At 34.2% G+C, this 144,179-nt stretch overlaps 2 protein-coding genes across 3 annotated transcripts; one reads left to right on the forward strand and one right to left on the reverse strand.

Annotated features, from left to right (window-relative positions):
- The first annotated feature begins 11,426 nt into the window (after nt 1–11,426).
- On the forward strand, nt 11,427–66,183 carry LOC110654656 (ethylene-responsive transcription factor ABR1). Its single transcript, XM_058128596.1, has 4 exons — nt 11,427–11,742; nt 11,908–11,993; nt 64,662–65,055; nt 65,233–66,183. The coding sequence occupies exons 1-4, from the start codon at nt 11,427–11,429 to the stop codon at nt 65,934–65,936; spliced, it is 1,500 nt and encodes a 499-aa protein (XP_057984579.1). The 3' UTR covers nt 65,937–66,183.
- A 1,153-nt stretch (nt 66,184–67,336) lies between these two features.
- LOC110654664 (26S proteasome non-ATPase regulatory subunit 12 homolog A) lies at nt 67,337–74,787 on the reverse strand. Of its 2 annotated transcripts, XM_021810720.2 has the most exons (12): nt 74,600–74,787; nt 74,279–74,473; nt 73,656–73,763; nt 73,439–73,543; nt 73,231–73,287; nt 71,993–72,189; nt 70,852–70,951; nt 70,654–70,766; nt 70,404–70,557; nt 70,206–70,283; nt 67,925–68,170; nt 67,337–67,820 (listed from the first exon to the last, which is right to left on the reverse strand). In XM_021810720.2, the coding sequence occupies exons 1-11, from the start codon at nt 74,600–74,602 to the stop codon at nt 67,952–67,954; spliced, it is 1,329 nt and encodes a 442-aa protein (XP_021666412.1). In that variant the 5' UTR covers nt 74,603–74,787; the 3' UTR covers nt 67,337–67,820; nt 67,925–67,951. The 2 variants fall into 2 exon arrangements, with proteins under 2 accessions (XP_021666412.1, XP_058010235.1); XM_058154252.1 differs by lacking the exon at nt 74,600–74,787 and having other exon boundaries at nt 74,279–74,485.
- Nucleotides 74,788–144,179: the final 69,392 nt, after the last annotated feature.

Here is a 144,179-nt window from a genome sequence, read left to right on the forward strand (position 1 = left end):
ATGAAGTCATAAATAAATTTCATAAATTGTTCAATTAAAAATTGAAATCGAAAATCAAATAGAAGTTAATTGTTGTGCACAAACCTCAAATGAGTCGCCTCTTGGCCTTGACTCACTTTTTCTTTGTCCTTCCTAGTGTCTCGTTCTACTGAAACACACAATTTAAAGTATTTTAGTACTCATTAAATCACTTTTAATAAGTAATTCAACAATTAAAATTTTTTTAGCCTTAATCTACCCAATATGATTTATACATTTGAATTCTTTGCATTAGGTGCATTTGTAGTTACTATTCATTTGACTAATTGGCTAAAATATTGACGTTTTCATACTTAATAAGCATATTAGTTCTAATTACTCTCGCATACCATATTTTGGGTTACAATTGTGTTGGCATTTATTGCCAATTGGAATTCCAAACTCCTTAAGTGAAATTCCAAAATTTCAATTTTGGGTTACTTAGTTCTACTATTCCATTGGACATTCTACAGTGGAAATTTGGCCAACTTTCCTTCATTAAAATTGCTCCTTTATGTTTTAGCTTTAATTCCCTTTTTGAATTACTCAATTTGGAGTTTTGTAGCTCAAGTTATGGCCATTTAACCATAACTAGCCGGATTGGTCAATTCCAGAATTCTGGGCAAATTTTAGGTTCTAGTAGATTTGATAAGCCAATTTTGGTTAGCAATTTGATTTAGTTATGGTTATAATTTAGAATTGTTTTCTTCATGAAAGTTTTTCTACTATGTCATAGCTTTCCAATGGTATAAAAATTAGGTCATTTGGACCTGTCTACATCAAGTTATGACTATTTAAACAAGTACTATTCATATGGTTAATTCTGTACAGTGGTAAGGTGTGTGACCTGGATTCAACCTAATTTTTCACCAACTTAAAGTTAGTTTTAGGGCTAGGTTTCTACGCGAAAATTGTAGCTTTGGGTCTTAATTTTCATCTTCAATTGGCTTCACACCAATTGGAGCAATAGAATTTCAATTATGGTCATTTAAGTTGACCATGGTCAAGCTGTCCAGAATTAGACATTACCATGCACAACTCCATTCCAATTTCAATCATTCAATCACACCCCAATTCACACCAATTGACCAATTTAAGCCTCAATTAGGTCAATTTGCATCAAGTCACCAAATCCCAAAATTTTTCCCCAAATTTCCCATTGGTTAAGAACCCTAATTCACTAATTGTCACAATCTATGAAATTAAAGTATTCCGACAGCATCTACTCACTCAATTGGACTTATATGCATGGTTAATTGAAATAAAACACATAATCTTTCCCAACATCCCATGGCTGCCAAAATTCATAGAATTCCCTAACACATAATTTTTGTTTAATTTTCACAAATTCTAACTTAGTTCAATTGCCTAAGCATGAATATAGAGAGAAAATTGGAAGATTCACTTGGATTTCCCAAGTCTTCAATTCTTCTAGTTTTCTCTTCCTTTTTACTCTCAATATTCTTGCCAAGATCCAAGAATAAGATTTACTTAAGAGATTTATGGGATTTATTGGATGGATTCAAGCTTTGAAAGCTTGAAAATGTTTGGTTATGGAGGAAAAGAGAGAGAGAGGAGAGGGAGCCCTTGGGTGGATAAGAAGAAGACCAATTTTTTAATTTTAATTTGTTTTAATCTCTTTTTAACTTATCTTCAATTTTGTATAATTAAAAATTATAGAATTAATTGGATCATGCTTGCATAAGAAGTGATGTCATAATTCCTAAGAAAAATTTGAATTTTCTTTTCCTTTTTCATTTTCTTCTATCATTTTATAATCTAATTTTCAAAATATTAATTTCCTATATTTTATCGGACATTTAGGCCAAAAGTCACCTCTAAGGGTGAATTGACATCTTGCCCTTTACCGGTTTGATCCATTTTACCGATAGCACTATATTACTTCCGAAACCCTGATTCAATTTTTCGAATTGGTTTTTTATTCTTTTCTGTGGTTTTTATAATACCCTTAACTTTATAATAATTCTTAGGCTTGGGGTTCCATATGGTCTCACTCAAAAATAGGACAGCGACTGACCTCGCAGTCACTTCCCGGTTTGATCACCCATCGCTGTGGCCTCGGCTCATTTAATCCATTATGCCTTGTTTTCTTAATTTCCATTTTTTCCTTCATATAATTGCTATTAATTTTTGTTCATAGCTTTTCTAAATGACTTAAATATGGTTTTACACATTCCAATTGTCCGGACAGACACTGGTCACTAGAATAGTAGAATGTACGGAACTAATAAACATAGGGGTGTTATAGGATTAGATGATGCCACACCATTACAAGGCTCTGGATAGTTTTTTGGAAAAATGAAATGCCTCATTATCATAATTATCTATTTCCTCGAGTTCCACACTTGTCAGGCTCCCTCAAGTGCCTTTTGGACATCCTAAAAGCATTAAATGCTCTCTTTATATATGCTTGGAGGACTATTTCACTTTTTATTTTCACTTTCTTCTTTTCTTCTCTTTTTATTTTTACTATCCTAGACCAATGTCCATCCTACTTGATTGTAACTTCAATTTTTAATGTAGGACAGTGCGTGCCCTAATTTTGGTCGAGTGATCATGTAGATAGACATCTTATGGTGGGCAAGAGAATCCTTTAGGCAAGTGGACAAGAGTCACCTTTAGGCAAGTGGGCGAGTTATTTCATTTTGGTAGTCAAATAGATGCCTTAAGTTGGGCAGACGAGTGGTTCGCCCATCGAGTAGGCAAATAAACACTTTAAGTTGGGCGAACAAGTGGCTTGCCTATTAGGCAAGTAGATAAATGCCTTGATCTTGGAAGGTAGGTTGATTCATCCCTTAGGTAGGAAGATAAACGCCTTAAGTGAGAAGGAAGAGTGATTCGTCCATTAGGCAAGCAGATAGAAGCCTTAGGCTTAAAGAGAGAGTGACTCATCCCTTAGGCAAGCTGATAAACACCTTAAGCTAGAAGGGAGAGTGATTTGTCCCTTAGGCAGGCATACAGACACCTTAAGTTGGAAAAGAGAGTGATTTGTAAGGGAGAGTGATTTGTCCCTTAGGGACACAGATAGACACCTTTGGCCAGAAGGGAGAGTAAATTGTCCCTTAGGCAAGTGAATATATGCCTTAAGTCTTTTTAGGAAGGTGGATATATGCCTTAGGTTAGAAGGGAGAGTAATTTGTCCCTTAGGCAGATTACTATAAACCTTCAGTCTTCTTGGGTAGGCGAATGTATTAGACCTAGGTGTCTCAACCCATGTTTTAATGATAATAAATAATTAGTGTGCTACTAATATACTTTGAAAGTGTTTGTGTTGAGTTTGAAAGCTGTAGATTCAAAATTGCCAAATTGCTTCAAATCAAGGTTAAGGAAGAGCAAGATAAGGAAGCAAATATTTATGGGACTCTACAATGTAACTTTTATTTATTTTATATCTTGTAAATCTTATTTAATTAATTGTGTTGGCTCAAGTCTAGGTGGTATTAAGAATATCTTGTTCAACTTAGTTTTCACATAATTCTTTATCAAGGGACAATTAAATAAATTTTTTTAAAAATACAAAATTAATTTTGAAAAGTATTTTAGTTGAAAAATATATTGAATTAGCTTTTCAATGGTTCAAACGGATAAAAAATCTGAATTCGGATAAAAAAGTTATGAGTTTTTTAAACTCTTAATTTCTTAGTGTATTTGCTTGTAACTTTTTCTTGACCAAGGGGGAGTAAAATGAAATTTTCATATTTAAGAAATGCAAATATATTTTTGAAAGTGTTTTCATTGAAAAGTTTATCAAATTAGCTTTTAAACGGTTCAAACAGATCAAAAATCCGAGTTCCGATTAAAAAGTTACGCATTTCTGAAGCCTAAGTGCCCTTTTGACACTTTCTGTCCAGAAAGCACTTAGGCAGCCGAAAGTGGGAAGTTCGGGTGCTGAAGTTCATTCTTTAAATCATGATTTTTGAGCGTTAAAAGCCATGTCCAGAGAGCACTATGATAGTCGAAAGTGAGAACTTCGGCAGCCGAAAGTGACTTTTCAAAGGCTATTTTTTAGCGCTCTAACCTTCGGCAGCCTAATTAAATAACTTTGGCAGCTGAACCTGGGTTTCTGTAACTCAATAAAACAAAGCTTTGGGTGGTTGAACTACTAGTTTAGCATTTAATGCACCCCTAATAGTTATTTTCTTGCAAAAACTATAAATAGGCACCATTTATGACTGGAAACAAGTTTTTTAACAACAATAATCTTTTTGAAAATTTATTGTGTTTTAAAGATTTTCTTCATGCTTTCTCTCTAGAACTTGAGCTACCATAGTTAATGTTGAGAACTTGATATTTGAGTTGTAAATTCTTTATTCTGAGAGTTCATTCAAGGTTATTGTGAGCACTTATTGTAATTTTGAGTGTGATAGAGCTTTAAATAGCTCTTGAGTGTAAAGGGATTTGTAAAAGAGTAAGGGTTTGCTCTTGTGGTCAATGTAAGAGGTTTATTCTTCACCCAAAGAAGAATTTTAGTGGAGTTAACTCTCAAGGAGGGCCTTAAGGAGAGGACGTAGGCTTGGGATAGCCGAACCTCTATAAATTTCTTGTGTTATCATTCTTCTTCTACTATTCTTTGTGTTTAAATTTCTTTTAGTCTTCAATTTTGTAATTAGACCAAATTCACCCTCCCTCCCTTAGGTTACTACAAGGGACAACAAGTGGTATCAGAGCTAGTCTCTATTCTATAAGATTTAATCATCTTGGAGTAAAGATCAATGACAACTCTTAATGCACAAGAAGGTCAATCAGTGGTAAGACCTCCTTTCTTTGATGGTAATGACTTCTTGTATTAGAAAAATAGGATGTATTATTTCCTTAAATCAGAAGGGGTTGACTTATAGGATGTTGTAGAAAATGGGCCATTCACCCCAACTAAGATTGTAGATAGTGTGCTTATCGCTAAGCCTAAGGGTGAATAGAGTGAGCAAGAGAAAAGAAGGGGGGCTTTAGATGATAAGGCTATTCATGTTCTATTTTGTGCATTAAGTAGAAGTGAATATAATAAAGTGTGTATGAAGTCTACTGCAAAAGAAATTTGGGAAGCCTTGGTGGTTACTCATAAAGGTACTAGTCAAGTAAAAGAGAATAAGATGGATTCCCTCATCTATCAATATGAATTGTTCAAGATGAAGTCGATTGAAACCATAAGTGATATGTATGATAGATTTGTGGAGATTATAGGAGGAATTAAATCTCTTGGAAAGACATTCACAAATGAGAAGCTAGTAAAGAAGATTTTAAGAAGTCTTCCTAAGGAGTGGCTACCCAAAGTAACTTCACTAAAGGATGCCAAGGACTTGAGCAAGGTACAACTTGATGAGCTCTTAGGAAATCTCATTGACTATGAGATGACCCTCAAAAGAGAGCAAGTGGAGGAACCTAACAAAGCCAAAAAGACCATTGCCTTTAAAGTATCTTCTGAAAACTCAAGTGATGAAGATGACGAGTTTGATGAGGAAGAATTGGCTTTAGTGACAAGGAGAATAAGGAAGATGCTCTTCCAAAATAAGAAGTTCATCCCACAAGAAGGACAAGGGTGAAGGACAAGGGTGAGAGTAGCAAGAGGGATCCTCCCATATGCTTTGAATGCAACAAGTCAGGTCACATTAAAACGGATTGTCCCAAATTAAAGAAGCCTTTCAAGAAGTTCAAGAAGAAGGCACTTAAAGCAACATGGAATGAATCAAGTGACTCCGAAGATGAGGAGATTGGTGATCAAGTTGCCCAAATATGTTTCATGGTAATAGAGGAAAGCTCCAATGAGGTAATTTTAAATGATGATGTTGTTGAATTTTCTTATAATGGACTAGTTAATGCACTTAAAGTTATGAATGATGAACTTGAGTTGAGTCATAAGAAAAATAAGCTCTTGAAAAAGGAAGTAGTTTGTTTGAGGAAAGAAAATGAGACCTTAACTAAGGATGATAAACCTTAAAGGGAAGATATGCAAAAAATCCTTAGATGACCTCTCATTAGAAAATGAGAAGTTGAAATTGAAATTATTGAGCTAAAAACTTCTCTTTCCAAATTTGATAAAAGAAAGGACAAACTTGATACAAGTTTGGACTCTCAAAGGTTTTCTAGCATCAAGTATGGACTTGGCTATAGTAAATTTGCCCAAGCACCTCCTTCCAAGACCATCTTTGTTAAAGCATCTAGTTCTAATGAGGCTAGTCCCCAAGTGCCTAGTCCAAGGTGTCCAATTCTAAAGGACGAGAGCCAAAGAAATCTTATGGTATGAAACTAGAAAGGCTTCATTTCATAAACATGCTCCTAGACAAAATGTAAATAGGACATATACTTCTAGGAGAGTTGCATTTAGGCCAAACCTTCGTAGGGGACATGTTATTAGGACTCATAACTATTGTCACACTCACCATGCCTCGTGCTCACATTCACATAATGGACATAAAAAGATTGGTCATATGAGAACATTTGCTCACCCTCACACACATATAAGGTTCAATGGACATTGTCACTATTATGGTAAGATTGGTTACACCAACTATAGGTGTGCCATTAGGAAAATCCATCTTGGATATGGTAGAATAGTTGATTTTAATGATGGAACTACTAACCCTCAAGGACCCAAGTACATTTGGTTACCTAAAGTAAATTGAATTATCATGTGTAGGTGTGCTTGAAATCCTCAAAGCTTAAAAGCAAGTGATACTTGGATAGTGGATGTTCAAGACACATAACCAAAAATGCCAATCTCTTCCTTTCACTTGAAAAGAAAGATAGAGGTGGGCAAGTGACTTTTGGTGATAATGGTAAAGGTAAAATTATGGGAATAAGTAAGGTTGGTAAGGAAAACTCCCCTATTATTGACAAAGTGCTTTTGGTTGATGGTTTAAAACATGATTTTCTTAGTGTTAGTCAATTATATGATAAGGGCTGTAAAGTTGTTTTTGAGTCCAAATCTTACTTTGTGTCTAGGATGAGTGATAACAAAATGTTGTTTATTGGTGAAAGAATTGAAAATATTTATGTTATTGATTTGTATGCTTTTTCTAACAAAGATGTCAAGTATTTTGTTTCTATTAGTAATGACTTTTGGACTTGGCATAGAAGGCTTGCACACGCTAGCATGCACCTTCTTGCAAACTTAAACAAGGATTAGCTAGTTGATGGGCTACCAAAGATCAAGTTTCAGAAGAATAAGGTGTGTAATGCATGCCAAATGGGTAAGCAAGTCAAGAGTACTTTTAAATATATTCATAAGGTATCTACTTCTAGACCCCTTCAATTGTTGCATATAGATTTGTTTGGTCCTACTAGAGTAACTAGCTTAGGTGGTGCATATTATACTTTGGTGATTGTTGACGACTACTCTAGGTATACTTGGGCTGCATTCCTTGCTCATAAGGATGAATGTTTTGATATTTTTGAGAGATTTTCAAAAAGGGTTGTCACACCTTACTCCTTCGTAAGGCATAACATGATTCCGTAGTATACCTAATGAATTACTGAACTTCGCCTACTAGTAAGGGCCATCTATAATTTTGGAAAACAGTTCTTCAAAAACCTGTTGAAAACACTTTCAATATACATTTAAATCCCAACTCCATTATTCAATTTCATTTCACAAATCAGCACAAGCAACCCAATACACAGTTTGAATTAAATCAAACATTGAAACATCTCATTAAGGTAACAAAATTAATATTTACATTCATGGGAGTATTAAAAATTTAGTAGTATAAAACTTTATAAGTACATAAAATCTCAAGATAATATTGCAATAATTTGTATTTGATTACATTCCAAAAATAATTTTACAAAAGTGTTGATGCAACTGCTCGAATGAAATTACATACATATAATTATATAATTATATCAAAATCTAATGTACAAGGTTATACCTATGATATACCCGAAGATAGTCCCACTGTGTTCAGCTGCTCTATATTTTCTTTCACCTGCGATAGCATACAAAGCTATCGCTGAGTGGTGAACTCAGTGGTGCACAAACTAATAATTTAAAACTTAATACAAGTTATGCTTTGACAACTCATAACAGATAAAAATTTAAAATTTCTAAATTCTTCAAAATTCATGACATCCAAAAATTAATATTTTCAATCATACAAATTATTCTTTTGAATAACATTTTGATCAAATGGTAACTATTTATCTATATTTCTTTTAAATCATGAAACAATATAATATTTTTGAATCATTAACAAAATATTTATTTCGGTCACAATTTTTTAAATTATGCATAATTTAATGGGCGTTGCCAACAATTCACACAGTTGGACCCATGACACAAAATTTCACGATCGATGCCGTGTTGTACACCATGACAAGGAAAACTCTTCCGATAACCAAGGCTGAAGGGAGGAACAAAGACTAGCTAGTATATATGAGTACTCATCCAAACTCTTCCCCAACTAGTAAGCCAGAGAGGAAGGAACTCACCCCATCTAGTGGAGGAGATATCTCACTAGACAAGCTAATGAGAACACAAAGCATATTGCCATGTCAACTGTAGTTTCAAATCATATTCAAAACAATTTCTATTCGCAAAAGTGTTTACAAACCTTTAATATATTTAATCATTATAAATTCATGCTCAAGGTTGGCAACACATCAAACTCACAATTTACAATTCTCAAAACCATGTAATAAATTCTTAAATGCATAAGAAAATTTATATTTAATTTATACAATTTCATTCAACAAGTTAAAGTTCTTAATACAACAAAAATCATAAATCATACCATAAACTTATTCAAATCAATTTGGAAGTGAAAAATAACAAAAAGAGTTAGTTGTGCACAAACCTCTTTTATTGACTTAATTTAATCCAATTTTCTTTCTTCCTTCGAAAACCCTTTTTCCAACTGAAACACATAAATTTAAAGTGCTTCAGTATCCCTTCAAACCATTTCTAATAACTAATTCCAATAATTTTATTTTTGTATACTAAATTTACCTATTAAGTCTTGTAAGTTGGATTCTTGTATTTAGGGTTATGGAGTTACTATTCATTTAACTAATTGGGCTAAATATTGACTTTTTCATACTTACTAAGTATACTAGTTCTAATTATACCCACATACCACATTTTAGACAATAATTTTGTTGGCATTTGTTGCCAATTGAAATTCAAAGCTCCCTAAGAGTATTTCCAAAATTTCAGTTTGGGTCACTTAATTTTACTGTTCCATTAGACCTTTTACAGTGAAAATTTGGCTAACTTTCCTTTATCAAAGTTGTTCCTTAATGTCTTAGCTTTAATTCCCTTTTTGAATCACTCTATTTGGAGTTTTTTAGCTCAAGTTATGGCCATTTAACCATAACTGACCGGATTGACTAAAGTCCAGATTTCTTGGCAAATTTTAGGTTCTGGCAGATTTGGTGACCCAACTTTGGTTGACAATTTGATTTGGTTATGGTCAGAATTTGAGTTTGTGTCCTTCATAAAAGTTGTTCTACTATCTCATAGCTTTCTAATGGTTTAAAAATCAGGTCATTTGGACCTTTCTACGCCAAGTTATGACCATTTGAACATGTACTATTCATATGGTCAGTTTTGCCCAGAGGCAGAGTACCTAATCCGAATTCAACCTAATTTTAGACCAATTTGTGGTCAGTTTTAGGGCAAGGTTTCTTCATCAAAATTGTGGCTTTGGGTCTTGATTTTCATCCTCAATTAGCTTCACACCAATTGGAGTAACAGAATGCAAATTATAACCTTCTAAGTGGACAGGGGTCAGGCTATCCAGATTGGGGCAGCACCACATTCACAATTTCACTTAATTCCAATCATTCAATTACACTCAATAACTCACCAATTGACCTATTCAAGCACCAATTATGTCAATTGGTCATCAATTGACCAAACCCCCCCCCCCCATTTTTCCCCAAACCCTAAATGCCATAAACCCTAATTTTTCCAATCATCACAATTCTATGAAGTTTTATGTCACTTACTATTCTAACCATACATACCACATTATTTAAGCTCTAATTCATGTTTAATTTAACTAAACACCATCAAAACCCTCGGGTGCTATGGCTGGCTGAAATTTCATCTCCCTCTAACATGCATGATTTTTCAATTTTTAAGCAAGTTTCTAGTTGTTCACATTAGTCCTATAAATATAAACTAATTTAAATGTAGAGAGAGACAACTCACCTATGTGAAGCTTTTCAATCTTCTTAAATCCTTCAATTTCCTTCTTTCTTTCTCCTTCAATCTTCACCTTGAAGCTTAATTTAAAGATTTTAAATGGTAATTTAGAAAAATCATGGGAGAAGAGGTGGATTTATCAAGCTTTTATGGTGTGAAAATGGTGGAATTTGAGAGAGTAATTGAGAGAGAGAGGGACGGCATTCCTTGGTGGAAGAAGACCAAAATTGTATTTTTTAATTTTCATTTTATTTTCTTTATACTTATCCATAATTAGTTAATTAAATTATAATTATTTTTTTGATGTCATGCTTACCTCACTAGGATGATGTCATAAAGATTTATTTTAATTTCTTTTCTTTTCTTTTTCTTTCTTTTTCCATAACCTCTTCAATTTAAATACATATTTTGAAATTTTAATTTCTTACATTTTATTGAACATTTAGGCCAAGAGTCACCTCTAAGGGTAAATTGACCAAATTGCCCCTTACCGGTCTTATCCGATTTTTCAATAACATTGTATTGCTTTCGGAACTCTAATCCAATTATTTGATCTGGTTCTCTATATTTTTTTGTGATTTTTCACATTTTCCCTAGCTTCGCAATTATTCCTAAGCTTGCAGTGTTACAGTGTCCCATATGAATGTAGGGCAGCAACTGACCTCGCAGTCACTTCTTGGTATGGTCACCCATCGCTGTGACCCTGGCTCATTTAACCCTTTATGCATTGTTTCTCTTATTTCAATTTTTCTTTCTTGTAATTACTATTAATTTTTATTCATAGCTTTTTTAGGTGCCTTAATTATGGTTCTAAACATCCTAATTGTCCGGACAGACATCTGTCGCTAGAACAGTAAACTGTACGAGACTGTCCAATATGAGGGTGTTACAAGGGTTCAAAATGATAAGGGCTTTCAAATCTCTTCTATTAGGAGTGATCATGGTAGAGAATTTGAAAATAAGAAATTTGATAAGTTTTGTAACTCACTAGGGATCACTCACAATTTTTCTTCTTCTAGGACTCCCCAACAAAATGGTGTTGTTGAAAGAAAAAATAGAACTCTTTTAGACATGAGGAGGACTATGTTAAATGAATATAATTTGCCTACTTATTTTTGGGCGGAAGCCATTAATACGGCTTCTATATTTCAAATAGAGTTTTAATTAGTCCTATTTTGAAGAAAACTCCTTATGAGCTATGGAATGGCAAGAAACCTAAAATAGGTTATTTTAGAGTTTTTGGTTATAAATGCTTCATTTTGAAAACCAAAGACAATTTAGCTCCAAAACTGATGAAGGCATCTTCTTGGGGTACTTTACATCTAGTAAAGCATATAGAGCCTTTAATAAGAGAACCTTAGTTGCTGAGAAGTCAATGCATGTTATATTTGATGAAGCTAACCCCTTTGGTCCTAGAAAGGATGTTTGTTGTGATGATGATGTTGTAGGTAATCTTGATGAGTTGACTCTTAAAGATCCTCAATCTAGTGGAATTCAAGATCAACGCATGGAAGATCCCTTGAAGGACTTGGGAGTTGTTCAAGTTGAGCTTCAAGAGCAACAAGGTCAACCAACTCCATATCAAGAAGTTTAACAAGATCTACCCAAAAATTAGACATTCAAGAAGGATCATCCTAAAGACTTAATCATTGGTGATACATCAAAAGGGGTAACAACTAGATCCTTTCTTAGAAATATATGTAAGAACCTTGCATTTATTTCTCAAATAGAACCTAGGAGCATAGATGAGGCCATTAATGATGAGACTTGGGTACTTGCAATGCAAGAGAAGCTCAATCAATTTGAAAGAAATAAGGTTTGGACCTTAGTTCCTAAGCCAAAGGACCATCCATCCATAGGTACCAAATGGGTGTTTAGAAACAAATTAGATGAGGATGGAAGCATAACTAGGAATAAAGCTAGGTTAGTAGCCAAAGGCTATAACCAAGAGGAGGGCATTGACTATGATGAAACCTTTGCCCCCGTAGCTAGATTAGAAGCTATTAGAATCTTGCTTGCATATGCATCAAACATGAATTTTAAGCTTTTCTAAATGGATGTTAAAAGTGCTTTTCTAAATGGTTTTATAGATAAGGAGGTATATGTTGAGCAACCTCCTGGTTTTGAAAATCACAAGTTTCCAAACCATGTTTTTAAATTGACTAAAGCCTTGTATGGTTTGAAACAAACTCCTAAAGCTTGGCATGAAAAGCTTAGTAACTTTCTTTTGCAAAATGGTTTTTCAAAAGGAAAAGTTAATACAACTCTTTTTGTTAAAAATCATATAAATGATATTCTTGTAGTACAAATATATGTTGATGATATTATATTTGGTGCTGCTAATGAGTGTTTATGTAAAGAGTTTGCTAATACCATGAAGAGTGAGTTTGAGATGAGCATGATGGGAGAACTCAAGTTCTTCCTTGGGCTTCAAATCAAGCAAGCTAAGGATGGCATCTTCATCAACCAAGCCAAGTACAACAAAGAATTGATCAAGAGGTTTGGAATGCAGAATAGCAAGTCAAGTAGAACTCCAATAAGCACAAACACCAAACTTGACAAGGATGAAAAAAAAAAACCGATTAATGAAAAGTTCTATAGAGGTATGATTGGTAGTCTCTTATATCTCACAGCTAGTAGACCGGACAATATGTTTTCATATATTTATGTGCACATTTTTAATCATGTCCTAAAGAGTCTCATTTGCATATTGTTAAACGTATTCTCAAATACTTGAATAGTACATTGCATTTAGGTCTATGATATCCTAGAAATGAATCCTTTGATTTGTGTTCCTACTCGGATGTCGACTTTGCTGGAAGCATCCTTGATAGGAAGAGTACCTCAAGTACTTGTCAACTCCTAAGACACTCTTTAGTTTCTTCGTGTAGCAAGAAATAAAACTCGGTTGCACTTTCCACGGCCGAAGCCGAATATGTGACTGCGGCTCTTTGTTGTAGCTAAATACTTTAGATTAAGCAACAATTAAGAGACTTTAAAGTATCTCTTGATCACATTCCTATTAAATGTGATAACACAAGTGCAATCAATTTGATCAAGAATCCCATATAACATTTTAAAACCAAGCATATATATATTAGACATCATGTATTAAACAGTGATGTTGTTCTTGAGTTTTTTGATACACATCACCAATTAGTTGATATCTTTACAAAACCTTTGTGTGAGGATATGTTTAATTTCATTAAGAGAGAATTAGGTATGCTTGACAACCTTGATGCTTGAGATTGTGATTTACTGTTCACATTGATGTTCACATGAATAAAATATTGGTTTCCTATTTTTGGCTGCCATATGATCACAATACCATTCCTCATTAATTTAGATTATTCTTCTTAATTGTTCTATGAAGGTTATTTGCTAAAATTCTATTATTTCTTTGAATAGACTCCTTGATGGGTTTACAAGTCTTATGCAAATGAAATTACTAAATTTGTATTTTAATCTTTTTGGCTCTTTGTAGGCTATTCTTGAGAATAGCTGTTTATGTTGCCTCTAGATTGAGCATACACTAGATATGTGGTTTGAGTGTCTAAACAATACAGTCGTATTCATGATAGGATTCAAATCCAATAAGCTATGCCTTGTCTTAGAATTGCACCTTGTAAGTTTGCCATTATATGAAGTGTTCTTGTAATCTTTATATATTGCCATATGTTCTTATATCTTTTAGCATGGTGGTACACCTTTGAATGATGCCATAATTTTTGTATGTCTTTCCTTCTAGAGTGTATTTTGATGATGCCAAAAGGGGGAGATATATAGCTAGTGGATTAATAGTTCCAAATTTTAGGCTTTAAACATGATATATAAATGATGATTTAGTGGGATACATGTTTTGGGTATACTTATGTGATGCTTCTTGATAATCCTTTGATACATATTCTAAATTATTTTTGTCTTTGCATCATCATTCACCTAGGACTCATGGCATTGTATTCATTAAGTCAAAGCCTCTCTTATGTGCTCTTTAAATTCTATTTATTAAGGAACAAAATGTTTTTAAAAGGGGGAGTACATTAAGGGGGAGAATTTTTGAAAAACACACACTTTACTTGTGCTTAATTTTTCTCATCCACTAATTGTTTGTCATCATAAAAAAGGGGGAGATTGTTGGATTTAGGTGTCTTAACCCATGTTTTGATAATAATAAACAATTAGTGTGCTATTAATATACTTTGGAAGTGTTTGTGTTGAGTTTGTAGGCCCTAGATTCAAAATTGCTAAATTGCTTCAAATCAAGGTTAAGGAAGAGCAAGATAAGAGAGCAAATAGTTATGGGACCCTACAATATAAGTTTTATTTATTTTATATCTTGTAAATCTCATTTAATTAATTGTGCTGGCTCAAGTTTAGGTGGTACTAAGAATATCTTGTTCAACTTAGTTTTCATCTAATTCTTTATCAAGGGAAAATTAAATAAATTTTTTAAAAATACAAAATTAATTTTGAAAAGTATTTTACTTGCAAAATATGTTGAATTAGCTTTCCAATGGTTCAAGCGGATCAAAAATCAGAGTTTGGATAAAAAAGTTATGAGTTTTTTAACCTCTTAATTTCTTAGTGTCTTTACTTGTAACTTTTTCTTGACCAAAGGAAAGTAAAATAAAATTTTCACATTTGAGAAATGTAAATTTGTTTTTGAAAGTGTTTTCATTGAAAAGTTTATCAAATTAGCTTTCCAACGGTTCAAACGGATCGAAAATCTGAGTTCCGATAAAAAAGTTACGTATTTTCGAAGTCTAAGTGAGCTTTTGATACTTTCTGTCTAGAAAGCACTTTAGCAGCCGAAAGTGGGAAGTTTGACTGCAGAAGTTTATTCTTTAAATTATGGTTTTTGAGCATTAAAAGCCATTTTGTCCAGAAAACACTCCGGCAGCCAAAAGTGGGAACTTCGGCAGCCGAAAGTGACTTTTCAAAAAGCTATTTTTTGGCGCTCCAACCTTCAGCAGCCGAAGTAAATAACTTCGGCAGCTAAACCTGGGTTACTCAATAAAATAGAGCTTTGGGTGGTTAAACGGCTAATTTAGCTTTTAATGCACCCCCAACCGTTATTTTCTTGCAAAAACTATAAATAGGCACCATTTGTTACTGGAAACAAGTTTTTTAACGATAACAATCTTTTTGAAAATTTATTGTGTTCTAAAGATTTTCTTTATTCTTTCTCTCTAGAACTTTAGCAACCATAGTTAATGGTGAGAACTTGATATTTAAGTTGTAAATTCTTTGTTTTAAGAGTTTATTCAAGGTTGTTGTAAGTACTTATTGTAATTTTGAGTGTGATAAAGCTTTAAATAGCTCTTGAGTGTAAAGGGATTTGTAAAAGAGCAAGAGTTTGCTCTTGTGGTGATTGTAAGGGGTTTATTTTTCACCAAAAAAAGAATTTTAGTGTAGTTAAATCCCAAGGAGGGCCTTGAGGAGAGGACGTAGGCTTGGGATAGCTGAACCTCTATAAATTTCTTGTGTCATCATTCTTTCTCTACTCTTCTTTGTGTCTAAATTTCTTTTAGCATTTAATTTTGCAATTAGAACCCAATGTAAACCCCCCCCCCCCTCTTGAGTTGCTACAAGGGACAACAGAATGTATGACTCAGGTTAGGGAGAGTAATTTGTCCCTTAGGCAGGCGAATATAAAAGGAGAGTGATTAATCTCTTAGGTAGGTCTATAGACGCCTTAAAAATGGGTGACTTGTATAATTTAGTTCGCCCCTCTTAATTACTTGGCTTGTCAGACCTTACCCCTCCGTAAGGCATAACAAGATCCCGTAGAATACTTAATGAACTACCGAATTTCACCTACCGATAACTCATTAAGTACCCTACAAGAGATTTTAAAACGATTTTCTTATATTTTGGAAGTGGCGAGCATTTTAGTGAGAATTAAAAAGTCATTTATTCAAGCTTAAATACTAGTAAAAATTTTATCCATTTTAAATTTTGCCGCAATTTTTATAAAAATTTTGACAGATTTCTGTTTGAAAACTGGAGTAAACAGTTCTTCAATTACCTAAAAAAAAACACTTCCAAAAATATTTCACAACTCCCAACCTTCAATAACTCAACCAACTCAGTTCAACACACTTCAAAATAATTTCACAATACAAAACAAGATTTCTCATCTCAAAATATTTAATATCTCCATTCACAAGTATAAAATGAGAAATTCATAAGCACTAATATTAAATTTACAGAAGAAAATCCAAAAAATATTATTACAATTTATTTACAACTGCTTAACTACATTGATACATACAAAATTTCCATATTTACATCAAAATTATCTACAAGAGTATAAAATAATACCCGTACAAAAGCTTGATGTGATCTTCAACTCAGTAGCAGCTCACTCTGCTGCTTTTTCCTTGCTCTTATCTGCGACAGCAAAATAAGCCATCGCTGAGTATAAAAATACTCAGTGGTGCACAATAAAAATTTAAAATGCAATAAATAAATCATTCATTGCCAAACACAATTCAAATGTTTCTCAATCACATTTCAATAATGGTCAAAGTTCGTAATAACACCATTTTGTCAAATAATCTATTAAACACAGTTTAGTCAAACAATTTCATAAACACAGTGTTGCCAAAGTCACACACAACTTAAGCCATGACACAAAATTTTCGATCAATGCCGTGTTGTACACCACGACAAAGCAATCTCAACCCCATTAATCGAAATCAATGAGGGAGGTGGCTAGCTAGCTAATGAGTACTCATCCGATCTCGACCTCAACTGGTAAGCTAGAGACGGAGGAAAATAAACGATCTCAACCCCATAAATGGAGGAGGAATAATAAGTAACTGTCATGCTAAGTGTGAATCAAAAATCCATTTCAAACATTTCATTCAAATATTGCATACAAAAATCAAATCAATTTCCAAAATTGCAATTTGATCACAAGGTGGCAACACAAAAGTTCATAAATTTATAATGCGTACTAAATCAAATTTTTTTTCAAGGGTAAAATGCTTGAATAGGATTTATAGTGCACAAACTTCAAGCGAGTCGTCCCTTAGCCTCGACTCGGTTCCTCGGGTTCCTTCCCGATATTCTTTTCAACTGAAACACACAATTTTACAATGTTTCAGTACTAGAACTGAATATAAATCCAAAATAAATTTAGCTTTACAATTACCTAGCTCTAACGTGCTAAATTCAACGTTTTTTAAATTTTGTGTTTCGGGTTACTATTCACTGCACTATTCAAGTCAAATAGTTGACTTTCTAAGGCTTAATAGGTATGGGAACTCCAACTTCACCCACATACCACATTTTGGTCATTAAACTTGTTGGTTTTGGTCATTTTCTCAAAGCTTAGGTCATTTTGGCAAAATTGCCAATTTTCAGTTTTGGTGCTCCGAAGTTGCACTGTTCCATTGGTCAATCTACTGTTGGAATTTGGCAAAACTTCCTTCATAGAAAATGTTTCTTATTGTCTTAAGTGTATTCTCATTTTTGGATCACCCCAATTGGAGTTTTGTAGATCAAGTTATGGCCCTTTGAATCAGGGCTGCAGGATGGAAAATAACCCAGATTTTCTGGGCAAAGTTTGGTGCTGGCAGATTTGGGTCACCAACTTGGGGTGGCCAAATGGCTTGGTTTCTGGCAGAATTTAGACTTGTGTTCTTCATGAAAGTTTTAGGTCTATATGTGATATAACTACTGGTAAAATTTCAGGTCAATTTGACCTGCCTAGCTTGAGTTATGACCAAATGAACAAACACTGTTTATTTGGTCAGTTTGTACAGTGGCAGCCTGCTCTCATTTCACTTTGGTCAATTGGTTCACTAAGTTTTAGTCAGTATTTGGCCATGGTTCCTTAATGAAAATTGTGGAATTTTATGTTTATTTTCATCTCCAATTGATGGCATATCAATTGGACTTGTAAAATTTCCGTTTTAGTCCTTCAAAGTTGGCTTGGTCATGCTGCCAGCAGCATGACCATTCAACCTCCGAATTTGGCTTCACTTCCAACAATTCAAACACATCTCCTTTGGTTATTATTGACCATTTTTCAGCTCACAATAGGTCAAAGTCATCATTTATGTATTTCTCCAAATTTTGGTTCACAAACCCTAACATTCAAACCCTAATCTCACTAAATCATTATATTTAACTATATTTAATGGTTTTAATGCTAATCATTCAACTAATTAAGGTTTCTACACTCATTCAAAACTCTCAAACCATACAAAATCATACTCCCTCCAAGCTGGAAGAAATTTCAGTTTAGTCCTCTTCACATATTTTTATTTCACTTCATTAACTTCTAAACTCATTTAAGTAACTAATGATGCATTGAAATAACTAATTTATAGTTAAGAGACTAACCTTTATTTAGATCCTCAAATCCTAATCTTTTGTTCTCCTTTCTTCCTTCAATCTTCTTCTCAAGTTGAGATTACAAGTTCTAGTGAGGTATTTAAGGGAGTTATTAAGACTAAGTGGAGAAATTAAAGCTTGAGTGCAAGCTTTAATGGAGAAGTTTCCATGGAGGGTTTATGGAGAAGGGAGGCGGCAACTTGATGGAAGAAGAAGACAATTCTAATTTTTTTTTCTTTTTATTTTCTTTTATCTTTATCCCTTTTAGAAGACCAAAAATCTAATTTAATAAATAATTTAATTAATTTGTTTATGACATCATGCATGAGGTCATGCATGATGTCATCACCTTTTTACTTTTTTATTTTCCTCTTTTTTTTTTCTATTTTTCTATTTGTTCTTTAATTTAATTCTCGATTCTGAAATTTTCTTTTCCCCGATTTTATTTGACAGTTAGGTCAGGAGTTAGCTCTCGGGGTCAATTGACCAAATTGCCCCTCGTCGGTTTATCCCGGTTTGCAAATAATCCAATATTTCTTCTGGCTCCCTGACCTAATTATTTGACTAGCTTAACAGTTCCTTTTCGTGATTTTCTCTTTTCCACTGTGTTCATAATGGTCCTAAGGACCGCAGCGTTACATTTTACGATTCGAAAATTGAGTTTAAAACGACTTCGTAGTCGTTCCCGAGGAGGTCACCCATCGCTGTGACTCTCGGCTCGTTTAACTTTTTATGTTCTGTTTTTCTTATTTATACTTAACTAATTGGCAATCACTAATTATTTGTGTTTATGGTTTCTCTAGTTGTCTAAAGTATGGTTCTAATCCCCTTAATTGTCCGGACCGACACTGGTCACCGGAACAGTGAAATCTACCAGGCTATGCAAATGGGGGTGTTACAATTCTCCCCCCCTTAAAATAAATTTCGTCTCGAAATTTTACCTGGTATCAATCTTTGAACAGCTATGGGTGTTGTCTCCTCATGTCCTCCCCTCGTTCCCAAGTAGCTTCTTGGCCCGAATGATGGTTCCACAGCACTTTTACTAATGGTATCTGCTTATTCCGTAGCTACTTCACCTCATAAGCCATAATCTTTATGGGTTGTTCTTCATATCTGAGGTCTGGATTCACTTTAATTTCTTCTACTGGTAGTACATGAGATGGGTCTGATCGATATCTCCTCAACATAGACACATGGAAGACATTATGTATCTTCTCTAACTCTGGAGGTAGTGCCAAACGATAAGCCAAAGGACCCACTCTTTCCAATACCTCATATGGCCCGATAAAACGAAGACTTAGTTTCCCCTTTCTGTCGAATCTCATAATCCTCTTCCAAGGAGAAACTTTGAGGAAAACTTTCTCACCCACTGCATACTCAATATCCCTTCTCTTCAAATCAATATAGGACTTCTGACGGTCTGATGCAGCTTTAAGTCGATCTCTGATTACCCTGATCTTCTCTTCAGTCTATTGAACTATTTCGGGTCCAATCATTTTTCTTTCACCCACGTTATCCCAATACAAAGCTTCATATGGAGGCATCCCAATGCTTGATTGGTAGTTGTTATTGTAAGTAAACTCAATCAAAGGCAAGTGTGTATCCCAACTACCCTCAAACTCAATTACACAAGCCCATAACATGTCCTCCAAGATCTGAATTACCCTCTCAGACTGGCCATCTGTCTGTGGGTGGAATGCAGTACTGAAGTTCAATCTAGTTCCTAGGGCTCTCTGAAGACTACCCCAGAATCTAGAAGTGAACCTAGGATCTCTGTCTGATACAATGGATACTGGCACTCCATGAAGTCTCACAATCTCATCAATGTACAACCTTGCCAATCTGTCTAGACTGTAGTCCATTCGGACTGGCAGAAATTGAGCAGACTTAGTTAGTCTGTCAACAATGACCCATATTGCATCATGACTCTTCTGTGTTCTCAGAAGTCCCATCACAAAATCCATAGTTATTCTTTCCCATTTCCATTCGCGCGGCGATGGATGTAATAACCTAGTTGGTACTTGATGCTCTGCCTTTACTTGCTGACAAGTTAGGCATTTGGATACAAACTCTGCCACATCTCTTTTTAAACCCATCCACCAGTAATGCTCCTTTAGCCCTCTATACATTTTTGTACCACCAGGGTGCATAGCAAAAGGAGACTCATGTGCTTCCTTCAAAATGATCTGCCTCAAATAAACATCATTAGGAATACATATTCTACCCTGGTGTAGCAATAGACCATCATCTCTGATTGAGAACTCTGGTTTCTTGCCCTGCCGAACTTCTTCCAACGACTCGATACTTTTCATCATTCGGCGACCATTCTGATTTGATCAATTAACACTGGCTGTACATGCCATGCAACTGCTGTCTGCCCTTCATCATTAATCTCTAAATTGGCATGTAATAATCTCAACTCATATACCAAAGACAAAGGAGTAACCTGTAGACTTGCCATAGTCTTGCGACTTAGAGCGTCAGCCACAACATTAGCCTTCCCTGGCTGATAGTCTATCAGACAATCATAGTCTTTTATCAACTCTAACCATCTCCTCTGTCTCAAATTAAGCTCTTTCTGGGTGCCCAAATACTTCAAACTCTTATGATCTGTGTAGATGTAACACTTCTCTCTATACAAATAATGTCTCCAGATCTTAAGAGCAAACACAATGGCTGCAAGCTCCAAGTCATGTGTCGGATAATTCCTCTCATGCAGTTTTAGCTGGCATGATGCATAGGCAATGACATTTCGATCTTGTATCAATACACAGCTTAACCCATTGTGAGAAGCATCGCTGTAAACTGTATATTCTTTACCCGGTGTAGGTAAAGTCAAGACTGGATCCTCAGTCAAACATCTTTTCAATTCATCAAAACTTTGCTGGCATTTGTCCGTCCACTAAAATTTCACATCCTTTCTAAGTAGCTTGGTCAATGGAGATTCCAACATGGAGAATCCCTTTACAAATCGACGGTAGTATCCATTAACCCGACTGCGAATCTCTGTGACATTTCTGGGTGGCTTCCAATTAAGGACAGCTTCAATCTTGCTAGGATCTACCTTAATACCCTCTGCTGATACTATGTGCCCCAAAAAGGATATCTCTTTCAGCCAAAATTCACATTTCGACAATTTGGCATATAGCTGTTTCTCCCTCAAAGTTTGCAGTACAATCCGCAGATGTCTATCATGCTCTTCTGCATTCCTCGAATAGACCAATATATCATCGATAAATACCACAACAAACTGATCGAGGTATGGTCTGAAGATAGTGTTCATCAGATCCATAAAAGCAGCCAGAGCATTAGTTAACCCGAATGGCATGACCAAGAACTCATAATGGCCATAGCGGGTTCTAAAGGCAGTTTTAGGTATACTCTGCTCTTGTACTTTCAGCTGATAATAACCTGATCTCAGGTCAATTTTAGAAAACACAGCTGCACCCCTCAACTGATCAAACAAGTCATCAATACGGGGCAATGGGTATCTGTTCTTTATTGTCACCTTATTCAACTGCCGATAGTCAATGCATAACCGGAGAGTGCCATCCTTCTTCTTACCAAATAATACTGGCGCTCCCCACGGTGACACACTAGGGCGGATGAAGCCCTTATCAAGCAACTCTTGTAATTGTACTTTCAATTCTTTTAGTTCTGCAGGTGCCATTCTGTATGGTGTTATGGAGATTGGGTCCACACCAGGCGTAACATCAATTTCAAACTGCACTTCTCTTTCTGGAGGTAATCCTGGCAATTCTTCAGGAAATACATCCTGGAAGTCACATACAGTAGGAATGTCCTTCAGTGCTGGACTCCCCACTTGGGTGTCTATCACATGTGCCAAGTACACCTCACACCCTTTTCTAATCATTTTTCTGGCCAGTGCAGCTGAAATGATGTTTGAAGGCAATAACTGCCTCTCCCCATGTATTACTACATCGTCATACTGAGGAAGTCCAAAAGTGACTCTTGATCTGATCCAATCATCGCATGATGCCTGGCTAACCAATCCATGCCCAAGATAATATCATAATCTCTGAAGGGCATTTCAATTAAATCAGACAGAAAAGTGTGTCCTTGGATCACCAAAGGACAATCCCTATATAGCCTATTTACCCTGACCTCCTGGCCTAATGGACTAGTTACTAGCACATCATAGTCCATTGGTACACATTGAATAGCAATAGAATACATCACACTAGTACTAACATACGAATGTGTGGAGCCAGGATCAAATAACACATACACATCTTGGTCAAGGATGGAGAAAATACCAGCTACTACATCTGATGTTTCGGCTTCCTCCCTCTGACACATAGTATATACTCGAGTGCGCCCTTTGGATCTTGGTGGTTAATGTTGCTTTGACTTCCAGGAGTGCTACCAGGACCCCTACCTCTGCCTCTACCTCTAGCAGCTGATGGTGACCCTCTAGGTGCAGAGACTTGGGCTGATCCTTCCGATGTAGCAAAAGATCCAGACTGACGCGGACTAGTGCAATCCTTCGCAAAATGTCCGCTCCCTCCACAGTTAAAACATGCACCAGTGGCCTTAAAACAAACCCTTCCATGAGTTTTACCACAAGTTTCACAGTGTCGTACTGATAGAGATCCTCGAGAAGCTTGTTGGGTCGGCTGACCAGACCGGGGTGGTCTTTGGCCAGAAAATCTACCTCTGCCAGATTTATGGGAGCTAGATCCCCCAAACTGTTTCCTCTTCCCAGAACCACTTTTAGATGCTTGCCCCATAGTCTTTTCAGTTTTCTCTTGAGGACCCTTATTCACTGCCCCTTCTGATTCTATCCTTTCCAGTTCCAGGGCCTGTGAGATCAATTCAGCGAAATTCTGATGTCTGAAACCCACAACTTGTATCCTCAGACTTGGCCTTAGCCCAGACTCAAACCTCTTGCATCTGTCTCTGGAGGTGGAGACTAAGCTTCCAGCATAGTGGCTTAGCCTTGAGAAGTCTCTCTCATACTCTGCTGTGGTTCGGTCCCCTTGCTTCAAACTCAGGAATTCTTGCAATTTCTTATCTACATATGCATCAGGAACCCATTTCTGCCTGAATTCCCTTAGGAAGTCTGTCCATGTCAGCACAAGGGGCTCAACCAGGCTGTGGGGGATGGTCTTCCACCATCCATATGCATCCCCTTGAAGAAGAGAAACTGAATACTCAAACTTCATCTCTTCCGTACACTGCAGTTTTCTGTAAACTCGTTCCATTCTTTCCAGCCACTGTTCTGCCTCCAGTGGATCCACAGTGCCTTTAAACTCGGTGGCCCCAAATTTCATCAGTTTTTCATATTGCCGAGCTGAGGGCTGTGGTTGTGCTACAGGTACTGGCATCTAAGCTTGGGGTGGCACATTACCCGCCATTTGCTGGAAGAACGCAGCCATCTATTGTATAAATTGAGCAAGGAACTGCGTTGCTGGAGTAGGAGCTGGAGTGGCTGACCCACTCACGTTCTGGAGTGCTGGGGCTTCCTCTTGAACCTCAGCCTCAACAGATTGTTCTTCGAAATGATCTCCTCCTTCCATTCCATTTTCCCAAATTTTCTACTTCCTGAGATCAAACACAAGGAGGTTGACCTCCATTAGTGCATATTCATGATGTAAATATGTCATATGTATCAATTAAAGACATTTGAGCAGTTGTACTTATCAATAAAATGTTCATACACATAGTCAAAATTTATTGAAAAACCATGCTCTGATACCACTAAAACATGTCACACCTTACACCTCCGTAAGGCATAACATGATCCCGTAGAATACTTAATGAACTACCGAACTTCACCTACCGATAACTCATTAAGTACCCTACAAGGGATTTTAAAACGATTTTCTTATATTTTGGAAGTGGTGAGCATTTTAGTGAGAATTAAAAAGTCATTTATTCAAGCTTAAATACTAGTAAAAATTTTGTCCATTTTAAATTTTGCCGCAATTTTTATAAAAATTTTGACAGAGTTCTGTTTGAAAACTGGAGTAAACAGTTCTTCAATTACCTAAAAAAAAAACACTTTCAAAAATATTTCACAACTCCCAACCTTCAATAACTCAACCAACTCAGTTCAACACACTTCAAAATAATTTCACAATACAAAACAAGATTTCTCATCTCAAAATATTTAATATCTCCATTCACAAGCATAAAATGAGAAATTCATAAGCACAAATATTAAATTTACAGAAGAAAATCCAAAAAATATTATTACAATTTATTTACAACTGCTCAACTACATTGATACATATAACATTTCCATATTTACATCAAAATTATCTACAAGGGTATAAAATAATACCCATACAAAAGCTTGATGTGATCTTCAACTCAGTAGCAGCTCACTCTGCTGCTTTTTCCTTGCTCTTATCTCGGCGATAAAATAAGCCATCGCTGAGTATAAAAATACTCAGTGGTGCACAATAAAAATTTAAAATGCAATAAATAAATCATTCATTGCCAAACACAATTCAAATGTTTCTCAATCACATTTCAATAATGGTCAAAGTTCATAATAACACCATTTTATCAAATAATCTATTAAACACAGTTTAGTCAAACAATTTCATAAACATAGTGTTGCCAAAGTCACACACAACTTAAGCCAGGACACAAAATTTCCGATCAATGCCGTGTTGTACACCACGACAAAGCAATCTCAACCCCATTAATCGAAATCAATGAGGGAGGTGGCTAGCTAGCTAATGAGTACTCATCCGATCTCGACCTCAACTGGTAAGCCAGAGACGGAGGAAAATAAACGATCTCAACCTCATAAATGGAGGAGGAATAATAAGTAACTGTCATGCTAAGTGTGAATCAAAAAGTAACTGTCATGCTAAGTGTGAATCAAAAATCCATTTCAAACATTTCATTCAAATATTGCATACAAAAATCAAATCAATTTCCAAAGTTGCAATTTGATCACAAGGTGGCAACACAAAAGTTCATAAATTTATAATGCGTACTAAATCAAATTTTTTTTCAAGGGTAAAATGCTTGAATAGGATTTATTGTGCACAAACCTCAAGCGAGTCGTCCCTTAGCCTCGACTCGGCTCCTCGGGTTCCTTCCTGATATTCTTTTCAACTGAAACACACAATTTTATAATGTTTCAATACTAGAACTGAACATAAATCCAAAATAAATTTAGCTTCACAATTACCTAGCTCTAACGTGCTAAATTCAATGTTCTTTAAATTTTGTGTTTCGGGTTACTATTCACTGCACTATTCAAGTCAAATAGTTGACTTTCTAAGGCTTAATAGGTATGGGAACTCCAACTTCACCCACATACCACATTTTGGTCATTAAACTTGTTGGTTTTGGTCATTTTCTCAAAGCTTAGGTCATTTTGGCAAAATTGCCAATTTTCGATTTTGGTGCTCCGAAGTTGCACTGTTCCATTGGTCAATCTACTGTTGGAATTTGGCAAAACTTCCTTCATAGAAAATGTTCCTTATTGTCTTAAGTGTATTCTCATTTTTGGATCACCCCAATTGGAGTTTTGTAGCTCAAGTTATTGCCCTTTGAATCAGGGCTGATGGATGGAAAATAACCCAGATTTTCTGGGCAAAGTTTGGTGCTGGCAGATTTGGGTCACCAACTTGGGGTGGCCAAATGGCTTGGTTGTTGGCAGAATTTGGACTTGTGTTCTTCATGAAAGTTTTAGGTCTATATGTGATCTAACTACTGGTAAAAGTTCAGGTCAATTTGACCTGCCTAGCTTGAGTTATGACCAAATGAACAAACACTGTTCATTTGGTCAGTTTGTACAGTGGCAGCCTGCTCTCATTTCACTTTGGTCAATTGGTTCACTAAGTTTTAGTCAGTATTTGGCCATGGTTCCTTAATGAAAATTGTGGAATTTTATGTCTATTTTCATCTCCAATTGATGGCATATCAATTGGACTTGTAAAATTTCTGTTTTGGTCCTTGAAAGTTGGCTTGGTCATGCTGCCAGCAGCATGACCATTCATCCTCCGAATTTGGCTTCACTTCCAACAATTCAAACACATCTCCTTTGGTCATTATTGACCATTTTTCAGCTCACAATAGGTCAAAGTCATCATTTATGTATTTCTCCAAATTTTGGTTCACAAACCCTAACATTCAAACCCTAATCTCACTAAATCATTATATTTAACTACATTTAATGGTTTTAATGCTAATCATTCAACTAATTAAGGTTTCTACACTCATTCAAAACTCTCAAACCATACAAAATCATACTCCCTCCAAGCTGGATGAAATTTCAGTTTAGTCCTCTTCACATATTTTTATTTCACTTCATTAACTTCTAAACTCATTTAAGTAACTAATGATGCATTGAAATAACTAATTGATAGTTAAGAGACTAACCTTTATTTAGATCCTCAAACCCCAATCTTTTGTTCTCCTTTCTTCCTTCAATCTTCTTCTCAAGTTGAGATTACAAGTTCTAGTGAGGTATTTAAGGGAGTTATTAAGACTAAGTGGAGAAATTAAAGCTTGAGTGCAAGCTTTAATGGAGAAGTTTCCATGGAGGGTTTATGGAGAAGGGAGGCGGCAACTTGATGGAAGAAGAAGACAATTCTAATTTTTTTTTTCTTTTTATTTTCTTTTATCTTTATCCCTTTTAGAAGACCAAAAATCCAATTTAATAAATAATTTAATTAATTTGTTTCTGACATCATGCATGAGGTCATGCATGATGTCATCACCTTTTTACTTTTTTATTTTCCTCTTTTTTTTTTTCTATTTTTTTATTAGTTCTTTAATTTAATTCTCGATTCTGAAATTTTCTTTTCCCCGATTTTATTTGACAGTTAGGTCAGGAGTCAGCTCTCGGGGTCAATTGACCAAATTGCCCCTCATCGGTTCATCCCGGTTTGCAAATAAACCAATATTTCTTCTGGCTCCCTGACCTAATTATTTGACTGGCTTAACAGTTCCTTTTCGTGATTTTCTCTTTTCCACTGTGTTCATAATGGTCCTAAGGACCGCGGCGTCACATTTTACGGTTCGAAAATTGAGTTTAAAACGACTTCGCAGTCGTTCCCGATGAGGTATGTTCTGTTTTTCTTATTTATACTTAACTAATTGGCAATCACTAATTATTTGTGTTTATGGTTTCTCTAGTTGTCTTAAGTATGGTTCTAATCCCCTTAATTGTCCGAATCGACACTGGTCACCGGAACAGTGAAATCTACTAGGCTATGCAAACGGGGGGTGTTACATGGCTTGTGTGAAATAGGAAATGTTCTCCCTCTTCTTCCTTGATAAGGATAGAACTGACAATCTCATTAGTCACTGAAAGATACAAGTAGAGAGTTTCACCTAGCTAAGGAGTGTCGAGGAGCAAAGGTTGAGTTAAAAACTTCTTGATTCATCAAATGCTAGTTCATAGTCTTCCCCCCATTTTTCTTGCTTTCAAAGCTTTGTAGAATGGTAGACATCTCCTAGTTGAACATGACATGAAACAAACAAGTGCTTTGATTCACCCATTCAACTTTTGTACCTCCTTGATGCTCTTGGGTTGTTGTATGTCTATGATTGCCTATATTGGTTGATCGAGGATGGCATTGTAGGATAAAGGGATGTTCGCAATAGCAAATTTGGCATAAATTTATCTCTTGTATTTCTCATTACCTAAGATAATTGTAAGTTTTTTTTATTCCTACTATTGGTATTAACTTGTCACCCTATCCAACAAATGGGTAAGGGAAATTGTCCAGCTACATGGCTTAATTTTTTGGAACTAAATTTTCAGCCTCCAATTCCTTAATCTATTACAGCATATATTCTGGTATTAGCTACTGCACTAGGGTGTTATTTGTGATTGTGCCATCATTGATAGTGCCATTACCAATGGATGGATCCACTATTAGTGGTAAATCTGAAGCCATGATGATGTGTAGATTGCAGCAACCTTAGGTTTTAGACTAAATAATTAGTGGTGGTTTTCCGTAGATGTCATCAATGATTCTATTTGAGGATTCTCCATATGTATGGATCTACAAAACAACAAGAACACTGGGGTTTAGAGAATCTTTTTGATGCTTAAATCAGTAATGAGAACTAAATGATGAACGAAAGAGTGAGAGAGAAGATTGATTTTGTGTACTTGGTAGTCCCCTTTATATAGGCATCGAGTTAGACTTCTACTTTGATTAGGAGTTTGAGTTAGAATAGGACTTATCGTTAAGATATCTCGGGTGTTGCTAGAGTCCTTATTGGACTAGGAATTTCTCTTGGACTAAGATTCTAATTTCGTCAGGCGAGTATCTTAGAATCCTATTCAAGCGAGGGAAATAGTCTTTCATATCTACATGAATTGACCAGGCATCCGACCCATGCTTGGATGGGTCACCTAGGCCCTTGAGGACCCCGTCTTGATGGTTCTTTTTATGCGAGTAACATCAATTTTAAATTATTGTTTACATCATAATTATTTTTCAATTTTTGACCTAATTAATTGATTGAATTAAAAATTAAAAATAATTAAAACTCACAAAATTCTATATATAGTCAAGTATGTAATTCAATCAAACTCTCCTTTACTTTAATGATATGATTTTACAATTTTAAAGCAATCATTTACTTGTCTACAATCAAGCTATCAATTTATTTGTTTAATATAGTGCCTTCACATTTTTAAAACAATCATTTGCTTCCCATGTCACAATTGTTTTGGCAAAAAATTAAATAAGTGCATTCATTCATTTCACATTAGGATCTTAGCATCTCTAGCACACCTATAATCCATTCACACATGAGGAAAAACCATACAAAATTTTGACATGCTTAATGTGTCAAAAATTCATTTAGCAGGCAAATAATTTTTTAGCACACCCAGTGGGACCACTTTGACAATAAATCCTTATTTTGTTGATCGAATTCTACAACTGCATAGGAATTTTGGATAGTGGAATCAGGATGGCCAAAATAAGGAGTTTATATGTAAAAGAAGTCATTGGGTTAAATCTTGATAAAGTTGTTATAGAAGTAAAGCTCAACCCAAATGAACAATAACAATCACCAAACAAAGAGTTACCTTTGGCATAAGAGACAACTCCTACTAAATTTAACATGTAAAATCTAGGTGCACAAATCACACAACAGATCCTTCAATAAGTGGAGGTAGGTCTCAAAACTATTCTTGAGAATTACATTAAATCACTGTCTACTCAAGATAGAGGAAAGCTTAAGGGATATCCTGTTTTGATCCTATGAGTTATATTTTCATCTATTACTCTATTTTTTTAGATGATAGAACCTAAATATTTGAATTGATTGCATTTTGCCACCAAAACTCCATCTAATCAAACCTCCCTTTCATTCCTTCTATGAGGATTAAACTTGTAACGCATATATTCTAAGTTGCTTCTACTTACCTAAAACATTTACTGTTAATAATCTTTCTCCACAACTCTAATGTTTGATTAGTTATATTCTTCACTATTTTCATTCAGTAAAATATCATTATCTACAAATAGCATGTATAATGGGACATCATTATGTATATAACTGATTAACTCATACATAATTAAGGTAAACAGTTGCAAACTCAAAGTTAGATCCTTAATATAAATCCATTATCACGAGGAACTCGTTTGCATTTATTATTACTGTGCTTACATTCTAATCCCACCTTCAAAAGTACTCAACCAAAATAGGTGGATAAAATTAAGAATATCAATTTTTTTTTTGAAAGTGCTAAACTTCATATTTTTTATCTTTAAAAAAAATAATTATTCGGAGTATAAAAATAAATTTTCGTTTTCTTTAACTGCAACAATTTTTCACCGGACAAAAGGAGCATAAATTTTTATCCTATTAATAATTTTTTTTTTTTAAATTTATATTGTACAATGCAAGTTTAAGTTGCCAATAGCCTCAGCCTTGTCGCGCGTGCTGCTCCACATACATCTCATCAAAATCAACAAACTCATTTTGTGACAAATTACTTTTTTTTTACCACAATTAACTGTTATATATATATATATATAATTCTAATATCAATCGGTATTGAAATTAAATCATGTGAGAAATAAATTATTAAGTAAAATTTATTTTTAAAAACCGATTTACAAGGGGAGATTTTTTTCAACAACGTGGGATCATAACAGCAGCTGATTGGCCAATTAATTTTTAAGAATTGCAATTTTTTTAAATTAAAAATGTTTAAAGAAGATCATGGCTATTAAAAATCTAAATTTATTATGCTAAAATATAAATAATTTACCTTTTTTTAGGCTCATAAATACTTTACTTAACTAATAAGTTTAAAGTATTGTTTTTAATTAACATTTAAAATAGTTATATAATTAATATTTGATTGATTATTGCAGGCCTTTTTTTGCTATATTTTATGCATTTATCTATCTGATTATTGATTATTTAAAATTGAATAAAAAATTATTAACTTCAAACATGTTACGATTTAGTTGAAGTCTGTCACTTTCTCAACTGAAAAACCCAAACATGATCATGATTTCGTTCATGCATTTTGGGCTTTAGCTGTGGAGTGGGGACCTTCTCAAGATTTTTTTAAAAAAAAAAAAAAAAGCGGACAACTATTATCAATAAATTAAATAGTATTAGAGTTATGTTTAAAATTGTAAAATTTTATATTTAACTTTTAATTAAAATTAATTATATTAAAAAATAATTTTAATGTTATGGAGAGTCTATTTGTTTTATAAAAAATAATTTATATATAAAAATATTTTTTATTATTTAATTATAATATTAAATTAATAATATTTCATATTTTAATAAAATTATTAAAATTTTAAAAAATAAAAAATTACTTTTTTCTTTTAAAAGAAGGTATTTATCTTTCTTAAAAAAATGTCGTCAAAAAATATTTTTTATTAATTTATTTTTTTTATATTTTAAATATTAAAAATATAAAAAATATTTTTCAGTATAAATTGCTAATTAAATTAATATATGTTATTTTTTTTTTCAATTATTAAGAACAACAAGACATGAAAAGTATACACATTTTAATAATAAATGTCAATTTAGGTTTTTTTTCATGAAAAATATTTTTATTGAAGTTAAATTTAAGATATTTTTACTATATTAAAATAAGAATAAAAATATTGTAATTTTAAATATATCAATTGAGATTTGAACTAAAATTAAAATTAAAATAAAAATTACGTCAAAAATTAAAATTAGAATAATAATTATTTTAAAATTAATTAGAATGATATTAAAATTGAAAATAAAATTAGATTTTAATTTTAATTTTAAAAACATAAAAAAGAAATTGAGGGTTTAATTATTGTCCTAATTTTTAGGTAAAATTAAATTCAGAACCGAAATAAATATAAAAAAAGATATATATATATATATATATATATATATATATATATATATATATATATATATATATATATATATATATATAATGGTAGATAAAGATGAAAGGCGTGAAATGATAAAGAGTTGACTGGATGAGGGAGATATGATCGATTGATTGCAAGAAAGGGACCGAGTCGTAGCAGCAAAGCAAAGCAAATTGACCCATTCAACACCGTACTCACCATGAAAGGTACTGTACTGACGTTGAGATATTATATTTTATAATAAGATCTATTCACGTGTTAATTTTTAATTAGATGAATGTACTTCTAATTAATAAAAATTAAAAAAATTATATTTTATAATAAAAAACACCATACTCTATAGTAAGATTTCACTATAATTTTGGACAAAATTCTTAATTTAGTATTTATATTTATTGAGAAAAAGTTTAATTTAATTTATTTTTAATTTTTTATTTAATTTAAATTGAAAATTTCAATTTAATATTAATTTAACTTAAAATTTAAATTTTACAAGTTAAATTTTTTATTGAAATAAAAAATTAAAAAAATTTAATTTTTTTTAATTTTAAAATTAAAATTTTGAATTTATTGATTTGCAATTAAAATTAAGAAGTTTAATTTTTTTATTATCTTATTTTTAAGTTAAATTAAATTAAATAAAAATTTTAAATTAAATTAAATAAAAAATTTAAAATATATTAAATTAAACACCCCTAATAAATACAAAAGAGAAACTCAGCTTTAATCCGGTAATTTTTAGTCAAACGTCTATTCTCAATGATAACAATCGCTCCTGAAGTTCTAGTTATGTTCTCTGCATTCTATAGCCGCGTATCGTTGAGTCTACTCCGTGTTGACCATGCAACTATCTTTCACATTGAGCTTCAAATATTTATTATTATTATTATTATTTTTGTTTGAAAAAAAAAAAGATTGCTTGTGGTGTGGGAATATCCGAATCCAACATTACTATATAACCAAGATTCCACCATTAATTAATTAATTAATTAATTAAATTCCTAGCATATTCTTTTTAATATTTCTATACTTTGAGTCTACTGGATTAAGATTATGCTTTGGACTAATTTGGGTTGAAATCAAATTGGACCAATTACTGGATTTTCCATCTTATTGCTAGATAATGAAATTGGATCTTGTCTATATTTATATCATTAATTTCTCATGTTAGAAAATGTATATTTTATTATTGAATTATAAGTTGAATAAGGTAAGTTTCAATACCACAACAATAGAGTGCAATTATGTAATTAAAAATTACTTTTAAATTATAATGAAAATATCATTTTCTTTGTGGGATATGAAACTAGATACATTAGATTACGTTTAATTGGAAATAATATAATATATTATAATTAATTATAAAATATAATACAATAAATATTATAATATAATGCAATGTGAATATTATTTCATTCTCATAATTAAACTTTATTTGTTTTGTGAAAATATTTTTTACATTTTTTAATATTTAGAGTACTCAAAAAATTGATTAACAGAAAATATTTTCTAAGTTAAAAAAAATTTACAAGAAAATTATTTTCTAGACTTTGACAATCTTATTTAAAATATGAAAATGCTTATACACGCATGATATAAACACATACAATTAGTTTAATAATGTAACTAAATAATGAAAAATATTTCTTAAAAAATAATTTCTATTAAAAATATTTTTCATATATAAATTATTTTCTTCAAAACAAATGGAGCATTAGTTATAAAATCAAAACACAAGTACTATAATAAAAATTTTTATTTTAATATTCATTTTCACTATAAGAATTTTTAGGATTACTAACAGATTTTTTCGTTAGTAATTCTATAAAATCTGTTGGTAATTAACATCACCAACGGATTTCATTGGTTGCGGTAAATCACGTTAGCAACTTTTTATCAACATTTGAAATCTATTGATATTAATTAATGGATTACCAATGAATTTTTCGTTAGTATTATCAACAGATTGGAGAATCCGATAATAAGTCAAGAGAAAAATTAAAAAATTAAAAAAAACTATTACAATCTAAATTTATCAATAGATTTAAAATCTGTCAGTAATTTAAAAAATATTAAAAAATAATTTCAATTATTATTTTTGAGATTAATTTTTTTTCTTTAAAACTATTTTATTATTATAAATATGTTTTTTTATGACTAATAATTATTAGAAATACATTATAACAATAGGAAAAAATGGTATTTATTGAAAGAGAAAAAAAAAATAAAGATGAGAAATAAAATGAGAGAAAAATGTATGGTAATAATTGAAAGGAAGGAAAAAAATTAAAGTGAAGAAAATGATGGAAAAGAGAAGAAAATGAGAGAAAAGATAAAGAAATGAAAGAAAATAGAAGAAAATGATAAGTGAAGTGAAATAAAAATGAGAGAAATGAGAAGAAATGATGAGAGAAGTGAAAATAAAATGAGAGAAAAGGAAAGAAAATGATGAGAAAAGAGAAAAGAAAATAAGAGAAAAAAGAAGAAATGAGAGGAAAAAAAGACGAAATGAGAGGAAAAAAAGATAAAATGAGAGAGAAAAATAAGGAAATGAGAAGAAAGAAAATAAAGATTAAAATGAAAGGAAAAAAAAAATTTGAATGAATGAAATGAGAAAAGGAAAGGTGATATTTGTAGGCATTTAGCAACAGATTTAGTAATAGTTGCAAATCTGTCGCTAAATAAATAATAAAAAAAACGAGCATTTTTCTTACCAACAATTACTAACAAAATCCATTGGTTATTGGAAAAAAGATGAGCTTTTAAAAAAGAATTGGAGGATCTTTCTCTCTAAAATTTATCAATGGATTTTCAAATCCGTTGGTAATTTAAACACCATTTAAAAAAATAAAATTACAAACGAATTTTATAATCTGTTGATAAATTACCAACGGATTTCATATTCATCAGTGCTTTACTATATATTTTGGTAATTTAAACATCAATTTGTTTATCTCATAAATTCATTGGTAATTTAAAACTAAAATTTTTTTTTGTCTTGCAAATTACCAATAGATTTTTAATTTGTTGATAATTCGAAGACGATTTCTTTTTCTCACAAATTATCAACGAATTTTGAGATCTGTTAATAATATTCCATTGGTAATTTTCATTGTTATATCGATAGATTCTTTTAATGTTTATTTATGGTGGTAATAATAAGAAATGGCAACTATTATGATGATAAGTGGTCAGGTGATGTTATAGTCTAGTCATGGTTGCCAATTCGGGTATAAGCTAATATCGAATTGAACTTATTAACTATGGTTTAGTTCAAAGTCTATTTTTGTCAACTCAACTTATACTAATTTTGATCCAAATCAGATTGGTCCTATTTTAGGCTAGAATTAGACTATAACCATGACTATAGTGAACATGACCACTATCTAGGTAAGGCTCGAAATTGGATTAGAATCAACTCGATTAAATCTGGGACCAAAAATAGTTAATATTTACTAGAACTAATCAAATTGAAATCATATTATGGGAACTTCAGTCCTCCCTACCTAAAACTAAATCACATTAGAACCCAAAATTCAACCAAATGTCTAATCCAATTCAAACCACATTTTTCAAAGAACTATTTAAAAAAATGAAAGAAAGAAAATCAACCATCATATTACATCAAAATCCGATTAAAATCAGAACTGAATGGGAATTAGAATTAGAATTGGACTAAAACGGTCAGTTTCAAGCTTCTCTGAATTGGACCCATATCACAAAATCAAACTGACACCGAGACTAGACTGTGGTGGTGACTGCAGTGAATTTTGATTCATGAGCTCAAAAAATGTTAGAATTGTCTCCCTTCCTTTTGAATCAGACTGTATCACACCAGGTGGTTTATGTTAGTCAGTTGAAATGAGAGATTTCTTTTTTATTTAAAAAAAATGAAACAAAAATTTCATCAATATGATTGGCTCAAACTGATTTGAACTAGAATAGAATCAAAAACAAAATCGAAACTGAAACTCTACAATCCAATTTTGGGAATTTAGTTTCACATACTAGAACCACTAGCTTTGACTTGAAATTAGACTAAAGGTGACCTGCGATTGGGGCTAATAGTGAAAATTAAACATGGTCATAACCATACCGATCTAAGCCAAAATCGAAATTAGATTGAAGCCCATCTATATTAACTTGATAGAAATTGGATTAGAATTGACTAGTTTAGTTTTAGGTCAAAACTAGATTTTTCCCTTGAAAAATTAGAAAAAATAGCCACTAGATTTGATCAAATAAGTCGAATCAAGATGAAAACCAAAACTAGAGGATCTTGCAGTCTAGTCCTAATTTCCCTAAACCAATGAATTAAAACCCATGTTTCCGATATGATATTGACCTAAACTAACCTAGCTATTATCCCAAATAGTAATGATAAAAAAATAAATTAAAATAAATAATCATAATTACATATACTTTTATATGTAATGATAATTACACTAATTATAGTATAATCAATTACATGTTATAATTGTCATTGTATTAAAAATTTCTTACATTATCAAATAAAGTAATAAAATATGTAAGAAAAAAAGATCAAATAAGCACCTATACTTTTAGTCAAGTGCCAAATAAATCTAAAATCAAATTTTGAACCAAATAAGTACACAACTTTCTAATTAAGGTTATATAGACCTTTTCTGCCAAAAAAAAAATATTATTTGCTTTGATTTTTTTAATAATAAAATATTAAAAAATAACAATTTCACTATTAAATAATTTTTGTTCATTATGTTCTTCAATTCCTGTTTTTTTTTAAATTTTATTTTAATTAAAAATAATAAATAAATTTTCATGTTTAAAAATTTAGAAAAATAATATTTTATTAATTGAGGACTTATTTGACTTTAATTAGAAAGTATATTGGCTTATTTAGCTTAAAACTTAATTTTAGGCTTATTTACCCCTCAACTGAAAGTACAGGAGCTTATTTTATCATTTTTTCCAAATATGTATTGTAATTGTAATTTTGCTATACCTTTGTTTCTTTTTTTTTTTTGGGTTGAAAAAGCCAATATATTAAGCCTTAAGCAGGCAAAGAGAATGATACAAAGTTAGTTTGCTTAAAGGATTATAACAAAAAGAGTCACTTTGGAGCATCTATTGAGCAATAGAATGAGCAACCCTATTACATTCTTTATGAACAAAATGAAAACTAAAAACCTAAAGTTGTTGAGATAACATTAATAAATCACTAAAAATCCCCATAAAATCACCAAGAATAGATCGTCTCTTAGCCATAGATATAACAAGTTGGGAATCTCCTTCAAAAATAATTGAATTGAAACCTTTACTTTTAGCAAGCAAAACAGCTTCTCTTCAAGCCAAAAATTCCAAGATTGAGGGATCAATTATACTTGGAAGGCGTTTGGTATACCAATCAAATGAGTGACAAAAAGAATTCTTGGCAATAGTAGCAATGGATCCTAGATTCCTTTGTTTACTAATTGTAGCATCAAAGTTAACTTTGATGAAGTTAAGTGGAGGTGAAGTCCAAGTAACCACACAAGGAGGTGGAGTAGACTATATTGGAAGATTGTCCTATTGTGTGGAAGCAAATTACTCGGTAGTAGAAATAACATTAGCTATAATTTCTTGGAAGGAGCAATTATGATCACCAAAAACAAGTGAATTTCAACCTTTCCAAATATATTAGAGGAGGTAAACAAGCATTTAAGACATAGGTATGAAATTCGAAAGAGTGGAAAGATTGCCAATAACTGAGACAAGGATTTACAATACTTCAATCAATCTCTTTTAGCTAAAAAGGATAACGCGTCGTTTCTCATCTAAACTCTTATTTGCAAGAGTTTTTAAAGGCAAATATTTTCCCCACTTATCCTTCATGAATGCAATGACCACTTTTATTACTTTTATGGATGGGCAAAGCATTATGTGGGGGAGATCATGTAACATCCTCCCTATACGTAGTCTGTACGTTCTGTCACTTCGGTGACCTAATGTCAGTCCGGGCTAGTCAGGGTGTCTGAAACTACAATTTGGTAATAGTAAACAGGTATAAAGTGATGAAATAAATAAAAAGAAAATACAAGAAAAATTTAAGAAAAATAAAAGAGAGAAAATAAAACTAGGTTAAACGAGCCAGCACCGCAGCGATGGGTGACCGCACCGGGAAGTTACCGCACAGGCAATAGCTGACCCCAGGACTGCGGGAAACCCTCGGAAATATTTTTTGAGACATAATTAAAAGCCAAATGAGGTGTAATTGAAATTAAAAATGTCAAAGAAAATTAATAAATTAGTACAAAAAAAAGTGAAAAATCAAGAGACCGATAAAAATCGGTGTTACCGAAAAATCGAGCATGCAACCCGAAGAGGGGCATTTTGATCAATTGACACCTAGAGTTGCTTTTTAACCTCAATATCCATTAAAAATAAGTGATATTATACTTTGAAAATGTAATGAAAAATTAAAATGTGGTACACTATATTAATAGTGAAAGAAATGAGGCATAAAATGTAAATTGTGAAACTTTAAATCATTAAACATTAAATTATTGTTTAGTGCTCCACTAACCTTAAAATATGGGACATATAAAAGCTGAATCGGTTAGAATTTAATCATCTTCAACTTTCCACAAAAACCAGCCGAAACTCTCACCATGGAAGAACTCTATAGCCGACCATGGAAGGACCACCATGCAATCGTGTTCTAGCCATCCTTTCTCACTACTGTCTTCATTAAAGCTTATACACTCAACTTGAGGAAGCTATTGGTAGCAAGAAGGAAGGGATTTAGTGAGTTTTTAGCAAGCTCCAAAAGAAGTAAGTGTCCAATTCCTTCCCCTTCCTTTAGTAAAAATGGTGTCTAGGTTGAGGAATGTTGTTTGGTGAAGAAACTTTGTTGAATTGTTGAGTAAGTGGATGAAGCTATTTTCGGCAGCCATGAAAGCTTAATTTGTTTGAGTTTTTCTTAACTCTAATAGATGGGAATTAAGGTTGATTAACTCAAATTGAAGTTGTAACAAGTTAATGCCCATGTATGTGTATGTTAGTGCTTAAATTTAGGGGTTTAAAAGGGGACTTTGATACCTTAGTAAACTACCATGTTTGGCAGCCTTTAACCTCATGAAATTGTGTGTGAATTTATGAAATTTATTGATGAATTATGATGGTGTTGAATTGGGGGCAATATGTGTAATTGCCATGGAAGTGAATGTGTAATTTAGGTGTTGATGTATATTGAATTTGGGTTGAATTAAATGTTGAACATTAACAGTGTATGGTGTGCATTGAGCACTTGAGTGTTTTGCCCAAATTGCTTTGCTGGAATTGTGTTGAATATATATATAGAAGTTTCATGAATGAATATTGAAGTATTGGGAGGAGGAGAATTGTCAAATCGGGAGTGTGATTTTCATGTGCAGGTTGTGTATTGTTGGCAGTCCCTAAATTGTGTTATAAGTGCAAAATTGTGACCCCAATTGGTATGAGGCCAATTGGAGGTAAAACTAGACATAAAATGCGCCAACCTTCATGTAGAAATGTTTTCGAAATTCTGTCCGGAAACTGACTTTAAAAATGACCTAATTTGGAATTGCAACTTTGAGAACTCAGAATTTGACTATATGAACAGTAGCCATTCAATTGGCCATATCTCACTCAAAATAGGTCCAAATGACCTGAAAATTATACCAATGGAAAGCTTAGACATAAGGCTACAACTTTGGTGAAGATCATAGAACCCAGAAATGCCATTTACTAAGTCAAATTGCTTGCACAAGATGAGGTATCAAAACTGTCCAGAACCATTGTAACCCAAAATTTGACCATATGAATAGTAGTTACTCATTTGACCATAACTCACTCAAAACAGGTCCAAATGACCTGAAATTTATATCAATAGAAAGCTTAGACATAGAGCTACAACTCTTATGAAGACACCAAAGCCCAAAAATGATCAAAACTAAGTCAAATTGATTGCCCAATTTAGGGTACTAAATCTGCCAGAATTGAATTTGACCTAAAAATAACCTAAAATTGCATTGAAAATGCAATCTTTCCAGCTTTAGTAAATTGATCATATCTTGTTCTATACAACTCAGAATGACATGAAATCAGTGGCAAAAATTCAATAAGACATAGACCTATAAATTTTCTTCTTTGACCAGAAACTAAAAACCAAGGGAAATAGAACATTTAGCTAGATCAATCTAGCATACCAAAACTGAAAAATTGACATTATCATGCAATAAGTCTTAGAAATAAAATTGGCAATAAATGCCAACTTGTGATAATTGTAAATTGTGCTATATTGGCATCATATTGAAATGAAAATTATGACATGTTGATACTAGAATCAATCTATCCATGATGTATAAAAGGGTCAACGTTTTTGTTGACCAGTGAAAGGCATAATGACCTATGAACCCTAAAAATAAAGAATTAAATATTGAAGTTTGTAAATGCCCTAGTATTGCCCAGTTGAATATTTTGGATAGGTTGGCATGCCAATAGGTACTGACAGCTATACGGATTTTAATAGCCTATGGCCATACGGTTTTTAATAGCCTATGGCTATATGGATTTTAATAGCCTATGGCTATACGGATTATGTTATTATATTTGGCTTATTGCCTGATTAATTACATGGCTTCTTAGCCCCACTGTTTGCACACCGGGAGAAACTTTGTGATCGATGGTGTGATGGCCCGAGGTACAGGTACCCAGTGCTATTTTAACCGTTTATCCAGTCTGGTCAGTGTATAGGCTACACGAGCAATTGATTTAAGTATTATTAAATTCAGACAGTTAAATTAAGTTTATTGACATATAGTACAACTAAAGTACGCAAAAATAAAATTTTAGTAAATAAAAGTAGAAACAATAATAAAAGAATAATCTTATTAAAGATTACAGAAAAACTAATCTGTAACGAATGTTGACATGAACAGTGTGAAATTAAAAATCTTACTACAGATCACTGAAATCTTAGTCTACAAAGATACTGACACTATAATTGCATAAGTAGTTATTTATTTATTTTAGATTATTTTTCTTTTATAATTGGCACCACTAAGCAGAATTGCTTAGCGCGTTCCTTTTGTAACGCGTAGGTATTAGAGACATTACTGAGAAGCCCAGCCAACCTACGACAAGGTGAGACATCAGATCTGCACAGGAGTCTAGAGTCATCTGCACTGCATTGCATGGTAGGACCTTAGGTGCATTTTGTACTACGTATTTTGTACAATTTTGAGACCTTGCCACTTACTTGTAAAATCATGAATTATGTACTATTTGTATATGTTGTAATTAAATAATATTGAGTATCTCTTCATGTATTTGAAAATTTTATGGACTGTATAAGACTATGAGATTAATGTGAATGTGATGAAATATTGAGAAATATTGAATGTGAATAAATGGGATTATTATATTGAACTGTTTTTAACAAGTATAGAAGGACTATTTGTCCGAAATACGCATGACACTTTGCTTTGCGGTTATGTTAAAAATTGTGCAACACCGATTTTATTAACATATAAAATAATAAACAATCATGATGTGAATTTCACACAACGGGTTCTTAAACCCAATTGAGTATTCAAAAAATAAGATAATCACAGACTAGGTGCTCCAGCACACTGTGTGGTATGCCTTGCTCGGCTACACTGTAGACGGGTGAAGGGTGTTACAGATCACTTTTAGATAAAGGTATTCGATGGTGAATTAGTGATGGAAACTTATCCTTTGCAAAGTAGATAATTGGATCCCTAAACCTTTTCCTTCACTGCGTAAGGTGAAATCTTCACATAATTCCCACATCCATTAGGTTTCACATCTTATGCATCCACACAATTATTATTGGAATATTCAAGTTTTACAGGAGAAATTCCAATGTAAAGAAGTGAATAATATCCTTTCTATCCCCTTGTCTATGTTTAAAATGAAAGATCAATTAATTTGGCACCTTACCAAATTAAGGGATTATTCAGTGAAGTTTGGTTATCATGTGGCACGTTCTATCCATGCTACTACTCCTAGTATACATGCGAGTCCAACACTTATTTCTTTGGCAACCTCTACTAAATTTTGGTACTCCTTATGGAACATTAAACTCCCTAGTAAATTATCTAACTTCCTTTGGAAATTGGTCAAGGAGCACCTTCCTTGTGGTGATGTGCTGCACAAGAGAATTTCATCCATTCCTCCATAATGCAAATTTTATGGAGAAATAGAGACTCTCCAACATCTTCTTTTCTAATGCCCAAAGTAATAGATGTTTGGCTACATTCGCCCTTTTAAGTAAGATCATCACTTCTTATCAGTACTATGCATATTATTTGTCTGAGTTATTAGCAGTCTTGTCCACTCATCTAGATTTCAGACCTATGTCTTAGATGCTTGTTTACCTCCTCTAGTAAGGTTGAAATTCTCTTATTTTTTATGACCATAACTACTCCTTCCAAGAAATATCTCCCCTATATAATGTTTTGCCAACCTATAGAAGTAATAGAAGTGGCCGTTACATTCATGAAGGAAGAGTGTGGAAAATATTTACCTTTTAAAAACTCTTGCAAATAAAGAGTTTGGATGAGAAATAAGGCACCATCCTTGTTTAGCTAAAAGAGCTTGATTGAAGTCTTATAAATCCTTAAAGCCCATCCCACCTTTAGATTTAGGGTTAGACATAGTCTTCTAAGATATCCAATGCAACTTTCGCTCATCTTGTTTTTAACCCTAGTAAAATCAAGCAAATATTCTATTAATATCCTTACACAGAGTAAATGGCAAACAAAAGTAGCTCATAACATATACAGGAATAGCTTGTGTAACTACTTTGATGAGAATCTCCTTACCCCCTTAAGAAAACAAATTTTCTTTCCAACCCACTGTTTTATTATGAATCCTCTCTTTGATTAAGGAAAAAGTTTGTTTCCATGATCTAAGAATAATAGAGGGAAGACCTAGGAACTTATCATACCCTAATGTGTTTTGAATCTGCATAATGAAAGCTATTTTCTAGATAACATAATTCGAAGTTTAAGGAGTGAAAGTTAAAAACGATTTCTAAAGGCAGATAGTATGTCCACTGAACCTAGCATATTGCTGGTACACATCTATATTGATCATGAATCCTTGCTTCCTTTATCATATGAGAAGACCTTCAGCATAAAACATAAAAAGGTATGGAGAGAGCCGATCAACTTGCCATATGCCCTTTGAGGGTCTAAAAAGCTTAGTCTAATGACCATTTAATTGCAAAGAATAGGAGGCACATGTGACACATTCCAATGGGGATGAGATCCAAGTTTGTGAAGCATAAGACCATTCCACATATTCATTAGCTTTGTTAATGTCAAGCTTCACTGATATACGATAATTAGTACCCTTAGATCTTCTAGAGAAATTATGCATCAATTCATGGAAAATGAGAATATTATCCGAAATTAATCTTCCCTTTGTAAAAGCACTTTGTTCTTTAGCAATAATCAAGTCCATAAAAGGTTGCAAGTGATGGTCCAGAATTTTGGAAATGATTTTGTGAAAAATAGAGCATAAACCAATGGGACGAAGATCTTTCATGGAGAGAACATCTTTGAACTTAGTTATCAAAGAGAAAACAGTGTAATTAAAAGCTCTAAGAATCTTCCCTAAATGAAAGAATTCTAGCACTGCTATTTGAAGATTATCTATATTCTTCCCCAGTAATGAAGTACATAAAAGGTTACTAGAAATGGACTAGAATTTTGGAAATGATTTTGTAAAAAATAGAGCATAAACTAAGAGGGCGAAGATCTTTATGGACAAAACATCTTTGACCTTAGTTATCAAAGAGAGAACAGTGTGATTGAACTTGAATGGAAGAATGCTAACACCATTGTTTGAAGATCATCTCTAAGAAGATGCCAATATTTTTAGAAAAACAAGGCAATAAAACCATCAACACCTGATTCTTTGGTAGGATGAATAGAAAACACAGCTCTTTAAATCTCCTCTATAGATATAGGATGAAAAAGTTATAGATTCATTACCTCTGAAACTCTTGGTTAAAAGATTGTAAAGTACAGTTTATGATGGCCAGATTGCTAGAAGTATAAATATTTTTGAAATAAATCAATGCAACCTCTTTTATATCTTGTTGCCTAAATTTCCCAATAATGTAGTCACACCGTATAGGCATTTAGGAATCATATTCATTGCATTTTGTTAGTTTTTAATTACTTTTATGTTTATTTTCATACATTTTTAGCTATCTTTTAAATTCTATCATATCTCATGATTTTTGGCCTTTATCAAGTATGTTTCGATGATTTGGGAAGGCAATGGAATTGGAAAAGAGTTAGAGAATTAAAATACAATTTGGGGCCATTTAGAATTACATGGCCCATGTAATTAATTGCGTAGCACGTGTAATTGGAGACATAATATTACATAGCCCATGTAACTCCTCAAAGACAGAATTTCTAATCCAAAATTTCTTGATTCCCTACCTTTCTTAGAGGTTTTCTAAGGCTTTTAGGACTTTGAAACAAGTGTTTTTCTTCATATATAAACACAAAAGGTCAAAGTTTTACCAGGGGGACCTAATCTTACCTTCCAAAAGATTCACATGGGAGATTAAGCTTAAGAAGATTCACTTTTTCTGCACAAGGGAAGATTCAAGTTGAAGTCCCACAAGACCAAGGCTATAAATCTTCTCTGGGTTCCTTAATTTTATGTCTTCTCATGTCTTGTTTCTTTTATTTGATGAACTTGGTTGTTAATTTTAACCATGAATAAATAGTTTTCTTTATTTTAGGATTAGAGATGCATCTCTTCAACTTTAATTATGGTTTTAATTTAATTTTATTTAATCAATGGATTGATATTTGCTTTTGATTCAATTCTAGTGTGCCTAATCTTGCATTATGTTTGGATCCCATAATTGCATGATTTTAGATATTGAATGAAGGATCGAAAGATGAACTTTGATATTGGATCTCTAAAATATGAACTTAGGAATTTATGACTTAGAGATAAACTTAAATACTTTAAGGGTAAATGGAATATCAAAGAGCATAGTTGATTTCAATTAACTTGATACCATGACAATTGGTACGATTTTAATTCCAACATGTCATTTGTGCCTTGAGAGAGGAAATTGGATATTTTAGGATAATTCACCTTCAAGGCAATATCATTCATGATTGAATGAGTTAAGTTTTGGATTATAGTGAGTTTTTGTAGTGAAACCCTATTCCTAGAATCTTTTACCTATGAGTTATTAGTTTTTTTTTTCTTTTAATTCATATTATTTGATAAATTATGTTTTAATAATTTCTTTTAAAGTTAATCCTAGCTAAAATTTGATAATTTAGATAATTAAAATCACTATAGTTTAGTACTCAACTTGATCATTATGAGAATAATGCTCTACTTATCACTTTTTTACTTGTTAATGATCTGTGTACTTATGAAATTTTGCACAACACCAAGTACTATAGTTTGGTCATTTAGATAATTAAAATTACTATAGTTTGGTCCTCAACATGATTATTATAGGAATAATACTCTACTTATCACTTTATCACTTGTTAACGATCTGTGTACTTATGGAATTTTGCACAACAACAAGTACCATAGGCGTCCTATATAACATGAATGTGATTGCATTTGCATCATTGAACCACTTAGGCATGAAAGAATGGAGTATTTTTATCCCCTATTTTAAGCCAATTATGTCCAGCTTTTTATGCCCAAAAAAGCCTCTTCACTTTTGACGACATTAGCCAATTCCTACTCCAAAGGGTGAATGTCAAAAACATGAGTTCCATTAGAAGTAGCTTTCAGATAAGCTATTTGATTCTTCAAAGATACAATGTGAAATTAAGCATTTTGTTAATTACTTCTGCACCATTGAGAAAGCTCAAATATGCATTTTTTTTTTCAATTTAGAGAAAACTTGATGTAAAGTGGAACTCCCATGTTGAGATTGCTAGGCATTCATGACAATTTGTTCCACTTCCTGATTATTAACCCATATGCTATCAAAATATAATTGTCTCTGGCCCTCAATTGTGGAGAAGTAGTGAGTAAAATTGGTTGGTGATCCAAACATGATCCTCCAAATCAGTCACAAAAACAGTAGGATAGATGAACATCGAAGAAGGAGAGACCAAACATCAATCAATTCATTCTTGGATGTTGTCCTCCCCATCTTTATGGTTACTCGAAGTAGTAGGGGGACCCCTACAGCCAATGTCAATTAAACCCTAAGCGTTAATAAAATCCCTTAACATAGCCATTTTTTATTGAGAGGCTTGAATACCACCAATTTTTTCATGATCATATATTATAGTATTGAAATCCCTTATAGGAATGTAATCATCATGGATGAATGCTTTGTTGGCCAATAACTATTGGAATTGAAGAGCTCGAACCTCTTCATCACAATTGGCATGAAGGAAAATAACATCCCATTTTGTTTGATTTGCGCTACCCATAATACGACAATGCACAAAAAATTGATGAATAGTGATAGGAATCACTCAAATACAATTACGAATCATGATAACCCACCTGGAATCCCTTGTGGTTTGACCATATGTAGAGCATAGGAACCATTTACTTAATCTCCTTTGAGCCTAAGGATGTTTGTCCTTGGTTTCCACTAGAAACAAAAGTGAAGGGGAATGTTCTTGAATAAGGCTTCAAATGTGATTGAAGGTTATAGGGTTCCTCAATCCTTGATAATTCCAACATAAAAATTGCATAGTAACAATTAAAGTAAACACAATCAAGCAAAAAAATTGTTATACTAACCAAAATCTTAGCTAAGTTGAGCATATTAATGATCATATTAAGAATAATCCATGTTGAGGAAAGAATCAAAGTGAGAACATACTTAATTAGCAAAAATTACAAGAGAAATGTTGATCCTCCTCTAGCAATTGGCCAAAAGGAAAATCAAAATAGCCTAAAAATCAAAGACTTAGCCTACAACCACCACTAAAGAGAAAACCACAAACAAACACAACATCTGTAACACCCCTCATCCGTCTATAGTGTAACCGAGCAAGACGTGCTACATTCGGTGCCGGAGCACCCTATCCTGTCTTGTCATATACAATATTAATTTAATTATATTATCTTACATATAGAAAATTTTTTTTTATCACATCTTATTTTTGTAGAGACCCTGATAGCTCTGTTTTATTAGTGTTTGGCGGGTGTAGATTATTTACCTGTTAAAACAATTTCATATCTATCTCATGTTTCTATATGTCATATAATAACATTTCTGCTCATACAATTTCAAGAAAATATAAATTTCTTGAATTCATTCATATAAAATTTATATACAATAATTTACAATTTATTTACAACTCAAAATGATTTACATCGTTTACTTATATACAATAACCAAAATGCAAAATCTAAATATACATGAGCCCTACCAAAATGGACTGCTGAGGTGACAACCAATACTGTAGCAGATCTGGCCAAATCCTGTCTAGGCTGCTGATGCTGCTGCTGCTCTCTAGTACCTACGCGATGGAAAAACCAACGCGCTAAGCATAACGCTTAGTAGTGCATAAAATAAAGGAAAAATAACTAAATAATTAAAATAATTATTCTATGTGTAATTTCATAAACTTCTAAGTTACTTACATATTTTATGAAATTTTGGGAGCAAGTAAATTATTAGGATCCTCTTTTTTCATCTATGTCATTTTTAATCTTAATGTTCATATCTATAATCTCTTCTTGTAATTATTTAAATTTAAGACTTATTACTCATATCTGTGTCCAAGTAATCTATAATAAACTATAAAGACTGGATACACGGGAATATACTAGTTAAACATCTACATATTTAACATGTATACATCTGTTATGTCAGGCACAAGGCTAGCGGGCAGGCATGAAGCCAGAAATAAAATTAGGCACAATAGCCAACGGGTAGGTATAAAGCCAATAGAACAACCATCTTAGACATATATTGTCTATCAATGATTATTTCTATAGGCAGTACTGCAATCTGTAGTCCCTAATTGATATACTAATCGATCTATGCTATATATATAAATCTAGGTATACTTTGGGCAAAATAATATTTTTAAGTACTTATAGTTTTATTATTTCATATTATGTACTAATTGTATTTCATAGCATTTTCATGTCACTTTTATGTTTTACAATCCATTTTAATTAACTTCATATCACATAACAAGTAATTTTATAAACCTTTCTCAAGGTCTAGATCTGATGTCTTAAATTCACCTAACAAATTGGTCAAGGTGTGGCCACTGTTTGGCCACACTTCCTCCATGGAAGTTGTCCCTTTATGTCATGTCTTTGTTTTCCTTTTTGAATTAGGTCATTTGGATTTTTAGAACTCAAGTTATGATCAAATAACCACAACTGGTTCATTTCCTAAATTTGGTTCCTTAGCTAGGTAGGTTTTGGAGTTACATTTTACCAATTTAATTGAACATGTTGCAGCAACTTTTAGGCCTGATGTTCCTTATAGTATTTGTTACCCTATATCTTATGGTCACTCAAAATTTTGAATTGCAATTTTTTAAGTTTTGTATAATTAATTATAGCCAAATCACTAGTTTGGGCTCAAGTACCCAGTGCCAACAGGATTCCAATTCAGGTCAGTGGCTTTGACTCAACTTTTAGGATTCTTACATTCATAATTTGAGGATAGTGTCTAAAACAAAGTTGGAGCCCTGTTTCTTAGGTTTCCATAATAATATGGCTCATCCCAATTGGAGTTTCCTAGTGGGAGATATGACTAAAAGACTGTTCTAGGGTCAAGTGGTCACTTAGGCAATTTCCAGAATTTGCATACTAATATGACCTAGCCAATTGACCTAGTTTCCTTGATTTTTGGGTTTTGGTAAAAAAACTAATATTGTAGATTTATATCTTATAGAAAATTTTTGCTAGTTTCATTGCATTTGGATTTTTGTTGACCAAGTTATGGCCATTTTTCCAAAACTGGTTGGGTAGGCCTATGTCCGGTAAATTCTGGGTAGTATTGTTCTGGACAGTTTTGTGACCTAACTTGTGCCAGCAATTTGGTTTGGTCAGAGGAATTCTGAGCTCTATGTTCCTCATGAAAGTTGTATTCCTATGTCTAAACTTTCCAATGATATAAAAATCAGGTCATTTGGACCTGTCTAGAGGGAGTTATGACCAAATGAATGTGCACTGTTCATTTGGTCATTTTTCTGGGTTCAGTGTATGGTTAGCCAGTTTGGAACAATAATTAGGTCAATTTGTGGACAGAATTTGGGCATGGTTTCTTCATGGAAAATGGAGTATTTTGGCCCTAGTTTCATCTCCAATTGGCCTCATACCAATTGGAGCAACACAATTCAAGTTATGGCTCAAAACATACACTAGACTTATAAAGTCCCAAACCTGCAAGGAAAATGTACACTCCCAATTCATTTCCTCCAATCTCCCAAACTTCAATTTGGCATTCATAGCACTTCTAAAGGTTAACAATCAATCTCAAAAATGTCGATTTCAAGTAATAACATAAAATCCCTAATAGTTAGGTCAAACCCTAAATCAACATATTTTAATTCATGTAATACACATGTAATTCACCATCTAACTTAAGCACCCTCATCACATACCATTACTAATAATTTTAAAACAATCAAAAGCATCAATTTCCCCCTATTCCTAATGGCTGCTAAAATTTTTGGTCCCTTACATGCCCATTGTTTTCTCAATTTCTCATGCAATATCAACTCATCATGATCTCAATTCAAGGTTTAATGAAGGAGGGAAGGAAGAGTAAGCACTAACCTTATATGGACACTTCTTCAAGTTTTCAAAACTTCAATTCCTTCCCTTCTTGTTACTACTACTAGCTTCTCCAAGGTGTGGGGATGATTTTTAGTGAAGGGAGTTTAAGGTTTTATGGTGAGAAAAGCATAGAAACTCAAGCTTGCAAAGAAGAAAAATGGTGGAAGAGAGGAGCTCCAATGGTTCGGCCAAGAAGAACAAGAGGAAGACGAAGACTAAATTTGATTTTTAATTTGATGTTTATCTCTTTTTATATGTATGTTTATTTCCTATTTGTCCAAATTTTTAATGAAGTCATCCTAACATCATGCTCATGTCATTATTTCTTTATATTTCCTTTTTCTTTCTTTTCCTTTCTTCTTTTCTATTACACAAATTTATAATTTATAATTCATTTTTAAATATTTTATTCTCACTTAATTTAATTGACATTTTGATCAAAATTCAACTCTAAAGGTGAAATGATTAAAATGCCATTCGTTATGCTTGTCGATTTATTTTTCTCTATACCGATTAACTAAATTTTTTTGAATTTTCTTTGATATTTTTAATGTCATTTAGACCTCAGTAAACCTTCAATTAAGTCAAAAAAATTTATTTCATAGGTTCCTTGATGGTCTGGGGTCGGCAACTGTCTTCGCAGTCGCTTCCTGGTATGGTTACCCATCACCGTGACTCTGGCTCGTTTAACTCATTTGCAATTCATTTCTTTTATTTTTCCTTAATTTTTCTTGGTCTTTATTTAATCATCTCATAACTCCTCACTTTAGTTCGAGTGTAGTTCCAGACATCCTGGTTGTCTGAACAGATGTTAGTCATCGTAACAGTAGAATGTATGGACTACCTAAAGCGAGGGCGTTACAAGATCATCAAGCCTACTGGTGAGAAAAGCTCGTCCTGGTATTGCTACAATGATCGAAGACTTGAAGCTCACCCTACTGTTGAGAGAAGTAGCTTGCCCTACTGTTAAGAGAAGTAACTCGTCCTACTATTGAGAGAAGCAGCTCATTGCACGAGGAACCTATTAATTATTTATGTTAAGACTTGAGAAGAGAAGAAGAAGAAAAAGGAGGAAGAGTAAATATAACGTCCTAAATTTTTAAATAATTATTTTATGTGGGAATTGACTAGTTTGGCAGGCCTAGGAGGGGCATTGTGTAGTTGTTGTGTTGTGGCCTAAGGCCTTTTGGATTGAGAAGTGTTAGTTGAGTTATTTTACAAGTTGGGTAAGTCCTAGATACAAGGGAAATTTTGTCAGATTTTTAGCATAAAACTAGGGTGTCTTAGGCTCTTTAGTTCTTTATTTTAAGTTAATATTGATAAATTTCTTGAATATGATTGTTTAGGTGATTCGAGTTAACCTTTTTCATCTTCTCAGCTGCCCCAGTTACATTTGGATAATCTATGAGTATATATTAATTTTATTTATAATTTTAATATTATTATATATACAAGGCATGCTCATGCATTCACTTATAAATATATTTATATAGTTAACTACTAGGCACGCTTTGTATTACATTTTATTTGATGAAATTGTTATGGATGTCACCTTAAGGTAATTTGGAGCTATGTGCGTGTGTTGGCGTGCGTGTGGTGTAATTATGAATATGGGTAGGATAGGTAGTCACGGCTAAAGCTTGACTCGCTGGGTCTCAATCCTTATATGTGGATAAGTAAGGGTGAGTACAGCTTTGAGTTGATTTTGCTGACCCCCGCATTTGGATTATTAAGAGAAAGTCTAACTCGAGTTGATCTCGCTAACAGGTTTTGGAATTAAGAGAGCTGTATAAGGAATCAGCTCTTATATATATATACATTGATGTGACACACGGGTGTGTGAGTGCTCCAAATTATCTTTTATACGAATATTGTTTGAATTGTTTGGAAATATGTGTGTATGTTGCATTTCATACATAAGAATACAATAAGCTTAGATAGTTATAGAAATTGTATTTAAAATCAAATCTTACTCTATGAGTCGAACGCTCACCCCTGTTTAACTATTTTTCCTCAGGTGATAGGTGGATCTTTTTGTGAATAACCTGCTTCATTTCTTGCTGGTTTATTAGTAGTAGCTTAGTCATATTTCATTTCCTTGATTTATAATCTAGAACTCTGCATCTATTAGTAGTGTTCTAATCTTGGTTGGGACTGTAATAATTTATTTCTTTGAAGTTGTAAAATATTATATGGGTATGTTATAATGTTTAAGATGAGTATTTACTTGGGTGAGGGAGCTGAGCTCCCATTTGATTATTTATTATTTTAAAGATTATGAGGGTGAGTTGAGCTCCCCAAATTGAGTTATTTTATGTTTACAAGTCGGGTGAGTTAACACTCCCCATTGAATAGTCTAATTTATGGCCAGACTCTATCCATTTATTTTCTTGAAATTAGACTATATTCATGGGCTTTTGATTGGGCTAGGAATAGTTAGGCTTACTATGGGCTTCAGGGGTCTTATGCTAACCCAAGTCCTAGTATCGGCTCGGCCCAGAGTTCGGGTCGTAATAAAGTTGGTATAAGAGCTTAGCCTCTAGATTCATGGGAAAATGTGTATCTAGAGTTGTCACATGTAGAGTATAGGTTCCTATTTTGTCTTTTTCTGTAATTACTTATTTTTAGATTCTGCATTTTTTATTTAGCTAGTATAATAGTGCTTCAGTTTAGTGTTTCATTTTTCATGGAGTGCATGGCGATGTGAACTTGAGCTAGCAGACATGCTGAGGTCTACCATAGAGATACGTGCTCTAAGAAATACTGTGTTTCTGTCAGTTTGGGGCTAAGTGGGATGCCTATCTAGCATAAGGCATGAGTACAAAAAAGTGAGTCATAGCAATATAGTTGCCCTAGATAAGAGTGAGGGTACTACTGTTGGCAATCATAAGTGGATAGCCCAATCAGAGTAAATTTATATTATCAGGGGGTTAAAGAGAAATGAGAGGTTGGGAAACCTGGTCTGTTGGGACGTACCATAGTGACCTATACAATGTTCTCAATGTTTGTGCTGTAATCTGCAGATTATAGTATCGACATAAAATTATTGTGTAGAGCTACGTGCATCCCCGTGGTGTTCCATGATTAGGGTGTTTGCAAATAACCTCTAGTTTGGTATAGATATGCTACCTCTGGTTTGGTATAGATATGCTAGAATAGAGTTCTATATCTACAAAGGAGTTGAAAACTCCTAGTTAAGGGTTTAAACCCTTGAGCTAAAATATCGAAGGTCACATTGGGTGGTAACTAGAGTCAGTGACTCAGTTACCCTAGCATGAGCTAGAGTTATATTAGGAGTTTCCATGAGACTAAAGGTTTCAGTATAGCCATAAAGTAAAGGTACCATCTATAGAGTGAGACCATCTAGTCTCTGATATGGGGTCTTGAACAATTTTGGCATTACAATGGATGTTTTGCCTAAAGTTTAGTGAAAATAGTATCTTTTTGTATTGCAGCAAGGCTCAGAGTACGACTTTGCTCTCCTAAAAAGGAGATCGGATGCTATGAATGATGTTTATAGCCTATGAAATGACGCTTTAAAAAGTTTACAATATGATAAAAGAGCAGATAGCCTGACATGGTTATGGTAAGATGACAGATGCAGTACCTCCTTTGCAGTTAGTTGTGATATAGGATATAATCTTATCCTTTCAGAAGGAATAGAATGTTACTATTAGTGATGGTGACCTACAGAATAGTGTCCCAAATGGGACTATTGAGTGTGGTAAAGAGCTATTGGCTCAAAAAGGGTATAAGTTCCATTGTAGGAACCATAAGTGATTGAATCATGATGGATGAAAAGCCTGTGAATTGAATGACGGGTTATGGTACCTAGTATCCTAAGTTTTGACTAATTGAGTGGATATGAGAAAATAAAATCCCTGCAAATCCCCTCCTTGAGGTAGTAGAGGGTAGTATGTAGTTTAAAGGACAGAAACAAAGATCACATAGTGAGTGCATGCTACTATTCCCTAAGTTCCTCCTTAGCTTCTTATTGCTTAAGATAAGACTATACTATGAACAAAATAATGTTAAGGGTAGTAAGTCAGCAAAGATAAAGTACAGAATGCCAGTTAATAAAGGGAGTGTAGAAATAAAAATTTGGACAATTGGTTACAGATGTAGCATAACCTGAATGCTAGTGGAAGTACTAGCTAGAGTGGTCAAAGGATCAAATATAAGTAACACTCATGTGTAGATGACTTGGAAGAGATAGTAAAAAGGTACAAGTTTCTTACATGATAATCAGGTCACGAGAGAGAATAGAGCTAAAGAATAAAATAGTCAAAATTCAATTTGGGTTAAGATAAAAGGAGTTAGCTAAAGAACAAACTAAAAAGCCCAGATTAGGATAAGATTAGGATGAGTAGAGTTAAGATACAAAGGGGGCAGATGTGGTTCTAGGGAAGGTAAACGAGATAAACAAAAAAGTAAGGGTAGAGAGCTTAGAAAAGGATGACATTAGGGAGAATGTTTGTCGGGGTATAAAACCCAGAAGTGTAGAATTCATAGTGGGTCATAGTTGGTGCATTATTAGAAGCCAGAACACGAAGTTCGAAGTTGTAAGATTTAGAATAGACTTTGTTTGTTTTTTATCCTTAAGGTAGAATAAGGGACAATGTGACAACGACCTTTTAAATTATTAATAGTATGAGGAAACTTAGGTGAGATATGCAACCAAAGTAGGTAGTAACTAGAGGGTATACAATGGTAACTTGAACTGTCTTATCAGACAAAGAAGCGAAGTTAGTAGATAGTAAGTTGAATAAAACTCAACCTAATGGATTCAAATATGCCTGATGAGAGAAAAGAATGAGGAATAATGGCACAGATATTTGATGTTAGAATTCAGAATGATAAGACCTAGAATCTGTAATCGAGAGTTAAGTAAGTGTTTTCAATGTGACAAACTAGGTAACTTTGTGAGGAAACATGAGTGACAGTTTGATAATAGGTAACGAAACAATAGTAAAGAATAGGACAGGTATAGATGTTACTCACAAGTTACTAAGAAGTACAAAGATCAAAGTAATGAATGTAAGACTAGAGATAGTTCTAGAAGGATTTGATAGTGAGAGGTATCTTCCACAATACCGCAAAAGATAGAGACATAGGATAATGATGCTAAGTATGAAATGCAAATGGAGTGTACACAGATATAGTAAATTATGAGATTATATGTCAGGCAGAGCAGTGGTACAATAAGGAGTTGGTGCAGTAAAATCCTATAGGTAGAGCACAATAATTGTGAAGAGATGATAAAAATTGAAGAGGAGGATCAAGAGATATGGGTAAATTTAAGGCTGAAGTCTAGAAAGCTGTAGGCAATAGATGTGGTTATATAAAGAATAATGAATGCGTAAAGTATCTTATCGAAAACTATGGTACAACACCCATTTCTCACTATCATGATAATTCAGGTGAAAATATACCTATCTAACCATGAACAACAATTCCCTATAAAGGATAGTAGGGAACGATAATGCTTTGATGGTCATGTTAAAGAGGAGATACAGGAAGAATCATCCATGGTGAATGGCTTATATTCCATAAAATGAGTAGTAGTCTAGTATTATAGTATGATACTATATGGTGGATGTACTGGTGGAAACCAATTGCAGAGTTAGAATTTTGGAAGTAATGGAGTTAGCAATCAAGTTAGGATTAAGAAATAATAAAAAGTGTATTTCCATATTCTTAGAGTGGAAGAACTTAGCTTTGATGGTGACAGGAGTGTAGCTCCATGCAATCTAGTGTCATCCATAAGTGCCAGAAAGATGTTAAGGTGTGGTTATCAAGGTTATGTGGCACTAGTAAGGGACATATCTATTAAAGGTAATTGTGTGGAAAATGTACCTATTATTATGGAATTTGTGGATGTTTTTCCTAAGCTTCCTAAGATGTCATTTGATAGGGAGATTGAATTCTGCATAGATATTGTACCGGGTACAAACCCTATTTCTGTACCAGCCTACAGGATGGCGCCAGTGGAGTTAAAAGAATTAAAAGAACAACTGCAAGAGCTTCTAAATAAGGTTTTTATCCGATCAAGCACATCACCTTGGGGCACTCCTGTTTTGTTTATAAGGAAGAATGATGGGTCATTGAGGTTGTGCATTAACTAGAGATAGCTGAACAATGTGACAGTTAAGAATAAGTATTCGTTCCCTTAGATTGATAACTTGTTTGACCAGCTGCAAGGAGCAAGATACTTCTCTAAGATATATCCATGATCGGGCTATCATTAGCTAAGAATAAGGAGGGAGGATGTGCCAAAAACAGCATTTAGGACTAGGTATGGTCATTATGAGTTCTTGATGATATCGTTTGGACTCACTAATGTAACAGCAGCATTTATGGATCTAATGAACAGGGTGTTTAGACCATTCCTGGATCGTTTTGTCATTGTTTTCATAGATAACATTTTAGTATATTCCCGAATCGAGGAAGAATATGCTTGGCATTTAAGGATAGTGTTGCAGACCTTGAGGAAGCATCAGCTGTATGTGAATTCTAGCTGAAAAGTATTTCATTTTTGTGACATATAGTCTCTAGTGAAGGCATTCAAGTGGATCCCAAGAAAATTAAAGCAATAACTGATTGGCTTAGTCCTACTATAGTCATCGAGGTATGAAGTTTTCTATGCCTAGCAGGTTATTACAGGCACTTTGTATAGATCTTCTCTAGGATAGTAGCTCCTTTGACACGGTTGACTCGAAAGAATGTCCTATTTTTCTGGTCAAATTAGTTTGAGGAAAGCTTTCAGAAGCTTAAGGTCTATTTAATTTCAGCTCTTGTGTCAACTTTGTCTATGAGTGGAGAAGAGTATATGGTATATTATGATGCTTCTAGAGTTGAATTAGGGTGTGTTTTGATGTAGCATGGTAAAAGTGATGGCTTATGCTTCTAGATAATTAAAAAAGCACGAGCATAATTACCCCACTCATGATCTAAAAATGGTAGTTGTTGTCTTAGCACTGAAAAATTTGGAGGCACTACCTATATGGCGAAACATACGAGATATAAACAGACCATAAAAACTTGAAATATATCTTCTTGTAGAGGGATTTAAATTTAAGGCTAAAGAGATGGATGGAGCTTCTGAAGGACTATGATTGTACTATCCAGTACCACCCAGGTAAAGCAAATATGGTGGCAGATGCTTTGAGTAGGTAGTTTTCTAGTAGCTTAGCACATATAACAACAAAGAGGAGACCATTAATACAGGAGTTGCATGAACTAATGGATTAGGGTTTCATGTTGGATATAACTGCTTTGGATACACTTTTGGCACATTTCATAGTACGACCGGATCTGTGAGACAAAATTAGAGTTTTTCAGCACATGAACCCACGATTAATACGGATTGTGGAAAGGATGCAGTAGGGAGAAGATTGTGAATTTGGGTTTGATGGAGATGGTACCCTTATGCAAGGCTCCAGGGTATGTGTGCCTGATGTGGACAACCTAAGAAATGAAATTATGCAAGAGGCACACTATACACCTTATAGTGTTCACCCAGGATGTACAAAGATGTACCATGATGTGAAAGACAGGTACTGGTGGAATGATATTAAGAGAAACATAGCAAACTTTGCTTCTAAGTGCCTAACTTATCATAAAGTAAAGTTAGAGCATCAGAGGCTATCAAAAAAGTTATAGGAGATCCCCATCTCAGAGTGGAAGAGAGAAATGATCACCATGGACTTTGTGGCTAGGTTGCCTCGTACTGCCTGAGGGTATGATTCTATATGGGTGATTATGGATTGTCTGACTAAGTCAGCTCACTTTTTGCCTGCACAGACCACCTATTTTATTGTTTAGTATGCAAGGTTGTACTTCCGTGAGATAGTAAAATTGCATGGAATTCCTACTTCCATAATATTTGACAAAGAGCCCTAGTTCACTTCTCAGTTCTAGAGAAAACTTCAGGAAGCACTTGGCAAGGAGGAAAGATATAAAACAGTTATGCAGTACAGTATATGATTTAGATCTAGTACAGTATACTTCAGAGAGGGTTCCTTTGATCAGAGAACGTTTAAAGATAGCTTTCGGTAGGTAGAACAGTTATGCAGATCCAAGGAGGAAAGATATAAAATTTCCAATGGGTGTGTAACACCCTCACTGTAGCAATTCTGTACATTCTACTGTTCCGGTGACCGGTGTTAGTCCGGATAGCTAGAACGTTTGGAAAAATATTGAAACTAAAGTGACAAACCATAATTAACTCAAATAATAAAAAGAAAAATATAAGAAAAAAATTTTAGAAATAAAATACAAGCAAGTTAAATGAGCCGGTGCCCTAATGATGGGTAACCCAGTGGGAAGTTGCGCTCCTCGCAACTAGGAGCCCTAAACCCGAGAGAAAATTTATAAAATAATTTTTGGAACTCCAGAGAAGAGTCATTGAGGATTCTATCGCATTAGAATGCCAAGAAAAGATTTAGAAAAATTTGTCAATCGGTACACACAATTTTAGCTCGTTAAGCCAAATAGAGGGCATTTTGGTTATTTCGTCTTTAGAAATGATTTTTGACCAACTTGTCCATTTATGTAAGTGAATTATATGACATAAAATATGAACAAATATTGATAAAAAATTATTTAAAAATGAATAGGCAATGAAAGAAAAGAAAATGAAAATAAATGGGATTTATTACTTCATGCTTATGTAAGCATGAGGTAATTAAAATGTTTTGGCCAATCAAAATAAAGAAACACCACATAATACATTAAAAATGAGGAAAAGAAGTGAAATTCTAGAAAATTTCAGCATCCATTCTCTTCTTCTTCAAGCCGTCCCATACCCTCTCCCCCACTCCTCCATTTTCATTTTAATCAAGCTTCATTTCCTTAGTCTTCTCCCAACAAAACCCTAACTTAGCAATATAAAACCTTGATATTTCATCTTGGTGAAGCTCTTGGGAGCAAAAAGAAGTGTAAAGGAAGAACTCTTGCAAGTTTGAGATTAACTCCATTAGAGGTATGTGACCAAACTTAATCTTTTTCTTTTAATTTAAGTTAAAGGAGTGAATTGAATGCAAAATTTACAAGAAAATGGAATAAATAACATGTGTATGACCATCCCAAATTTTCAGCAGCCTTGGATGTGGTAAGGTTTTGAGGATTTCATGGGACTAAAATGGTAGCATGGCTGCCCTTAGTACTAATCTCTTGAGTGGGATAATGAAATGCAAGTTAAATGCATGGTTTAAGAAGGTTGAGTTAGGGTTTGGGTATGAAATTGATACTTTGATCATGCAATGATCAAAGTAAGTTTTAATGGTCAATTAGTGACCATTTGGTTATGTGTGAATGAGAAATTAAGTGATTTGTTTAGTGGGAATTGAAGTTAGTGTTGCTGCCCTTGGTGACCTGCAGGACTGGGCATGAGTCCAGTAGGTTTGGGCAGCAATAACTGGAGTTGTAGAGGTTTAATTGGTGCAAGGCCAATTGGACATGAAACTAGACACAAAATGGCACAACTTTGGTGAATAAACTATGCCCAGAAAACCAAACCAAGTTGACCTAAAGATTGCCTAATCCGGGTGACCTGCATTCTGCCTGAGCAAAATGACCAAATAAATAGTGTTTATTCATTTGGTCATAACTCAGTGTAGAAAGGTCCAAGGCCAATTGACCTGGAAATTTTACCAGAAAATAACTGAGACATAGACCTACAACTTTCATGAAGAAACCTAACCCAAATTTTGACCATAACATGTTCAAAAGGTGACGTGCAGTAACTGCACAAAACACTATAGATTTGGTCAGTCCAGAAAATCTGGGAAGTTGGTAATTCGGCCAGTCATGGTATTTAGGCCATAACTTGAGTTACAAAACTTCAAATGGAGTGATTCAAAAAAAGAAATGTAACTAGACATAATAAAGAACAACTTTCATGTTTACAACTTTGCCAAATCCCCACTGCAAAAATGACTAATGGAACAGTAAATATAAGGCTTGAAATCTGAAAATTTTGAACAGCTAACACTAAGCTTAAAAATGGTATTGACAACCAATACCAACAATTTTAGAATGCAAAATGTGGTATGTTGGGAGTATTAAAACCAATGTACCTATTATCTATGCAAAAGTCAACATTTTTGTTGACTAATGAAATGAATAGTAACACCTAAACTTAAATTTCAAGAATTGTATAATTTAAGAGTGTAACATGCCCTAGTACACCTAGCAAGATTGGTTTGGATAGGTTGGCATGCCAATAGGGTTCTGTTAGCAGTACTGCATATGGCTTCATGCCATTCTGTGTTTTATGGCCTCACATGCCATTCTATGTTATAATAGCCTTTAGCTATGTTGATTGAGTTGTTATACTTGGGTTTTATCCCTGATAATTATTACAGCTTATTAGTTATTCTGTTGCACACAGGGAGACACAATGTGACCGATGGTGTGATGGTCCGAGGTACTTGGTACCCAGTGCCAGTTTACCCGTTTATCCAGTCCAGTCGACTAGTATGGGTTACTCGAGTAATGAAAATAAATCTTATCAAATTTTAATCGAATAATACTACAATAAATGTTAGAAATTAAGTCTACCTAAAATGTAAACATACATTCTGCATATTTATGTTACTTTAGTTATTTTATTTTATATTGTCACCACTAAGCAGAATTGCTTAGCGCGTCGCTTTTGCCACACACAGGTACTGGAGACATAGCTGGGGAGTCCAGCAGACCTCAGACCGGGTGAACTTTCAGATCTGCACACAGAGTCTAGAGTCACCTCACATTTGCAATGCATTGGTAGGACATTAGGTTACTTTTGGTATTTTGTATTTTGTAAACTTTTGTAATGTATATTATAAACTCATGTAATTATGCTTTTGATGTAATTATCTATGAACCATGTTCAGTAATAAATTTGAACATTTCTTATTGAATTGAGTATGATATGAAACGAATTGAATTTTGAGATATTGAAGTCATTTGAGAAATTTTTGAAAATATGTTGGTGGTTGACTGAGATTGAAATTATGATTATATTGGAAGTGTTTTTAACAGATTCAAAAGAACTGTTTTTCCAATTTACAGCTGGCACTCTGCTGAATTTTTTATAAAATTTACGAAAAATTCAGATTAATCAAAAATTGTAAATAAATGAATTAAAAAGGGTAAATTATAATGGAAATATGAATTGGTGCTCCGGCACACTGTGTGGCATATCTTGCTCGGTTACACTGTAGACGGGTAAGGGGTGTCACAGGGTGATTATGTATTCTTAAAGGTCTCTCTTATGAAAAGGGTTATGAGATTTAGAAAGAAAGGCAAGTTGGCACCCCGTTACATAGGACCTTTTGATATCACAGACAGAGTGAAAGCAGTAGCCTATCGATTGGAGTTGCCACCAAACCTTTCTCATGTCCACTCAATATTCCATATTTCCATGCTTAGGAAATATGTTCTCGACCCTTCTCATGTGCTGCAACTAGACACAGTAGAGTTAAATATGAACTTAACTTTTGAGGAGCAACCAATGGCCATAGTGGATTATTAGATGAGGCAGCTTCGGTCAAAACAGATCTCTATGGTTAAAGTCTTATGGAAAAGTCAATCTATGAAGGAATGCACTCGGGAGTTAGAGTGAGATATGTACAATAAATACCCATACTTGTTTAATATGTAACTAAGTGTATTTGTTCTGCCTTGTATAAAAATTCAAGGATGAATTTTCTATAAGGAGGGAAGAATGTAACATTTTGAATATTTAAATAATTATTTTATATAAGAATTGACTAGTTTGGCAAGCCTAAAAGGGGCATTGTGTAATTGTTATGTTGTGGGCCTAAGGCCTTTTAGATTGAGAAGTGTTAGTTGAGTTATTTTACAGGTTAGGTAGGTCCTAGGTACAAGGATAATTCTGTAAGATTTTCAGCATAAACCTAGGGTGTTTTAGGCTCTTTAGTTCTTTATTTTGAGTTACTATTGATAAATTTCTTGAATATGATTGTTTAAGTGATCCGAGTCAACCTTCTTCACCTTCTCAGCTGCCCCAGTGACATTTGAATAATCTATGAGTAGATATTGATTTTATTTATAATTTTAATATTATTATATATTCAAGGCATGCTCATACATTTACTTATAAATATATTTATGTAGTTAAATACTAGGCACACCTTGTATTACATTTTATTTGATGAAATTATTGTGGATATCACCTTAAGGTAATTTGGAGTTGTGTGTGTATCGGTGCACGTGTGGTGTGATTATGGATATGGGTAGGATTGATAGTCACGGCTAGAGCTTGACTCTCTAAGACCCGATCCTTATATGTGGATAAGTCGGGGTGAGTATGATTTTAAGTTGATCTCGTTAACCCCCACATTTGGATTATTAAGAAAAATTCTGGCTTAACTTGATCTCGCTGGCAGGTGTTGGAATTAAGAGAGTTGTGTGAGGGATTAGCTCCCATATATATATACATTGATGTAACACACGGGAGTGTGAGTGCTCCAAATTATCTTTTGTAGAATGTTATTTGAATTGTTTGAAAATATGTGTGTATATTGCATTTCATAAATAGGAATGCATTAGGCTTAGATGGTTATAGAAATTATATTTAAAATCAATATCTTATTCTATGAATCGAACGCTAAATCCTGTTCAACTATTTTTCCTCAGGTGACAGGTGAATTTTTTTTGCGAATAACTTGCTTTCTTTCTTGCAGGTTTACTAGCAGCAGCTTAGTTATATTTCATTTCTTTGATTTATAATTTAGAACTCTATATGTATTAGTAGTGTTCTAAACTTAGTTGGGACTGTAATAATTTATTTTTTTTTAAGTTGTAAATATATTATATGGATACGTTGGAATATTTGAGATGACTATTTATCTTGAGTGAGAGAGTTGAGCTCTCATTTGATTATTTATTATTTTGATAATCATGAGGGTGAGCTGAGCTCCCCAAATTGAGTTATTTTATATTTACAGGTCGGGCGAGTTAATACTTCCTGTTGGATAGTTTAATTTATGACAAAACTCTATCTGTTTGTTTTCTTGAAATTGTACTATATTCATGGACTTTTGATTGGGCTAGGAATACTTAGACTCACTATAAATTTTGAGGACCTTATACTGACCCAAATTCTAATGCTGGTTTGACCCAGAGTTCGGATTGTGACAGAGAATGTAAGTGTACAAATCAAGGCAAGGGAAAGGAAAGGACAGAGCAAAGATATACCTTTGATTAAGTCTTACCAAATATAGCCTTAATATTTTTGGATAAGGGAATTAATGCATTGACCAATTGACTAAATTGGATCACTATGGATCAGTTTTGAATTTTGATTAACAACCGGCACCTTTTCTTACTCATATTTTTACCCTTCTTTTAAAAAAAAATCTAATTAACAACAACATTAAAAAATTAATTATAAAAATATTGGTTTTATACATTCCTTTTATTAATTATATTTCTTTTATTTTTATAGTCCGATTCTAGTTTAAAACAAGATTTTTCTCTTTTTAAAAAAATTAAAAAAATATTAAGCATTTAAATTTATCAAACCAAATCGAATTGGAATCAAACTAGGACACAAATTGAAGCTTAAGGCCCTGTAATCCAGTTTTAATTCATTGATTTAGTTTTAACTCCTTTAAATCCATGAATTAAAACTGACTTTTCCTATCTGAAACTGATTTAGACTACACTGATATCTGTTCTTAGTGATAGTAAAAAATAAAATAAAATAAATAATAATAATAATTATATACATTTTTATATATAATAGTTATTATACTAATAAAATATAATCAATTATATAATATAATTATAATTTATTATATTAACATTTTCTTATTTTTTTAAGCATGAAATTTTATTTATATAATTAAATAAAATAATATAATATATAATATATCATCTTTCTATTAGATCTTTAATCAAATCTAATCAAACTTTTGTATTTTTTAGATAAGAAATATTATGCGTTGACCAATTGACTAAATGGGATTACTTTTCATTGATATGGATAAGTTTTGATTTTTAATTTACGGCAAGTGCCCCTTCTTACTCATATTTTTCCCCTTCTTTGAAAAATAGAAAATCTTAAGTAATAACGACATTAAAAAAAAATTAATTATAAAAAGTTTTTTTTTTACTTTATACCTTTTCTTATTAATTATATTTTTTAATTTTTTACATTTATTTTAAAATTAATAATTTTAATTTTGATTAAATTTTATTTATTTTTTCAAAAATATGTAAAAAAAACTTATTTAAATTTAATCTATCCTAAACTCAATATATAAATATGTAATTTTCACTTATTTTATTTGTGAGTTACACTGATACATATTCTTTTATCAGAATTTAATTAAGTTAATTTTTATATTTAAAATTATTAAAAAAATATTTTTTAAAAAAAAATAAAAATTAAATATAATTATGTAAAAATTGAATTGAATTAATTTTTTTAAATAATTTATTTTAAATGAAAATATTGTATTTTATATTATGTAAATCGAGTCTTAAAAAATTTAATATATATATATATATATATATATATATATATGTGTGTGTGTGTGTGCACGGCCGGGCGCTTACATATATAATGAAGAAGTAGAGTCAAGAAGCAAACAAAATGGGTCGGTTGTCATTGTCGGGCTTCTCAAACTCGATGAATCCAGAAATGGAAGAAACCACCTCGCTGCTTCCTTTACATTCCAATTTGAATTGGAATATTACCTCAACCCATCTCTTCTCCCATAGCTATTCACCCACTTGCTACAAACAATTTGGTTTTCGAATTTTCTTTTTTGTTTTCTTTACAACAATTTGCTTCAACTTGAAGTTCGTCGCACATAAATGAAAGAAAATTTAAAAAAGAAATTAAAAAATAATAATAAAAAAATAGAACCGCCTGTTCTCCAAGGCAAGGCGGCGTTTACTGTCTTTATATAACAATAGTTTGATAATTCTTGAAGGGTTATTCAAAGTTGAAAGTTTGCTTTCTTTTCTTGCAAAAGCTAGCTAGCTAGCTATCTTACCGCATTTATATTTTCTTGATCCTTTTGAATTTCACGCGTACGTGCTTTCTGAAGGTGGCGAATCCACGAGACAAAGTTAGTGAGAAAAGAGATGGTGGTGTTGATGAAAACGAATGGATTTTTCATAATAATCCAATGCTTTCTGGGTTGTGTAGGGAGAGAGAGATGTCGGCTATGGTTTCTGCTTTGACCCATGTAGTTACTGGAGAGGTGCCTAATTCTGCTGAATATTCTCTTCTGACATTATTAAACGAAGGTAATTGTTCAAGTTCTTCAGATGCTGGAGCTGCAGGAGGAGCAAAGAGACCAAGAGAAGAAGAGGGATGTCAAGAGTTCACAAGGCTTTCTAGACCATTTGCTGATGAATTATCACATGGATCAAGAGGTAACATCAAGAAATCTCTCTGTTTGTCATTAATAGAACTGTAATATTGTCATCAATAGAACAGTATTTTTTTTCTTTCTTTATGAGCATGGACTGGTACCATTAAAAAATAATTAATCAATATATATTTTAATGCATCATATTTTAATTATTTTTAATAATTGTTTTCTTCAACAGCTAAAGAGGGTTCAAAAATTGCCGCCGCCATCGACATAATCCCACCAGCAGAAACCACATTCACTACCGTATATGAGCACAACGAGACCATGAGAGAAGAGCCAAGAAGAAAATATAGAGGAGTCAGGCAACGGCCATGGGGAAAATGGGCAGCTGAAATAAGAGATCCATTCAAGGCTGCTAGAGTTTGGCTAGGGACTTTTGACACTGCTGAGGCTGCAGCAAGAGCTTATGATGAAGCTGCACTCAGATTCAGAGGCAGCAAGGCTAAACTAAACTTCCCGGAAAACGTCAAGCTCCGACCATCCACCCCCAATCCGATGACAACCCAGTTGACAATTTCTGATTCTCCAAATACCCTTGTGTCCGTTCCTACATCTACTCAACCAACTGTCAACTCTCAAGGTTCTATTTCAGGGGACTTGGTGAACCACCCTCAATTGGTATTGGGTATCGGTGGTTATCAAACACAACCCATGAGTCTATATGATCAAATGGTTTTATCATCTTCAACAGCATCTCATCATTTTCAATCTTCTACTTTTGCTGGTTCTACTTTTTCTCCAACTCCACAATCTTCGTCCCTTCCTCTGCTTTTTCCAGCTCCACCGCACGGGGGCTTGAGGACGGCCACCAGCCATGGTGCAGATATTTTGGGGCTATCGTGGTCGGATAGCAGTCATTATACTCCTTCTTCTCGATGATATATTCATACATTTGAAATATGTTTTTGCTAGGCTATTATATGCATACCATATTTTTCACCAGCATTTGGCAGGTCATTAGCTTCTTGTTGTAGTCATTATTATTTGTGATTATTGAATTTAGTAGGGTTTAGGACATATATTGTTATCCCAAATATTATTTATTCAAAATGGGAATACACATACATATATACACCGATTTTCAATTGGTTAAATTTAAATGGCTGCAGATAATGAGTTCATGTAAGGTAAAACTTTTTTTCTTTTTAGAACACTTTGTTTTTTGTCCAATTTAAAATCCAGGGGGCTTTTCACCTCAAAATAGTGGAAGAAGCTCAAGTGGCCTTCCCAGTGTTCAAAAAGGGGTCCACTTTTGATTATTTAATTGCTTTCAAGGGACCAAATGTTGCGACTTGGAAAGGGCAATGGCCCGACATTACCTTCGTTTTTATCTATTTATTATTTCAATGTCTACCCATTCATTTGTGGATGACATAATAATTAACAATTAGAAAAGGTCAAATAGGGAAGAATCGTTGTGATATGAGAAAAGGCCACCAAACATCGACAGAGATTTTTGTCAAATAACAATTTTTTTTTTTTTTTGGCACGTACATAAAGTTTTTGCAAAATGTATCTGTTTTGAGATTCCGGGAGAAGCTGTGACCCAACAGATCGTATCAGGTGTTAAATGACACCCACTTGTTTCTTTTTCGAAGCAAATTGACACCCACTTGCAGAAACGGGTAAAAATGATAACCCATTATTATAAGCGGGTAAAATTTGACGCATTTTTAATTTGGTTGAGCTCAAATTACGAGCGACCATATGGAGATCCAGGGCCCTCCGGACCCAAAGCGATCATCTGGACCAGAATCACAAGGCTGCAGAAGGTAATCTTTGAGACAGATTCACTTCTGGTAGTTCAAGCCATCCATACAAACCAGGCGGACATTTCCCATTTTAGGTCGATATTTCAAGACTGTAAATCTCTTTTGAAGTGGGCCATGGATATTCCTATGATTTTATTAATGAACGTATCCTATTGATTTCTGGTACTCTAAAAAAAATTAAAAAAGAAAAAATGAGGTCAGATCATGCTTTATCATGTTCACTTGCAGCTCATTGTTTAGCTAAGACTATTAGTTCTCCACATGGCCTTCAAGAGCAGACGCTGTCCGTCTCTCCTGATTTCTTAAGTGATGTATTTGCCTTAGATCTCAATCAATGGAAATTCTTCTCATTAAAAAACACTCAAACATCAAATTTCAAAGCTCAACTGAATTTATACATTATAATTCTCAATTCAAATGAAAGAATCTATTTATCTGGACTTTTATATATTTCATGTTATATAAATACTTTAAATCTTAATGGTAATCATGTTTAGTCAAACCAAGTGAAGCACAAAAGATAAATTTGGATTTAACTCGAGTTGGGTTTTCTGATTGAGTAGACTTCAAGTAAATACCTAGCTCAATGACACGCCTATTAATGTCAACATCAAATAGCAATGACAAATTCTACCTCACACATAACTAACAAACCATAACAAACATAAAATGATCGCCAAGTTGTTTGAGCACAATTGATAAAGGAAGAACCACATAAAAGGGAAAACCTTAAATAAAGCTGAAGAATTTCTTTCCACTGCTATAAAACAAAAGCCATTTGGTTCCTGCCATTAGTCAGTGGTGCGGTATGTGCCAGAAGTATACAACAATCTTACTTTCAGTCCTAGGAAGCATATCTGAGTTCACTATCTCTGTCAACGATGGAAATAATTTCTGGGCAAATGCATGCCTCTCATCAACATAGCCAGCAAAGATTTGAATGGAATTTTTTTTCACTAGTCCACAAAGGGAAAGCTCCAACTAGGCCAACCTATAAAACACAAGAAATTGCCACTAATTTTACGATCATTTCCTCTTTGGAATTGAACAGGAGGGGAGAGATAGAGAGAGAGAGAGAGAGAGAGAGAGATTTACCAGCACACAGATTGCTAAATCAACCTTTCAAACTTTGAGAGCAGCTTTATGTACCATGGTTTCTTTGTGTATTTGATGGCAACTCTTCTCAACAAGATCAAGCAGCTTCTCCAGGTTCATTGACCATGAGTTGAGAATGTCATTGCAATCTTTTGCTACTTGGAAACAGACTATCCCCATTGGCCTGTCAATCTTCGCCACGAGTGCTTTGGACACAACCATATCTGAAAGGTGCTTCTCAGCTTCCTATATGGATGGACAGAAAATTTAAGTATTTATAGATGAATATGCATAAAAAATCAAAGTGTACTTGGCCAATTAAAAAAATGCTTACTAAAATGCTTTATTTTCATTTACTCGGACATTATCTCACCACTGATCCATTAAGAGCTACTCAACTTTGAGGGGTGTATTTAAATACTCATTACACGGTTCAAGAGAGGACCAATGGCCCTATCTACCCATTCCCTTCTCTTTCCAAGCCCATCCACAAAAGGAATTGAAATGGTTGATAACGGTTGAACTACAGGAAGACATGGCCACCATAAAGCCCTGATGTTTTTGTGGGAATTTTAAGCCCCAACCACCACACCCACCCACCACCACACCACTCTCCCCCACCCCACCAAAAAAAAAAAAAAAAAAAAAAAAAACACACACACAAGCACCAAAATAAAAGAGAGTTTTCAGAAGATGATAATCAAAATTCAAAGTTACATTGTTTATCAACTGTCTATTTATATAGAAATTTACTACCAGGTACAATGGTACTTTAATTACAAACAGGTCTTCAGAAAAAGGTCCTAATGAAGAAATTGAGAGTTATCTATGACAGCAAGTGTAGAGCTGCATTTTTATTGTGCTTTCTTTCCATCTGAATTTATTGGTTGAAAGATTTGAAAACCCAATATCTTTTTCAAAGGAGATACTAAAATCATAACCAATCTATTTTTTTAAGCATTTCACAATTTAATGATCACTTGACATGAAAAATTTAGAGAAGGTTCAGTATCTGCCATTTTATAGTGTTTTCTTCTTTCTTCTGTTCTGATTTTTTATAATATAGATTAGTGGTCAAATTGGGTACATTATTTATTTTACCTTCCGTTAATGCAGTTTATATCCTTCTCTACTCTTTCAATGAAATAGGACACTTGATATTTTCATTGAATTTTAATTTATAATCAATAACCCTTTTTATATATATTCTCAGTCAACTGAGTAAACAGCAGAACTGAGACTGATATCAAACACACTTTTTGAAGGAACAAAAACAAGGATCAATAAATGACAACCACAAAAGTTAAGGGATCACATGATTCGTATCAGAACCCCAAATATCTATCCAGAGCTCCATTCCAAACTTGCAAAACAGGGTGACACATTTTACTATCTAAAAGTTTCTTTTTCAATTTAAAAAAGATTTTTTTCCCCTTCTTGGCAATCTAAAGGGGGTTGTTATTGCTCAAACAAAAAATGGGTTCTGTGAAATTGGAAGTATCAGGGTTTCATTTTGATAATAAATTGATGATAAGTGGAGATTTAATTTTATTCTAGTATGACAAATATAACTCAGCCCCTATAACATTATAGCTCCACCACCATATGTTTAGAAAATTTTGCAAGTAAAATCACCTAGCAAAGCCAAAATTTCTCAAGCAATGAAAAGGAATAGATTATCACAAAGCCTAGATTTCATATTGAACTCACAACAAACAGTAATAATGCAAAAGCTTAAATTGGCAGCATGATATCAGTAATTCGATGGACCACAAACACAAATTGAAAGAAAAAGGTTTCAGACCAGATCAAGAACATGAATAGGCTGGAAGATTGCTTGGGTGTGCCAATCAAAAAGTAAGGATTATGCCTGTCCGTTGTAGGCTTACATCTAGAGGATTCAGACAAATCACAAAATTCTACGAAAATGTCTCCAACATCCTTTTTGAAACTCATTGATTATTGGTCTCATGCCATATTTACCAGTTATTCTATTTAGTAAGAAAAGAAACTCGGTCTAAATTCAAATTTGAAGGAAAAAAGTCACTTGGACAGGATAAACAGTATACTTTTAACCATTATGATAAAAGATTACTCTGATTAGACTTATTGAATATTGAAGGTCATATATTATTATACAGAAGCACCATCTTGACAAAGACAAATAGTAGCATAAGCAAAAATGCACGCATGAACATTGCACATATATCTACAAATCGAGTTTGACAAGAAGCTGGGCTAACAAAGAAATGCAAAATAACAAAGAATAGCATAAGCAAACCTGGATGCTCAGACACAACAACTCTGCAAGTCTCTTCACAGTAATCCTTGAATAGTACTTAGAAACAACAAGGATATTCTGAAAAGCAACAAGTATGTTACAAATGAAACCCAAACTAAATCAAATATCAGAAAAAATGATATTTTTTAAAGAAAAAAAAAAGTTTGTAGTATAATTTACTGTGGAAGCAACAATTACATGTTCAATTATTCTTTGCTTCAAATCTTCTGCTGCTTTGTCACCCAAAGAGCCTCCAAGCAAGTCCTTCTCAGTGTCAAACTCATCATTGTATGTATTCCAAAGAGATGTCCATTGGATGACCTCCATTGTGACCAATTGTTTCAAAAGCACCCTATGGCAGAACATCAAATGAAGGCACATGTTAAAAACAGTAAATTGTAAATTAGATTATCAAAGTGAAGCAGGAATCCATAAAAGCAATGCATACTTAAATTTCGGAATTTCAGAAAGATGTTTATCCTCCAAGGTAGAATTCAAAAGGCTTGATTGCATTGGATCATGTGGTGACAGTACCAAGTACCAACAGATTTTCCTCAGGACCTACACGTTACCAAAAATATCAAAGCACTGGAGCATAATCCATAGAATCTTGATATGATAAAATGCATCAAACATAAACATTTACCGGAATCCACTGAGCTGGGTTTTCCTTTACAGAAGGGATTTCATATATGGCCTTGTAGCAACGGCAAATTTCAAGGTAATCATTGTTATGGGAGTAATACCTAGAGAGAGTGGAAAACACAGTGTAAGATATATCTCTATTTCTAATGGCAACAAATTTAAGGTGTGCAACCATATTTACATAAAGCAGTAATCATTCAAAGATAAAGCTAATACATTTGTTTAAAACATAAGGCTTACAAATTATCAACATTGCAATTGGAAGCCAAAAAGCAAGCCCCAAAGTTTTCATAATAAGTGGCACTGTAACACATAGGTTCTATGCTAACTCAAGATACTGTGAAAGTACAATGGACTCCTACCAAACATGCCACATCACAAAAATTATTATGAAATATATCACAAAGAAACACATTTCGTATCATGAACCTTGGAAAGAAAACCTTGACACTGTAGTCATAAATCATACAAATCCACAAAATGAAATCTAAGCACCACAACATATAATACATTGAGAAGCTATTCAACATTCTTGTTTGTAGATTTATAACCTTGGAAACTAAGACTTGCTGACACCAGCTTACCTCCAGCTCAAACATAAATTAGAAAACAAAGCAACTCCCTAAGATATGAAACACAGGGCCACAACTATGCATGAGAATATGCAAATTCGTTAAGTCAATAATACATGTTAATCTGCATTTCCAATTGAATGGGAAGGGGGTGTTTGTTTGTCCAAACAACCAATGAATGCATTATCATGAAAAATATATATCACCTGTCAAAGGTTACAAAATTGCTCCATATATCTTACCATCAGTATTCAATAAGCAACATGTCTTAAAAACACCAAACGCCATTCAGAGTTTATGTAGTACATAACTCCAAGCCAAAGAACAAATCATATTCCCAAAAGGCCAGGCAAAACATGAACCCCAGAACAAGTAAAACACAGTCTCAGCATCCCAAAAAATTATTGTGAAGGTGCAATAGTAAAATATCTGCAATATCATAGTCTTTAAAATCAATTTTCTGAGACAAGACAACAGTAAAGAGAACCACAAAGAGCAAATCATTTTTCAAAGATGAAAACTCTCAATTGAATGAGTATTGAGTTATCATGCCAATGAAAAAAAAGATACCGTATCATTAATTCATAGTAGATTCTCTTTAATTCCAAAAGTGATGGTATATCGGCAGGGGCCTCTTCAACAACATTATCACCTTCCTTGGGTTTCTTCTTTTCTTTGGAAGTATCAGCGTCAAATACTCTTGGACTAATCTTCCTAGAGAGAATTTGTGCACGAACATAATCTTGGCGGTCTAGGCATAGACGAACCTGAAAATTAACCACAAATTTACAGAATTAACATTATACTGCAACTTAACAACAATCCCAGGATTAATGAATTATGGTAATTTTTTTTTTTTTAAAAAAAAAAGGAAGAATTACAAACAAGTACCCTGTGGTTTGGCCTTTTCAAATAGGGTTTAAAATGTTCAAGGCTCAAATCCCACCACTATCAAAACTACATAATTTTGATTTATTTAGTAATTTAATATGGACAAAATGGTTCTAATTAATTTTTTGTGTAAAATTTAGTTTCATTATTACCTATTATTTTTATATACCTAATATATTAGTTCATTAAAATTTGTTCATAATATATAACTATAAATTTATTAGTTTTAATAAAATAATATAACCTTTTTATTTATATTTTATACCATAATATTAATCATGCAATAAACATAAATATATGACATGTCACTTTATGGTTAAATATTTTTATTCAAGTTTTACACATATAAAAAGATTTAAATATGTTGTTATAATCCAAATATATTTTGACAATTAAAAAAAAAATATTTCTCATCTAACATTTTAATTTTATTTTTCACTTGATTTTCATAAAAAAATTAATTTGCAATTACAAATAACTATATTTCACATAACTATATCACAATTGTAATTAATAGTTATCAATAGATTATTTTATACAATAATCACAAACAAAATAAATATTGTTTATAACATTAGAAAACACAATAATTAATATAAATTAACTTCTAAATGAGCTGCTCATCTGCTTATTTAACAAACCAACTTACTAGTATGTTAAACGAGCTAACTCACGAGCTTGTTCAACAAGCTATCCCATATAATAAGTTGGCTTGTGAGCCTTAACAAGTCAAGTGTTAGTGAGCTTGAACTTGAGCTTGTTTCTTATATAAGCCTAAAAATTAATCTTGAGTAGCGTCGAGTTTTTATCGAGCCAAGCCTTGAGCAGCTCACAAGTGGCTTGGCTCATTTACAACCCTAGAGCTTAATGATTAAAGTATTGAATGATGAAATTTGAAACAAAAGAAGATCACGAACTTGTTCAAGAATGAAAGCAATTTTCTCTGTTTTTGCCATAGCACCAAAAGTTTCCACCTGCATGTCAAAAAATTAAGAAGTCTTAAAAAACAAAAAAGAGCAGAAAGAGAGAGAGAGACAACTAGGTGATATATAGACACCTTAGTCCCTTGATATTGAAACAAAAAGCCATACGAAAAGCATTGCCGAATGAAAGCCCACAACTTACTGCAACTTCTTGCATCAGATCTGCAGCTTCAGCTATAAGCCCTTGTTCTTCCTTAATCTTTGCTAGTTTTTTTATCAACCGAGCTCTCTCAATTTCAACATAAATCTGCATTGTGGTGAAGCTCATTAAAATAGCTGGTGATAAATATAAATGCACACATGCACAACATGATGGATAATCAAACGTAAAAGGATTTAAATGTTTCAGCATAAGTCACCTTCCCAGCAGAAACAGTGTTAAGTGTCTTAATGAGTTCTATACGAGTTTCAAGATCCGGTGTCTCATCAATGTACTGCATCGCTTGCTGGACCATAACAGTTACAGCCTGTGGGGGAAAACAGATAGTCCAATGAAGAAAAAACTAGTATAGGAACAGCAATGAGAAATTCTCAAAAACATTTTCATCAGATCCAGGATGACTGCCCAACAAATATTATCATAGAAACAGATAAAAGCATGGCCAATAAAGAAGCCAAAAAAACTAACCACGATAAAATGAATCGCAAATAGCAACCAAACTAACAAAGACACTGATTACTACTGCCCCTATGCAAATATGTTGATACAAAGCTAAACAAACACACACACACGCAAAATTCATATAGATATAAATTTTGAGGTCATCTTAGCTTTGTTAAGCAAACATAATGCACAATTGAGTAAGGCCTTTCCAGCTATTAACAAAGATGACTAAAAAGAAATTTCAAACCTAATTATCAATTGCAGCTGCGAAATCCACATACCCAGACAATAACAACAACAATAATCATCATCATCATCTCAATCCAAATCTATATAAACCGTGTACTGAGTGCAAATGCTACGTAATGCATAGAGTACCTGCTTGAGTTGACCACGTTTCTTGGAAAGGAGGACTATCTGGTCGTTAAGCATCTTCCAGTCTTTGGCTTCGAAGCAAAGTTGAAGAATGTCGGTAACGGCCTTCTTGGTGCCGGCGACGTCACTGGCGAGCCTCATCTGCTTCTCGACATTCTGCAACTGCTCTATCGCCGACTCCAAATTGGCTTTGCCCTCCTGATTTTCCATTGAAAAAAAAAAACCAAAAAAAGCAAACCACAAGAAAAGCCGGCAAAATCAAAGCCCAAATAGAAGAAAAAATTTTGTAGATCTGAGTGAGAGGAAAGCAATTTTAAGTCTTACCATCTTGAATCGGGAAAAATCTATGGATGAAGATATATCAATTCAGATGAACCCTAGAGAGCGTGAGTTTTGATTTAGAGAAGAACAAAAAGAAATTTGCTCAGTTTTTTTACATTTTTAATTAAAAGGGTTCGATTAAATTAAACCCCTGCGCAAGAAACCATTAGAATGGGTTCGGGTCCATTAGGAACCCGAAAACCCTTTTAATTTCAAAACAAACTAGTTTTGCTTGAGTTATTTTTCTAATTTTCAATTGATCTTCTGAAATTAAATTAATTCTTTTAACTTAAACTTTAAATATTATCATTAAACATAAATAATATAATTTTTATCATTTATTTAAAATCTATATAAATATAAAAAAATAATAAAAGAAACACATAAAATTACTAAAAAAACTAATGGTGAATTATTCTAAATTATCAAGGGCTTACCTTTATTTTTCACTTCATTTTTGTATTTTTTTTTTAATATTTACATTCAAAAGTTCTTAAATTTTAATTGTGTATTAGCTGGTTCATTCATTCAATTTTAATAATTTTTGTTGTTAGTCAATAATAGAATGACTAAAATGACATTATCTAGCATATACTTTCATCTAAAAGTTTTTTTTTTTTTCTAGACAATACAAAATAATAAGATTCTCTCTCTAAACTCAACACTCTCCCCTCTTACCAAAAGGGCTCATTTTAATGTTGTTGAGGAGGTTTGACCATTTGCCATCAACCCTCTCCTTACCCTCTCTTTAGGTTTGCTTTTATTTAGTTTTTTTTTTTTTTTAAACTTTTCTCTTCATTTTATCTAATTTTTTCTTAGTCTTTTAACCTTGGAGTCTTAGTACCCTTTTTGAATCGGGATTTTGTTGGGCTTTTGTAGGGTTACTTTGCATGTTACAAGCATCTCCCCCCTGTTGTTTGTTGTGAAACTTCTTGGAGCAGATCATCAGTTGGTAGTCTTAGAGGTTTGGTGCCGATGTAATCACCATTTTCGACAAGGCTTCTCAACAATGAAAGGTCTTAAGTTTACTAAGCTTTTTTCCTAATTTATCCAACATTAGTCCTATTCCCCTTTCTCATCCAACGTTTGTAGCAAATCTCCCTTGTTCCTATAGGCTTGAAAGTTTTTGAGCAAAGGAGACATTTGGTTTACTTGGGGTGTTCTTGCCCTCCCTTTGTTATTGATGATTGGTCTCCTCTATACGGTTATATTCATCCTACCAAGCTTCTTCCCTTTAAAGGCTAGTGAAGTGCTGCTAATGAAGGAGGAGTTCAAGTCGGCGGCTATTGAAGTTGGAGATTGGGTAATACCCATTTAGTCTAAGGTTCCATGTTAGTTAGGGTTGGGGCCCTCCCTGGGCTTGGGTTGGATTTAACGTAGCAAATTTATTTTTTTAGTAGGATGGGCTTAGGTTAAACAGTAACTCAGCTTGCTGTCTTTTCTTTATTTCTTTCCCTCCCAACTCCCTCTTCCTTTTCTCTCTTTCTCAAATTTAGAAATAAACACAGCGTTACTTGCTCTTCATTATCGATCTCAACATAGTCAACTTAAAAATCCTTTCCTTCCCTTTTTGATTGTGTTTGCCATTATGTGATTATTATGTTTATGATTTTGTAATTCAATGATTGCATGGGTGTGTCATTCCTTTTTAGGTCTGGGATTCTCACTCCCTTCTCTTCTTCTTAGGTTTACGCTCTTTTATTGGGTATGTATGTTTGATTCCAACCTTAAGTTCTATTTTCCTCTCTTCCTTTCTCCTTATCTCCATATCTCTCTAGATTTAATGCTAAAATAAGCAGGTATGAAAACTATCAAAACCTCCTCTATTATATTATTTTACATCCCAACTTCACTCAATATAACCCAATTCACCAAACCCAAGTTTTTGATTTTTCAATTTAATAAATTATCAACTTTATCTTTCTCAATAATTCATATAAATGTATCAGAATTTCTCTTACGACCATCTTAAAACTAATTGATTGATAGAAAATAACTTTGAATGTGAACAAAAGGATTATTTAATAGACAAAAATAAAATCAATGTACTCTCTCTCTCTCTCTCTCTCTCTCTCTCTCTCTCTCTCTCTCTCTCTCTCTCTCTCTCTCTCTATATATATATATATATATATATATATATATATATATATATATATATATATATATATATATATAATTTATGATTTTATATATTAATTTCAATTAATTAATTAATTAACTAGCTAATTTACGTATTATTGTTTTCCATTTAGAGAGAATTTTTCTCTAAAACATTCATTATCTAATTACACATAAAATTCTATTTTCCTATTAAGATAGAAAGCTTTTTTCTAAGCTATTTCTAATTTTATTCTTCATAGAATTTTATTTTATAAAATTATTATGTTGTCCCTTATAGCAACCCAAGAGGGAGGTAAATTGGGTAAAAATTAAAATTTTTGATGACAAAGAGAAATTAATAAAAAAAATAGGCACAAGAAAGAAAGAAGGAAAAGAAAAAAGACACAATCAATTTATAGAGATTCAGCTATTCCAGGCCTACGTCCTCTCCTTAAAGCCCTTCTTGAGAGTTAACTCCACTAATCTTTCTTTTTTGGTGAAGAATAAACTCCTTACAAAACCACAAGAGCAAATCCTTGCTATTTTACAAATCCTTTTTCTAACAAGAGCAACATAATGCTCTAACACACTCAAGATACAATAAATACTCTCAATAACTTAAAACTCACTCTTAGAACTCACAAATTGCTCAACAAATAACCTCTCAATAATTAATTGTGGAGGCTCAAGTTCTAGAGAAAGAAAGTAGGGAAAAGTTTTAGAATTTAATAAATTCTCAAAAAATCAATTATTATAACTAGCCTCTAGTCATAAATGGTCTCTATTTATAGTTTTAGTAAAAAAATGACCATTGCAATGCATTAAATGCAATTATAGTCATTCAACCACCTAAAACATCATTTTATTAAGTTGTAGAAATCCAAGTTCGGCTGCTGAAATCCCTTACTTCAGCTGCCAAAAGTTGGGATGCCAAAACTTTATGTTTAAAATATTGACTTCGACTGTAAAAGTTCCCTACTCCGAATGCCAAAGTCCTCTCTAAATAGATTAGCAAAAACACTATAAAAACTCGTAACTTTTTGTCTAGAACTTAGATTTTCGATCTGTTTGAATCATTAGAAAGCTAATTTAATAAACTTTTTAACATAAACATTTTTAAAACCAAATTTTGCATTTCTAAAAAATGAAAATTTTTATTTTACTCTCTTTGATCAAGAAATAAGTAAAAACAAAGGCGCTAAGAAATTTTGAAAATTCTTAGACTTGAGCTAACACAATTAACTAATTGAGATTCTCAAAGTATAAAGAAAATAAAAATTACATTGTAGAGTCTTCTACGATCTTTGCTTCAATTCCTTGCTCTCATTCAATCTTGATTTAGAAGCAATTTCACAATTTTGAATTTGAGACCTACAATCTTAATACAAACACTTTCAAAATAGATTAGTAGCACCCTAATTATTTTATTGTCATCAAAACATGGATTAGGACCCCTAGTGTACTCCCCCTTTTTTGATGATGACAAAAAATTAGTAGATAAAAGAAATTAAGTATAAGTGAAGTACGTTTTTCAAAAATTCTTCCCCTTACGCTATGTTTGGATGGGGGTGAGAGAACGGTAAATAAGGGTAAATAGGGTTAAGTAACTATTATACCCCTGTTTGGGAAGAGGTGAGTTAGTGAAAAGTAAGAGTAAGTAAGGGTAAGGTTTACCCTCCCTTACCCCTTAAATCCCAATTTTTCTTACATCTCAAATTAGGGTGTAAGTAGAGGGAGGTGAGAGCTAAAAATTACTTTATTTTTTATTTTTCTATTATATCTTTAATTTTTTATTAAAAATCCATTATACCCAATTTTTTCTATTAAAAATCCATTATACCCATTAAAAATAGACTTAGTTTGCCAATACAAACAAATGTTTTCTCTCCCAAGTGGCCGTGCCTAATCTCTCTGTTCTCTATCATAGATTTTGAATTTTTATAGAAACAATGTTAGTTTTATCTTTCTATTTAATTTCAGTTGTTAAATCATTTGTTCTTTCAATAGTTTGCTGTAATTATTATGCTTCAATTATTAAATTTTTTTTCTAAATAATCCATTCTAAAGAATAAATTTTTATCTAATAGGAAATGGTATTTTTGCACTTCTAATAATTATTTACCATTTTTTCACCTTTTTCCAAATATAAAGAATATACATTATCTCTCCTTACATTTCTATTAATTCACCCATTTTCAAACATAAGATTCCTTTTATTATAACCCTCCTTACCCTTCTCCCTCTTTATCTTCCCTTACCCTCCCATTAATTACCCTTCCCTCACCCCATCAAAACAAAGCCTTAGTATACTCCCCCTTACAAAAACAATTTATGTCTTAATATATAAAATTAAGAGAGCATATGAGACAAGTTTTTACTTGATAAATGCATAACATGATATCATGAGTCCTAAATAAATGAAAATGTAAAGGCATTGCTAGATCAACAATAAGCCAATAAGAGAGATAATAAGCCAATGTGAGTCAATATATCATAAATATACCAAGGGAATAATCAGCATCCAAAAAGCCAATGCGACCAATGGCTAAACAGCATGTATAGCAGCTATAAGCATGTATATCAGTAGCTATAAAATCTATAACTATACATCTACTAGTTAAAACATCCATAAGACTAAGAAAACATGTATATCAGTAGCTATAAAACCTATAACTATACATCCACTAGCTAAAACATTCATAAGACCAAGAAAACATTTATTATCTACATATCTCTCCCTTTTAGCATCATCAAAATACTAACCAAAGAGGACGATGTACAAAAAGAACATCTAAGCAACAAGAACAAAAAAAATCAAGACTCTAAAGGTGGTGGAGCAGCTATATCAGATAGAGGAGCGCCAGATGCCATATGCTACAAAAGTGAGAAAATTTAGGCTATTTGCTCCTCCATATACTACTAATGGTGAAGCTGTTGGTTTTTCATTCTCAATTTATCCTCCATCTAGACAGACCAGAGCTCCAAATGAGCTAGAACATCATATATGTTGTGAGAAGTCTAGGAGGACTCACCTTGATTGGTTGTGCCACTGGGTCCTGCGATGGCTGTAGCTACACCAACCTGATCAAAAGAAGCTTTTGCTGCTATGCTCTTAGGCTGTGATCTCTATGTCTATGGTTACTAAGATGATGTAGGGCGATCCCTCCTAGCATGCTCATAACTGTCCTGGTAAACAGTAAGCCTCATGTGTAAAAGGGTGTCCATGGTATAGTAACCATAGCCTCAAGGTATAGTCATGGTGACTTCTATATTAAAATTAGCTAAAAGGGCCCTAAACAGTCTAATGAGAAGATGATCATAAGGGAGACGAGCCATGGAGTGCCTAAGGGCAGAGGCCATAGTGTGAAGGATCAAAATAGGTAGGTTAAGGGGACGACTCTTTAAGAGACAAGTCATGACAAACATGTCAGTATAAGTAAGGCCAAACCTATGACCTGTTCTTGGGATGATCTCATGAATGACTATGTGATAGACAACATGAGGTACTATCCCAAGGTGTGTTATAAGAAGACGAACAGGGTCACTAGCATGGTCACCCCCATAGACAATCCTAACTTGGTCTAAAAGAGTATAAGGCTCAGTAATCCACTGGTGAGTATTAGTCATAACTACAACAGCATTTGGGACCCCTAGGTGCTGAGCTAAAATAGTAGGAGTAAAAGAGACTCTAGTTTGGTTAACATAGATGACTAGAGTGATTGGGTTAGACTATTAGACAACGTGGAGGTTGGCATAAAAATCCCTGAATAGGTTCTCTCTAGTGAGACCAAGAGTAGTAATAAGAGAATCCCACCCTTGGGCAACAAAGGAACAAGAAACCCATGAGTAGTGAAATGGATGATAATGTCACACCTTACTCCTCCGTAAGGCATAACATGATCCTGTAGTATACTTAATGAATTACCGAACTTTGCTTACCGATAACCCATTAAATACACTACAAGGGATTTTAAACAATTTTGTCTTCTTTTGAAGGTGGTGAGCGCTTTTGACAGGTATTAAAAACTTTTTATTAAAGTTTAAGTACTAGGTAAAAATTTTGATAAATTTTTATTTCTGCAATTTTTATAAAAATTTCAGCGGGGTGCCGTCTATAATTGAGAAAAACTCATTTTCAAAACCTATAAAAACACTCCCAAATAATTTTCAATCATAACCCCACCCTCCAATATCTCAACACAATTCAATTCCAAACTCAATTCATAAAAAAAAAATTCAAATCAAAAAAATAATTGAGCATTCATATATTAAAATAAAAAGGTTTATATTATAATATTTTACAAAATAAAATAATTTACAATACTTCTGTACAACTTTAATATAGAACTGCTCAATACCAATTACATTATACACATATAGTTCATATACATTAAAATAAATATTTACAAAGGGTATAATTTAAATATTCGACAAAGTCCAAGAATGAAGTACTTCTAGTCACTAGCAGTCTACTATGTTGCTTTATCAGTCTCTCTACTTGCGATAGCAATGAGAAGCCATCGTTGAGTAAAAATACTCAGTGGTGCACAACATAAGGAAAAATACCAATTTATGCCATAATAAATCACAATTTTTCCAAATACAGCACTTAAACTATTAAATAGATACAAACATAATTTAAAATTGAAGTCAAAACAATTCTCACTTCAGAAATCACAAAATAATTTTTGTAAAATCACACAGTCATATCATGACACCAATGTACTTTTCATCCCAACAGTCAAAGGCTTATAAGGAATACCAATGCTAGCTAGCATAAATCTATGGGTACCTATTCAAATTTTTTCTCTACTGGTACACACTTCAACACTTCAGCCAGAGAGGGAATACAAAACTATTTCTTCCCACTAGGCCAGCTAGTGAGGAATTTAAACATCTGATCATGAAACTGTGGTTTCAAACTAATTTAACAATTTTCTAAGCATTAACATGCCAACAATTTCCATACAATTTACTTTCCAAACAATTTGGTCAATAGCACATATATCTTTATAAAGCATTTCAACTCAAAGTTCAAAAGAATTTCAAAAAGTAATTATATTATGCACAAACCTATTATGAGTAGCCTCTTGGTCTTTACTCAGTGTTTCTTTCTCCTTTCCAGTGTCTTTCCCAACTGAAACACAAAATTTCTAGTGTTTTAGTATCAAGTCTCATAAGTAATCAAACAAATAATTTCATGTTTACTTAATTACAACTCCTAAAATTGCTTAAAATATAATTCTTTAGACTTTGCATTTTAGGGTTACTATTCATTATACTATTCAAGTCAAAATGTTGACTATCTCATACTTAATAAGTATGTGAATTCCAATTATACCCACATACCATATTTTGAGTGTCTAATTTGTTGGCATTGATTGTCATTTCAATTTCTAAGCATCCTAAGAGAAATTGCAATTTTTTAGTTTTAGTTCACTATTTTCTACTGTTCTATTGGTCTGGTTACTGTGGGAATTTGGCTAAGAGTCCTTCATTAAAGTTATTCTTTATTGTCTTAGCTTTAATTTCCTTTTCAAATCACTCCATTTGGAGTTTTATAACCCAAGTTATGCCTATTTTTCTAAGGCTGGCCGGATTGGTTTTAATCCAAAATTCTTGGCACTTTCTTGATTCTGGCAGTTTTGATGACCTAATTTTGGGTGGCAAATTCACTTAGTTATGGGCAGAATTTGGATTGGTGTTCTTCATAAAAGTTATAGTGCTATGTCATAGCTTTTCAATGCTACAAAAATTAGGTCATTTGAACCTGCCTAGACTAAGTTATGGCCAGATGAATAAACACTGTTCATTTGGTCAATTTTGTACAGTGGTAGTGTGCATTACCCGGATTTGAACCAAATTTTCACCACTTTGTGTCTAGTTTTACGGTTGGGTTTCTGCATGAAAATTATAGTTTTGGGTCTTAGTTTTTATCCCCAATTGGCCTCATACCAATTGGAGCAACCAATTTTCAGTTATACCCTCTTGAGTTGACCAAGGTCAAACTGCCTAATTGGGGCAGCAGCTATTCACTCCTTTTTAATTCAATCTATGTATTCAATCCAACTTCAAATGACCCCAATTGACCATTTCAAGCCTCAATTAGGTCCAATTGCATCAAATTCCAATTTCCCTCAATTTTCCCCCCAATTTCCATGGTTCAAGAACCCTAATTTTGAAATTGTTCAATTCACCTCAAATTTATTACATAAATCACTTAATCAACCTTAATTAAGCTCTATTTCATGCTTAATTTAAATTGAGTATACCAAACCCTAGGGATCCTAAGCTTGACAGAAATTTGTGGGGGTCCTTAACATGGTATTTTTGTTTCAATTTCAATAATTGCCTACTTAATCAAGTTGCCTAAATATGAATTTAAAGATAGAAAAAGAGAAATTAAACTAACCTCAACTTAGAAATTTTCAACTCTTCAAAACTTCTTCTTCTTTTCTTCTTTTTGTTATCAAACACTTCACCAAGGTTTGAATTCAAGGTTTAATGGTGGAATTTAAATTTTCTATGGTGGATTTTGGGGTTTGATCAAGCTCAAAGTGAGCTTTAATGGAGTTTGGTGAGAGAAGGGAGAATGGAGAGAGAACCCACGGCAAAAATGAAGGAGAAGAAGACCCATTTCCCTTTTTAATTTTTTTTGTTTTTATTTCTTATTTGACTTAGTCAAAAATCAATTAAATGGGTAAATATTGGTTATCAAACCTTTGAGATGCAAAACCAGAATGAATAACATTTGAGAGACCAAAATTCATTTTGAGATGCAAACTTTTATAGATTAAATAGAATTGTGTAAAGCAAATAGGTTCTCAAAAATAAAAAACAATCACAAAATAAGCCACATTAAAGGAAAAGAGTGTTACTTAGTTCCCATACATTTAACAAAAAGTTCACATAAAAGCCTCAACTAGATATTTATACAAATTTGAGAACCACAAACAAATGTCATGTTATACAAGGATGAAGCTCAAAACCATATTATACTTAATATACTTGAGGAATAACAAATGAGCAATAATAACAAATCATTTAGCATACCTTGGTAGACTTACCAGCTTAATTTAAATACACATTCTAGTTTGAACATCATCAACCTGCCAAAAGCAAAAATATATATTACATTAACAACCATCCATAATACATCTCATTAATAGCATCAAAAAGCATATACCACAGTAAAGAATTTTAATAAAATTTTTTAAGCAGAGGTTTCTAAGAGAAATAATAAGTCAATTTCTCAACATCAACAACATTGAATGAGTGGAACTTACTCGAAGAAGAGGAAAGATCGAAAAAAAGTGAGCAATCTATGCCTAAAACTCTAAATAACTAGCAGGCAACATAATAAAATGCATATAATAAGCATAGACATACAATTTAAAATAATCAATTAAAAAAAAAAAGAGAAAATACCTAAAGAAATGTAGAAACGATGGTTGTAAAAACCCTAAACAGAGAATCCTTTGAAATCAGATGAAAATGTGAGATCAAGGAAGGGAAAAGAGAAATATAAGGGGCATTTGAGAAATTTTGGTTCGAAGAAATGAAAAGAGGAAGAGAGATTATCGGGAAAGAAAGAGAGAAAGTGGAGAGAGAGAACAATCTGACGAGAAAGAGGGAAAGGAGGGTTTTAAAAAGTCTAGGTTCAGCAAAATGACCCAAGAGTTTCAACTACCGCTCTTGGTTTTGCCTATTTAAAAAAAAAAAATTAGATGAAATGGGTTTCAGATATTGAAACATTAAGTTTCAGCTACCGCAATTAAAAAGCTCGTGTTTTTTTTTTCTTTTGAAAAAAACATGTTTTAAAAGGTTTGGCTATAGAAACTAGAAGTTTTGATTACTGCTTTGCTTTCTGCCTGAAAGTGAAAAACCTGAATTACTTTTGGCTGCCTAAGAGCAATGTTTCGACTGTCGAACTTTGTTCTACCAGAAAATTTCAAAACACATTTTTAAAGCCAAAATAATTTCAAAAACCTTTTCCCTTTTTAATAATTAAAACATTTTGCAAATTAGAATTCCAAAACATTGAGACAAAACTTAAAAACAACAAAAAAATAGAATAATAAATAAAAAATCAAGGAGTATACACACAATAAACACATATAGAATGATAATTTCAAGGATCAAGGCTATCAAGGATACCTAATTCTCTCTTAATGAAATTGAACCTATCTTCACACAAAGGTTCTATAAAGATATCAATAAGTTGGTTGTTTGTATCAACAAACTCAAGAACAACATCATTATTGAACATATGATCACGAATAAAATGATGTCTCATGTCTATATGCTTGGTTCTAGAATATTTTATGAGAGTCTTGGTCAAGTTGATTGCAGTTGTATTATCACATTTAACAGAAATGTGATCAAAAGATACTTTGAAGTCTCTATCATTGTTGTTTAATCCAAAGAACTTGGCTACAACAAAGACCCATAGCTACATATTCGACTTTAGCAATAGAAAATGCAACCGAGTTTAATTTCTTGCTACACTAAGAAATTAAAGAATATCCTAGGAATTGACGAGTACTTGAGGTACTTTTTCTATCAAGGATGCTTCCAACAAAGTCAGCATCCGAATAGGAACACAAATCAAAGATGTATTTCTAGGATACCATAAACCTAAATACAATGTGCCACTCAAGTATTTAAGACTACATTTAACAGCATGCAAATAAGACTTTTTAGGACATGATTGAAAATGTGCACATAAGTAAACAGAAAACATAATATCCGATCGACTGGCTGTGAGGTATAAGAGACTATCAATCATACCTCTACAAAGCTTTTTATCAACTAGTTTTTCTTTTCATCCTTATCAAGCTTGGTGTTTATGCTCATTGGAGTTCTACTTAGCTTTTTATTCTCTATCCTAAACCTCTTGATTAACTCCTTGGTGTACTTGGCTTGGTTGATAATGATGCCATCCTTAGCTTGCTTGATTTGAAGTCCAAGAAAGAACTTAAGTTCTCCCATCATGCTCATCTCAAACTCACTCTTTATAGTATTAGCAAATTCTTCACACAAACACTCATTAGTAGCACTAAATATAATATCATTAATATAAATTTACATTACAAGAATGTCATTTTCATGATTTTTGACAAAATGTGTTGTATCAACTTTTCCTTTTGAAAAACCATTTTACAAAAGAAAGGTACTAAGCCTTTTATACCAAGCTTTAGGAGCTTATTTCAAATCATACAAGGGTTTAGTTAATTTAAATACATGATTTGAAAACTCATGATTTTCAAAATCGAGAGGTTACTCAATATACATCTCCTTATCAATAAAACTATTTAGAAAAGCACTTTTAACATCCATTTGAAAAAGTTTAAAATTCACGTATGATGCATATGCAAGCAAGATTCTAATGGCTTCTAATCTAGCTATGGGGGCAAAGGTTTCATCATAGCCATTGCCTTCCTCTTGGTTATAGCCTTTTGCGACTAACCTAGCCTTATTCCTAGTTACGTTTCCATCTTCATCTAACTTGTTTCTAAACACCCATTTAGTGCCTATGGATGGATAATTCTTAGGGCTAGGAACTAAGGTCCAAACCTTATTCTTTTCAAATTAGTTGAGCTCCTATTGCTTGGCAAGTACTCAACCTTCATCATTAATGGCCTCATCTATGGTCTTAGGCTCTATTTGAGATGTGAATGCAAGATTATTACAAATATTTCTAAAAGAGGATCTAGTTATTACCCTTTTTGATGTATCACCAATGATTTTATCCTTGGGATGATCTTTCTTGAAGGTCCAATCCTTGGGTAAGTCTTGTTGAACTCCTTGATATGGAACTAATTGGCCTTGTTGCTTTTGAAGCTCAACTTCATCATCTCCCAAAGCCTTTAAGGGATCTTCCTTGAGTTGATCTTAATCTCCACTTGATTGAAGATCTTCAATGGTCAACTAATCAAGGTCACTTACAACTTCATCATCACAAGAAACATTTTTTCTAGGACCAAACGGATTAGCTTCATCAAACACAACATGCATTGATTCCTCAATAACTAAGGTTCTTTTATTGAATACTCTATATACTTTGCTAGATGTAAGGTATCCCAAAAAGATACCTTCATCTGCATTGCAACCAAACTTATCCAAACTATCTTTAGTATTTACGATGAAGCACTTACAACAAAAAACTCTAAAATAGCCTGCTTTAGGTTTCTTACCATTCCATAGCTCATAAGGAGTTTTCTTCAAAATATATCTAATCAAAACTCTATTTGAAACATAACAAGCTGTATTAATGGCTTTCACCCAAAAATAAGTAGGTAGGTTATATTCATTTAACATAGTCTTCCTCATATCTAAAAGAGTTTTATTTTTTTCTTTCAACAACACCATTTTGTTCGAGAGTTTAGGAGATGAAAATTTATGAGTGATCCCTAGAGAGTCATAATATTTTTCAAATCTTTTATTTTCAAATTCTCTACCATAATCATCCTAATATAAGAAATTTGAAAACCTTTTTTATTTTGAACCTTTTTTAAAAATCTTTCAAAAACATCAAAACATTTATCCTTATGAGCAAGGAATGCAAACCAAGTATACCTAGAGTAATCATCAATAATCACAAAAGCATAATATGCACCACCTAAGCTAGCTACTCTAGTAGGACCAAACAAATCCATATGCAAAATTGAAAGGGTCTAGAAGTAGATACCTTATGAATTAATTTAAAAGAACTCTTAACTTGCTTAACCATTTGGCATGCATCAAACAACTTGTCCTTTTGAAACTTAATCTTTGGAAGCCCATCAACTAGCTTATACTTGTTCAAGTTTGCAAGAAGATCCATGTTAGCATGTGTAACCTTCTATGCTAAGTCTAAGAGTCATCACTAATAGACACAAAGCACTTGACATCCTTGTTAGACAAAGCATGCAAATCAATAACATAAATGCTTTCAACCCTTTCACTAACAAACAACATTTTTTTATCACACATCTTAGAAATAAAGAAAGATTTTAACTCAAATATAACTCTACAACCCTTATCACATAGTTGACTAACACTAAGTAAATTATGCTTTAAACCATTAAGTAAAAGAACTTTGTCAAGGATATGAGAGTTTTCCTTATCAATCTTACCTATCCCCACAATTTTACCTTTGCTATTGTCACCAAAGGTCACTTGCACACCTCCATCCTTCTTTTCAAGAGAAAGGATGGGATTGGAATTTTTGGTCATGTGCCTTGAACATCCCCTATCCAAGTACTACTTGCTCTCAAGCTTTGAGGATTTCAAGCACGTTTACATAAAAACAATTCAACCAACTTTAGGTACCCAAATGTACTTGGGTCCTTAGGGGTTAGTAGTTCCATCATCATTAAAATCAAATAATCTACCATATCCAAGATGGACTTTCCTAATAGCACACTTATAATTGGTGTGACCAAACTTGCCACAATAGTAATAATGACCATTAAACCTTTTTATTCTTAGTCTATAAGCATAAGAGTGTGCATATGGTCTCATATGACCACTCTTTCTATGTCCATCATATGCATGTGAGCGTGAGGCATGGTGAGTGTGATGATGGTTGTAAGGCCTAATAGCATGTCTCCTACAGAAGTTTGGCCTGGATGGAAATCTCCTAGATGTAGATACCCTATTAAAATTTTGTCTAACGATATGTTGATGATATGAAGTCTTTCTAGGTTTATTGCCACTAGATGTCTTTAACTCTTGTCTCTTAAGATTAGGCACCTTTGAGCCAGACTCCTGGGGGCTAGGCTCACTAGAACTACTAGCTTTGACAAATATGGTTTTCAAAGGATGCGCTTCAGCAAATTTTCTATAGCTAAGTCCATACTTGATGCTAGAAGACCTTTGAGAGTCCAAAAGTGCATCAAGTTTGTCCTTCCCTTTAGCAAATTTGGCAAGAGAAGTTTTTAACTCAAGTATTTCATTTTTTAGCTTTTCATTTTCTTGTGAGAACACATTTAAGGATTTTTGCATATCATTATCTAAAGCCCTAGCATCCTTAGATGTGGTCTCATTCTTCCTCTTTAAACTAACTAGTTCATGTTTCAAAAGTTTGTTTTTCTTATGACTCAACTTAAGTTCATCATTCATGACTTTAAGAGCATTAACAAGTTCATCATAAGAAAATTCAACAGTATTATCACTTAAAGTTACCTCATTAGAGCTTTCCTCCATTGCTATAAAGCACATTTTGGCAACTTCATCACTAATCTCCTCATATTCGAAATCACTTGATTCATATCATGTTGCTTTGAGTGCTTTCTTCTTGAACTTCTTGGAGAGCTTCATCAACTTAGGACAGTTTATTCTAATATGACCCAACTTGTTGAATTCATAGAATATGGGAGGATCCCTTTTGCTACTCTCACCCTTATCCTTCTTGAAGTTTCTATTTGGAAAGAACTTCTTATTTTGGAAAAGCATCTTCCTTATTCTCTTTGTTACTGGAGCCAACTTTTCCTCATCAAACTCTTCATCTTCATTACTTGAATTTTTAGAAGACACCTTAAAAGCAATGTTCTTCTTCGCTTTGCATGGTTCCTCCACTTACTCTCTTTTGAGAGTTATCTCATAGTTAATGAGATTTTCCAAAAGGTCATAAAGTTGTGCCTTGCTCAAATCTTTGGAATCCTTGAGTGAGATTACTTTAGGTAGCCATTCCTCAGGAAGACTTCTTAAAATCTTATTTACTAGCTCCTCATTTGTGAATGTCTTCCCAAGGGATTTGATTCCTCCAATGATCTCCACACATCTATCATATATTTGACTTATATTCTCATCCGATTTCATCTTAAACAAATCATATTGATAGATTAGGGAATCCATTTTATTCTCTTTCACTTCACTAGTGCCTGAAGGAGCGGAAGCATGGTGATTGGTTCATTGGAGCATTGAATTTCAAAAATTTTCTTCTAGGATTACATGCATCATTCCACATCTCTTATGTGCCTAATTAATTTCAATACTCAATTTCATATTAAAACACTTTTAATATGTATTAGAATTTATGTTTGTCATTCAATATTGTGAATTAACAAATTAATTCATTTAAACCCTAGTTTAAAAGAGGAGTTTGAGCACTAACCTCTTTGATGCACTATGGATGCAGTTGGCACCTTTAGGAAGCACCTAGGACCCCAAGTGTTGTCCCTCTAGCTTGTCCACACCAAGATCACCAATGGGCAGCCCCCAAATCAGCTTCTCAAGCCTTGCCAACCAATTATAATTTGGGTTTTTACCTTTAGAGAGGTTGTATGTGTGTATAGGACACTAGAAACAATTTCTAGCAACTTTAATTCAAAGGAATTTGGGTTATTCTTTTTGAATTAATGAGAAAGTAAGAAAAGGAAAGGGAGAGAAAAGGTGCCGCCACCTTTGAGAGGCTAGAGAGAATGTTATATTTTATTCTTCTTTTTTTTCCCTTTTATAATTAGGTCATTAAGTGACTTAAACCCTATGCCACATGTCACCACCACATTGTATCTTATTTTTAATTGACCTAATCACATTAAGCCAAGCATCAAAGGTAGACTTAATCTTGACTTTGATCACCTTTGCATGATAGGAAGACAAATGGCAAACTTATCTCATGGTGCCACATGTCACCATCTCATGGTGACACATGTCACCATGTGAAATAACCAAATTACCCTTATGTTGTAATTTTGAGTTCTCAACCCAAAATCATTATTTCTCCTCTTCAAATCAATTTATATCAAATATAAATTAATTAATTAATCTATATTAATTAATTTCTCACAATTAAATTCATATTTAAACACTTTAAATATAAATTTAACTTATACTATACATCCAATAACCTAGATTTGGTTTCAAGCCATGCTAAGGACTTTGCAATCTTATTGCAAACCAAACCTAATTAATTAATTAATTAAACTCTTTAATTAATCAATTAAATCACATTTTACTTGGTGATTATCTTGTGTATGTATGTGACTCACTAGGCTCATCACTAATTGGCAATGAGATATGATATTAACTCTTAATATCATCAGAACTTTTTCTTACCATAAATGATGTCTCTAAATCATGTTAAGCATCCGATAGACCATGGTTAACACCTAGTATAGCGTGTCATGGCCACTCAATCAGTAATAAGGAATACCTTAAATGAACTTTTAATTATATGTTACTATACACTAAAATCTGTCTGTTACAAAATCTCAATTCGAGCTGGAGTCATGGTTAATGTCAAACCCCATTTGCTATGAATATTATATTCTCTTTTAATTCCAGTTCTTGATTAATTAGATTTTCTTATCAGAAACTCTTTTCTGACTAAATCTGTTTATCCTGGCCAGGAACTCGAAATATCAAGAACAATTAAATGAACATAGGATTTTATCCCTATTTACTTAGGATAATAGATTCTATCTTGATCAACACCTATCTCCATATATAACTAGTAGGAGCCAACACATGCCCATATACCCATACACAGTACAAGTATGAAAGCAATATCAAACTCAAACCACCTATATAGAAGATAACTGTATTATCTCAGGTCTAAAGATTATATGCACTGATATGATATATGACAATGCATTGACAAGAGTAAACTCCATGTGCTTGTCATATGCACCACTGATTTGGCCTACTTATCATGTATAAGTGCCTATCATGTTTGTTATGTGACATGAGACTCACCACTCCATTTTATTTATATCTCACATAAATACCTTGGGAACAAACATGATTACAATCTTTTTGGATAAGTCATGTCCTGTGTGAAGTATCCTTGATTGTGAACTAATTTATGATACTTTGTGCTAGAAATACTGTCACTCATATTCTTAACAACTTAATAGTAGAATTTCTAACAAAAATATTAATGGACCTTTTCTTTTACACATAAATACATTATGTAAAAGAAAAAGTGAAATTGCCTTTTATTAATAAAATATGTATAAGATACATACTAAATGATATGCTCTAGGACATACTACTAACAATCTCCCACTAGCACTAGAGTCATTTATTATAATATTTTAGACCCATCTTCTCAAGATGTCGGTCTAATTGAGCTTGTGACATAGCCTTTGTGAATGGATCAGCTGGATTTTCAACTGATGCTATTTTCTACATGGCTATATCGCCTCGCCCAATTATCTCTCTGATAATGTGGTAGCACCTTTCTATGTGTGTTGGATTTCTGGTGAGACTGGGGTTCCTTATATCCAAACAGCCTTTTTTGCAGCATCTGATGCAGCAATGTACTCAGCCTCTGTAGTGGAATCAGTAGTCGTACTCTGTTTGGAACTCTTCCAACTAACTGCACTTCTATTACAAATGAACACAAACCCAGAGGTAGACTTTCTATAATCGATATCTGATTGAAAATCAGAATCAATATAACCATCCAATTGTAAGTCACCACCTCCATAAATCAAGTATAAATCCTTTGTTCTTCTCAAGTACTTAAGGATATTCTTGATAGCTATTCAGTGTTCCAAACCTGGATTGGATTAAAACCTGTTAGTCAAACTAATAGCATGTGCGATATTCGGCCTAGTATACATCATTGCATACATCAAACTTCCAATAGCCGAAGCATATGGAATCCTGGCCATTTTATCTCTTTCTTCATATGTCTTTAGAGACATCTCTTTAGAAAGGTGGATACCATGTCTCACTGGTAACAATCCTCTCTTGGAATCAAGTATGTTAAACCTCTTTAACACCTTTTCCAAGTATAGACTTTGGGATAAACCAATTATTCTTTTCTCTCTATCTCTATAGATGCGAATTCTAAGAAAATAGGTTGCCTCCCCTAAGTCTTTCATGGAGAATGTATTTGACAACCATACCTTGACAGTTGTCAACATACCTATGTCATTACTTATTAACAGAATGTCATCCACATATAAGACAAGAAAAGTGATAGCACTATCACTAACCCTCTTATATACACATGGTTCATCCATATTTTTTATAAAACCAAATGACTTAATGGCTTCATCAAAACGGATGTTCCAACTCCTCGAAGCTTGTTTCAACCCATAAATGGATCGTTTTAGCTTACACACCTTGGAACTATCTTGGGATTCAAATTCCTTGGTTGTTCCATGAAAATGTTTTCTTCAATGTATCCATTGAGAAAAGCTGTTTTGACATCCATCTGCCAAATCTCATAATCATAGTATGCAGCTATTGCTAATAGAATCCTAATTGATTTAAGCATGGAAACAAGCGAGAAAGTCTCCTTATAGTCGATTTTTTGCCTTTGGTGAAACCCTTTTGCTACTAGCCTTACTTTATAGGTCTCTACCTTTCCATCAGAATCAATTTTCTTCTTGAAAACCCATTTATTCCCTATAAGTACAATACCTTTAAGTGGGTCAACAAGGTCCCAAACTTGGTTCTTATGCATGGAATCAATTTCGGATTTCATAGCTTTAATCCATTTTAAAGAGTCTATATCTGATATAGCTTCTTCATAGGTAAGTGGATCATCTCCATGATCTACTTCTTCATGAGTAAATAACTCTTGTTCATCTTTATGAAGAAAACCATATCTCAATGGTGGGTGAGGTATCCTGGTTGATCTGCGAGGAATTACTATAGATGTTTCATCAATAAGTGTAGGTTGACTAGATGGATCTATATCCATTTGATCTGTTGGTTGGTCAGAATTCTCCAATTCTACCTTTATTTGCCTTCCTTTGCCTCTTTCTTGAATAAATAGTTCTTCAAGAAATATGGCATCTCTGCTTACCACAACCTTTTGTGATGTAGGCAAATAAAAATAATATCCAAAACTCTCTTTTGGATATCCAACAAATCGACATTTTTTCTGATCTAGTTTCAAATTTATCAGTATTCAGCTTTTTGATATAAGCTGGACAACCCTAAATCTTAACATGCTTAAGACTTGATTTTCTTCCATGTCATATCTCATAATGTGTGGAAGAAACTGATTTTGATGGAATCCTATTTAGAATATGCAAAGCTGATTCTAATGCAAATCCCTAAAAGGAGATTGGCATGTTAGTATAGCTCATCATACTGTGTACCATATCTAATAGGGTACTATTTCTCCTTTCAGATACACCATTCAGTTGTGGCGTTCCTGGAGGAGTTAGCTAGAAAATAATGCCATGCTCTTTCAATTATTCATCAAATTCAGTACTTAAGTATTCACCTCCACGATCTGATCGAAGAGTTTTAATACTTTTTCCTGTTTGATTTTCTACTTCAGATTTAAATTCTTTGAACTTTTCAAAGGATTCATGTTTGTATGTCATCAAATACAAATACCCAAACCTTGATTTATCATCAGTAAAGGTAATAAAGTAATGAAAACCGACTCTAGCCATTTCCTTAAATGGACCATATACATCACTATGTATTAGCTCCAAAATATTTTCCAGCTCTTAGTCCTTGTCCAATAAAGGGTGATCTAGTCATTTTGCCCTGAAGGCAGGATTCACAAGTTGGAGTAAGTTCAGAACCCAACGAGGATAAAATCCCCATTTTCTCCAGTTTTGCAATCCTATCTTTTGCAACATGACCTAATCTTAAGTGCCAAATATATTTTGAACTTGAGTTGATTTTCATCATGGCATTACATTCATTTAGATTACTTACATTTAATTTATGTTTATCATTATTATCCAAATAATAAAGACCATCATGCATATAACCCGAGCCAACATATTTATTTTCAAAATAAATATTGCAAACATCATTTGTGAACTGAAATTCATAACCATTTCTAGTCAAACTAGATATAGAAATGATGTTCTTAAAAGCAGCAGGTACATACAAAATATTATTCAAACACAAAACATGTCCACACATGTAAAAAGATTTAGATCCTATGGCTAAAGCTTCAACAGTTGAGCCATCAGCAATTCGGAGCCTAACATCTCTAGCATGCAAGCTGCTACTGTTTGCTAGTTCCTGCATCATAAGAAATGTGAGAACTGGCACCAGTATCTAAAACCCAAGCTGTAGATGAACTATGAGCATCATCAGTATCTAAATAACAAGATATAGATATACCTTCTGAAGGTGTATCCTTCTTGTCCTTTAGAGAAGCAAGATACTTTGGGCAGTTCCTTTTCTAGTGCCCATCCTTCTGGCAGTGGAAACACTTTCCTTTGCCTCTTTCAGCTTTGGTCTTCCCTTTCTATTTGGCTGTCACGACCCAACCTATGGGCCGGACCAGCACTAGGACCTGGGCCAGCCTAAAGCCCCCGAGGCCCGTAGTAAGCCTAACTGTTCATTAACCCAACTCTAAGGCCCATTTGGGCCCAATTTCAAGAAAACAAACGGATAGAGTCTGGCCATAAAATGGACTTACCAACAGGGAGTTTTCGACTCACCCGACCTGTAAACACAATATATAGCCAATTGGAGAGCTCAGCTCACCCTCCACATACTCATCAACATAATAATAAATGGGAGCTCAGCTCCCTCATCCAATCCATCAAACATGCATAGCATATTAAGTTTACAGGTCCCAAAATAATAATTTAGTTTACAGACCCAAATCAAATAAACATTTCTAACACATGCGGAAATTCTAAGATTTAACAAGTTTATACAAACAGTAATAATTGACCTGCGAGGGAGAAAGCAGGTTAACCTCAAAAAATATCCTCCTGTGGCCTGTAAAAATTTTTGAACAGGAGTGAGCGTTCGACTCAGAGAGTAAAATATCAATTTTAACCATAATCTCTATAACTATCTAGAACTAATGCACCCTGTAGAGTGAAATGCAACATCAACAACATTTTCACATCATAACATCAAAAAGGTAATTTGGAGCACTCACACACCCAGTAGTATCAATCATAACATATGGGAGCCGATCCTATACACTCTCTTAAATCCAACCTGGTGCCAATTACTCATTCGGACTTCCACTTAATAACCAAATCGAGGGTCCATTACTCAAGCGTGACTACCTCGAAGGATCGGGTCCCGAATTACTCAAGCGCGACTACCCCGTCCTATCCATAGTCCACACCACATCACACGCACGCAACGCACGCACCTGCTCCAAATTACCACAACAACATCCATGGCACATCACGATTATGAATGCAACATAAATCGTGCCTAGAGTTTAACTACATAAATATATGCATATAAGTGATGCATGGGCATGCTTGAACATATAATAATATCGAAATTACAATTAAAATTAATATTTTACTCACAGATTTGATGATGGTCAGGCGGAGGAAGAAAGGCTCACTGACAATTTTATTACAATCATTTAATAAATTTGACTCAATACAAACAAAGAAAAAGACCAATACATCCTAAGTCGTGCCGAAAATCCGGCAGAGTCTCCCCTATACCTAGGACCTACCCAACCTGCAAAATGGTTCAAAACACACTTCTATATTCACAATCCATATATCCACAGTTCAATCATATCACACAGCCCCTCTTGGGCCCATCAAATCGATCATCTATCTGTCATAAAATTTTAATTTAGTCCTTATTATTGATCATTTTTGCAAAAAGCGCCCAAACAAGCTCTAAAAATTATAAAACTTTGCCCGGTCCTTAGTAATATTACTAAGCTATTGCAAAAAGAATCGTAATTTTCTAAGCTACCACCAATATTAACTGAATTTTTAATCCTATATAAGCCCTAGAAAAAGAAGAAAAAGCAAGGTTCGGGTTTACCTTTGCGATTCGACTTTAGGGGCCTTTCGGGGCGTCGACAATGGGGGTAGCCAAAACCTCGATCCAATTCGGAAACTTTTCCGAAATTCACGCACCGATCAAGAATTTCCTCGAATGAAGGATACCTAGACGAAGCCCATAACACGGGGGTTAGCACATAAATTTTTCAGAATTTTCTAAGCTCATTTAATGCTCGGAAAAATCGTTCGGGACCCAAAAGCGGTGTCGAAAAATTCGAAATTTATGTCGTTGCGAAGCTCTCGACGAGTGGAGCGTCTTTGGAGCCTCGGTTTTCTCGTGGGATTCACGATTTTAGAAATCTAGCCCAAAGTCGAAATGGGCTAAAAACTTTCGAGCAAAAATTGGACAAACGCTCGATGGATTTGGCGTTCTTGGTGTTTATGGAAAGCTTTCGGTAGATGATTTTTGACACAAGACCGGTCAATTGGTGGCCGGATCGGCGATTTTGGCCGAGAAGCGCCGCGAGGAGGCGTTAGCGCGTTCGGCCGTTTGGGGTGGCGGCTACCGGTGGGGACGCAGGGAGGCGGTGGCCGTGGCGGGGAGGAGGAGAGAAAGAGAGAAAGGAGAGGAACGTCGCGCGGAGGAAGAAAAAGGGAAGAAGACTGTCGATTCGACCGGTCCAATCCGGTCCGATTCGATTCGGTTCGATTAATACAAAATTTTGAATTTTTACTAAACGAGGTCCAAAAATTCCGAAAAAATTCTAGAAAACTCAGAAAAATACGTAGACTCCAAATATATTTTTAGTTTTGCCACGTGGTCTTTAAATTAATTTTTTTAAAATTCATTAAAGTTTATATTTTCGGAAAATCGAACCCGATTTTTAAAATCCGAAAAATCTCAAAAAAATTCCTAAAATTTAAATAAAATTAAAATACCAAAAATGCTCATAAAATTTAAAATTTTGGGGTGTTACATTGGCTATCTTCTTGGAAGGTTCTGGAACTTGAGGTTTCTTTTTCTTATTGTCCTTCTTCTTGTTGGACTTTCCAGCAGAAGAAGATGCAATCAAAGCTATCTCTTTTCCTTTATTGCCCGTTATATTCTTTTGGGTAATAACAAGCATGTTAAGTAAACTAGCCAAGGTGTATTCCTGCTTAGTCATATGGAAATTTGTCACAAAATTCTCAAATGACTCAGGTAGGGACTGAAGGATCAAATCTGTCTGCAGTTGGAAATCCATGTTAAAATCAAGATGTTCCAGCTGCTCATTAAGCTGAATCATCTTGTGGACATGATCTCCTACATTTTGTCCCTTAGACATTCTCATGTGGAATAGCTGTCTAGATATCTCATACTTAGCATTCCTATTGTGCTCACCATAAAACTCTTGCAGGTGAAGAAGGATCTCACTTGCACTCTGCATGTTCTCATGCTGCTTCTATAACTCATTACTCATAGAAGCAAGCATGTAACATTTGGCTCTCATATCATGCTCCTTTCACTTGTCCAAAGTGTCATGTTCCTCTTGAGTGGCCTCTGGAGGTAAGGGACTAGGAACCTTTGAGTCTAGAACATATCCTATCTGTTCAAGGTTCAGGATAAGTTTCAAATTTCTGAGCTAATCAGAAAGGTTAGGTCTTGTCAACCTATTATGATCAAGTATGCTCACAAGGATATTGGATGGCGATGGTTATTGTGTGCTCATTATTATTAGGAAATTAACTGTAGAAAATAACTAGATTAATTATTAAATGTATCAAGTAATTAACCAAAATTATGGTCTTTTAATCAAATTGGTCCTCCCACTAACTTGGCGAATCTTACACTTCCAAAGTAGAAAACGAAAATCCTAATTGGATGGATTTCTAGTGGGTGATTGAATTCTTATAGTCTTATTGATCATCCTCAGGCACATCCATTATTGAAATTACAATAAATTATAAGTAAGCTACTCCTTGCCCATCACATCTCATGTGAGGTTCAATCATTTATCTAGCCCCTAATGCTCAAAATCTCAGGCACATCCATTATTGATTTATCTTTTATTAGTTAAGTTGATCCCATTAAGCCAGTAAACATGCAAATAATTTTAATGTCCTCAGGTACATCCATTATTGGCCATCAACTATTTACATATTTACAACATCTCATACTTAACAATTATTCTTAAGAAAATCTCTAAAATTAAATGCATCACATGCAAGTATTTAAAATTTTTTAAAATAATTGCCTCAATGGAGGGCCCATGATATAATTACTTTAATTATACCATTTCCAACTTAGTCATTTTTTTGGAAGATTTAGTGGTCGACATAATTACTATTGTGGTCTCGCTTAGCACATTATCCAATTGGCATGCATATATTATATACTTGCATACATTCTCATACATCTCATGCATACATGGATAAACAATTAATATGGTATGATCATGGACTTTTCTAAGGGAGTCAATTCTAAGCCACCAAGAATTGAATTAGGGCATTCCTAGGTGTATTTTATTCATTCATTTTACAAGAGTTGCTGAAGGAGTACATAATCAACACTTAATCTTGATTTCCTCCCACTGGTCCCACCAATGCTCTTAACCTCCTTGATCTTCTTGCAATCCAATTACATTGCAATTCTTTGCATATCAAGGCGAATTTACAAGAATATGGACTTTAAAGTCCTCAAATAAATGAAATTATAACCCAAATTATTACAACACTTATAATACATACCACTAAAATAAAATTTATTATTTTACAAGCCAAAGAAAAATAAAAGAAATAAATCCAATCACATTAGTCTTTTATTGTCCATGATCATCTATCATGCATATTAAAATTTAACAATTAAATAAAATATACATACTAAAAAATTAAATTGAATATCACATATTCAATAAAAAAATTTAGATTTGAATCTCATTCAAACAAATTAAATTTAGAAACTTTTTTCAAATTTAATACCTTAAAAATAATTTTCAAAAATTAATTATATGATTAAAATTCTTAATTAAACAATTTAATTAGGTATGGGCCTAATTATGGGCCTTAAATACACAATAATTGTATAATGGGCCCAAGAAACCATGCGCACCATTAGGTTAGGTTCATTCTCTTGATGCCGCCACTTTTGAGGCACTTCAACATGCATGCCGCCACACATATGGCACCCAAACAGCTTTAGATCAATTCAAATTTGATCCAATCATACAATTAAATCTCATATTCAATCCTAATGGCAAATATAGTGACTCTGATACCAATTGAAGGAGCGGAAGCATAGTAATTGGTTCATTAGAGCATTGAATTTCAAAAATTTTCTTCTAGGGTTACATGCGTCATGCTATATCTCTTATGTGCCTAATTAATTTCAATACTCAATTGCATATTAAAACACTTTTAATATGTATTGGGATCTATGTTTGCCATTCAAGATTGTGAATTAACAAATTAATTCATTTAAACCCTAGTTTAAAAGAGGAGTTTGAGCACTAACCTCTTTGATGCACTATGAATGCAATTGGCACCTTTAGGAAGCACCTAGGACCCCAAGTGCTGTCCCTCTAGCTTGTCCACACCAAGATCACCAATGGACAACCCCCAAATCAGCTTCTCAAGCCTTGTCAACTAATTATAATTTGGGTTTTTACCTTTAGAGAGGTTGTATGTGTGTATAGGATACTAGAAACAATTTCTAGCAACTTTAATTCAAAGGAATTTGGGTTATTCTCTTTGAATTAATGAGAAAGCAATAAGAGGAGAGGGAGAGAAAAGGTTTCGCCACCTTTGAGAGGCTAGAGAGAGTGTTATATTTTATTCTTCTTTCTTTTCCCTTTTATAATTAGGTCATTAAGTCATTTAAACCCTATGCCACATGTCACTACCACATTGCATCTTATTTTTAATTGACCTAATCACATTAAGTCAAGTGTCAAAGCTAGACTTAATGTTGACTTTGATCACCCTTGCACGATAGGAAGACAAATGGTAAACTTATATGATGCCATGTGTCACCATCTCATGGTACCACATGTCATCATGTGAAATGACCAAATTACCCTTATGTTGTAATTTTGAGTTATCAACCCAAAATCATTATTTCTCCTCTTCAAATCAATTTATATCAAATATAAATTAATTAATTAATCTCCATTAATTAATTTCTCACAATTAAATTCATATTTAAACACTTTAAATATAAATTTAACTTATACTATACATCCAATAACCTAGATTTGATTTCAAGCCATGCTAGGGACTTTGCAATCTTATAGCAAACCAAACCTATTTATTTAATTAATTAAACTCTTTAATTAATCAATTAAATCACATTTTACTTGGTGATTATCTTATGTATGTGTGTGACTCACTAGGCTCATCACTAATTGGCAATGAGATATGACATTAACTCTTAATATCATCAGAACTTTTTTTAACCATAAATGATTTCTCTAAATCATCTTAGGCATCCCATAGACCATGGTTAACACCTAACATAGTGTGCCATTGTGACACCCCTTACCCGTCTACAGTGTAGCTGAGCAATATATGCCACACAGTGTGCAGAGCACCATAACTTATTTCATAGCAATTTATCCTCCATAATTTATTTATTTATTATTTACCAAGTACAAGATTTACCAATTACATCATTAATTTACAAATTAGATTAATCTGGATTTTCATAAATTTTTATAGAAAATCAGGCAGAGTGCCAGCTGTAAATTGGAAAACAATTCTTTTGAACCCGTTTAAAATACGCTTCCAATATAGTTTTCAAATTCAGAACCCCAATATATACACATATCAACTCAATCTCCAATCTCATCACCATTTTCAAAATTTTTTGTTCACTTCACAATTCAAATCACATTCATGAATATTTCTCAACATTTCATTTTTTTTAACATAATATACAGAAAATTTCCATAACATGAAATTTTATATATTTATATCATCACATAATTTCAAGAGTTTGTAATTACAACCAAAGACTAATACAAAATGCAAAATACAAAATACAACCCAGAATTTCTAATGTCCTACTAAGTGCACTGCAGATATGAGGTGACTCTGGACTCTGTGCAGATCTAACAATCACCCGGTCTGAGGTCTGCTGGAGTCCCCAGCTATGTCTCCAGTACCTGTGTGTGGCAAAAGTGACGCACTAAGCAATTCTGCTTAGTAGTGCCAATATAAAATAAAATAACTAAAATACAATAAATATGCAGCATGTATGTTAACATTTTATATAGACTTACTTTCTGGCATTTATTACAGTATCATTTTATTAAAATTTGGTAAGATTTATTTTAATTGCCTGAGTAGCCTATAGTAGTCGACTAGACTATATAAATGGGTAAACTGGCACTGAGTACCAAGTACCTTGGGCCATCACACCATTGGTCACATTGTGTCTCCCGGTGTGCAACAGAACAGCTAATAAGCTATAATAAACATGGGGCACAAGGCCAAGTATTACACTGATATCAGAATGGCTAAAAGCCATAAAATCACATAATGGCATAATGCCATGTGCAGTACTGCTAACTGAACCCTATTGGCATGCCATCCTATCCAAACCAATCTTACTAGGTGTACTAGGGCATGTTACACTTTTAAATTTTATAATTCTTGAAATTGAAGTTTAAGTATTACTATTCATTTTATTAGTCAACTAAAATGTTGACTTTAGCATAGACAATAGATACATTGGTTCTAATATTCCCAACATACTACATTTTGCATTCTAAAGTTGTTGATATTGGTTTCCAATACCATTTCTAAGCTTAGTGTTAGTTATTCACAATTTTCAAATTTCAAGCATTATGTTTACTATTTCATTAGTCATTTGTATAGTAGGAATTTGGCAAAGTTGTCTTCATGAAAATTGTTCCTTATTGTGTCTAGTTACATTTCTTTATTTGAATCACTCCATTTGGAGTTTTGTAACTCAAGTTATGGCCTAAACACCATAATTGGCCAGATTGCAAACTTTCCAGATTTTCTGGACAGAACCAAATCTGCAGTGTTTGTACACTAATTGCAGGTCTATTTTTGAACATGTTATGATCAGATTTTGGGTTTGGTTTCTTCATGAAAGTTGTAGGTATATGTATCAAATTTCTGCTGGTAAAATTTCAGGTCAATTGGACCTTTCTACACTGAGTTATGACCAAATGAATAAACACTGTTCATTTAGTCATTTTGCCCAGGCAGAATGCAGGTCACCCGGATTAGGGAAATCGTTAGGTCAACTTGGTTTGGTTTTCTGGGCAGGGTTTCTTCACCAAAGTTATGCCATTATGTATCTAGTTTCATGTCCAATTGGCTTTACACCAATTGAACCTATACAACTCCAGTTATAGCTGCCCAAACCTACTGGACTCACACCCAGTCCTGTAGGTCACCAAGGGCAGCATACCTAGCTTCAATTCTCATGACACAAGCCACTTCATTTCTTAATCACACATAACCAAATGGTCACTAATTGACCATTAAAACTTACTTTCACCATTACATGAACAAAATCTCAAATTTGGGTCCAAACCCTAGCCCTACCATTTCAGTTTTTTGCATTCACTTTCACTTCACTATCCTAATCAATAGATTAGTGTTGGAGGCAACTAGAGTGCCACTTTCATTCAAAGAAATCTTCAAAACCCTACGCTGCCGAAATCTTAAGAAAGGCATACACATGATATTTTTTCAATTTTCTTGTAAAATTGCATTCCACTCCACTCCTTCAACATGAATTAAAAGAGAAATAGTAAGTTTGGTCACTAACCTCTAATGGAGTCACTTCCAAACTTATGAGAACTCTTCCTTTACACTTATTTTTGCTCCCAAAAGCTTCACAAAGATGAAAGAACAAGATTTTGTATTGACAACTTAGGGTTTTGTTGAAAGAAGACTAAGAAAAGCAAGCTTGGTTTGCATAAAAATGGAGGAGTGAGGGAGAGAGCATGGTGCGGCTTGAAGAAGAAAGAGAGGGCTGCTGTTTTTTCTGGATTTTTCTGACTTCTTTTCTTCATTTTTTATGTATTATAATTGTGTTTCTTTATTTTGATTGGCCAAAGAATTTAATTACCTCATGCTTACATAAGCATTATGTAATAAATCCAATTTACTTTCATTTTCTTTTCTTTCTCTTGCTATTCATTTTTAATAAATTTTTCATCAATATTTGTTCATATTTTATGTCATGTAATTCACTTACATAAATATACAAGTTGGTCAAAAATCATCTTTGAAGACGAAATGATCAAAATGCCATTCGTTAGGCTTAACGAGCTAAAATTGTGTGTACTGATTGATTAAATTTTCCTTATGTTTTCTTAACATTTTATTATCATTGGAACCCCAATAATCCTTTCCTGAGGTCCCAAAAATTATTTTATGAAGTTTTCCCTTGGGTCTAGGGTTGCTAACGGCCTTTACCGTCACTTCCCCTTCGGGTCACTCATCACTGGGGTTACGGCTCATTTAACCTTAGTGCATTTCATTCCTAAAAATTTTCCTTGATTTTTTTGATCATTATTTGGTTTATTTATAACTCCTCACTCTAGTCTAATTATAATTTCAAATATTCTAGCTAAAGTGAGGATGTTACAACTCTTTCCCTCTAATAAAAATTTCGTCCTTGAAATTTACCTGATGCAAACAGTTGAGGGAACCGTTGCCTCATCGTCTCTTCACTTTCCCAAGTTGCCTTCTCGATATTATGATGCCTCCAAAGTACTTTTACCTGTGGAATTTGTTTATTTCTCAGTTTCTTCACTTCCCGAGCCAGGATTTGTATGGGTTATTCTGCATATGTCAAGTCCGATTGGATTTCAATATCTTCCATGGAGATGACATGTGAAGGGTCTGAGCGGTATCTTCTTAGCATAGACACATGGGATACATTATGGATCTTATCTAGTTCTGGTAGTAAAGCTAGTCGATAGGCCACTGTTCCTATATGTTCAATAACTTCATATAGGCCAATGAACCTAGGGCTTAACTAACCCTTTCTTCCAAACCTCAGTACTTTCTTCCATGGTGAGACTTTGAGAAACACTTTGTCGCCAACTGCATATTCTATCTCCTTTCTCTTCAAGTCGGCATAAGATTTCTGTCTATCTGGGGCCACCTTCAAATTAGCTTCGATTATCTTTACTTTCTCCTCAATCTGTTTCACCAGGTCTGGTCCTACCAGCTTATCTTCACCTAACTCAGTCCAACACACTAGGGTTCTACACTTCCTCCCATACAATGCTTCATACGGGGCCATTTGAATGCTAGCTTGGTAGCTATTGTTATATGCAAATTTTGCCAGTGGGAGATATCTATCCCAACTCCCCTCAAACTCAATGACACAATTCCTCAGCATATCCTCCAGGATCTATCACATAATTCACAGTGTTACTATCATTTCAATTTATTAGTTGTAGAAGTTCAATTAGTTTTTAGGTTTACCTGGATTACTCGTTCCGACTGTCCATCCATCTGAGGATGAAAAGCCATGCTAAAGTGGAGTTGTGTGCCAAGGCTTCTTGTAGCTTTTTCCAAATTCTCTATGTAAACCTTAGGTCTCGATCAGATATGATGGAAAGTGGGATTCCATGCAGTCTAACTATCTCACTGATATATAACTCTGCTAGCTTCTCAAGTGAGTAGTCAGTCCTAACTAGCAAAAAATGTGCTGACTTTGTCAATCTATCTACTATCACCCACATTGCATCATGCTTCCATTGGGTGAGAGGTAGACCACTAACAAAATCCATAGTGACTCAGTCCCATTTCCATTCAAGTATGCTTATAGGCTGTAGCAATCCTGATGGAACTTGATGCTCTGCTTTAACTTGCTGACATGTCAAGCACTTAGTAACATAGTCAGCTATATCCTTCTTCATTCCATGCCACCAATAATGAGGCTTTAAATCATTATACATTTTTGTTCTTCTCGGGTGCATAGCATAAACGCTAGTATATGCTTCTTTCAGAATACTAGTCTTCAGTTTCTCATCATCTGGTACACACACTCTTCCTTTGTAGTACAGACACCCATCTGCTTTCACCTCATAATCAGTTTCCTTCCCCTCTGGAATTTTACCCACAATAGTCATTAATTTTTCATTTGCCTTCTGCCCATCTTGTATCTGCTTTGGCAGGTTTGGCGTCACTTGTAACTCAGCCAAAATAGCTCCATCTTGAGTTAGGGACAGACGGGCATTCAATGATCTTAAAGCTGTGATGAACTTTCTGCTCAAGGCATCAGCAACTACATTTGCCTTCCCAGGATGGTAATCTATCACACAATCATAGTCCTTTAGGAACTCAATCCATCGCCTCTGTCTAATATTGAGCTCCTTCTGTGTTGGCAAATATTTTAGATTTTTATGGTCTGTATAGATGTAATATTTTTCACCATACAAATAATGCCGTCATGTCTTCAGTGTGAAGATAATTGCTACTAACTCCAGGTCATGAGTAGGATAGTTCTGTTCATGTGGCCTTAACTGCCTGGAAGTATAGGCGACCACTTTTCCCTCTTGCATCAATACACATCCTAACCCATTATGCGAGGCATCACTGTAGACCACAAAGTCCTTTCTCGACACTGGTTGTGTTAACACTGGTGCTTCTGTCAACATAGCCTTCAGCCTCTCAAAATTGGCTTGGCACTTGTCGTTCCAGCCAAATTTCACATTTTTGTGTAACAACTTAGTTATTGGAGTAGCTATGAGAAAGAACCCCTTCACAAATCTTCTGTAATACCCAGCTAGCCCCAAGAAACTTCTGACTTCAGTTGTATTTCTGGGAGGCTTCCATTCCATCACTGCTTCTATCTTTTTGGGATCCACTCTAATCCCCTCAGCTGATACTATGTGTCCAAGGAAGGAGATTTCACTCATCCAGAAGTCACACTTGGACAGCTTAGCATATAGCATCTTTTTTCGTAGGGTTTGCAGAACAATCCTCAAATGTTCATCATGTTCTACCCTGGTCTTGGAATACACCAAAATATCATCAATAAAGACCACTATAAACTGATTTAAATATGGATGGAAGATATGGTTCGTAAGGTCCATAAATGCTGCTGGTGCATTTGTTAACCCAAACGGCATCACTAGAAATTCATAATGCCCATACTGGGTTCTGAATGTAGTTTTTGACACATCTGCATCCTTTACCCTTAACTGATGATACCCTGGTCTGAGATCAATTTTTGAAAATACACCGGCTCCCTTTAACTAATCAAATAGATCATCAATTTTGGGTAGCGGATATTCATTCTTCACAGTTACTTTGTTCAACTGCCGGTAATCAATGCATAATATTAAGGTTCGATCCTTTTTCTTCACAAACAGCACCGGAGCTCCCCATGGTGACACACTGGGGCGTATGAACCCTTTATCCAGTAACTCTTGTAACTGAATTTTCAACTCCCTCAATTCAGTGGGTGCCATCCTATAAGGATCAATAGAAATTGGTACTGTACCCGGCATTACCTCAATAGCAAATTCGAATTCCCTTTCTGGTGGTAAACCAGGCAATTCTTCAGGAAATACATCTTGGAAATCTCTTACTGTGGGTATATCACACATGTTCAGCTTAGCCTGCCTAGTATCAACCACATATGCTAGGTATGCTTCATAGCCTTTTCTCATCAATCTTCTTGCAACTGTGGATGAGATCACATTGGACAGGAAATCTGTCTTTTCACCCATAACTGTAATCTCATTACGCTCAGGAGTTTTCAGAGAAATCCTCTTCAGTTTGCAATCAACCATTGCTTGATGACGTAATAACCAATCCATTCCAAAAATCACGTCAAACTCGTGGAAGGGCAATTCAATTAGGTCTGCTAAGAATTCATACCCCTGAATCCTTAACGGGCAACCTTTATACACCTTATTTACTACCACACTATGGCCTAGTGGATTTGTGACTAGAATGTCTTGATTACTCTCCTCTACTGAAACTCCCCTCTCCACGGGTAGTTTGATGCAAGAGTGTATGTTAACATTTTATGTTGACTTAATTTCTAGCATTTATTGCAGTATCATTTGATTAAAATTTGATAAGATTTATTTTAATTGCCCGAGTAGCCTATACTAGTCGACTAAACTGGATAAATGGGTAAACTGGTACTAGGTACCAAGTACCTCGGGCCATCACACCAATGGTCACATTGTGTCTCCCAGTGTGCAATAGAACAGCTAATAAGGTGTGATAAACATTGGGCACAAGGCCAAGTATTACACTGATATCAGAATGGCTAAAAGCTATAAAATCACAGAAAGGCATAATGCCACGTGCAGTACTATTAACTGAACCCTATTGGCATGCCAACCTATCCAAACCAATCTTACTAGGTGTACTAGGGCATGTTACACTTTTAAATTTTACAATTCTTAAAATTGAAGTTTAAGTGTTACTATTCATTTCATTAGTCAACTAAAATGGTGACTTTAGCATAGACAATAGGTACATTAGTTCTAATATTCTCAACATACCACATTTTGCATTCTAAAGTTATTGGTATTGGTTGCCAATACCATTTCTAAGCTTAGTGTTAGTTATTCAAAATTTTCAAATTTCAAGCATTATGTTTACTGTTCCATTAGTCATTTATACAGTAGGAATTTGATAAAATTGTCTTCATGAAAATTGTTCCTTATTGTGTCTAATTACATTTTGTTTTTTGAATCACTCCATTTGGAGTTTTGTAACTCAAGTTATAGCCTAAACACCATAACTGGCTGGATTAAAAACTTTCCAAATTTTCTGGACAGAACCAAATTTATAGTGTTTATACACTGACTGCAGGTCTATTTTTGAACATGTTATGATCAGATTTTGGGTTTGGTTTCTTCATGAAAGTTGTAGGTCTATTTCTCAGCTTTCTATTGATAAAATTTTAGGTCAATTGGACTTTTCTACACTGAGTTATGACCAAATGAATAATTTATTTGGTCATTTTGCCCAGGCAGAATGCAGGTCACCCGGATTAGGGAAATCTTTAGGTCAACTTAGTTTGGTTTTTTGGGTAAGGTTTCTTCACCAAAGTTGTGCCATTATGTGTCTAGTTTCATGTCCAATTAGCCTTGCACCAATTGAACCTATATAGCTCTAGTTATAGCTGCCCAAACCTGCTAGACTCACACCTAGTCCTGCAGGTCACCAAGGGCAGCATACCTAGCTTCAATTCTCATGACACAAGCCACTTCATTTCTTAATCACACATAACCAAATGGTCACTAATTGACCATTAAAACTTAATTTCACCATTACATGAACAAAGTCTCAAATTTGGGTCGAAACCCTAGCCCTACCATTTCAGATTTTTGCATTCACTTGCACTTGACTATCCTAATCAATAGATTAGTGTTAGGGGTAGCTAGAGTGCCACTTTCATTCAAAGAAATCTTCAAAACCCTGCACTGCCAAAATTTTAATAAAGGCATACTCATGATATTTTTTAGATTTTCTTGTAAATTTGCATTCCACTCCACTCCTTCAACATGAATTAAAAGAGAAATAGTAAGTTTGATCACTAACCTCTAATGGAGTCACTTCCAAACTTGTGAGAACTCTTTCTTTACACTTCTTTTTGCTCCCAAAAGCTTCACCAAGATGAAAGAACAAGATTTTGTGTTGACAACTTAGGGTTTTATTGAAAGAAGACTAAGAAAAGCAAGCTTGGTTTGCATAAAAATGGAGGAGTGAGGGAGAGAGCATGGTGCGTTTTGAAGAAGAAAGAGAGGGTTGCTATTTTTTCTAGATTTTTCTGACTTCTTTTCTTCATTTTTTATGTATTATGAATGTGTTTCTTTATTTTGATTGGCCAAATAATTTAATTACCTTATGCTTACATAAGCATTATGTAATAAATCCAATTTACTTTCATTTTCTTTTCTTTCTCTTGCTATTCACTTTTAATAATTTTTTCATCAATATTTGTTCATATTTTATGTCATGTAATTCACTTACATAAATGGACAAGTTGGTTAAAAATCATCTCTGAAGACGAAATGATCAAAATGCCCTGCGTTTGGCATAACAAGCTAAAATTGTGTGTACTGATTGATTAAATTTTCCTTATGTTTTCTTAACATTTTATTGTCATTGAAACCCCAATAATCCTTCCCTAAGGTCCCAAAAATTATTTTATGAAGTTTTCCCCCGGGTCTAGGGTTGCTAACGGCCTTCACCGTCACTTCCCCTTCGGGTCACTCATCACTGGGGTTATGGCTCATTTAACCTTAGTGCATTTAATTCCTAAAAATTTTCCTTGATTTTTTTGATCATTATTTGGTTTATTTATAACTCCTCACTCTAGTCTAATTATAATTTCAAATATTCTAGCTGTCCGGACTGACATTGGTCATCGGAACAGTAGACTATATGGACCAGCTAAAGTGAGGATGTTACAACTCTTCCCCTCTAATAATAATTTCATCCTCGAAATTTACCTGATGCAAACAGTTGAGGAAACCGTTCCCTCATCATCTCTTCACTTTCCCAAGTTTCCTCCTCGATATTATGATTCCTCCAAAGTACTTTCACCAGTGGAATTTGTTTATTTCTCAATTCCTTCACTTCCCGAGCCAGGATTTGTATGGGTTCTTCTGCATATGTCAAGTCCAGTTGGATTTCAATCTCTTCTATGGAGATGACATGTGAAGGGTCTGAGCGGTATCTTCTTAGCATAGACACATGGAATACATTATAGATCTTATCCAGTTCTGGTGGTAAAGCAAGCCGATGGTCCTACATCTTTAATAACTTCATATGGGCCAATGAACATAGGGCTTAACTTACCCTTTCTTCCAAACCTCAGTACCTTCTTCCACGATGAGACTTTGAGAAACACTTTGTCGCCAACTGCATACTCTATCTCCTTTCTCTTTAAGTCGGCATAAGATTTCTGTCTATCTGAGGCAACCTTCAAATTAGCTTTGATTATCATTACTTTCCCCTCAGTCTGTTTCACCAGGTCTGGTCCTACCAGTTTATCTTCGCCCAACTCAGTCCAAAACACTGGAGTTCTACACTTCCTCCCATACAGTGCTTCATACGGGGCCATTTGAATGCTAGCCTGGTAGCTTTTATTATATGTAAATTCTACCAGTGGGAGATATCTATCCCAACTCCCCTCAAACTCAATGACACAATTCCTCAGCATATCTTCTAGGATCTATCACATAATTAACAGTGTTACTATCATTTCAATTTATTAGTTGTAGAAGTTCAATTATTTTTTAGGTTTACCTAGATTACTCATTCCAACTGTCCATCCATCTGAGGATGAAAAGCCATGCTAAAGTGGAGTTGTGTGGCCAAGGCTTCTTGCAGCTTTTTCCAAAATCGCTATGTAAACCTTGGGTCTCGATCAGATATGATGGAAAGTGGGATTCCATGCAATCTAATTATCTCACTGATATACAACTCTGCTAGCTTCTCTAGTGAGTAGTCAGTCCTAACTGGCAGAAAATGTGCTGACTTCGTCAATCTATCCACTATCACCCACACTGCATCATGCTTCCATTGGGTGAGAGGTAGACCACTAACAAAATCCATAGTGATCCGGTCCAATTTCCATTCAAGTATGCTTATAGGCTGTAGCAGTCCTGATGAAACTTGATGTTCTGCTTTAACTTGCTGACATGTCAAGCACTTAGTAACATAATCAGCTATATCCTTCTTCATACCATGCCACCAATAATGAGGCTTCAAATCATTATACATTTTTGTGCTTCTCGGGTGCATAGCATAAACTTTAGTGTGTGCTTCTCTCAAAATATTAGTCTTCAGTTTCTCATCATCTGGTACATACACTCTTCCTTTGTAGTACAGACACCCATCTGCTTTCACCTCAAAATCAGTTTCCTTTCCCTCTGGAATTTTACCCACAACAGTCATTAATTTTTTATTTGCCTTCTGCCCATCTTGTATCTGAGTAGCAAGTTTGGCCTCACTTGTAACTTAGCCAAAATAGCTCCATCTTGAGTTAGGGACAGACGACATTTAGTGATCTTAAAGCTGTGATGAACTTTCTGTTCAAGGCATCAGCAACTACATTTGCCTTCCCATGATGGTAATCTATCACACAATCATAGTCCTTTAAGAACTCAATCCATCGCCTCTGTCTAATATTGAGCTCCTTCTGGGTTGGCAAATATTTTAGACTTTTGTGGTATGTATAGATGTAACATTTTTCACCATTCAAATACTGCCTCCATATCTTCAGTGCGAAGATAATTGCTGCTAAATCCAGGTCATGAGTAGGGTAGTTCTATTCATGTGGCCTTAACTGCCTGGAAGCATAGGTGACCACTTTCCCCTCTTGCATCAATACACACCTTAACCCATTATGCGAGGTATCACTGTAGACCACAAAGTTCTTTCCCGACACTGGCTGTGTTAACACTAGTGCTTCTATCAACATAGCCTTCAGCCTCTCAAAACTGGCTTGGCACTTGTCGTTCCAGCCAAATTTCACATTTTCATGTAATAAATTGGTCATTGGAGCAGCTATGAGAGAGAACCCCTTCACAAATCTTCTGTAATACCCAGCTAGCCCCAAGAAACTTCTGACCTCAGTTGTATTTCTGGGAGGCTTCCATTCCATCACTGCTTCTATCTTTTTGGGATCCACTCTAATCCCCTCAGCTGATACTATGTGTCCAAGGAAGGAGATTTCACTCATCCAGAAGTCACACTTGGACAGCTTAGAATACAGCTTCTTTTCTCGCAGGGTTTGCAGAACAATCCTCAAATGTTCATCATGTTCTACCCTGGTCTTGGAATACACCAAAATATCATCAATAAAGACCACTATAAACCAATTTAAATATGGATGGAAGATACGGTTCATAAGGTCCATAAATGCTGCTGGTGTATTTGTTAACCCAAATGGCATCACTAGAAATTCATAATGCCCATACTGGGTTCTGAATGCAGTTTTTGACATATCTGCATCCTTTACCCTTAACTGATGATACCCTGATCTGAGATCAATTTTTGAAAATACACCGGCTCCCTTTAACTGATCAAACAGATCGTCAATTTTGGGTAACGGATATTTATTCTTCATAGTTACTTTGTTCAACTGTCGGTAATCAATGCATAATCTTAAGGTTCTATCCTTTTTCTTCACAAACAGCACTGAAGCTCCCCATGGTGACACACTAGGGCATATGAACCCCTTATCCAGTAACTCCTGTAACTGAATTTTCAACTCCCTCAATTCAGTGGGTGCCATCATATAAGGAGCAATAGAAATTGGTGCTGTACCCGGCATTACCTCAATAGCAAATTCGACTTCCCTTTCTGGTGGTAAACCAGGCAATTCTTTAAGAAATACATCTTGGAAGTCTCTTACTGTGGGTATATCACACAGGTTCGGCTTAGCCTGCCTAGTATCAACCACATGTGCTAGGTAAGCTTCACAGCCTTTTCTCATCAATCTTCTTGCAACTGTGGTTGAGATAACATTAGATGGGAAATCTGTCCTTTTACCCACAACTGTAATCTCATTATCCTCAGGAGTTTTCAGAGAAATCCTCTTCAGTTTGCAATCAACCATTGCCTAATAACGTGATAACCAATCCATTCCCAAAATCACGTCAAACTCGTGGAAGGGCAATTCAATTAGGTCTGCCGAGAATTCATACCCCTGAATCCTTAACGGGCAACCTTTATACACTTTATTCACTACCACACTGAGGCCTAGTGGATTTGTGACCAGAATATCTTGATCACTCTCCTCTACTGAAACTCCCCTCTTCACGGGTAGTTTGATGCAGATGTATGAATGAGTGGATCCTGCATCCACCAATGCATGCACAAATATGTTGTAGAGGGAGAACTTACCCCTGATGATGTCCGGGGCATCTTGCTCCTCCTGAGCTCTTATGGCATAAGCTCTAGCAGGTGCACTAGCCTCTGGCCTCTCTGCTGACTCAAATGCAGGCCTCAGTGATGGACCAGCTGCCTTAGATTTATCGGACTTCCTACCCCTTTGAGGTGCAGGGGTAGGCCTATCTGCTTGTGTTGGGGCAACTGTAGTAGTCCTCTTCGGATAATTTTTGATCTGATGTTCTGTAGATCCACACCGTAAGCATGCACCAGTCACTCGCCAACAGTCCCTCTTATGCTACTTCTGGCAGTATGGATAGGTAGAAGATGCTGGGGCTGGTCCCCTGAACACTGTCCCTAGAGAGCTGCCCACTGATGGTGTGGACTGGCTTCTCCTAGGTGTGAACTGCGGTTTGGGCCCCTGAGACTGACCCTGACCTTGTGGTTGTCCCGAACCCTGAGCAAGAGGACCCTTACTCTTCTTACTGGGAGCAGAGAATGAACTGGACTGACCTGGACCCCTCTTCTGCTGTTTTTCCCTTCTATTTTGCTCATTTATTCAGACTCTTTTTACTTTCAATGCAGCATCTACTAATTTGGCAAAATCTGTGATCTCCAATGCTGTTATCATGACATCGATATTGTCATTTAGCCCTTCTTCAAACCTTTTGCACCTCTCTGCCTTTGTAGGGATTATCTCCCTCCCATACCGGCTCAGTCTGACGAATTCACGCTCATACTCTACCACTGATAATTGCCTCTGTCTTAGACTGATAAATTCTCTTTTTCTCTCTTCTAAATACACTTTACTGACATGCTTCTTCCTGAACTCTGTGAGGAAGAAATCCCAGGTGATCTGATCTAGTTGCACCTCACTAGATACTGTATCCCACCACTGGTATGCATCATCTTGAAGTAGGGACACAGCACCCTCCAGGTTCTGCTCGGGGGTGCAATGAAGCTGTTTCAACACTCTTACAGTTCTATCCAACCAGTTTTCAGCTGTCATGGGATCATCCTCCTTCTTCCCAAAGAAATCCACAGCCCCATATTTTCATAGTTTTTCCAGATGGGACTTCTATGGTGCTCGTGGAGGTTGTGGCTATGGTTGTGGTGGTGGAATTGCCCCCATCATTTATCGGTAAAATTCAGTCATTTGCTGGAATAATGTAAACTGAGGTTGGGCAGGTGCCTCAGCTGCTGGTAGGGCAGATTCTCCCCTGCCTCCAGATTCAACCCTTGGGGGAGCACGACTCTCCACCTCTTCATCAACTGCTCTTTGAGAAGCAGGATCCATATCCTAATCAAAATAAGAAAACAAATAGATCTGCATCAGTGTCACCTCAACACTTACAAATGCAATGCAATGGTATGCACTCTATCTAGGCCTAGAACCGCCTAAACCGATGCTCTGATACCACTAAATGTGACACCCCTTACCCGTCTACCGTGTAGCCGAACATGATATGCCACACAGTGTGCGGAGCACAATAACTTATTTCATAGCAATTTACCCTCCATAATTTATTTATTTATTATTTACCAAGTACAAGATTTACCAATTATATCATTAATTTACAAATTAGATTAATATGAATTTTCATAAATTTTTATAGAAAATCCGGCAGAGTGCTGACTGTAAATTGGAAAACTATTCTTCTGAACATATTTAAAATATACTTCCAATATAGTTTTCAAATTCAGAACTCCAATATATACACATATCAACTCAATCTCCAATCTCATCACCATTTTCAAATTTTTTTGTTCACATCACAATTCAAATCATATTCATGAATATTTCCCAACATTTCATTTTTTTCAACATAATATATAGAAAATTTCCATAACATGAAATTTTATATATTTACATTATCACATAATTTCAAGAGTTTGTAATTACAACCAAAAACTAATATGAAATGCAAAATATAAAATACAACCCAGAATTTCTAATGTCCTACCAAGTGCACTGCAGATATGAGGTGACTCTGGACTCTGTGCAGATCTAACAATCACTCAGTCTGAGGTCTGCTGGAGGCCCTAGCTATGTCTCTAGTACTTGCGCATGGCAAAAGTGACGTGCTAAGCAATTCTGCTTAGTGGTGCCACTATAAAATAAAATAACTAAAATACAATAAATATGCCAAATGTATGTTAAAATTTTATGTAGACTTAATTTCTAGCATTTATTGTAATATCATTTGATTAAAATTTGGTAAGATTTATTTTAATTGCTCGAGTAGCCTATACTAGCCGACTGGACTGGATAAACGGGTAAACTGACACTGGGTACCAAGTACCTCGGGCCATCACACCATTAGTCACATTGTGTCTCCCGGTGTGCAACAGAACAACTAATAAGCTGTAATAAACATTGTGCACAAGGCCAAGTATTACACTGATATCAGAATGGCTAAAAGCTATAAAATCACAGAATGGCATAATGCCATGTGCAGTACTGCTAACTGAACCCTATTGGCATGCCAACCTATCCAAACCAATCTTAATAGGTGTACTAGGGCATGTTACACTTTTAAGTTTTACAATTCTTGAAATTGAAGTCTATTCATTTCATTAGTCAACTAAGATATTAACTTTAGCATAGACAATAGGTACATTGGTTCTAATATTTCCAACATACCACATTTTGCATTCTAAAGTTGTTATTATTGGCTGCCAATACCATTTCTAAGCTTAGTGTTAGTTATTCACAATTTTCAAATTTCAAGCATTATGTTTACTGTTCCATTAGTCATTTGTACAGTGGGAATTTGGCAAAGTTGTCTTCATGAAAATTGTTCCTTATTGTGTCTAGTTACATTTTGTTTTTTGAATCACTCCATTTAGAGTTTTGTAGCTCAAGTTATAGCCTAAACACCACAACTGGCCGGATGGCAAACTTTCCAGATTTTTTGGACAGAACCAAATCTACAGTGTTTGTACACTGATTGCAGGTCTATTTTTGAACATATTATGATCAGATTCTGGGTTTGGTTTCTTCATGAAATTTGTAGGTCTATGTCTAAACTTTCTTCTGGTAAAATTTTAGGTCAATTGGACCTTTCTACACTGAGTTATGACCAAATGAATAAACACTATTTATTTGGTCATTTTGCCCAGACAGAATGCAGGTCACTCGAATTAGGGAAATCTTTATGTCAACTTAGTTTGGTTTTTTGGGTAGGGTTTCTTCACCAAATTTGTGCCATTATGTGTCTAGTTTCATGTCCAATTGGCCTTGCACCAATTGAACCTATACAACTCCAGTTATAGCTGCCGAAACCTGCTGGACTCACACCCAGTCCTGTAGGTCACCAAGGGCTGCATACCTAGCTTCAATTCTCATGACACAAGCCACTTCATTTCTTAATCACACATAACCAAATGGTCAATAATTGACCATTAAAACTTACTTTCACCATTACATGAATAAAATCTCAAATTTGGATCCAAACCCTAGCCCTACCATTTCAGATTTTTGCATTCACTTGCACTTCACTATCTTAATCAATAGATTAGTGTTAGGGGCAGCTAGAGTGCCACTTTCATTCAAAGGAATCTTCAAAACCCTACGCTGTCGAAATTTTAAGAAAGGCATACACATTATATTTTTTTTAATTTTCTTGTAAATTTGCATTCCACTCCACTCCTTCAACATGAATTAAAAGAGAAATAGTAAGTTTGGTCACTAACCTCTAGTGGAGTCACTTCCAATCTTGTGAGAACTCTTCCTTTACACATATTTTTTCTCCCAAAAGCTTCACCAAGATGGAAGAATAAGATTTTGTGTTGACAACTTAGGGTTTTGTTGAAAGAAGACTAAGAAAAGCAAGCTTGGTTTGCATAAAAATAGAGGAGTGAGGGAGAGAGCATGGTGCAGCTTGAAGAAGAAAGAGAGGGCTGTATTTTTTTCTAGATTTTTCTGACTTCTTTTCTTTATTTTTTATGTATTATAATTGTGTTTCTTTATTTTGATTGGCCAAAGAATTTAATTACCTCATGCTTATATAAGCATTATGTAATAAATCCAATTTACTTTCATTTTCTTTTCTTTATCTTGCTATTCATTTTTAATAAATTTTTCATCAATATTTGTTCATATTTTATGTCGTATAATTCACTTACATAAATGGACAAGTTGTTCAAAAATTATCTCTGAAGACAAAATGACCAAAATGCCCTCCGTTAGGCTTAATGAGCTAAAATTGTGTGTACTGATTGATTAAATTTTCCTTGTGTTTTCTTAACATTTTATTATCATTGGAACCCCAATAATCCTTCTCTGAGGTGCAAAAAATTATTTCATGAAGTTTTCCCCGGGTCTAGGGTTGCTAACGGCTTTCACCGTCACTTTCCCTTCGGGTCACTCATCACTGGGGTTACGGCTCATTTAACCTTAGTGCATTTCATTCCTAAAAATTTTTCTTGATTTTTCTAATTATTATTTGATTTATTTATAACTCCTCACTCTAGTCTAATTATAATTTCAAATATTCTAGCTGCCTGGACCGACATTAGTCACCGGAACAGTAGACTGTACGGACTAGCTAAAGTGAGGATGTTATAGCCATGGCCACCCAATCAGTAATAAGGAATACCTTAAATGAACCTTTAATCATATATGTACTAGAATCTCTCTGTTAAAAAATCCCAATTCTAGCTAGAGTTATGGTTAATGTCAAACCCCATTTGCTATGAACATTATGTTTTCTTTTAATTCCAGTTCTTGATTAATTGGATTTTCTTGTCAGAAACTCTTTTTTGACTAAATCTGTCTATCCTGGCCAGGAACTTGAAACATCAAGAACAATTAAATGAACATAGGATTTTATCCCTATTTACTTAGGGTAACAGATTCCATCTTGATAAACGCTTATCTCCATATATATGTAACGCCCCTCATCCGTCTATAGTGTAGCCGAGCAAGGCATGCCACAAGATGTGCCGGAGTACCTAGTATGTGATTATCTTATTTTCTGAATACTCAATTTGGTTTAGGAAACCGTTGTGTGAAATTTACATCATGATTGTTTATTATTTTATGCTTTGATAGAACTAAGTGTTGCAAAATTTTTAACAAAAATTCGGCAATGTGCCACGTGTAAATTGGACAAACAGTCATTCTGCACCTGTTAAAAACAGTCTCAATATAGTATTCTCAAAATTATAATTTCCTTCATAGTCTCAATTTCTCAATAAAGTCAATAGACTTTCACAGTCATTAAATAGTTCCATAATACAATCCATAATAATTCAAATACATCCAGAAAATCTCCATGTTATTTAATATGTACAAATTATTACAAACTTTAAAGCTTTCGTAATATTGCAAAATACAGGGCTAAATTTCAAAATACAATAGAAAGACAAAACACAAAAATCTCTAAGTCCTACCATGTATGTAATGCAGTGCAGATGACTCTGGACTCCTGTACAGATCTGATCTTTCACCCGGTCATAGGTCGGCTGGGCTTTCCAGCTGTGTCTCCAATACCTACGCGTTACAAAAGCAACGCGCTAAGCAATTCTGCTTAGTGGTGCCAATTATAAAGAGAAATAAACTAAACTAAAATAAATTAATTATTTATGAATTCATGGTGTCGATATTCTTTGTAGACTAATATTTCAGTAATCTTTACTAAGATTATTCTTTTATCTGTTTCTACCTTTGTTTGCTAATATTTCATTTTTGCTTACTTTGGTTGCACTGTAGGTCAATAAACTTAATTTAGCTACCTGAATTTAATAATGTTTAAATTAACTACCCGTGTAGCCTATACACCAACCAGACTGGATAAACGGATAAAATAGCACTGGGTACCTAGTACCTCAGGCCGTCACATCATCAGTCACAAAGTATCTCCCAGTGTATAAACAGCGGATAAAATAGCACTGGGTATCTAGTACCTTGGGTCGTCACACCATCAGTCACAAAGTATCTCCCTGTGTGCAAATAGTGGGGCTAAGAAGCCATATACTCAATCAGGCAATAAGCTGAGTATAATAACACAATCCGTATAGCCATAGGCTATTAAAATCATAGTGTGGCATAATAAGCCATAAAACATAATATAGCATGATGCCATTTATAATACAGCTGTCAAAACTCTATTGGCATGCCAACCTATCCAAACTAGTTAACTAAGCAAGCTACGGTATATTATAAGATTACATATTTAATTCTTTATTTTTAGGGTTTATACGTTATTTTGCCTTTCACTAGTCAATGAACATGTTGACTTTTTTATACATCATGGATAAGTTGATTCTAGTATCAACATGTCACAATTTACATTTCAATATAATGCCAATATAGTACATTATACATTTCTCACAACTTGATATTTATTGCCAATTTATTTCTAGGTTTTATTGTATAGTATTGTCATATTTTTTTTTTTTAGTTTTGGTATGCTAGATTGATCTAGCTAAATGTCCTTTTTTCCTTGATTTTTAGATTTTGATCAAAGAAGCAAATTTATAGGTCTATGTCTTATTGAATTTTTGCCACTAATTTCATATCATTCTGAGTTGTATAGACCAAGATATGGTCAATTTACTAAAGCTGGACAGATTGCATTTTTAATGCAAAGTGAGGTCATTTTTAGGTCAAACTCAATTATGGCAGGATTGGTACCCTAACTTGGGCAAGCAAATTGACTTGGTTCTTATCATTTCTGGGCTTTGGTGTCTTCATAAGAGTTATAGCTCTATGTCTAAGCTTTCCATTGATATAAATTTCAGGTCATTTAGGCCTGTTTTGAGTGAGTTATGGCCAATTGAACACACGGGTATCAATGGCATTCTGGGTTTAACTTAACATTTTCTAAATTTCAATTCTTAATTTTGGCTAATATTTTCCCTAGGATGCAATGGATTCTAGAGCTTGATCAAAACATAAAAATTGTTGTGCTATGTCTTATAAAACTTTTGGCACTAGTATCACTCAATTTGCAGCTTTGGAGTCCAAGTTATGGCATTTTTTCCAAAACTGGTCAAGCATATCAATGGAACAGTGTTTTGGTCAATTTCTGGGTTGGCAGTTTTGTTGACCCAAATTGTGCTAATAGTTTGACTTGGTTAAAGGCAAAATTGGGTCATGTGGTCTTCATGAAAAGTGTTTCTCTATGTCTAAGCTTTTTCAAAGGTTCCAAATTCAGGTCATTCTGATCTTCCTAGTGCAAGTGATGGCCATATAAACACATACTGTTCATATGGTCAATTCTGAGCCTAAACCATCAAGCTACCCGTATTCAAGCCAAAATTTGACCAACCTATGAACGAAGTTTGGGTAGGGTTTCTTCTTGAAAAATAAAAGGTTTGAATGTCCCAAAACACTTCTAATTGGCCTCATACCAATTGGGGCAATACAAAGGGAGATATGGCAATAACAACCTATTGGATTCAATAACAACTCAACCTGCAAGCAATAAGCACTCTCAATTTTAATCTCTTCCTTCTTCCAAACTCTAAATAAGCATACATGGCACTTCTAATACCCATTAATCACAACTCAATTATGTCAATTTGGGCAGAATATGTAAGTGCTCAATGCACATATTACAACCCTAATTCTCAAAGTTTAATTCAACATATATATACACATGAAATTACTTACTTTTACTACATACAATTCCAACTATTACTTACATATACTGCCCTTAAAACATCAATAACATAATTCATCATTTAAATTCATGAAATCAAATATTAATTCATGAACTTCAAGGCTGTTGAAATTGGCCATATGACAAGGCTCTCAAATACACTTTCCAAACTCTTAATTTTAAGCGTTCAATATACATACATGGAAAGTAATTTATCAATACATCAAATTCACCTAATCAACACTAATTCCCATCAATTAAATGTAACAAAAACTCAACTATTCTTAACTCACATGGTTGCCAAATTTTGGACTGTGATACCCCTTACCCGTCTACAGTATATCCGAGTAAGATATGTCACACGGTGTACCGGAACACTCTATTTTATCATAATCATTTTTATTCTTCCTTAATTTATTTTTATCATAGTTTTGAATATAACTTGTGAAATATAATTCATTTAAGTTATTTATTGAAATTATAATTTGTTTGAGGTTTCGAAAATTTTATAAAAATCCGTGATCTGCTAAAAATGGAGAAAACAGTTCTTCGGAACCTGTGAAAAACACTTCCAATAATCATATCCAATCATTCTCAACTCCAATAATCATCAAAAACTCAATATTTTTAAACAACATTTCTCAATCATTCATTTCTCATGGTACTCATATGTATAAGAAATAAATAAATACTCAAATTTTCCATTCATAACCACAATTTTCACTATTTACATTAACATCAAAATACATTATATAAGTCTCATTTACACAATAGAAAATAAAAGATAGTTACAAAATACCAAAATGAAACCTAGTGTCCTACCAATGCACTGAGGATGGTGAGGTGACACAGACACTTTGCAGAGCTGCAGGAGATATCACCCAGTCTGTGGTCTACTGGGCTCTCGGTCAGTATCTCCAGAACCTACGCGTGGCAAAAGCAACTCGCTAAGCAATAATGCTTAGTGGTGCCAATAATAAAATAAAAAGAAATAACAGAAAATAAATATGCGGTGAATGTATCGATGTCTTATTGCAAATAAATTTTCAATGAGTATTTGTAGTCTTACTTATTTTGTACTTGTTATATTCATTATTTCATAAAATTTATCCACTTTCATTTTTGATTGCCCAAGTAACCTATCTTTGGGCGATTGGGTGGATAAGCAATTAGCACTTGGGTATCAAGTACCTCGGGCCGTCACACCATCGGTCACATATGTATCTCCCGGTGTGCAACAGAACAGCTAATAAGCTGTAATGACATCAGGCACAAGGCCAAATCTCAATACAAGGTCAGAATGGCTAAAAGCCATGAAATCACAGAATGGCATAATGCCATGTGCGATCGCTAATCGAACCCTATTGGCATGCCAAACTATCCAAACCAATCTTGTTAGGTATACTAGGGCATTTGACACTTTTGAATCTTTCAATTTTTGAATTTCAAGTTTTAGTGTTACTATTCCCTTCATTAGTCAATAAAAATGTTGACTTTTGCATAGAAAATAGGTACATTGATTTTAACACTCCCAACATACCACATTTTGCATTCAAAATTTGTTGGTATTGGTTAACAATATCATTTCTAAGCTTAAAATTTATGGAGCAGAATTTTCAGTTTTTATACCCAAACTTTACTGTTCCATTAGTTGTTGTTGCAGTGGGAATTTGGGAAAATGATAAACATGAAAGTTGTTCCTTATTTTGTCTAGTTGAATTTCTCCATTTGGAGTTTTGTAGCTCAAGTTATGGTCCAAAAACCACAACTGGCCGGATTGAAAAATTTCAGAACTGACCATATCTACAGTGCAATAAACAGTAACTTCCACTCTCTTGTTGAATAGGTTCTGGTCATAATTTGGGGTAGGTTCCTTCATGAAAGTTGTTGGTCTATATCTTACCTTGTTGCTGGTAAAATTTCAGGTCAATTGGGCCATTCTACATTGAGTTATGGCCAAATGAACAATCACTGTTCATTTGGTCATTCTGCAGAAACTGGTTGCAGGACATCCGGATTGAGGCAAGTTTTTGGTCCACTTGGTTTGGTCTTATGGGCATGGTTTCTTCACCAAAGTTGTGCCACTATGTGTCTAGTTTCATGTCCAATTGGCCAAACACCAATTGAACCTACACAACCCATGTTATGGCTGTCCAAATAGGCTGGACTCACAGCCACACTTACTGCTCTCACTAGGCAGCCACATCAACCTCAAATCCCACAACCCAATTCACTTCATTTCTGATTCAAACCAAACCAAATGGTCACTAATTGACCATTAAAACCTACTTCCATCATCACAAGATCAAATCTCATTCTTCAACCCAAACCCTAACTCAACAATTTCTCAATAATCCTTTTTAATTTCTTTCAATTTTTACTTATGCATGCTTAACATAGTTTAACAAGAAAGAAAGAATTACATAGCACTAACCTTTTTGAGCAGAATTTTCCCAAGCTTAAACTTCACTTTCTTTCTTTTTCTAGGCTGCCAAACACTTTCCCAAGAGGTATAGACAAGTTTTAATGAAAGATGTCTAGGGTTTAGTAGTGAGAATTCATGGGAAATGGAAGTGATGAAAGAAAATTTTTTATGGAGGGAGAGAGAAGAGAGGGTCACGGCTAGATGAAGAAGAAGAAGCCAGAAATTGGTTTCTTAATTTGTCATTTTTCCCTTTTTAAAGAATTTTAATTGTGTTGTTGAATGGTGATTAGTGGAGGGCATTTAAATGACATCATAATGATGTCATAATTAAGGATTTAAGTCATTTTCTTTTTCTTTCTTTTCTATTCATTTTTAATTTAATTTTTAGCAATATTTATTCATATTTTAGATCATAATAATTATTTACTTAACTGGACAAGTCGGCCAAAAATCGCCTCTGAAGGCGAAATGACCAAAATGCCCTCCATTTGGCTTAACGGGTCAAAATTGTCTGTACCGATTGAAAAATTTTTCTAAATATTTTCTTGGCATTCTAATGCCATAGGAACCTCAATGACCCTTCTCGGGAGTCCCAAAAATTATTTTATAAATTTTCCTTCAGGTCTAGGGCTCCTAGTTGCGAGAACCGCAACTTCCCACTAGGTTGCCCATCGCTTGGGCACCGGCTTATTTAACTTAGTTGTATTTTATTTCTAAAATTTTTCCTAAATTTTTCTTATTAATATTTGAGTTAATTATGGTTCCTCACTTTAGTTTAAATATTTTTCCGGACGTTCTAGCTGTCCGGACCGACACTGGTCACCAGAACAGTAGAATGTACGGAGTTGCTACCGGGAGGGTGTTACATGGACAGTTTACTAACTTAACAAATCCTTAAATTTTCTTCACCATTCAACTCATCTCAACCTAAAAATCAAGTTTACTAAAGAAAGGAAGAAGAAATGGACACTTACCTCTTGAGAGCTTTTCCAAAACCTCACCAAATCCTTCCTTTCTTGCACCTAAAAGCTTCTTCAAGTTGAGTGTGCAAGCTTTAATGAAGAAAAGTAGTGGAAAAGAGGGCTAAATCAAGGTTGCATGGTGGTGGAATGAGTTCGGCTATGGAGGTTTAATTCAGCCAAAGTTTTATAGGTTGAAGATGATCTTATTTTTGTCCACTAAAACCTTATATATGTCTCTTATGATGTAGTTAGTGGAGCACTAGGATTAGTTTAATGAGTTAATTAATTAAAGTTCCATAATTTGCATTTATGCCCCAAACTTTCACTATTTATTTTATGTCCCATATTTCTTATTTTCATGACATTTTCAAAGTGTAATACCACTTATTTTTAATTGACATTGAGATCAAAAGTCAACTCTAGGTATCAAATGACCAAAATACCCCTCTTCGGGTTGTATTTCTGATTTTTCGATAACATCGATTTAATCCCTAATTTATCGATTTCATAATTTTTCATTTTTCTTTGTACTAATTCATTAATTTTTCTTTGACATTTCTAATGTCAATTACATCTCTATAGGCCTTTAATTATGTCTCACAAATTATTTTCAAGGGTTCCCCGCGGTCCTGGGGTCGGCAATTGCCTTCGCCGTAACTTTCCGGTGTGGTCACCCATCGCTACGGTGCCGGCTCATTTAACCTAGTTTCATTTCCTCTCTTTTATTTTTCCTTAATTTTTCTTGTATTTTCTTTTTATTTATTTCATCAATTTATGTCTGTTCACTATCACCAAAGTATAGTTTCAGACATTTCTGACTGTTTGTACTCTAGCTGTCTGCTCGAACAATCTCAGTCATCGAAACAGTATAACGTACTGATTACGTAAGTGAGGATGTTATAATATAACTAGTAGGAGCCAACACATGCCCATATACCCTTACACAGTACAAGTTTGAAAGCAATATCAAACTCAAACCACTTATATACAAAATAATTGTGTTATCTCATGTCTAAAGATTATATGTACTGATATGATGTATGACAATGCATTGACAAGAGTAAACTCCATGTGCTTGTTATATGCGTCACTGATTCGGCCTACTTATGATGTATAAGTGCCTATCATGTTTGTTATGTGGCATGAGACTCATTACTCCATCTTATTTATATCTCATATAAATACCTCGGGAATAAATATGATTACAATCTTTCTGGATAAGTCATGTCCTGTGTGAAGTATCCTCGATTGTGAACCAATTTATGGTACTTTGTGCTAGAAATTATGTTACTCATATTCTTAACAACTTAAGAATAGAATTTCTAACAAAATATCAATGGACCTTTTCTATTACACATAAATATATTATGTAAACGGAAAAGTGAAATTGCCTTTTATTAATAAAATATGTACAAGATACATACTAAATGATATGCTCAAGGGCATACTACTAACAGTGCCCTCATGAGTAATCACCAAAGCATCCTAAATCTCTTTTGTAGTAGACTTCATATATACTTTGTTATACTCATTTATACTTAGAGCACAAAACAAAACATGAATTGCTTTGTCATTTAGAGTTACTCCTCTTCTCTTGCTCACTCCATTTTTCCCTTTGGTTTTGCTACAAATAGACCTTCTACTACTTTGGTTGGGGTTAATGGTCTATTCTCAACAACATTCCGCAAATCTACTCCTTCAAATTTAAGGAAGTAATACATTTTATTTTTCCAATAAAGAAAGTCATTGCCATTAAAGAAGGGAGGTCTTGCCACTGATTGGCCTTTTTGTGTAGTTAGGGTTGCTAATGATCTTTGCTCCAATATGATTAAATCTTTATTGATGGAGACTAGCTCTGATACCACTTGTTGTCCCTTATAGCAACCCTAGAGGGGGGGATGAATTGGGTAGAAATTAAAATTTTTGGTGACAAAGAGAAATTAATGAAAAATATTCATAAGAAAGAAAGAAGGGAAAGAAAGAAGACACAATCAATTTATAGAAATTTGGCTATTCCAAGGCTATGTCCTCTCCTCAAAGCCCTCTTTAAGAGTTAACTCCACTAATCTTTTCTTCTTTGGGCAAAGAATAAACCCCTTACAAAACCATAAGAGCAAACTCTTACTCTTTTATAAATCCCTTTTCTCACAAGAGCAACTTAATGCTCTAACACATTTAAGATACAATAAATACTCTCAACAATTTCAAACTCACTCTCTTTATAACTCAACAAACAAGCTCTCAAGAATTAATTGTGGAAGCTCAAGTTCTAGGGAAAGAAAGTAGGAAAAAGCTTTAGAACTCAATATATTCTTAAAAAATCAGTTGTTGTAACCAACCTCCAATCATAAATGGTCTCTATTTATAGTTTTGACAAGAAAATGACCATTGGGGTGCATTAAAAGCAATTATAGTCATTCACCACCTAAAACCCTATTTTATCAATTTGCAGAAACCTAGGTTAAGCTGTCCAAGGCTGGAGCACTAAAACTTTATGTTTAAAATCTTGACTTCAACTGTCAAAGTTCCCTACTTCGGCTGTTAAAGTACTCTCTGGACAGAAAAGCACACTTTAAAAACTCATAACTTTTTATCCTGAACTCAGATTTTTGATCCGTTTGAACCATTAGAAAGTTAATTCAATAAACTTTTCAACAAAAACATTTTTAAAATCAAAATTTGTATTTCTCAAAAAAAAATTTTCATTTTACTCCCTTTGTTTAAGAAATAGGTAAAACAAAGACATTGAGAAATTTTAAAGATTCCTAGACTTAAGCTAACATAAATAACTAATTGAGATTCACAAAGTATAAAGAAAATAAAAATTACATTATAGAGTCTCCCATGATCTTTGCTTCAATTCCTTACTCTCATTCAATCTTGATTTAGAAGCAATTTCACAATTTTGAATTTAGAACCTACAATCTTAACACAAACACTTTCAAAGTAGATTAGTAGCACACTAATTATTTATTATCATCAAAACATAGATTAGGACCCTTAGGTCCAACATATTATATATAAATAAAATTATCAACCATTTATTTGTGTTTTTCAACTTTTGTTTTCAAAGTTAGAAAAAGGCCTTAAATTCCTTTTTTTTTTTTTTCTTAAGTTGGGTATTAATTTCATAATAAGTGTAACATTTTTTTGAACCCTTTCTTACATTTTTTTTTCATTTTAAAAATATAGCATATGGAAATTGTTTCCATCATAAAACCTTAATATGTATGTGATTTCTTTATTCACACCTTGAATTACCCTTCAATCTTAGTTTTTACTCTTATACTATTATGTCTCTCTTAATTATACAAAAGACATGGTTTGATTTTCTATTTGTTTATGATAATTTTTATAGAGATTACGCACTAATATACAATTATAATAGAATCTAGTGTTGATTATCTATGATCATCTAACCACTATTAGATAAATATACTCTATAGTTACATTTAATTTGGATTGTACCACTTATACTATGTATGATTCATCTATTCTAAATAAAATGCAAATTCAAGTATGTTAATTATCAAAAGGTCCTCATAAATTATTTTTGTGCATCGCGGAAGCGTGTAAATTATAAAAAAAATAAAGTAAAAACACAAGACATTAATATTTATGCTATTCATTCTCTCCACATAGAGCTGCATCTACGGGTATACCATCTTTCACTATCATTAATAATAAATTATCAATTACAAGCTTAAAACTATACTATCAATTAATCCAATTACACTTAAGAAAACCCTCACAACACACTACTCATAGTAAATATATTAGTTAATCCTCTTAGTCTCCTCTAGACATAACCCAATGTACTTACTACTTTAGCTGCTATATTACAAATGGTATCTATTGTGAATAGTAAATTTAGGAGAAAAATTATGTATTCCTCAATTTGTATTAACATATACAAGGTTTTCTATTTATATAGGGTGAGCTACAAACATAAAAGGAAGCTAACTAAGGCCTAGCTAATAACGGGGATTCTAATCACATAAGGTTCCTATAATTATTAATACACCTAAAAATTACAAGGATTCTAACACTCCCTCTCAAGTTGGTGCATGGATATTGCACATGCCCAACTTGCAAACTAAAGTGTGAAAATCTTTGCTATTGATACCCTTGGTGAACAATTTCTATTTGTTTATGATAATTTTTATAGAGATTACGCACTAATATACAATTATAATAGAATCTAGTGTTGATTATCTATGATCATCTAACCACTATTAGATAAATATACTCTATAGTTACATTTAATTTGGATTGTACCACTTATACTATGTATGATTCATCTATTCTAAATAAAATGCAAATTCAAGTATGTTAATTATCAAAAGGTCCTCATAAATTATTTTTGTGCATCGCGGAAGCGTGTAAATTATAAAAAAAATAAAGTAAAAACACAAGACATTAATATTTATGCTATTCATTCTCTCCACATAGAGCTGCATCTACGGGTATACCATCTTTCACTATCATTAATAATAAATTATCAATTACAAGCTTAAAACTATACTATCAATTAATCCAATTACACTTAAGAAAACCCTCACAACACACTACTCATAGTAAATATATTAGTTAATCCTCTTAGTCTCCTCTAGACATAACCCAATGTACTTACTACTTTAGCTGCTATATTACAAATGGTATCTATTGTGAATAGTAAATTTAGGAGAAAAATTATGTATTCCTCAATTTGTATTAACATATACAAGGTTTTCTATTTATATAGGGTGAGCTACAAACATAAAAGGAAGCTAACTAAGGCCTAGCTAATAACGGGGATTCTAATCACATAAGGTTCCTATAATTATTAATACACCTAAAAATTACAAGGATTCTAACACTCCATCTCAAGTTGGTGCATGGATATCGCACATGCCCAACTTGCAAACTAAAGTGTGAAAATCTTTGCTATTGATACCCTTGGTGAACACATCAGCTAGTTGCTCTTTTGAAGCTATATGCACAATAGTTAATGAGCCATCTACTACCTTTTCTTTTATGAAGTGTGGATCAATCTCTATGTGTTTAGTTTTATCATGCTGAATAGGATTGGGGACAATACTAATAGCAGCCTTATTATCATAAAACAAGGATGATATATTTTTTTCTAAAAACTTTAATTCTTTTATCAACTTTCGTAACCATAGTAGATCACAAACTCCTTGTGCCATGGCTCTATACTCAACTTTTACACTTGATCTAGCAGTCACACTCTATTTCTTGCTTCTCCAAGTAACAAGTTTTCCTCCAAGAAATATATAATATCTCGAGGTTAACCTTCTGTCATCAAGAGAACTAGCCTAATTTGCATCTGTAAAAGCTTCTATCTATAAATAACCATGCTTAGAGAAAAGTAGACCTTTCCTAGGTGTGGACTTTAGATATATGATAATATGAAACACAACCTCCTAATGAGATTCCTGAAGATCATGCATATACTAGCTTACCAGGCTTACAGCATAGACTATATCTAGCCGAGTATGTGAGAGGTAAATTAATCTCCCAACCAACCTTTGATATCTTCCCATGTCAATTGAATTACCAACACCAGCCTATAACTTATGGTTGGTTTCAATAGGAGTGTCTGCAGGTTTACACCCTAACATGCTAATTTCTTCCAAAAAATCCAAGATGTATTTCCTTTGAGAGATAAAAATCCCTTTATCTGATATAGAAACTTCAATTTCAAGGAAATATTGCAACTTTCCTAAATCCTTAATTTCAAACTCTTGGGCTAAGAGAGTTTTTAATTGAGTAATTTCCTTCTTATCTGCTATCACAATTATATCATCCACATAAACAAAAAGCAAAGTGATCTTACCTCTAATATGTCTTATGAATAGGGTATGATTAGCATTGCTTTGATGATAGCCAAAGGAAATCATTGCCCTAATGAATCTATCAAACCGCACCCTTAGTGACTATTTCAAACCACACAAGGCTTTCTTCAATCTGCAAACCTTTCCTTTAGTCTTAACATCATTAAAACCTGGAGGAATTTCCATGTACACCTCTTCTTCTAGATCTCCATGTAAAAAGGCATTCTTGACATTAAACTGTTAAAGATCCTACTCAAGATTGACTGTATAGGATAACAACACTATGATGGTGTTCATCTTTGCAACAGGTGCAGATGTCTTTTTATGATCAACTCCATAGGTCTGTGTATAGCCCTTTGCTATTAGTCTGGCTTGGTATCTTTCAATTGACCCATCTGCCCTGTGTTTCATTGTGAACACACATTTACATCTCACTGGTTTCTTTTCTATAGGAGAGTCAACAAGGTCCCATGTTCCATTTTTTGCTAAAGCTTTCATCTCTTCAACCATAGCTACCTTCCACTTTGGAACAAGGTATGCCTCCTTCCAACCCTGTGGTATAGATACAAAAGAAACAGACAATACAAAGGCTCTATAAGAGGGAGATAAAGAGTCATAAGACACAAATTTAGAAATAGGATGTTTAGTATAAGATCTGACTCCTTTTCTGATAGCAATGGGAATATCAAGATCATTAATAGAAGAATTAGAGTCAGAATCTGAATTTAAATCATTAAGAGTTAAAGAAAACTCACCATAAACTTCTTCTGAATGTTCAAAAACTGAATCCAAGACATCAGTTTGATCAGTGGTATCATGTTCAATAGCTATATCATGCTCAACACTTGTATCCACCTTGTTCTGTCCAGTATACCTTAGTAAATCCACTCTATCCAATCTCCCTGGGGTTTTTGGTTTGGATTGTTAGTCTTGGTTAGGAACATCACTAATAGGCAAAGAAAAAGGTTGATCAAAAGATACCCCTTCCTTCCTATGCTTCCCCTGAAGAGGTGACTATGTAGGAAAACAAGGTTCAGACTCCCTAAAAGTAACATTCATTCTTATAATGTATTTTCTTGATGGTGGATGATAATACGTATATCCCTTTTGAGTTCCAGAATAACTAATAAACACGCATCTAAGGGCTCTATGTCACACCTTACTCCTCTGTAAGATTTGACATAATCCCGTAGTTTACATAATAAATTACCGAACTTCACCTACCGATAATCTATTAAATATACTTCAAGGGATTTTGACAAAACAATTTCATTTTTAAGTTTAATGTGGTGGTAAAAGAATCATTTAAATGTTTTTACTTCAAGTGCGTGTCATAAAATATATTTAGAAAGAAATGAGTATTTTTAAAATTTTACAGAAAATTTGAGTGGTGGTGGCTAAAAATTCAATAAACAAATTTTCACCTGCTAAAAATCAACTTGTTATAAATAATAGATATGAATTCAAATCAATCCACGCTCAATTTATTTCTTTTCCCCATGCACATCAAGGAAATAAATTCATTTCATCAATCACAATTCGAAAGGAGTTTTAACATTTGCATTCATTGGAATTAAAGGAATTAATATTACAAAAATTTATATTTAAATACAGTCTCAAAATAATATTATAAAACTTCTTATACAACTGCTCAACTGTCTTAATATATGTACATATAACTATAATTACATCAAAATAAATTACAAGGGTATAACAAATATATGTACCCGAAGCTCAATCAAAATTCAACTCTAAATTCAGCTTCCAGTAGTCTCACTCAACTGCTCTATCTTTTCTTTCACCTGCGATAGCATACTAAGCCATCGCTGAGCGGTGAACTCAGTGGTGCATAACTAATAATTTAAAACTAAATACAAAACATGCTTTGTCAAATCATAACAAAGAGCTTGAAATATTCAAATTATTCATAATTCATGAAACCAGGGTCAATATTTTCAATCACATAAATCATTTGTTTGAAAAACATTTTGATCAAGTAATCACAATTTACCAAATCATAATAAAGCATTTAAAATATTCACATTTTTCTTGAACCATGAAAACAATATAATAATTTTCAACCATTAACAAATATTTGTTTCAATCACCTTTTATCAAGTATGCACAACTTAAGGGTATTGCCAATAATTCACATAGTTGGACCCATGATATAATTTCTAATTGATGCCATATTGTACATCATGACAAAGCACACTCCCCCCAATAACTGAGGCTAAAGGGAGGCACCAAAGGCTAGCTAGCTAATGAGTACTCATCTGAACTCAACATCAACTGGCAAGCCAGAGAGGGAGGAAACTCAACCCCAACCAATGGAGGAGATCACATTAAATATTATCTCATTAGACAAGCTAATGAGGAACACAAATCACATTGCCATGTCAACTGTGGTTTCAAAACATATTCAAAATAATTTTCATTCACAAAATGAATTTATAAATCAATAAATATATTTAATTGTTGTAAATTTATGCACATGATTGGTAACACATTAAGTTCACAAAAACACTTCAAAACACATTTAAATACCGGCCTACCCCTTTGCTACATTAAAATTAAGGGCCAACATCTGCCTTTCTATAATATAAATTCATTTCACAATTTACAATCTTTTAAACAATGCAATAAATCCTTAAATGCATAAGAGAAATTATATAAGAGTCATACAAATTCATTCAACACATTTATAATGTTAAAAAATAAGAAAAGGATAGTTGTGCATAAACCTTTTTATACTTTTTTTTTCTTGGCTTAATCCTTCCCTTCCTTGGGAGGCTCCTTTTTCCACTGAAATTACACAATTGTAAAGTCTTAATACTCATTCTAACCTTTTCTAATAGCTAATTAAATAATTTCCTAAGTTACCATGCAATTTAATGATTTCTGGGTTCAGGGAAGATTCAAGACCTAACATTAGAACCCAATTTCAATCTAATTCCAGTCTTTATTTGCTAGAGTAATCTTCATGAAAGTTATTCCTCTATGTCTTAGTTTTATTTTCCTTTTTGAATTACTCAATTTGGAGTTCTAAATCTCAAGTTATGGCCAAATTACTAAACACTATTCCATATGTCATATCCTGAAATTTCAGGTTTTCCAGATTTATACCTTAAAATTTTATTCTATATCTAGGCATCTTAAGCTCATAATTTGGCCCTGGTCCCTAAAACAATGTTTTAGGTCTTTGTCTTAGGTTTCCAAATCAATTTAAATCACTTCAATTGGAGTTATATAGAGGAAGTTATGGCCTAATAACCATTCGGAGGTCACAGGGCAATTTTGTTGAAGTGCAGGATTTCTGGATTTGGCTTTCCTGACTTACCCTAACAATTTCTCTACTTTGCCCTAAGAACTGGGTTTAGGTCCAAACATGACATTTGTAGTTCTTGTCACAAGGGTTTTTGCAGTTGCCTAGACGAGCTCTCACCGAAGTTGGTAAAGTGAGGAGTTGCCACTTTAATTTTGAGGGAAATTAAAGAAAACCATTTGTAAAAGTAAATTGAAAAAGAAACCACTTCGAAAACAGAGATTCTAGGTTCGGGGTCCGTATATGAGTGAGGAAGGTGTTAGGCACCCCACCTCATCCCTCAACGAGGGTAAGCAGATTTAACATCATGCTCTTCATAAATTAAAATTGGTAATTGGGGGGTTGGAGTGACGATGTTAATCATTCGTATGGATAGAAGGAATATTTGATATTTCACTATTCAGGGCTGCCTAAGAACATGAGTACATGAGATGACCCTTAGTGAGTAGGTGTCGAGTGGTAGATTTTTGTTTAGGGGTCACTTTGTGCATTAAAATTACGATATTTTAATTTGGATTTTAGTTAAGAGAATTCGGGTAAGGACTCTCTCTCAATCTTTTGATGTATTAATTTAAGTGGGAGATTTCGAATAAGAACTCTCCTCCGATCTCCACATATTTTATTAAAATTTTAGCCGAGAATCGGGTAAGAACTCTCCCCCGATCTTTTAAAGTGTTCTATTTAAAGTTTAAGTGAAGGATCTCGGATAAGAACTTTCCTCCGATTTCCACATTTTTTAAGATTTTGGACGAGAATCGGGTAAGAACTCTCCCCCGATCTCTTAAAGTATTCTGTTTAAAGTTTTAAGTGAAGGATCTCGAATAAGAACTCTCCTTCGATCTCCACATTTTATTAACATTTTGGATGAGAATCGGGTAAGAACTCTCCCCCAATCTCCTAAAGTATTCTGTTTAAAGTTTTAAGTAAAGGATCTCGGATAAGAACTCTCCTCTAATCTCCACATTTTATTAAAATTTTGGACGAGAATCGGGTAAGAACTCTCCCCCGATCTCCTAAAACATGTTCATTAGAATGGAATTTTGTAAGAACTTGGAACTAAAGATTCAGGTAAGGGGTCTTTCTGGACCTCCCCTTTTATGGGAATAGAGTACCGAAGACATAGGAAGCCTGGGTAAAGCTTTTCCTAGCCTACGAGACCTTATAACTAGATAGTGGATGAAAGACCGAACTCTTTGCCAATCTTCCACCTGATCATTTTATTAGGACTCTTCGATTAGCGATATGCGATCTCTTTTGTCCCTAGTTCGGGATCTGATCTCATCTTAATTCCCGATCTATTGTATTTTCACCTAGTTTCGTTTTGAGGCCCAATCTCATAACTTGTTTATTTAACCTATTCTCATTTCTGATCTATTTGACCTTTTTGCTACACCTATCTTTTGTCACTTTTTATTCATTCAAGCCCGGAGCTCTCATGTTAAGATACTTCTACTTATATCTTTTAGATTATCTACAAGTTGTCCATGACTTGAACATTTATTCTCGAAGGAAATGAAAACTAATAGGAGATAAATAGAGTTTAGGAATGAATTGAAGAAGGAAACTCGGGAAATAACTATTGGCCTGGATGATCATCTTTTAGAGCGACTGAATATAAAAGGAATTTCAAAAGAAAGCTGAAGAAAATAAACAAGGGTATTCAACAAAATAATAATTTAGACGCTTACCTGTGGGAAGTTGAGGAGACGGATGGAATGACTCTGGAATCCACAAGTCTTGCAGAGGTGAAAGCTGATGGCCAAAAGACTAGTATTTACTCGAAGTAGCGAGAACCAGGTTAGAATGAGGTTGAGCTTGGAGAGTAATATACTGATAGTAGGGCGATGAGATTGAAACTGAACAAAGAAAATGGCTTTACAGAGCAATGAATAGGCACTGAAAATGAAAATTTTAGGGTTTAGAACTCTTTTGATGAAGATACTTAAGGAAACTGATTTCTAAAGTTTCTCAACATGACGAAAGCTCAGAATGGAAAAGTTATAAGACTAAATCAAATTTCAGAGTCTTTCCACTACAATCACCACCACCTTTTTTTGTTTGTACCTTATACAGTATTGCATGTAGGTATTTATAGGGAACGGGTGCTCATCATGGAGGGTCAGGATCTCACTAGGGGAGACGGAGGGTTTAGATTCAAAAGGCAATATCTAATGTCTGAAAATTAAAGAGAATCAAAATGGAGGGTTGGGATTCTATTCAGCATATTCGTCCTTTCTTCTTTTAATCCAACGGCTCAGGGTCTTGCCTTACAAGATGAATCTGAAGGCTAGGAATAAAAAGCGCCGAACCTGTCATCTGCTTTTTGATCCAAGGGCTCTGGGTCCATCCTTATAATTATGATTCAGCCACAAGACTAGGCTTTGACATAGGCCATTATTAGGTAAGATGTATTGCTGATCTTTAGAGATTGCCCAAATGATGTAATCCAATCTCTAAAGATTTCCCCAATGATGTAATCCGATCTCTTGAGATCGCCCAAATGATATAATCCGATCTTTTGGAAATGAAATAAAATTTTATTTAAAGGTTTTTATTTTATTATTGCATTAGTTATTTTCTGATCTCTGATATGCATGTCCAATCTGATCCTTAAACGAATTGCTATTAGGCGATCTGTGGTTTTGGCAGTTTGTTTGATCCGAAGACCTCGGCTAACCGATCTCATTTATTCGATTTTTTATTATGTTTCTAGAACCTTCTTACGACGTGTCAAGGAATCGGCTGATTCCGCTAATCGATGCGTCGCTTGGGACTTCGTGAGCATTTAATGCTTAGATGGGTATAAATAGGGGCGAGGAGCGTCAGTCATTTCCTTATGTCATTTTCAGAACCACTCTAGTAATCCCAGCGTTTTCTCTCATTTTCTCAAGTTTTTCCAGCACCGATCACATTCCGGTAAGGATTTTGATTCTTTTCTTGGTTAACTTCTTTTGTTTTCCTGAAAATGAGCGGCGCCAAGGGTTAGAGAGCTGCTAGCCCGCCTTCCGTTCACATCCTGTGGACGTTGGATGAAGTTGAGGTGGTTAGGCCAAGTGGATGACTTGAACCTTCTACATCCTCTGTCCCAGCCCATGGTCGGGCGGCCCAATCCAAACAGGCCTCTACTTCAAGGAAAGAAAATCTTCCCGTGGATGAGTTGCCATTGGTCCTTCAAGAAACCGATCTGCAGTCCATTAGTTAATAGTATAACCTCCAAACTGACTCTTTCGAGCTTATCCGATGCCATGATGATCTCTGAGCCGATCATTTCTTTGAAGAAAATGACATGATCATGGTGTATGAGGAGCAATTGAAGGCCGGACTTCAGTTTCCCTTGGACAATTTCTTTAAGGCCATTCTGAAGCTTCATCATATAAGCATAGCCCAAGTGCACCCTAATTCATGGCGGATCCTGGTGGCTTTCAGAGGGTTATGCCGAGCCAAAAAGCTCAAGCCTATAGTAAAGGTTTTTGCTGAGTTACATAGGCTCACTCGTTGAAAGGACGATGAGTACTGGTTTTTCCAAGCCAAGCCAAGCCGCACTGTGGGCTTTTTACCGGCCTCCCCTCTTCGCTGAAGAATTGGAAGAACCAGTTCTTTATATTGAGGAGCAAGATTCCAAATAGCTTCGAGGTTTCCCACACAGTTGGCAATACTTGGTCCCTTCGGTTCAAAAAAAGGCCGCCTCAAATAGAGACAAGGACGCCATGGTAAAGGAATTGAAGGAGCAGGCGGCCACCCATAAGTATTCATGTCTAGATGCTGTAATGGCCAAACTGAAGTGGTGGCTTATTCAGATGATCACCAATGAAGATTATGAACTGCAGCTCTCTGACCTTAGACCCGGGATCGGTATAACCTGAATCTTTAGCCTCCTGACTTAGGTGATCTTGCTAACTTTTTTTGGCGCAGGTATGGCTGGAGGCAAAGGCATGAAGGAGAGTCATAAGAGAAAGAGAGAGGTCACCCGGAAAGTACGGGAAATGAAGATTGCTGCGGTATCCCAAACACCAGGACGAGACTCGGCAGAAGTGCCGGGCTCTTCGTCCCGTCCGTTGGAGTAGTAGATCTCAGAGGTGGAGTGTGACACCCCTTACCCGTCTACAGTGTAGCCGAGCAAGTTATGCCACTCAGTGTGTCAGAACACCAAATCATGTTTCAATTTCAATTAATACTTTTTAATTCATTTATTTATAATTTTTGATAAATCTAAATTTTTTCGCAAATTTTATAGAAAATCCAGTGAGTCTTGCTATAAATTGGAAAAACAGTTATTCTGAACCTGTTAAAAACTCTTCCAATAATATCATCACATTATTCTCAATCAACCTCCAAAATATTCTCAACAATTTCTCAATTCACTTCAGTATCTCAAAAATTCAATTCAATTCAAAACACAATCAATTCAATGAAAAATGCTCAATTTATTACTGAACATATTCCATAGATACTTACATCAAAAGCATAACTACATGAATTTATAATATACATTACAGAATGTTACAAAATACAAAATATCAAAATATCAAAATATCAAAATGGCCTAATGTCCTACCAAATGCATCAGAATGTGAGGTGACTCAACTCGAGTGCGGATATGAAGGCTCCTGTATGAGGCTCTTTGGACTCCCTAGCTATGTCTCCAGTACCTGCGCGTGGCAAAAGCGACGCGCTAAGCAATTCTGCTTAGTGGTGACAATATAAAATAAAATAAAATAAAATAAAATAAAATAAAACATGTGTACAGAATGTATATTTACATTTTTGGGTGAACTAAGTCTCAAATGTTTATTGCAATATTATTCAATTGAAGTTTGGTAAGATTTATTAATACTGCCTGAGTAACCTATACTAGTTGACTGAACTGGATAAACAAGTAAACTGGTACTGGGTACTAAGTACCTCGGACCATCACACCATCGGTCACATTGTGTCTCTCGGTGTGCAACAGAACAGCTAATAAGCTGTGACAATTATCAGGGATTAAACCTGAGTACTCAATATCATAGCCAAAGGCTATTATGTCACAGAATGGCATGGGAAGCCATGAAATACAGAATGCCATGAAGCCATATGCAGTACTGCTAACAGAACCCTATTGGCATGCCAACCTATCCAAACCAATCACATTAGGCCTACTAGGGCATTTAACACTTTCATTTATGTAATTCTTTGAAATTGAATTTTTATGATTACTATTCATTTTACTGGTCAACCAAAATGTTGACTTTTGCATTGGCAATAGGTAAATTAGTTTAAATATCATCAACATACCACATTTTGTATTTTAAACTTGTTGGTATTGGTTGCCAATACCATCTCTAAGCTTAATGTGAATTGGATAGAATTTTCAGTTTTCAAGCTTTGGGTTTACTATTCCATTAGTTACTGTTGCAGTGGGAATTTGGAAAAATGATAAACATGAAAGTTGTTTCTTATTTTGTCTAGTTGAATTTCTTTTTTTGAATCACTCCATTTGGAGTTTTGTATCTCAAGTTATGGCCTAAAAACCATAACTGGCCGGATTGGACAGATTCCAAAATTCTGGGCAAATCTATTTCTGCCAGATTTGGTAACTCAAGTTTGGTTGGTAATTTAACTATGTTATGGTTATAATTTGGTTCAGGTTTCTTCATGAAAGTTGTTGGTCTATATGTCACCTTGTTGCTGGTAAAATTTTAGGTCAATTGGACCTTTCTACATTGAGTTATGGCCAAATGACCAAACACTGTTCATTTGGTCATTTTGCCCAGGCAGATTGCAGGTCACCCGGATTGGAGTAACGTTTTGGTCCACTTAGTTTGGTCTTATGGGCATGATTCCTTCGCCAAAGTTATGTCATTTTGTGTCTAATTTCATGTCCAATTGGCCAAACACCAAATGAACCTCTACAATTCAAGTTATGACTGTCCAAACAGGCTGGACTCACATCCACACCTGCAGGTCACACAAGGCAGCCACTCCAACCTCAAATCCCACAACCCAAATCACTTCATTTTTGATTCAAACCAAACCAAATGACCACTAATTGACCATTAAAACCTACTCCCATCTTCACAAGATCAAAGTCTCATTCTTCAACCCAAACCCTAACTCAACATTTCAAAACCATGCATTATCATTGCATTTATCAATTCACTTATAAGATACACATTAAGGGCAGCCATACTAGCATGTTAACTCTCCAAAAATCATCACCATATTACCCTAACCATGGCTGCCAAAATTTAGGGTTAGCATATCAATGGTGTTTCATCAAATTTCTTTGTCATTTACACATATTTATAGTTCTTAAACATGAAATTAAGGTGAAATTCAAGGTTTAGGTCACTAACCTCTTTTAGCTCAAATCCAAGCCAACCAAAACTTTAATTTTTCTTCAAAATTTTGCTGCCCAAAGCTTCCTCAAGGTGTGGGGTAAATTTTTTGTGAAGACAACTAGGGCTTTTGGTGGAAGAAAGCTAGGGAAATGGAGGTTTAGAAGTTTGTTAATGGTGGGTATGGTGGAATGGTTCACGGCAAGAGCAAGAAGAAAGAAAGAAAAGTCTAATTTTCTTCATTTTCCAGCCCATTTGACCTCTTTTAAGTTAGTTTATGCCATGTGTCACCATGTAATTGGGTGAAGGCACACTAATGACATCATGTGATGTCATAAATTCCCATTTAATTCATTTTTTTTCTTTTCTTTTCTACTCATTTTCAATTCAATTTTTAGTAATATTTATTCGCATTTTATGTCATAATAATTATTTACTTAATTGGACAAGTCGGCCAAAAATCACCTCTGAAGGCGAAATGACCAAAATGCCCTCCGTTTGGCTTAACGGGCCAAAATTGTCTGTACCAATTGAAAATTTTTTCTAAGTATTTTCTTGGCATTCTAATGCCATAAGAACCTCAATAACCCTTCTCTAGAGTCCCAGAAATTATTTTATAATTTTTCCTCCGAGTCTAGGGCTCCTAGTTGCGAGAACCACAACTTCTCACTAGGTTACCCATCGCTAAGGCACTGGCTCATTTAACTTGGTTGTATTTTATTTCTAAAATTTTTCCTAAATTTTTCTTATTAATACTTGAGTTAATTATAGTTCCTCACTTTAGTTTAAATATTTTTCCGGACGTTCTAGCTATCCGGACTGACACTGGTCATCAGAACAGTAGAATGTACGGAGTTGCTACTGGGAGGGTGTTACAACTCTTCCCCTCTAATTTAAATTTCGTCCTCGAAATTTACCTGATGCAAACAGTTGAGGGAACTGTTGTCTCATCGCCTCTTCACTTTCCCAAGTTGCCTCTTCAATGTTGTGGTGCCTCCAAAGCACTTTCACTAGTGGAATTTGTTTATTTCTCAGTTCCTTCACTTGTCGAGCTAGGATCCGTATAGGTTCCTCTTCATATGTCAAATCCGGTTGTACTTTAATTTCTTCCATGGAGATGACATGTGAAGGGTCTGAGCGGTATCTTCTGAGCATGGACACGTGGAACACATTGTGGATCTTGTCCAGCTCTGGTGGTAAAGCTAGCCTGTAGGCTACTGGTCCCACATGTTCAATGACTTCATATGGGCCAATAAACCTAGGGCTCAACTTACCTTTTCTTCCGAACCTCAATATTTTCTTTCATGGTGAGACTTTGAGAAACACTTTATCACCAACTGCACACTCTATCTCTTTTCTCTTCAGGTCGGCATAAGACTTCTGTCTATCGGAGGCAATCTTCAGGTTAGCTTTGATTATTTTCACTTTTTCCTTAGTCTGTTTCACCTGGTCTGGTCCTACCAGCTTATCTTCGCCCAATTCAGTCCAACACACTGGTGTTCTACATTTCCTCCCATACAATGCTTCATACGGAGCCATTTGAATGCTAGCTTGGTAGCTATTGTTGTATCACGACTCGCGATGGGAGGTATCTATCCCAACTTCCCTCAAACTCAATAACACAACTTCTCAGCATATCCTCAAGGACCTGACATATATTTCATGTTATTATTATCATTTCAGTTCAATATTTGTATTAGTTCAATTGGTTTTAGTTGTTTACCTGGATTACTCTTTCTGATTGCCCATCCGTCTGAGGATGAAAAGCTGTGCTGAAGTGGAGTTATGTACCCAAGGATTCATGCAACTTCTTTCAGAATCTTGATGTAAACCTTGGGTCTCGATCAGATAAGATGGAAAGTGGAATTCCATGCAATCTAACTATCTCACTGATATACAATTCTGCTAACTTCTCCAGTGAGTAGTCAGTCCTAACTGGCAAAAAGTGTGCTGACTTCGTCAATCTATCTACTATCACCCATACTGCATCATGTTTCTTCTGGGTGAGAGGTAGACCACTAACAAAATCCATAGTGACCCGGTCCCATTTTCATTCAGGTATGCTTATAGGCTGTAGCAATTCTGATGGAACTTGATGTTCCGCTTTAACTTGCTGACATGTCAAACACTTAGTCACATAGCCAGCTATATCCCTCTTCATACCAGGCCACCAATAATGAGGCTTCAAATCATTATACATTTTTGTGCTCCCCGGGTGCATAGCATATACACTAGTGTGTGCTTCTTTCAGAATATTAGTCCTCAGTTCCCCATCATCTGGTCACACACTCTTCCTCTGTAGTATAGACACCCATCTTCTTTCACCTCATATTCAATTTCCTTCCCTTTAGGAATTTTTCCCACAATGGCCATTAGTTTTTCATCTGCCTTTTGCCCATCTTGTATTTGCTGTAGTAGGGTTGGCCTCACTTGCAACTCAGCCAAAATAGCTCCATCTTGAGCTAAGGGACAGACAGGCATTTAGTGATCTTAAAGCTGTGATGGACTTCCTGCTCAAAGCATCAGCCACTATATTTGCCTTCCCAGGATGATAATCTATCACACAATCATAGTCCTTCAGGAACTCAATCCATCACCTTTGTCTAAGGTTGAGCTCCTTCTGAGTTGGCAAATATTTTAGACTTTTGTGGTCTGTGTAAATGTAGCACTTTTCACCATATAAGTAGTGCCTCCATATTTTTAGTGCGAAGATAATTGCTGCAAGCTCTAGATCATGGGTAGGGTAATTCTGTTCATGTGGCCTTAGCTGCCTGGAAGTATAAGCGACCACCTTCCCCTCTTGCATCAATACACACCCTAACCCATTATGAGAGGCATCATTGTAGACCACAAAATCCTTTCCCGACACTGGCTGTGTTAACACTATTGCCTCTGTCAACGTAGCCTTTAACTTCTCAAAACTAGCCTGACACTTGTCATTTCAGTCAAATATGATATTTTTGTGTAACAACTTGGTCATTGGAGCAGCCATTAAGGAAAATCCCTTCACAAATCTTCTGTAATACCCAGCTAGCCCCAAGAAACTTCTGACGTCAGTTGTATTTCTGGGAGGCTTCCATTCTATCACTGCTTCTATCTTTTTGGGATCCACTCTAATCCCCTCTGCTGATACTATGTGTCCAAGGAAAGAGATTTCACTCATCCAGAAGTCACACTTGGACAACTTAGCATACAGCTTCTTTTTTCACAGGGTTTGTAGAACAATCCTCAAATGTTTATCATGTTCTTCCCTGGTCTTGGAATACACCAGAATATCATCAATAAATACCACTACAAACTGATCTAAGTATGAATGGAAGATACGGTTCATAAGGTCCATAAATGCTGCTGGTGCATTTGTTAACCCAAACGGCATCACTAGAAATTCATAGTGCCCATACCGGGTTCTGAATGCAGTTTTTGACACATCTGCATCCTTTACCCTCAACTGATGATACCCTGATCTGAGGTCAATTTTTGAAAATACATCGGCTCCCTTCAACTGATCAAACAGATCGTCAATTCTGGGCAATGGATATTTATTCTTCACAGTTACTTTATTCAACTACTGGTAATCAATACACAATCTCAAAGTTCCATCCTTTTTCTTCACAAACAGCACCGGAGCTCCCCATGGTGACACACTAGGGCGTATGAACCCCTTATCAAGCAACTCTTGCAACTGAGTTTTCAACTCCCTCAATTCAGTGGGTGCCATCCTATAAGGAGCAATGGAAATGGGTGTTGTACCCGGTATTACCTCAATACCAAACTCGACTTCCCTTTCTGGTGGTAAACCAGGCAACTCTTTAGGAAATACATCTGGGAAGTCTCTTACTGTGGGTATATCATTCAGGTTTGGCTTAGCTTGCCAAGTATCAACCACGTGTGCTAGGTAAGCTTTATAGCCTTTTGTCATCATTCTTCTTGCAACTGTAGCTGAGATAACATTGGACAGGAAATCTGTCCTTTCACCCACAACAGTGATCTCATTACCCTCAGAAGTTTTCAGAGAAATTCTCTTCAATTTACAATCAACTATTGCCTGATGACGTGACAACCAGTCCATTCCCAAAATCACGTCAAACTCATGGAAGGGCAATTCAATTAGGTCTACCGAGAATTCATACCCCTGAATCCTCAACGGGCAACCTTTATACACCTTATTCACTATCACACTGTGGCTTAGTGGATTTGTGACCAGAATGTCTTGATCACTTTCCTCTACTAGAACTCCCCTCTCTATGGGTAGTTTGATGCAAATGTAGGAATGAGTGGATCCTGGATCCACCAATGCATGTACAGAAGTGTTGTAGAGGGAAAACGTACCCCTGATGACATCCAGGGCATCTTGCTCCTCTTGAGCTCTGATGGCATAAGCCCTGGTTGGTATTCTAGTGTCTGGCCTCTCAGTTGACTCAGATGTAGGCCTCAGTGATGGACCAGCTGCCTCAGGTTTACCAGGCTTCCTACCTCTTTGTGGTGCAGGAGTAGGTCTGTCAGTTTGTGTTGGAGCAATAGT

The sequence above is a fragment of the Hevea brasiliensis genome, chromosome 10, assembly GCF_030052815.1.
Source record: "Hevea brasiliensis isolate MT/VB/25A 57/8 chromosome 10, ASM3005281v1, whole genome shotgun sequence".
NCBI lineage: Eukaryota > Viridiplantae > Streptophyta > Magnoliopsida > Malpighiales > Euphorbiaceae > Hevea > Hevea brasiliensis.

Bases quoted from the DNA above. Each gene is read 5' to 3' on its own strand.
- LOC110654656 (XM_058128596.1), top strand. From the start codon at position 11,427: ATGCTTCATTTTGAAAACCAAAGACAATTTAGCTCCAAAACTGATGAA. The intron at 11,994-64,661 runs GTTTGGACCTTA...CTAGCTAGCTAG, and splicing joins ATCAATTTGAAAGAAATAAG to CTATCTTACCGCATTTATAT. The intron at 65,056-65,232 runs GTAACATCAAGA...TTTCTTCAACAG, and splicing joins ATTATCACATGGATCAAGAG to CTAAAGAGGGTTCAAAAATT.
- LOC110654664 (XM_058154252.1), bottom strand. From the start codon at position 74,485: ATGGAAAATCAGGAGGGCAAAGCCAATTTGGAGTCGGCGATAGAGCAG. The intron at 72,190-73,230 runs GTTCGTGATCTT...GTTAATTTTCAG, and splicing joins TTGCTTTCATTCTTGAACAA to GTTCGTCTATGCCTAGACCG. The intron at 70,767-70,851 runs GTAAATGTTTAT...GGTAACGTGTAG, and splicing joins ACCCAGCTCAGTGGATTCCG to GTCCTGAGGAAAATCTGTTG.